Here is a 144,179-nt window from a genome sequence, read left to right on the forward strand (position 1 = left end):
CTTGTTAACACTGCATTTAAACAGTAGATGGCAGCAAAGGCTATTACAAGGATTACTTATTAAACCAAAGGAACTACAGCTTTAAAGGTATTAAAAGTTTTAAAAGCAAGAGCCTCTCAAGCCGACCATGAGACTAATTGGACCTAAATTTAGGGATGACTCGTCCAATGGGCAATTGCACCTCTACACAGTAATCCGCTGATCCCATATGTCTTCAGTGGGACTCGGATCTGCAAAAAAAATGGAGCGCAAACCCCTCCATGTGATGTCCACCAGTCTGCAGTAACAATTCCCTAATGATGGGACCTTGTTGGACTGGTGCAACGATGACATTAGGTCTCTGCTTTTCATGGAACACAATGACTGGACTAATGATGTTATACAAGTAGAATGGGCTGGTCACTGGACAAGTCACAAAGTGTCAAGCAGATCAGTGTTATTTAGACACCTTTCCACATTGTAACACTACCACCAAAGACTTTTTGCATAGTGGTCTTCTTGATGTCTCCATCAGTGGCCATTCTGCAAGAATTGACTTTAAAGGATATCTACCACCAGGATGAAAGTTTGTAAACCAAGCACACGGACACACTGGTGTGTGCCCCCTCTGGTAGGATCCACTCTTATTTTAGCTTCTTATGCCCTTGTTTTTTTAATTATGCAAATAAGCCTGAGTGGCTCAAAGCCCCATAGGTGTTAATGGATCCTGAAGCCCCTCAGGCTCCTTTGCATAATTTTAGAGATGGCAACACATAACTCATGTAAGAATATATTCACAATGGCCTTGATATTTAGAAAATTGTGTGTTGTCCAATAATTTTGATCTACAATGTATATTATCAATTTGCATAGGGGTGGCGCTGTGTGGGACCCATAGCAGTTCCTTATTATGGAATTAAAACTTATTTTGGAATGTGACATCATTTTCTATGTGGACTAAATGTAAGAGCACAACATGAAAGTAATAATCCCTGAGCTGAAGTCAGAGCACATCTAGACCCCTGAAAATGCTGCTCACGGCGTCTCATCTGGCTGCTATGCTGTCTGGGATCACTTTCTGTAATTTGTGAAATATTTTGAGGAAGGAAAATATCCAAGAAGGATTTAACCGAAAAAATCACATCAGATCCTGGCATTGTGTCTTGTAGGTGTCATCACTGTGAGCTGGTTATGATGTATTGCTAGAAGCTTTAGGTATTCCTTGTAGTGTGAGGCCATGACCATAGGGGGCGCCAGAGTACAAGATGAGATACATGATGTGTCAGCAGTATTTTCAAAACAAGGAAAAACTTACACTACAGGAATTCTCTCCCTCACATACAGGACGGATGATACATTGTAGCAGTGGATGTAGCAGTGATGTTTGGATGATAACATAATTATTACTAGTTTTTACCTTATATATAACAATTTTTGTCTTCGCTTGCATCCTCTGTTCTAAACATAAATGGACATGGAATTTATGAGTCAGTAGCGGCTTCTTTTATTCCCATGTGGAGGGATATTGTATTGGATATAAGTCACAGATAAGTGTGAACTCTGACCTAATCTTGTGTACTCATTACATGTATCTGGAGGGGTCGGGCCAGGCTGTGGGCGCTGCTCCAGAGCTTATAACCCACAGAGCACACCCTGATACAGTCAGGATCTGCAGAATGGCAGGCGGCAGGGAGACTTGTATCATCGTCCTCCTCTGTATATTACACCTTCACTGTCTACAAGGAGCCAAGATCCTGACCATATGTCTTGTCGGTGAGTTCACAGACCTGATCTCCTCTCTGAATTGTAAGCTCCTGTGCACACGTATGGTCTTGTAGGAATGTGCGGTTATTCTGCAAATTTATTGTTATTCTCTGTAACAATTCCAGAGCATCTTTCTAGACTGGCTTCTTTAAAAGCCCCTGTGATATGACCTAAGGGATGTCTTAGAGGCGATTGGTCCATAGGAGACCACGGGATCTGCATAGTTATCAGAGCATCCTTAGGGGCTGTTCAGGTGAATAACATTCCTTCCTGGAGGGGGCATTAGAGGGGAACCTTTTTTGCCTGAGATGAGTCACTTTTAGGTTCAGGTTGGGATAGTCTCTATCTCTATAGCAGCAATTTTACAATTACACCAGAAATATGGCTCGAGACCCCAAAATAGCGGCATCAGCAGTAAAGCTTCTGGGCTCTCAATGTGACTCAACTTTGACAAAAAATGACTTTACTCAGCTCATTTGTATATGAAAATGTGAGTAAGACATGGTAAGTTTAGTAAGACATGATCAGGTTCAGGTTCCATGGGGGCCTAGCTGACCTTTGAAAATTGGCTGTAGAGTAGTAATGGGCACCCCAAACAGATATGGATGAGATTGGCCTTAGAACTAAAGTAATTCAGGAAAACCTTTGCTATTTTTTTAGCTGGGGTCAAATTCCATATAATGGGAAGTCAATTTTAGACTTTTGAGACCCTTTTTTTAGGAGATTGGCGAGACCATAGCTGAATCCACTGGTCTCCCTCAGAGATCTGGCCACTTCTTTTAGGTACCCAAGGGCACAAGACTATTAACACTCTTGAGTACATCCTATGATACATTACATGAGAACTAATCGATGGCTGTCCTCATGGGACCTGAGCTTCAGTCTCTGTAAAGCTGGCAGTCCTTGCCTGTTGGTATGTTATTTCCCTGGCGCTCAGCCAGCTTCCCGCCTCCTCCTAATCTACTATTCTCCTGCTGCCTCAGCATCCCCCTGGCACACACACAACTTTTTACAAATTTTAAAGGGGCACTGGTTTCATTGTAAAAAGATCCCTGGACAATTCCTTTCAGTCCTGGGTACTGCATAATAAGACACTTTCCCCCATAGGAAGGTGCCTGAGCACTATGGGGCTCATTTACTAAGGGTCACGCTGTGCACTTTTGTCGGACCGTGCAAGTTCTTCATGGCGCAGGTGTCTCCGCTGGGATTGTGCCGCACGCGATCAGATTGTGGTGCAGCTGCGCTGCTTCCATGCGTCACAAATTAGGGAGTGTGCCATAGGACGGTCCGACCGATTCGGAATAAGCGCCGTATTTAACTTTCATGTTGTGTTGCCTGCCTATGTTAAAGATGCACCACAAAAAAGATGGTGAACTCTGTCGGACCTGAGCAGGGAAGCGACAGATTCATGATATCTGGCGCACGATCTTAGTGAATCGGTTGCACCGAGCATTATACACAGACAATGCACTTTTAGTGATCTGTCAGAATTTGTACATAAATGTGCCCCTACGGGGCTCATTTACTTCCCCGGTCCTGTCACGATCCAGTGGCGCGTTCTCCGACGAGGATTCGGGTCTTCCGGCGATTCAGCAACCTCGTGCGTCCAACTTCCTGCAGGTGTCACCGCTGCGCCGCGGTCCACCGGAGTTCACCATCTTTCCCCGGTGCATGTAACTGCTTGATTTTGGGACACACTTTGTTTTTTAAATTCCACGTTTTTTCCGAATCCGTCCAGTTTTCCGACAGCCACGGCCCCCGACTTTTGTCGCGTAAAAACCGGTGCGATTGCGCCGCAATCCGAAAGTCCCGGCAGAATTCAAGTGCGGCCGCGGAACCCTTAGCAAATGAGCCCCTGTATGTTTGTAGCTTGCTTAGGTGTAATTCTGCTGCTCTGATTCTAGTGATCCAGGCTCCGAATGTTTTATTGGTGATGACCCTGGTTTTATCAGATATTTAATTGTATCTATTGACCAAGATCATTTGCTTGTATCTGGACCGTGACTGACTTCCGCCTGCGGAGTATTAAATGTCATGAAAGAAAAGCACAAAACAAATTGTAAAACAATATAAAGTATTAAACTACAGTATAAACAGTACAAAGGCATTGGAGAATAATATCAATAAACTTGTTTAACATGTAATCTCCATTGATCCTCTTATACTTATTGTTTGCTTGATACTAAGGTGGAAGCCATTATCTCTTAATGGATGAAATTTCACGTCTCCTTCAAGACAACGGACATGATGTCAGGATGTTTCGTCAGGATTACCGGAATATTCCAGGTCTGAATAACAGGAGGTAGTAAATCCTCCACAAGGCTCCATATATAACCAACCATTACAGCAGCGCCCCTATTTACTTATACTACTACTACCTATAAACTGTTATCATTCATGAAGCAGCCAAAATCCATATAGTATCAGGATCAGATAGAGAGGACCTTGTCCCCATGGGTCCAAAAATCTGACTCAGCTTATACACTTTATCTAACCGCAAGGCAGTAAATAAAATTAATTTTGCTTTACTGTATAGACTGGGTTACATCCAAGGTCATATTATTATAAGAGAGTTTTCCAGGTTAATTGCCAAGTATCAATGACTTAATTACTTAAGCCACCAATCACCAGATAAGACTCTGTATGCAGCTCCCCTTCCTGAAGACTGTAATATTCATGACATTATATTAAAGGTGTTGTCTCACCGTTGTTTTTTATCCTACATTCACAAGATAGGGGATACATTAATGATCCTGAGGGTCCAACCACTAGGATCTTAAACAATTGGGAGCAAAAAAGGGACTGGAAGTCCCTAGAGTTTCGTTGTGCATGTCTGACCTAAACTCCACTTACTTTCTTGGTGCTGCATGAGACTAGATCCCAGCTGCCCATAGAAGTGTATGGAGAGATGTTACCTCCAATATGGCCGTCCTAAGTAACCAAGTCCCTGATCTGTAATTATTGCAGGGTATGAGATAACGTCTGGCCCATATGCAGTGTCCAACTATAACATGGAGGAGGAACATCTCAAAGAGTATGAAGAGTATTTCGAGGAGTTTCAGAGAGAATTCTTCATGGGCAAGTAAGCAGGGGCGGGGCTAGCTATCATGATGCAAAAGGTGATGGTTCCTGTTGGATTATATTATACACTCACCGGCCACTTTATTAGATACACCATGCTAGTAACGGGTTGGACCCCATTTTGCCTTCAGAACTGCCTCCATTCTTCTTGGCATAGATTCAACAAGGTGCTGGAAGCATTCCTCAGAGATTTTGGTCCATATTGACATGATGGCATCACACAGTTGCCGCAGATTTGTCGGCTGCACATCCATGATGCGAATCTCCCGTTCCACCACATCCCAAAGATGCTCTATTGGATTGAGATCTGGTGACTGTGGAGGCCATTTGTGTCCAGTGACCTCATTGTCATGTTCAAGAAACCAGTCTGAGATTATTCCAGCTTTATGACATGGCGCATTATCCTGCTGAAAGTAGCCATCAGATGTTACAGGGTACATTGTGCTCATAAAGGGATGGACATGGTCAGCAACAATACTCAGGTAGGCTGTGGCGTTGTACCAAGGGGCCCAAAGAGTGCCAAGAAAATATTCCCCACACCATGACACCACCACCAGCCTGACCCGCTGATACAAGGCAGGATGGATCCATGCTTTCATGTTGTTGACGCCAAATTCTGACCCTACCATCCGAATGTCGCAGCAGAAATCAAGACTCATCAGACCAGGCAACGTTTTTCCAATCTTCTACTGTCCAATTTCAATGAGCTTGTGCAAATTGTAGCCTCAGTTTCCTGTTCTTAGCTGAAAGGAGTGGCACCCGGTGTGGTCTTCTGCTGCTGTAGCCCATCTGCCTCAAAGTTCGACGTACTGTGCGTTCAGAGATGCTCTTCTGCCTACCTTGGTTGTAATGGGTGGCAATTTGAGTCACTGTTGCCTTTCTATCAGCTCAAACCAGTCTGCCCATTCTCCTCTGACCTCTGGCATCAACAAGGCATTTCAGCCCAGAGAACTGCCGCTCACTGGATGTTTTTTCTTTTTCGGACCATTCTCGGTAAACCCTAGAGATGGTTGTGTGTGAAAATCCCAGTAGATCAGCAGTTTCTGAAATACTCAGACCAGCCCTTCTGGCACCAACAACCATGCCACGTTCAAAGGCCTCTAATCACCTTTCTTCCCCATACTGATGCTCGGTTTGAACTGCAGGAGATTATCTTGACCATGTCTACATGCCTAAATGCACTGAGTTGCCGCCATGTGATTGGCTGATTAGAAATGAAGTGTTCACAAGCAGTTGGACAGGTGCACCTAATAAAGTGGCCGGTGAGTGTACACTGTTTTGACTTCAACCATTAAATTCTAATGTCTTTATCTACCTCTAGGCAGATCTTTGTGTCTCCATGGTCCAGTCAACTTGCATCTATCTATCTTCTTATTCTTACTAAGATGCATCTAATGCTATATCAAAGTGATTATAGGAGCACAGATTTATTTGTGATATGTAACCATGGAGACAGATAGGTCTGCATAGGACCTTCAAACACAACAAAAAAGAATATCATGAAGCAGAGGCGGGACGAGCTCTTGTTGCTGGTTTTCCCTGTTGTGCTTTTCAGCATTCATCTCTCTAGTTTATCTGCTTCTAAAATTGATAATTCTTATCATAACATACAACTAATGCCATGTAACTATGACCATATGTCTGCATAGGAGATGTAGAAACAAAACAAAAGGAATTTTCTGGACATCCTGCAATGTGTCCACCAAGGCTCCTCAGGTATTGGAAAGTTATAGCCCAGAATCAGAGTGGTCTGAGGCTTAGAAAGAGGGACAAAAGCCAGAAACCACACCCATTGTCCCAAGCCTTGTCCCACCCCCAAATAGTATAATTTCGACTTGTCTCCTTGTGCCCCACATAGTATAATGTCCCCTTCCTGTGGCCACCCATATAAAAACCCCTAATGCAACATATAATAACCCTCTTTAATGTTTATATAGAGGTCACCTGTCCTCCATCATCTCCCCATATAGTGATCTCATGTCCAACATCTCCCTTCATATAGTGGCCTCCTGTCCTCCTCCATCTCCCCTCATATAGTGTCCTCCTTTCCTCCTCCATCTCCCCTCATATAGTGTCCTCCTTTCCTCCTCCATCTCCCCTCATATAGTGACCTCCTGTCTTCCTCCATCTCCCCTCATATAGTGACCTCCTGTCCTCCTCCATCTCCCCTCATATAGTGTCCTCCTTTCCTCCTCCATCTCCCCTCATATAGTGACCTCCTGTCTTCCTCCATCTCCCCTCATATAGAGACCTCCTGTCCTCCTCCATCTCCCCTCATATAGTGACCTCCTGTCCTCCTCCATCTCCCCTCATATAGTGACCTCCTGTCCTCCTCCATCTCCCCTCATATAGTGGCCTCCTGTCCTCCTCCATCTCCCCTCATATCGTGGCCTCCTGTCCTCCTCCATCTCCCCTCATATAGTGGCCTCCTGTCCTCCTCCATCTCCCCTCATATAGTGTCCTCCTGTCCTCCTCCATCTCCCCTCATATAGTGGCCTCCTGTCCTCCTCCATCTCCTCTCATATAGTGGCCTCCTGTCCTCCTCCATCCTCCTCATATAGTGGCCCCCTGTCCTGCTCCATCTCCCCTCATGTAGTGGCCTCCTGTCCTCCTCCGTCCTTCTCATATTGTGGCCTCCTGTCCTCCTCCCTCTCCCCTCATATCGTGGCCTCTTGTCCTCCTCCATCTCATCCCATATAGTGGCCTCCTGTCCTCCTCCATCTCCCCTCATGTAGTGGCCTCCTGTCCTCCTCCGTCCTTCTCATATTGTGGCCTCCTGTCCTCCTCCCTCTCCCCTCATATCGTGGCCTCTTGTCCTCCTCCATCTCATCCCATATAGTGGCCTCCTGTCCTCCTCCATTTCCCCTCATATCGTGGCCTCTTGTCCTCCTCCATCTCATCCCATACACTGGCCCCCTGTCCTGCTCCATCTCCCCTTATATAGTGGCCCGTTGTCCTCCTCCATCGACTTATATAGTGGCCTCCTGTCCTCCTCAATCTCCCCTCATATAGTGGCCTCCTGTCCTCCTCCATCTCCCCTTATATAGTGGCCTCCTGTCCTCCTCCATCTCCCCTCATATAGTGGCCGCCTGTCCTCCTCCATCTCCCCTCATATAGTGTCCTCCTGTCCTCCTCCATCTCCCCTCATATAGTGTCCTCCTGTCCTCCTCCATCTCCCCTCATATAGTGGCCTCCTGTCCTCCTCCATCTCCCCTTATATAGTGGCCTCCTGTCCTCCTCCATCCTCCTCATATAGTGGCCGCCTGTCCTCCTCCATCCCCCTCATATAGTGGCCTCCTGTCCTCCATCCTCCTCATATAGTGGCCTCCTGTCCTCCTCCAGCTCCGCTCATATAGTGTCCTCCTGTCCCCCTCCATCTCCCCTCATATAGTGGCCGTCTGTCCTCCTCCATCCTCCTCATATAGTGGCCCCCTGTCCTCCTCCATCTCCCCTCATATAAAGGACTCCTGTCCTCCTCCATCTCTCCTCATATGGTGGCCTCCTGTCCTCCTCCATCTCCCCTCATATAGCGGCCTCCTGTCCTCCTCCATCTCCCCTCATATAGTGGCCTCCTGTCCTCCTCCATCTCCCCTCATATAAAGGACTCCTGTCCTCCTCCATCTCTCCTCATATGGTGGCCTCCTGTCCTCCTCCATCTTCCCTCATATAGTGGCCTCCTGTCCTCCTCCATCTCCCCTCATATAGTGGCCTCCTGTCCTCCATCTCTTCATATAGTGGCCTCCTGTCCTCGTCCATCTCCCCTCATATAAAGGAATCCTGTCCTCCTCCATCTCCCCTCATATCGTGGCCTCTTGTCCTCCTCCATCTCATCCCATATAGTGGCCTCCTGTCCTCCTCCATTTCCCCTCATATCGTGGCCTTTTGTCCTCCTCCATCTCATCCCATATAGTGGCCTCCTGTCCTCCTCCATCTCCCCTTATATAGTGACCTCCTGTCCTCCTCCATCGACTTATATAGTGGCCTCCTGTCCTCCTCCATCTCCCCTCATATAGTGTCCTCCTGTCCTCCTCCATCTCCCTTCATATAGTGGCCTCCTGTCCTCCATCTCTCCTCATATAGTGGCCTCCTGTCCTCCTCCATCTCCCTTCATATAGTGGCCTCCTGTCTTCCTCAATCTCTCCTCATATCGTGGCCTCTTGTCCTCCTCCATCTCCCCTCATATTGTGGCCTCCTATCCTCCTCCATCTCCCCTCATATCGTGGCCTCTTGTCCTCCTCCATCTCATCCCATATAGTGGCCTCCTGTCCTCCTCCATCTTTCCTCATATAGTGTCCTCCTGTCCTCCTCCATCTTCCCTCATAAAGTGGCCTCCTGTCCTCCTCCATCTCCCCTCATATAGTGGCTTCCTGACCTCCATTTCTTCATATAGTGGCCTCCTGTCCTCCTCCATCTCCCCTCATATAAAGGACTCCTGTCCTCCTCCATCTTCCCTCATATTGTGGCCTCCTGTCCTCCTCCATCTCCCCTCATATAGTGGCCTCCTGTCCTCCTCCATCTCCTCTCATATAGTGGCCTCCTGTCCTCCTCCATCCTCCTCATATAGTGGCCTCCTGTCCTCCATTTCTTCATATAGTGGCCTCCTGTCCTCCTCCATCTCCCCTCATATAAAGGACTCCTGTCCTCCTCCATCTCCTCTCATATAGTGGCCTCCTGTCCTCCTCCATCTCCCCTCATATAGTGGCCTCCTGTCCTCCTCCATCTCCCCTCATATAGTGGCCTCCTGTCCTCCTCCATCTCCCCTCATATAGTGGCCTCCTGTCCTCCTCCATCTTCCCTCATATAGTGGCCTCCTGTCCTCCTCCATCTCCCCTCATATAGTGGCCTCCTGTCCTCCATTTCTTCATATAGTGGCCTCCTGTCCTCATCCATCTCCCCTCATATAAAGGAATCCTGTCCTCCTCCATCTCCCCTCATATCGTGGCCTCTTGTCCTCCTCCATCTCATCCCATATAGTGGCCTCCTGTCCTCCTCCATTTCCCCTCATATCGTGGCCTCTTGTCCTCCTCCATCTCATCCCATATAGTGGCCTCCTGTCCTCCTCCATCTCCCCTTATATAGTGGCCTCCTGTCCTCCATTTCTTCATATAGTGGCCTCCTGTCCTCCTCCATCTCCCCTCATATAAAGGACTCCTGTCCTCCTCCATCTCCCCTCATATAGTGGCCTCCTGTCCTCCTCCATCTTCCCTCATATAGTGGCCTCCTGTCCTCCTCCATCTCCCCTCATATAGTGGCCTCCTGTCCTCCATTTCTTCATATAGTGGCCTCCTGTCCTCATCCATCTCCCCTCATATAAAGGAATCCTGTCCTCCTCCATCTCCCCTCATATCGTGGCCTCTTGTCCTCCTCCATCTCATCCCATATAGTGGCCTCCTGTCCTCCTCCATTTCCCCTCATATCGTGGCCTCTTGTCCTCCTCCATCTCATCCCATATAGTGGCCTCCTGTCCTCCTCCATCTCCCCTTATATAGTGGCCTCCTGTCCTCCATTTCTTCATATAGTGGCCTCCTGTCCTCATCCATCTCCCCTCATATAAAGGAATCCTGTCCTCCTCCATCTCCCCTCATATCGTGGCCTCTTGTCCTCCTCCATCTCATCCCATGTAGTGGCCTCCTGTCCTCCTCCATTTCCCCTCATATCGTGGCCTCTTGTCCTCCTCCATCTCATCCCATATAGTGGTCTCCTGTCCTCCTCCATCTCCCCTCATATAGTGTCCTCCTGTCCTCCTCCATCTCCCTTCATATAGTGGCCTCCTGTCCTCCATCTCTCCTCATATAGTGGCCTCCTGTCCTCCTCCATCTCCCCTCATATAGTGGCCTCCTGTCCTCCTCCATCTCCTCTCATATAGTGGCCTCCTGTCCTTCATCTCCCTCATATCGTGGCCTCCTGTCTTCCTCCATCTCTCCTCATATAGTGGCCTCCTGTCCTCCTCCATCTCCCCTCATAAAGTGGCCTCCTGTCCTCCTCCATCTCCCCTCATATAGTGGACTCCTGTCCTCCTCCATCTCCCCTCATATAAAGGACTCCTGTCCTCCTCCATCTCCCCTCATATAGTGGCCTCCTGTCCTCCATCTCTCCCCATATAGATGCCTCCTGTCCTCCTCCATCTACCTTCATATAGTGGCCTCCTGTCCTCCTCCAATTCCCCTTATATAGTGGCCTCCTGTCCTCCTCCATCTCCCCTCATATCGTGGAACCCTGTCCTCCTCCATCCTCCTCATATAGTGGCCTCCTGTCCTCTTCCATCTCCCCTCATATTGTGGCCTCCTGTCCTCTTCCATCTCCCCTCATATCGTGGCCTCCTGTCCTCCTCCATCTCATCCCATATAGTGGCCTCCTGTCCTCCTCCATTTCCCGTTATAGAGTGACCTCCTGTCCTCCTCCATCGACTTATATAGTGGCCTCCTGTCCTCCTCTAATTCCCCTTATATAGTGGCCTCCTGTCCTCCTCCATCTCCTATCATATCGTGGCCCTTGTCCTCCTCCATCCTCCTCTTATAGTGGCCTCCTGTCCTCCTTCATCTCCCCTCATATTGTGGCCCTCTGTCCTCCTCCATCTCCCCTCATATTGTGGCCTCCTATCCTCCTCCATCTCCCCTCATATCGTGGCCTCTTGTCCTCCTCCATCTCATCCCATATAGTGGCCTCCTGTCCTCCTCCATCTTTCCTCATATAGTGTCCTCCTGTCCTCCCCCATCTTCCCTCATAAAGTGGCCTCCTGTCCTCCTCCATCTCCCCTCATATAGCGGCCTCCTGTCTTCCTCCATCTCCCCTCATATCGTGGCCTCCTGTCCTCCTCCATCTCCCCTCATATAGTGGCCTCCTGTCCTCCTCCATCTCCCCTCATATAGTGGCCTCCTGTCCTCCTCCATCTCCCCTCATATAGTGGCCTCCTGTCCTCCATCTCCCCTCATATAGTGGCCTCCTGTCCTCCTCCATCTCCCCTCATATAGTGTCCTCCTCCATCTCCCCTCATAAAGTGGCCTCCTGTCCTCCTCCATCTCCCCTCATATAGTGTCCTCCTGTCCTCCTCCATCTCCCCTCATATAGTTGCCTCCTGTCCTCCATCTCCCCTCATATAGTGGCCTCCTGTCCTCCTCCATCTCCCCTCATATAGTGGCCTCCTGTCCTCCTCCATCTCCCCTCATATAGTGGCCTCCTGTCCTCCATCTCCCCTCATATAGTGGCCTCCTGTCCTCCTCCACCTCCCCTCATATAGTGTCCTCCTCCATCTCCCCTCATAAAGTGGCCTCCTGTCCTCCTCCATCTCCCCTCATATAGTGTCCTCCTGTCTTCCTCCATCTCCCCTCATATAGTGTCCTCCTGTCCTCCTCCATCTCCCCTCATATAGTGGCCTCCTGTCTTCCTCCATCTCCCCTCATATAGTGGCCTCCTGTCCTCCTCCATCTCCCCTCATATAGTGGCCCCCTGTCCTCCTCCATCTCCCCTCATATAGTGACCTCCTGTCCTCCTCCATCTCCCCTCATATAGTGTCCTCCTGTCTTCCTCCATCTCCCCTCATATAGTGTCCTCCTGTCCTCCTCCATCTCCCCTCATATAGTGGCCTCCTGTCTTCCTCCATCTCCCCTCATATAGTGGCCTCCTGTCCTCCTCCATCTCCCCTCATATAGTGGCCCCCTGTCCTCCTCCATCTCCCCTCATATAGTGGCCCCCTGTCCTCCTCCATCTCCCCTCATATAGTGGCCTCCTGTCCTCCTCCATCTCCCCTCATATAGTGGCCCCCTGTCCTCCTCCATCTCCCCTCATATAGTGGCCTCCTGTCCTCCTCCATCTCCCTTCATATAGAAACCTCCTGTCCTCCTCCATCTCCCCTCATATTGTGTCCTCCTGTCCTCCTCCATCTCCCCTCATATAGTGTCCTCCTCCATCTCCCCTCATATAGTGGGCTCCTGTCCTCCTCCATCTCCCCTCATATAATGGCCTCCTGTCCTCCTCCATCTCCCCTCATATAGTGGCCTCCTGTCCTCCTCCATCTCCCCTCATATAATGGCCTCCTGTCCTCCTCCATCTCCCCTCATACAGTGGCCTCCTGTCCTCCTCCATCTCCCCTCATATAGTGGCCTCCTGTCCTCCTCCATCTCCCCTCATACAGTGGCCTCCTGTCCTCCTCCATCTCCCCTCATATAGAGGCCTTCTGTCCTCCTCCATCTCCCCTCATATAGTGGCCTCCTGTCCTCCTCCATCTCCCCGCATATAGAGGCCTTCTGTCCTCCTCCATCTCCCCTCATATAGTGACCTCCTGTCCTCCTCCATCTCCCCTCATATAGTGGCCTCCTGTCCTCCTCCATCTCCCCTCATATAGTGTCCTCCTCCATCTCCCCTCATATAGTGGCCTCCTGTCCTCCTCCATCTCCCCTCATATAGTGACCTCCTGTCTTCCTCTATCTTCCCTCATATAATGGCCTCCTGTCCTCCTCCATCTCCCCTCATATAGTGGCCTCCTGTCCTCCTCCATCTCCCCTCATATAATGGCCTCCTGTCCTCCTCCATCTCCCCTCATACAGTGGCCTCCTGTCCTCCTCCATCTCCCCTAATATAGTGGCCTCCTGTCCTCCTCCATCTCCCCTCATACAGTGGCCTCCTGTCCTTTCCTGTTCCTGGTTATTAAAAAAAAAAAACATTTTTACTTGCCTTTCCCTTACTCTCCCGCAGTCCTGCATCCTCTTCTCCAGTCCCGGAATCTGATGGAGGAGAGGGGGGGGACCAGATGTTTCTAACTTCCAACACAGGTTTTTATTCCAGGAGAAGAATTCAACAGCAGCAAGACAGAAGTTCAGGATGTGTCTAATTGCCGGCAGGGCTGAAGTACGGTTGGCTGTGTGCAGGCCGTAGCCCAGAAAACTCTCTTGAACTTGGGTGCCCTGAGTAAGCTCTCAAGTGAAGATATACATGGTATCACCTCTCTGTCTCTTAGAGCAGTCTTCCCCAACCACCGGTCCACGGCCCAAGACCGGTCCGTGGAACAGCTGGTTCCGGGCCATGGAACACCTCTGTAAAAAAAAAAAAATCACATTGTGTCTACTGGCAATAGAATTTTACAGTGTTCGGCTGGGATAGGCAATATTGGAATCAGGGGGTGGGGGCATGATAAAGGAAAGGAGAGATAGGAGGTGGCACGCTGCAGAAAGGTTCACTTTGGAGAGGGGCATGCTACAGCAAAGGGGATAATATAAGTGGGATGTGCTTCTTCAGGAAATGGGTACACAGGGATTTATGGTGGGGCATGCAAACATACGACCGCATTCCCTGGAGAAAATGTATGTTTACAGCCGGTCCCTGGGCAAAAAAAGGTTGGGGACCACTGCCTTAGACCGTACCAGTCTATAACTCCTCTCTCAGAAATATTCTGGTTTGCTACGTCTCTCCACACACAAGCTCCATTTCTCCATTACCACATTACTCCAACACTCCACAATTCTACCACTCCACCCCATACACAGGGAAATATTTTTATAATGTTGAAGGTTCTAGGTCAACAGTCAATGACTGTGGTCGTGATGTCATTGCCAACCTCTGTGTGCAGAGACCGGCAGTGAAAGGCAGCTCTGTGACTGAACGGGAGTGCGCAGAGAGGTGAGTACAAGCAGTTTATTTTTATATCCGCCCCAGATGTATATTAAAAAAAATTTTAAATCCTGGACAACACCTTTACTGCATGAAGAAATTGTTCTTTAGTTTGTTGTGATTTGTTGAAGATCGTTGATCAGGCCCTCTCCTCCATCACCACAGGGGGTTACCCAAAATAATGACTGGTAGTAGAGACTCTACCCTAGGTTACAACAAGTAATTGGAGCAATCCCTCTTAGTAACTTTTTTATTCTTTCTTGCAGAGCGGGGCCCCAGTCTTTGTTCACCTTGATGTCTTTATATGCAAAGCATTGCCGCCTCTATATGAACCAAACTGATATTTTGGACTTTCTGAAGCAAGAAAACTATGACATTGCCATCGTAGATCCATTTAACCCTTGCCACTTCTTGGTTGTTGAAAAGCTTGGTATTCCATATATCGCCTTCTCTCCTGGCTCTTTCTCCAATTTCTTGGCGGTTGGAGTACCAAGCCCTCCATCTTATGTGCCGATGTTCCTCTCAGGATTTACTGATCGCATGAGTTTCCTGGAACGTGTAAAAAACACTTTTATGTATCTGGTCTTCTATGTAGTGGAGAAAAGAATGGAAGAGATATTCAGTGGAGTCATTGGAGAACATTTTCCTCCTGACTCTAGACCTTCATTGAGTGAACTCTACCAAAAAGCGGAGCTCTGGATATACAACGTGGATTTTAGCATTGAGTTTGCCCGTCCTCTGCTTCCTCACATTCAATATATTGTTGGATTGAGGGCAAAGCCGGCTAAACCCGTGTCACAGGTGAGTACAAGAATCATGTAATAATGTAATGTTTTGCGGACAATCTTCCAGGGATTTGAAGAAAAAGCTTTTTGGATATGCAACATAGGATCTACAGTTAATGGAAATCAACCAGCCAAAAAAAAACCCCAAAATGCCGGCCTTTGCTCCTCTTCATCTTGCTCCTGATGCTGTCCGTCGCTAGTCTTGACAAGCCAGGATCACCTAGAAAAGAAAGTTATAATTAGCAACACGGAGCATGGGGACGAGATGTCCTGTGCTTCAGGCTGCTAATTATGCACGCCCCACTCCTCCCACTCCCAGGGAGCATGGGAAATTGTGATGACGTCATGCAAGAGGCATGGGAGAGGAAGGTGCAGGGGCGTGCATAAATAGCAGCCTGGAGTGCCAGACATCTTGTCCCCATGCTCCGTGCTGCTAATTAAGTTTCTTTTATATGTGATCCCGGAATGTCAAGACTAGTGACGGACAGCAACGGGATCAAGATGAAGAGAAGTGGGGGTGAGTATTTGTGGGGTTTTTGCTGTTTTTAGGCTGGTTGATCTTGCTAAATTATCAGCCCTTTAAGTGTAAAAAATGTGGTGGTGGATTTGACACTATTTTTCGTTGGTGTGCTGCTTTTTTCTTTACATTGTTGTCAATGGACGACTTGATGTCGGGTCTCAAACAGCGTGCACCCATAAGTTGTACTGCTTGAACTTTCTAAAAAAATGAAGCAGCCCACCAGATCCAAAAAGATTAAAAGTGAAGTAGAGTTTATTCCAAAACTGGCAACTTTTCGGTATGTTACCACCTTTCTCAAGCCTTACTTGGGTTGAGAAAGGTGGTAACACACCGAAACTTTATTAATCACAGGAAAGATGTCTATCATGCTTTACACCCAAAGCCCAATGATAGAAGGGGGTTCAAAAAATCCTATGTGAAATAAGAAGGTATTATAGATAACAAATGATTTTGTATTGGGGGCCTGCAGATTCCAGATACATTTCCATGGTAACAGACTACATTCTGTAGTCATGTCCTATATTGCTATCCTGTGTAGCGTTCCTGTGAAATAAACATAACTAATTGTACTGTACATTTAGAAACTTGATATTAGACAAAGATTTTTTCCAAGAAGCACAATACCCAATACATCTAGAGACGCTCAGTCCAAGACTTTATGCATAATTCCATAATTCCACCATGGATTGCATTGTGTGCATTGTGAGCTCCTATATAGAAAATACCACTATATAAAAACTATTAAAAATATATAAAAACAAAAAGAAAAAATACCAGGAGGTAACAAGTAATGAGACTACAGTGACTACACAATCTGATATCCCCTTCAATCCCTTTTTCTAGGATCTAGAAGACTTCATAGCTGAGTCAGGAGACTCCGGGTTCATCCTGGTGACACTTGGCTCAATGGTTTCCACCATCCCGAGGACGGATCTTATTAGAGAGATGAATTCTGCATTTGCTAGTGTCCCACAGAAGATCATCTGGAGATATAAGTCATCACAATGGCCGAAGGACCTGAAACTGGCCCCCAATGTTAGGCTCCTGGACTGGGTGAACCAGAATGATTTATTAGGTACATACCACTGTATATTAGCATGGTCAAAAAAATTGGACCTCAGATATTTTTAGACCAAGGCTTCTTAACTTATATGTACAGAGGCCTCAACTGTGGGCACATAGTGACATCTGAGCTTCGCTATTGATCAAAGTCTAAGGGAAGACTGAACTGCCTCAATATTGTAACGTCTGAGGTCTGGTTTCTACCACTGTGTTACCTTGTTTTTACACAGTCTTTCCAGCTCCTTGGCTTGGGCATGATGTCATGTTTCATAGCATCTCCTAGCTAAGTGGTGGCGAAACTATGGCTCTCAGGAGGTTGGCCAGAATTGAGTTTGCCAGATAGGTCTTAATTAGAGATGAGCGAACATACTCGTCCGAGCTTGATGCTCGATCGAGCATTAGCGTACTCGTAACTGCTCGTTGCTCGGACGAGTATTTCGCCCGCTCGAGAAAATGGCAGCTCCCGCCGTTTTGCTTTTTGGCGGCCAGAAACAGAGCCAATCACAAGCCAGGAGACTCTGCACTCCACCCAGCATGACGTGGTACCCTTACACGTAGATAGCAGTGGTTGGCTGGCCAGATCAGGTGACCCTGGGATAGACTAGCCGCTGCCCGCGCTGCTCGGATCATTCTCTGTCTGGATGCCGCTAGGGAGAGAGCTGCTGCTGGTCAGGGAAAGCGTTAGGGTGTTCTATTAGAATAGTGTTAGGCAGGAGTGATTCTACAAGAACCCAACAGCCCTTCTTAGGCCTACAATAACGTTATACTTTTTTTTTTTTTTTTTTTATTTGCAGCTAGTACCATATTGTGAGGAATTAGCAGGGGGACTTGCTACCGTTGTGTTTAGCTCTTAGTGACACACATATCCACCTCAAACACCAAAGTGGGAAAATTTATTAGGGGTTTGAGTAGAATTAGGCACAGTCTGCCAGTTTCTTTTAATTTTACGTTTATTTTTTTCATAACTCAGCGTCATCTCATCTGGCATAGTAGTGTGCTGTAATACTTGGCTAGAAAATAGCCATAGGAGAATACAAACGTCTTAATTACGCATACAGTAGCGTTATATATATTTGATTTCTGGTTGATCTGCTGGTGGCTGTAGTTGCTGCAGTGCATCTACTATCAAATTGGGAGCAATTTGGAGTCAGACTTGCGACCACTGTGTTTTAGTGACGCACATATCCATCGCAAAGACCGAAGTGGGAAAATTTATTAGGGCCCGGGGTTGTATTTCAACTAGGCACAGTCTGCCATTTCCTTTTTTATTTTACGTTTATTTTTTTCATAACTCAGCGTCATCTCATCTGGCATAGTAGTGTGCTGTAATACTTGCCTAGAAAATAGCCATAGCAATAGGATAGCATCGTTTGGTTTTAAAAACTAAAAAACACAAAAAAACAAAAAAAAAAAAAAAAAAAAGTTAAAAAAAAAATACAAGTTATAACTCTCATTTTCAAAATGTTTAACCCGAGGGCTAGGGGTAGAGGACGAGGGCGGGGACGTGGGCGTCCAACTACTGCAGGGGTCAGAGGCCGTGGTCCTGGGCGGGGTGAGACACCACCTGCTTATGAGGGAGCAGGGGAACGCCGCAGAGCTACACTCCCTAGGTTCATGTCTGAAGTTACTGGGACTCGTGGTAGAGCACTGTTGAGGCCAGAACAGTGCGAACAGGTGATGTCGTGGATTGCCGACAATGCTTCGAGCAATTTGTCCACCAGTCAGTCTTCCACGCAGTCCACCCATGTCACCGAAATCGGCACTCCTCCAGCTCCTGCACCTCAGCCTCCTCCCCCCCAGTCTGCCCCCTCCCAGCAAAATTTGCCATTTGAACCGGCATACTCTGAGGAACTGTTTTCTGGACCCTTCCCACAGTCACAAACCACTTGTCCGGTTGCTGATGAGCAATTTTCCGATGCCCAGGTTTTCCACCAGTCGCAGTCTGTGGGTGATGATGACCTTGTTGACGTAGTGGAAGAAGTGTGTAAAGAGGTGTCCGACGATGAGGAGACACGGTTGTCAGACAGTGGGGAAGTTGTTGTCAGGGCAGGAAGTCCGAGGGGGGAGCAGACTGAGGGATCGGAGGATGATGAGGTGACAGACCCAAGCTGGGTTGAGAGGCCGGGTGAACACAGTGCTTCTGAGACGGAGGAGAGTCCTCGACCAGAACAGGTTGGAAGAGGCAGTGGTGGGGCCAGACGGAGAGGCAGGGCCAGAGCTGGTGCATCAGCGCCAAATGTGTCAACTAGTGAAGCTCCCGTGGCGAGGGCTCCTGCGGCGAGGGCTAGATTTTCAGAAGTCTGAAGGTTCTTTAAGGAAACACCGGATGACCGACGGACTGTGGTGTGCCACATTTGCCAAACCAGGATCAGCAGGGGTTCCACCACTACTAGCTTAACTACCACCAGTATGCGCAGGCATATGAATGCTAAACACCCCACTCAGTGGCAACAAGCGCGTTCACCTCCGGCCGTGCACACCACTGCTCCTTCCCCTGTGTCAGCTGATAGTCAGCCCCCTGCCCAGGACCCTGCCACAAAAACCCCATCGTCACCTCCACGATCCTCCACAGCATCCACCAGCGTTCAGCTCTCCATACCCCAGACGCTGGAGCGGAAACGCAAATATAGTGCAACCCACCCGCACGCCCAAGCCCTTAATGTGCACATTTCCAGATTGCTAAGCCTGGAGATGCTGCCCTATAGGCTAGTAGAGACCGAGGCCTTTCGCAGCCTCATGGCGGCGGCCGCCCCTCGGTATTCGGTCCCCAGCCGCCACTACTTTTCCCGATGTGCCGTCCCAGCCCTGCACCAGCACGTGTCAGACAACATAATCCGTGCCCTGACCAACGCCGTTTCTGACAAGGTCCACCTGACCACGGACACGTGGACGAGTGCTGCCGGGCAGGGCCACTATATATCTCTGACGGCACATTGGGTTAACTTGGTGGAGGCTGGGACCGAGTGTGACCCTGCGGCTGGTCATATACTGCCGACGCCGAGGATTGCGGGGCCTACCTCGGTCCAGGTGTTTGAGGCCTACTATGCCTCCTCCTCCTCCCACCCCTCCTCCACCTCCTCCTCCGAACGACCATCCGTGGGCATGGCGCCATCAGTCGGTAGCTCTAGGCACAGCAGCAGTGCCGTCGCTAAGCGACAGCAGGCTGTGCTCAAACTGCTGAGCCTAGGCGATAAAAGGCACACCGCCCAAGAACTATTACAGGGCATCACGGCGCAGACTGATCTGTGGCTGGCACCGCTGAACCTGAAGCCAGGCATGGTTGTGTGTGACAACGGCCGTAACCTGGTGGCGGCTCTGCAACTCGGCAGACTGACACATGTGCCATGCCTGGCCCATGTGTTAAATCTGATAGTTCAGCGTTTCCTCAAGACATACCCCAATCTGTCTGATTTGCTCACGAAGGTGCGCCGCATCTGTGCGCATTTCAGGAAGTCCAGCACAGATGCTGCCACTCTCAGGGCAGCGCAGCGCCGCCTCCAACTGCCCGCTCACCGACTGTTGTGCGACGTGCCCACGAGGTGGAATTCAACACTGACCATGTTATCCAGAGTTTACCAGCAGCGCCGAGCGATTGTAGACTGCCAGATGTCAACTTCCACCAGAACTGGTAGTCAGGTCAGTCAGCTTCCTCAAGTCTACAATGAGGAGTGGACGTGGATGTCTGATATCTGTCAGGTGCTGAGTAACTTTGAGGAGTCAACACAGATGGTCAGTGGCGATGCCGCCATCATCAGCCTCACCATCCCGCTGCTTGGCCTGTTGAAAAACTCTCTGGTCAGCATGAAGTCGGAAGCTTTGCGCTCCTCACAAGAGACAGGGGAAGAAGATTCCCTTGTTGATAGCCAAAGCACCCTTAGGTCTGTTTCTCAGCGCATATCGGAGGAGGTGGAGGTGGAGGAGGATGAGGAGGAAGAGGAGGAGAATGTTGGCGAGACACAAGAGGGGACCATTGTTGAGTCCTACACTGTTGAGCGTGTATGGGCAGAAGAAGAGGAATTGGAGGAGTTGGAGGAGGAGGAAATGGACAGTCAGGCCAGTGAGGGGAGTGAATTCTTACGCGTTGGTACTCTGGCGCATATGGCAGATTTCATGCTAGGCTGCCTATCCCGTGACCCTCGCGTTCAAAGAATTTATTCCAGCACCGATTACTGGGTGTTCACTCTCCTGGACCCACGGTACAAGCAAAATCTTTCCACTCTCATCCCTGGAGAGGAAAGGAGTGTGAGAATGCATGAATACCAGCAGGCCCTGGTGCACAAGCTGAAACAGTATTTCCCTTCTGACAGCGCTAGCGGCAGAGTGCGTAGTTCTGCGGGACAAGTAGCGAGGGAGAGTAGGCGAGCAGGCAGCTTGTCCAGCACTGGCAAGGGTACGCTTTACAAGGCTTTTGCCAGCTTTATGTCACCCCAGCAAGACACTGTCACCTGTCCCCAGTCTCGGCAGAGTAGGGCTGATCTTTACAGAAAGATGGTGAGGGAGTACGTAGCTGACCATATCATCGTCCTAAATGATCACACAGCTCCCTACAACTACTGGGTTTCAAAGCTGGACATGTGGCACGAACTGGCGCTCTACGCCTTGGAGGTTCTTGCCTGCCCTGCCGCTAGCGTCTTGTCAGAGCGGGTTTTCAGTGCAGCTGGTGGCATCATCACCGATAAGCGTACACGCCTGTCGACTGACAGCGCTGACAGGCTGACGCTTATCAAGATGAATAAAGCATGGATTTCTCCTAATTTCAAATCTCCAGCAGGTGAAGGAAGCTCAACCTGAATAATTTATCCACTCCTCCTCCTCCTCATTTTCCTCCTTCTCCTCCTCTTTCTACAGTAAAGCAGAGGAAACTGGCTGTTTTTTGACAGGGCCCACTGGCTCTAGGTATAGTACTTTATGCATTTAATTTTTCTGGAGGGCCACCGACACGGTCCTCTGTTTTAAACAATTTTTGGGAGTGCCACATACAGGCACTCAATCTATTCAATTTTTCTGGAGGGCCACCTTTCCGGTCCTCTGTTTTAAACAATTTTTTGGGACTGCCACATACAGGCACTCAATCTATTCCATTTTTCTGGAGGGCCACCTACCTGCTCCTCTGGTTTGAAAAATTTTTTGGACTGCCACATACAGGCACTCAATCTATTCCATTTTTCTGGAGGGCCACCTACCTGCTCCTCTGGTTTAAAAACTTTTTTGGACTGCCACATACAGGCACTCAATCTATTCCATTTTTCTGGAGGGCCACCTACCTGCTCCTCTGGTTTGAAAAATTTTTTGGACTGCCACATACAGGCACTATCCAAATTGAATTGTCTCCATAGCAGCCTCCACACGTTGTCTCCATTGCTACCTCCAAAAGTCGTCCATATAGCTGCCTCCATACATCGTCCCTTTATCAAACGAGGTTTGTCAGGCCGAAATTTGGGTTGTTTTCATGGATTCCACATCAAAGTTGTTAACTTTGTCGCCACCCTGCTGTGTTATCCACAAAATACACTGGCAAACTTTTACCATTTACGGATATTATTTCAGCGCTTCTTGCGCATCTGTTTACATTCCCCTCACCCGCCATATCCTAAACTTATAAGAACGCTACTACACTTGATCTTATACAAAAGGTTCTTAGAAGTGCTGTTTGGGGAGTAGCCTAGAGACAGGGGCTTGGATTGGCGAAAGCTCGCCTAGCAGCGGAGCGCCAGCTCCATGCGCATCATGCGCTTCTTGCGCATCTGTTTACATTCCCCTCACCCGCCATATCCTAAACTTATAAGAACGCTACTACACTTGATCTTATACAAAAGGTTCTTAGAAGTGCTGTTTGGGGAGTAGCCTAGAGACAGGGGCTTGGATTGACGAAAGCTCGCCTAGCAGCGGAGCGCCAGCTCCATGCGCATCATGCGCTTCTTGCGCATCTGTTTACATTCCCCTCACCCGCCATATCCCAAACTTATAAGAACGCTACTACACTTAACTTGGTGCAGGCTGGGACCGAGTCTGACCCTGGGGCTGGTCATATACTGCCGACGCAGAGGATTGCGGGGCCTACCTTGGTCCAGGTCTCAAAGGCCTACTATACCTCCAAATCCTCCCACCCCTCCTCCACCTCCTCCGAATTACCATCCGTGGGCATGGCGCCATCAGTCGGTAGCTCTAGGCACAGCAGCAGTGCCGTTGCTAAGCGACAGCAGGCGGTGCTCAAACTGCTGAGCCTAGGTGATAAAAGGCACACCGCCCAAGAGCTATTGCAGGGCATTCCACATCAAACTTGTTAACTTTGTCGCCACCCTGCTGTGTAAGCCACAAAATATACTGGAAAACTTTTTTCATTTACGGATATTATTTCAGCGCTTCTTGCGCAGATGTTTACATTCCCCTCACCCGCCATATCCCAAACTTATAAGAACGCTACTACACTTGATCTTATCCGAAAGGTTTTTAGAAGTGCTGTTTGGGGAGTAGCCTAGAGACAGGGGCTTGGATTGGCGAAAGCTCGCCTGGCAGCGGAGCGCCAGCTCCATGCCAAGAACCAACTAACATAGTTTTAACTGCAGCACCTTTAATCTACTACTAGTTCACTGCCTCCATACATCGTCCCCTTATCAAACGAGCTGTGTCAGGCAGAATTTTGGATTGTTTTCATGGCTTCCATGTTAACTTTGTCGCCACCCTGCTGTGTAATCCACAAAATATACTGGCAAACTTTTATCATGTACCGATATTATTTGAGCGCTTCTTGCTCACCTCCTTTGGTTCCTCTCTGCTACCCATTGGTTTGAAGCCTGAGTCCATTTAGGGTATGTCGCCATGCCACTCTCTAGCCTTCCGCTGCTGCCGCTGCCTCTGCATGCCGTCCCCTATAGTGTCAGGGTCAATTATTGGATGTTTTAGATGCTATCTAGCTTCATTCTGTCACTCTGTCATGGCCATGCTGTTGCCCATAATTTTGGCATAATGGTGCATTTAAGCAGCCTCAGAGGCATCCATGCATGCTGCCCCTGCTGTTTCCTGTCCATTTCCGTGGTGTTTCCATCCTTTTCTGAGGTTCCCAGGTGTTTGGCCAAGCTTCCCTGTGCAGAGCCTTGGTCCCCTTGAAAAATGCTCGAGTCTCCCATTGACTTCAATGGGGCTCGTTACTCGAAACGAGCACTCGAGCATCGGGAAAAGTTCGTCTCGAATAACGAGTACCCGAGCATTTTAGTGCTCGCTCATCTCTAGTCTTAATGCTCATCGTTATTTTAAAGTGAAGTAACCTGGTCTACGTGAGACTCCAGAGTAAAGGAGTAGACAGGGTCAGTTGATCATTGATGCCATTAGACCTCCTGCTCTGGGCCCCATAATTCTTCCTGTTTGGGGGGATCTCAAGGGAATCTCAAATGGCAACCAAAGCTTCTTCTCCTTCTGTCAATGACAGTTGACACTCATTACCATCATTGCCCTATGTTCTTTTTTAGTACATACAGCCCTGCATGCCCCAGGTAAACATGTCTGTAGCAACACTCAGGCCACCCTTTGTTAAAACAGGAGTAGAGATGAGCGAGCATACTTGGAATAGAGATGAGCTTGATGCTCGTTCGAGCATTAGCGTACTCGCAACTGCTCGGTGCTCGGACAAGTATTTCGCCCGCTCGAGAAAATGGCATCTCGCGGCGTTTAGATTTTTGGCGGCCAGAAACAGAGCCAATCACAAGCCAGGAGACTCTGCACTACACCTAGCATCACATGGTACACTTACATGTCGATAGCAGTGGTTGGCTGGCCTGATCAGGTGACCCTGGAATAGACTAGCCCCTTCCTGCGCTGCTCGGATCATTCTCTGTCGGGATGTCGTAGGGAGAGAGCTGCTGCTGGTCAGGGAAAGCGTTAGGGTGCTCTAGTAGATAACTGTTAGGCAGGAGTGATTCTACAAGAACAATGCTTCAAGTAATTTGTCCACCAGTCAGTCTTCCACGCAGTGCACCCATGTTACCCAAGTGAGCACTCCTTTTATCAAACTTTTATCTTTGACCGATATTATTTCAGCGCTACTTGCACATCTCTTTACGTTCGCCTCCCCCACCATAACCAGGCCAAATACTCAACGCCAGGCCAGGCCAGGCCAACGCATCAGGCCCCCAGGTCCATTTTGGGTGGGGAGGAACCGAGAAGCAGGGGCTTGGACAGGCGAAAGCTTGCCTGGCAGCGGACCGCCAGCTCCATCCCAAGATCCAACTACATTGTTTTAACTGCAGCAACCTACAACCTATAACCTTTTACCTCTAAAATCTATCTTTTCACTCCTCTTTTCTCAGCTCCTTACGTTCACCTCTGGTGCCATAACCGTCCCCATTGCCTCCCCACGTCTTCTGCATAGCAGCCTCCACACGCCTCCAAAGCTGCCTCCAAAAGTCGTCTCCATAACTGCCTCCACATGTCGTCCCCTTAGCAAACGAGTTGTGTCAGGCTCATTTTTCGGGTGTTTCACCAGATACGTTATGGAACCATATGGGTTCATAGTCGTGTTTAGACCCCAGGACTATACCTTGAGTATAGATGTTTGCCCTTTTACCTTTCGCCAGCTGTAGCGCTTCCCTGATTGCCGTCACTTCACCTCCTGCGCTGACCTGTGTGGAGGGAGTGGTTCTGCTTGTACTACCTCATGTGCGCCACTGACCACTGTATATCCAGCATAGGACCATCTGTCTTCTCCTGCAGACCTGGAGCCATCTATGAGAAAAAACTCAACATCTGGGTTAATCACCCTTCTCCCCCCCCCCCTCTCTGAATCCTGGAAGACTGGTGACAGAACGGCAGGATTCAGAGCTGTGCACCTTATCAGTGTGACGCTCTGGGAGTGCACACTGGAGTCTGAGCTGTGAGGCCTTTGCTCAGATGTTTGGGCTGTACTTGGGTGAGGACACTGTGCAAGGTATGTGGGGTTTGCACTGTAACTGAGTAAGCTAGGATCTAGGCTCAACTCACTGGCCTTGCTGAGCAGATTGCTGGCTGCAGCTACTGACACATGAGGGGCTCCCCTCATGACTGAGTCTAGCCGGGCCTAATATTGGGCCACTGGGGAGGCCTCCAGGTTCCTGGGCTAAGACACCTGTGGCCTAGATACTCGGTGAAAAATAAAATAAAAGGTCTTATCCAATAGGATGTGCCTAGGGCCGGGGCAGACAGGATTTGCCAGCTTAAGGCTATGGAATGCATCAATTGCCTCCTGACTAAGGGCAAATGGGGAAGAGGCAAAGCAGTCAGAAAGGGGCAGCAAAAGGCTGGAGGCAGCAGACCTTATCCCAGGCTGCAGGAGCTGGCCAGTGCTAGAAACATGTGAAGAGGCTTAGGGCCTCAGGACAGGGGCACATTCTGGACTGCCAGCTTTCTTTCCTCTGTCAGGTATCTGCCTGTGGCTGAGAAGCAGTGGCCTAGGAAGACCACCTTCTCCTGGCAGCACTGGAGTTTGTCTCTGGAAACTTTGCAACCCTTCTGGAACAGAAAACACATAAGGTCAATAAATGCATCCTGGCAAACAACAACAGTAGGTCCTCCGCATACTGAAAAGGAGAACATCCAGTAAGGGGCTAGTCTGCCAGTCTACTCCCTGTAGGGCCTTGGGTATTTGCTGGGTGAGTTTTACCCCCCCTGTGGGAATCTACATCAGGTTTACTGGAATACTGAACTAGTAAAGGCAAATAGGTGCTGGCAATCTTCATGAAGGGGCACAGAAAGGAGAACATTTGCCAAATCAATAACAGTGAATAATATGTCACCCTGGGGACTGCTGCCAGTTTGGGCTAGGGACCACTGGGCTTCTGTACACTCATTGGCAGCTTAGAGGTCATGGACCATCCTACATGTATCCGGCTGTTCTTTCTGGGTGTTTTTCTTGACCGGGAATGGGTTAAAATCATCATCGGGCTAGCAGGGGAGAGTCACACATCAGTTCTACAATGAACTGTAGAATCAGTTCTACAATGAACTTGTAGGCACTAACTCTGTTTGGGGGGCATTCAGAGGGGGAACTGTTCTCGCTGACATCCTTGTCCGTAATCACCCCCCCTTGTCCCGCCCTGTTGGGGCCGTCTCCGCCACTCACTACAGTAATGTCTCCTCCCCGCAACGCCCATTTGGGTTGGTCGGTTGAGACTTCCGGAAATGTTGTCAGTCTCACTTTGGCGTGGTCTATGAAACTACTCTATTCCCTCTGTACATCAATGTGTCAGAGTCCCTCCACCACATCTCCAGCCCAGTGTTCAGTGCTTTCTATAAAGTTCTGGCCAGACTCCAACTTCTCAACAAAAGTCAGGTACACTTGTGTTGGTTTTTAATCAAAAAGGAACAAAAATCAGTCATAGGCTCTGTAATGAAGTTGGGGGGCTCGTTCTTGCTTAGTCTGTTTGTGGGTTACACAGGAGGACATCACATCGTACTGTATTCTTGTGTCACAAGCAAATAAATTCCTTCAAGTCTTTTTTTTTTTTAGATTGAAAGGGAGAACTCTAAACGCAGCGGTCTGCCCCTCCCAATTATAAATATTAGCACTATCCTGTGAACCACGAGATAACAGAACACAGATTCCAAGCAACTCAATATGGAGAAATTCAGTTTTCCGTGAACGTCAAGGTCACTTTCGTCTCTCTCGTAGATAAGACAGACAAAGCATTCAGGCAAAGCCCTAGACTTTTTGGAGAACTTCAGACGTCAAGGCCACTGTCAGTTCTTCACAAAACAAAATGCAGCTCCAACAGCCCCCACCCTTTTGTTAACCCCTTAAACCCCAGAAAGCAGGTACCAGACGCATTGCAACACTTTTTATAGTAATTTTTCTCTAATTGTTGGGATCAAATAAATTTTAATAATACTCAAGCAAACAACATCCCACACTCCAAGACCCTTAGCATATGCCTGAAACGGTGAAATATCACCAGCCGGCATTTGTTTTCAAACATCTGCCAGGACGCTTCAAGCATGGTCAGCTGCTATCCTACAAAGCCCGACAACAAGCCTTTATGGCTGCCAACAGAGTAGAGTCATAGGGAATCAATTTTCAGGGACTTGAATGGAACATAACTTAAGATGGCCGCCACTGAAAAGTAAACTGTCTTAAGATGGCCGCCACTGAAGGATGGTAGGGCGTGTTATCTTCTCTAACCACCAGATACAGGGGTGGAGTCTGGATTCCAGTGGCCATCTTTCACTCCAAGGAAAATATAATAAAATCTCTTTTTCTCAAATTCTTTCCACATCAAAAACTTTGAAATGTCCCTTATCGCCTGTCTCTTTCTTCAATGGGCACTCTGAAGGATTCCTGTCACTCTGTCCTGGTCCGTCCGTCAAAGTCAGAGGCTCTAAGTGTCTGTTTGCAAATCTGATAAAGTTTTCTCACTTGTACAATCATCAGATCATATGACACATCCCAAAACTTTCAAACCTTCACTATTACTTTTCACTTCAACACAAAACTACCAGCCCTTTTGTCCGATTATGTCAACTTGCACTTTTCCATCAGTCCTACTTAACTCAACAACCTGTCTCTGTGCATCTTTCCCCTTCATGTGAAAAACAATCTTCCTTATCTCTTTGTCTGCAATGCAATGCACTTGGCTCAATTCCAATTCACAACTTATCATAAATGCGTACTACTGCAACACTGCCAAACTTGTCCCCACAGATACAGCGAATGACAACACCTCAATTTACTGACCCCAGAGAAACTAGATACCAGACTTCCACAGAGGACTCTACACCAAGTCAACTCTGACCTGTCACTACTCTTTCACCGAATCTACACCAACTCAACTCTCTTACTGACTCTTGACCAAGTCACTACTAGTTGGTCACGAGGCCGTTCAGACTCCCCAAAAAGAGAGCTAAATGCACACCTGATCAGGGCAGGTCTCCGCTGCATGTGCACAAATTGAGCTCTATACCTCTATGGCACCAGTCAAACAGTACTATAGACACTATGATAATCACAACAGAATATCTCCCACTCTCCCATTCTAGCATTGCAGACATCTAAGGGTTCGTTATACGAGACGAGCACTCGAGCATCCGGAAAAGTTCGACTCGAGTAAGGAGCACTCAAGCATTTTAGTGCTCGCTCATCTATAAACAGGAAGTTTCCTGTCAAGGAAGGTGCCTGAGCATTAGGGTCCTGTTTAGTTAATGTCCTCTAGAGGTGTCTCATCTATTGCCGTTTGACTTTCATGATGCTGCCCCGCTTGTTTAAGTCTCTTTGTTCCCGTTCCCGGTCTTCTAAATGATGGTGAAAACCCCATGTAAGGCTAAATTCACACTGCCGTGAGCCCACCGCCCGTAGCACGGCGGGCACATGGCAGCGCGGGGAGAGGAGGAGGAGGTGAGCGCAGCTCACCCCCGCCCCTCTCCATAGGAATTAATGGTGCACGGCGCCGTAATACGGGGAAAGATAGGACATGTCCTATCTTTCCCCGGGCTACGGAGCGGTACGGTGCCGTGAGCCCATAGAAGTGTATGGGGGGCGTATATCGGCCGTATATACGTCGGCCGTATATACGTCCCCCATACTGTAGTGTGAATGTAGCCTTAACTTGAGGGCGGCACGGTGGCTGTTGAGTAGCACATCTGCCATGCAGCACTGGGTTCCTGGGTTCGAATCCCACCCAGGTCAACATCTGCAAAGAGTTTGTATGTTCTCTCCGTGTTTGCGTGGGTTTCCTCCGGGTACTCCGGTTTCCTCCCACACTTCAAAACATACTGTTAGGTTGTTTAGATTGTGAGCCCCATGGGGACAGGAACCAATTTGACATGCTTTGTGCAGCGCTGCATAATCTGTGTGCGCTATATAAATAAAGGAATTATTATTATTATTATTATTATTGATCCCAACCCATGCTTCCCTCCAATTTCATTGTAGGTTTATACAGTAGATTTATCTGTGGGTAATGGCTTGTGACAACTTCTATAACACAGGATAGAATTCCAGCAGGTGTCAGAATGCCCAGAATCAAAATCTGGTAACATTGTTTTCAGAATTTTATCCATCCCTTCAACTGACTCACAATTATATTCTGTTACAGGACATCCGAAGATCCGCCTCCTGGTGACACACGGTGGACTAAACAGCGTGACAGAGGCCGTGTATCATGGGGTCCCCATTTTGGGAATCCCACTTTTTGCGGATCAGCCTGACAACTTAGTTCGAATTAAAACAAAACTTATGGGAGAATTTATTCCTTTCCATGAAATCAAGTCTGACCGATTTGCTGATATGATGCAGAAAATAATAGAAGACAGAAGGTGAGTGTCCGTCTGGATGACCCTTGGTTGGATCAAGGGTGATTACTTAACAATCATTAAAGAAACCTCTAATCATATTCTGAAAAATATTGGGGTCCATCTGTTGGGAGCACCACAATGATGTTTTACACTGTCTGGGTAAAGATTGTCATACAGTTTGTAGAAGAGTGCCATGCTGCGAGATCCATGCTGTTAGAGGGGAGAAAGAGCAGCACATAGAAGTCATGTGACAAGTCCAAGGGGACTCTAATGCATAAACATTATACTATTTTCTGTGTGAACTGAGCTATTTGTTATAATCATTGCTGTAATATGGAGGCACAACATGGCGAGACTGGGGATCCATGAGAAACAACCTCCATGTTACATCACACCCCTTGTAGAAGCAGGTCTTATCAAACAAAACCCCCAAAGAGTCCATTAGGGGCATTTATTATGGCCTTTCAAACAGAAACGAACATGTTTTGTTTTTCCTCTCTGCGTCTCTCGCACCTAAAGTTGTGAAGTGTCGGGGCCATAATATAGATGTTTTCCAACATTCCAAATCAACTTGTTCTATGTTTTGGCGCAATATCTTGGTGCCACTTGTGAATCCACCCGTTTTCTGTCGCTTCTATTTTTCCACCACGTTTTTGGGTGCAATTTGTGGTGCACAAAGAGAGCAGCTATTAGCAGGCCTAGGAAGTTCTAAGCCTTTTAGTCTGTGCGCCAATTCATTGATCCCTTGCGCCAAAAACTTATATCCCGCATGCACATGTATTTTTTAAAGTGTTTGTGCCAGTTTTGTGTCCATGTAAGACAAGACAGATACAATGTGAACCTAAAGGGGTTGTTAGACGGACACTGCGCCAACCTCACTGACGTGCATCATTGTTATTAAGCATGAACATAGTGCACCAAAAAGAAAAATGGTGCACACTTCCCGAGTAGTGCAGGGGGCGCCAGATTCATGAACAACGTGCCCCACAATTCATGAATCCGATGCCCCCTGCACACTACACAAGACACTGCACATACATTAATTTTGATAAATGTGGGCCAATATGTTTTGTCTTCCCACAGCTACAAGACGGCAGCCATGAAGCAGAGCGTCATCATGCGCTCACGTCCGTTCCCCCCCGACCAGCAGTTATTGGGATGGGTGGAGCACATCATCCGCTCCGGTGGAGGCGGCCATCTTAGACCCTATTCTTACCAGCAGCCCTGGTATCAGCAGCTTCTCCTGGACGTCATCCTCTTCATCTTCTCTTGTGTCGCTCTGATCATCTACATCATCGTGAAAGTTATCAGATTTCTTATCCACCTCCTGTGTTCCAAAAAGAAACAGAAACAAAAATGAGATTTTAGTAATTTTTGTAATGGTTCTACGTGAACTTATTTTAAATTTGTAAGGTTTTTTCATTAGTTTCAGCTCTAATAAATGGACTTCTTGTGTATAACTCTTGGTGGAGAAATCCACGTCCATCACTCCCCCTCTCTCAGGAATTCTCTTCAGGTAGTAGACTGTGGAAGTTTACAGACATTGGAAGAAACAATATAGAAATATCTGCACTGAGATGTTATAGCAGTTTTCAAAGATGCGTATAGTTAGTGTTGGTTAGTTTACCTGACAGGTTCCCTTAACTCTAAAGGAAAGTGGTCTCTCTGTCATTGTATACGCCTTTTACAAACAGTTTGAGATATTTCAGGGTAAATTCATGGGAGTTCAAACTTCAATGCACGGATTGTGCTACAAGTCGGTTATTTGTGATATGTATAGAAGAACAGCACAGAACAGATATATAATGGGGGTCATTTACTAAGGGCCCGATTCGCGTTTTCCCGACGTGTTACCCGAATATTTCCGATTTGCGCCGATTTCCCCTGAATTGCCCCGGGATTTTGGCGCACGCGATCGGATATCGGGGGCGTGGCCGAACAAAAACCTGACGGATTCGTAAAAACCGCCGCATTTTAAAAAACAATCTGTCGCGGAGCTTGCACTTACCTTCACTCAGCCCGGCTCGGTGAAATCCAGTGCGTTCCGATGCTTTTCAGCGCAGCAGCGCCACCTGGTGGATGGCGGAGGAACTACCTTAATAAATCCCGGCCGGACCCGAATCCAGCGCAGAGAACGCGCCGCTGGATCGCGAATGGACCGGGTAAGTAAATCTGCCCCAATGTGTTCCTTGATAACTGGTGCCCTATTTGAAAAAATAAAATAAAGTCAAATAAATAATTTATAAATCTGTAAAAGCTGCAGGTTTATCCAACACAGCAACCAGTCTGGTCAATTTCTATAGGTAGTTAAAGAGGGGGCGAATAAAGGTTGTGTACCGCTTGATGCAAGATCACTTTAAAGGAAATCCACAATTTGCTTTTATGCATTATGAACCAAACATACCTTGATTTTGTTGAAAAATCAATTATAAATGTATGATAATGAGGCTTTGCCTGGCCCTCCTCTCACCCTAATTATACACTGCTCCAGCCTTGTCCTGTCTAGTACAAGACGAGAATATAATATCACTGTGTTGTCCCTGACAGGCAGAAGTAATCAATCTCTGCACCATCCCCCTGCTGCTCTGTATGAGACATCCATAGCAAAACCAATCAGGGATTAAACATGATATGTTCCTGCATCAGTGTAGCTACAGCTATGTTTAGTCCGTAATGCATAAAAACAAATGTTAGATTTCCTATAATTGCCCCAAAATATCTATTATTAACTTTATTATTTGCATTTTTTTTGCATTTTGTTACTATTCTGGAAAAATGTTAGTGCCCTTTGTGCCTCTGACCTCCCAGAGAATCACTAGAATGATTCTTAAATAACAAATTAGTATTTTATGGGATGAAATTAGTATTCGAAACAGTAAAAAAACAGGATGTAATATTTGTTATTTGCATTCCACCGGTTGAACTTTCCCTTTAATTCTTATAGTTTGTACTGTAGCAGGGATTGTGTCATGTTTCCAACCCCTTGCTTCACAGTTGGGAAAGTGGTCTTGGAGTTGTACTCATCCTTTTTTTCCCACTAAACCCAGAAAGAGGGGTTGATACTCAAAAGTTCTATTTTGGTCTCATCTGACCTCATGACCTTCCCCCATGCCTCCTCTAGGTCTGCCAGCAAACTTCAAACTGGCGTGGACATGTTCTGGCATGTGCAGGAAGACTCTACATGCCCTGCATAATTTTAATCCATGATGGCGTAGTGTGTGGCCCGGGGCACTTCAGGTCATTAGCCAGGTCCTCCCATGTTCTTGGCCCACAATGCACAGGGCCACATTAAAGTTGGTGGAGGCCACCAGACAAAAAATCTGGTGAGTCACAAAAGTTTTGTGCCAAACCTCATCACATGCAAACACCCACACCCTCACGCACATTTGTTTCCCCAATTAAATTTATGTTTAGAAATATCAGACTAGTGGGCTCCAAAACAGTCTAGATATAAAAACTGGATCAGAACCCTAATTAAAACACAACTATGTTACCAGAATCATGCATGCTACACTGAAACCAACACAAATACATATTTGCAGGTCAAGAACCAAGTTTACCACATACATACAGGACAAGAACAAAGATTGCTACATAGATACAGGACAAGAACCGATATTACTACATAGATATGTTACCAGAACTACAATTACTACATATATACTGTACCACAGCCAAGCTTAATACGCAGGTACAGGACCAGAACTAAGATTACTACATACCTACAGGACCAGAGCCTAGATTGCTAAAGCCTTGTACTAAGCAGTGCATTTACCCGAATCTTGCTTGAAGATCTGCATGTGCGCAGGTGGGGTTTCCTCTTCTCCCAGAGGATTATTTTGGAAACCCCTGCCTATGCCAAATGGTGCTCAGCCCAATGTTGCAAAAGTAACAGTTCAATTAGCAAAAGAATTGGATATGTGGCACTCACCATCGAGAAGTCTTTTGCAACTATTTATGTGATTTATAAAGAAGTCTTCTGGATGATCAATGCTGCCTATTCAATTCTTTTGCTACTTGAACTTGCGTGATTCCCCCTTTAAAAAGAAACAGAACAATGCCAATATTGTGTTACTTCCGATTTTCTTTCCACAGTTCTAGCATTTTCTTTTCTGAAAGCGTTTGACAAAGATATTTCTCACCAAATGTAAAGTGGGCAGAGACTAACCTCTTCCTGTATCTCCCCTGAAGATGACTCCAATGCACTCTGCCCACATTTTCCATGATGCCTTGTGTTCTTTCATTTAGTAATTTAGCAGTAAATTCAGTGAGATTTCTACAAGTAAATCCAATGAACACTGAATATTATACTTATAAGATGGATATGGTGACAAGCCTGGGAGCTTTAATCACATGGAGGAGCAGGGAATATGTAATAAGTGGTTGAAATCAGAGGTAAAATAGTTATATGAAATCTATAGTCTGTACTGTGTGAGCACAAAGGGTTAATAGCTTCTTTGCAGGGTTCAGAAAGTGTGAGCACAAGGTGGGGGAAGGGCTGCAACATGAGGTGAAGAGAGAGACCAAGAAAGTTCTGTAAAATCATAGACTGGGATGGGGGAACTGATAGGGAACAATCACTATTCTGTTTAGGGGACTTCTGTATCCACAGCACTGAACACATTTAACTAGAGTGAGAGAGAGATCTGTCACATGACCTCCCCCTCCTTCCTCCTCTGTGAACAGGGAGCAGCAGCCACTCCCCACCTGTGAGTCTATACAGTTGTTTACAACAGAACAGATTCACACAGCACAGGCAGAGGAAGGAGCTACTTCAGGACTGGGCTAAACTGAGGAGGATAGCAAGAAACTGTTGGTAACAACGAAAATAGGCAAAGTTGTTCTACATCCAAAGAGCTATGGATTTGTAAAGAAAATTACAGTTGTGCTTTAAGGATTTGTCTGTAATTCAGGTGTTCTTAAGTAAAGGACTGCCTGTAGTGACTTCTCTAAGCTTCAATGCTAAAAAATAGCTCAAAATTGAATAGTGGCACCTTTTATTCACAATAAACCATGTGGATATTGTGCTGGATAGAACTGACAAATAAGTGTGAACTCTGGCCTGATTCTGTGTACTCATTTCATATATCTGGAGGGGCCGGGCCAGGCTGCGGGCGTTGCTCCAATGCTTATAACTCACAGCCTGGCACAGTAAGGATCTGCAGAATGGCAGGCAGCAGGGCGCCTCGTGTCCTCATCCTCCTCTGTATATTACACCTTCACTGTCTACAAGGAGCCAAGATCCTGACCATAAGTTTTGTCGGTGAGTTCACAGACCTGATCTCCTCCCTGTATTGTAAGCTCCTGTGCACATGTATGTTTCCACATTGCGGCTTTGTAGGCATTTGTAATTCTCTGTAACAATGTCCACAGGTAAGAAGTGCAAAGCATCTCCTAGACGGGATTCTTTAAAGGAATCTTCCTATTAGGAAATTCCCTATACCAACGATATGGACGTGTCCCTGAAATTTGGAGGCACAACACCTTTCACCCCATGGTATAAGACTAGAACATGATACAATGACACCAGAACCATTGTTTTAGGCACTATTGACCCCCAAGATAGTGACATCAGAACTGAATTCTCAGGTCATTTGGCTTTAGAGAATATTTTCTTGTAGGAAAATGAGGGAGATTTCAACGATAGAAAGGATATTCCTCAACATACCCGATGGGGCTTCTAGTCTAGTGGGTTAAGAGCTGGTGTAGGTTGATTAATATGTTTAACAAATGAAAATCCCAAAATAACACCTTTTCTCATTAAAAAAAGACTCAAGTATACTCGGCTTATACTTGAGTCTATAAAAAATAAGCTCTGTACGCGCCTTTCCGGCACCCCTCGCAGGTCCTTTTGTGTCTTCAGCTCCGTCTCCGGGTCCCCGCACGCTGCCGACTCAAATACCATGATCTCAGCCACCTGCTGACATAATTTCTGATCACAGGATATCACTAGTCACTGTAGTAGGTCATAGAATTTTCCAAAAATGGGAAGGCTTGAGTAACCAAGCCCACATGGGCATTTGAGTCGAGTAAGAGTTCAGACAGTCCTGAGTACAGAAAGCACGGGAGCAGAGCAGTAGGAGAATGTGGCTCAAACTATGACGAAGCAGTAACAGCCCCTTTAGGTGCACATTTTTTTCGCCCCGTTGGACACAGAGCAGCCGTGACACAAAATTGGCGCAGATACTTTATAAACACATGTACAAGCAGTTTGCATGTTCTTTCTAGTGCAACATCAGACAGAAAACTGGCACAAACACTTTAATTAATGTGGGCCAATGTGTATAGATGTTGCACATGTATAATCTAAGCTCTTGTTTGATATTTTAGGTGGAAGCCATTATCTCTTAATGGATGAAATTTCACGCATTCTACAAGACAATGGACATGATGTCAGGATGTTTCGTCACAGTTACCGGAATATTCCAGGTCTGAATAACTGCGGATTTGTATGGGGTATTTTAGTGACACTTCTAGAACAGTGGTCATCCACCGCCTGGTTGTGGCCCAAGACAAAACTGTCCCGAGCCAGAATCTTATGCCTGGAAAGAAAATAAAAATCAGTACTTACCTCTGGCGCTCCTGTTCACCCATGGCTTCGACTTCGCCCAAGGTTCCAGGCAGAGGTACATTTCTGCCGACGTACTATGATGGCTCTGACAAAGCGGGTTCACGCAAGCACAGAGCTTAGACGTGCCTCTGCCCGCACTGCCCAGAACCTGAGGGTAGAAGAAGCTGGAGCCAGGGGGTGAACAGGAGCACCTAGGATAAGTGTTGGGGGAGCACTGCTGGGGGCATTTATTAGGGATGGGAAAGTACTGCTGGGGGTATTAATTAGGGGTGGGGGAGTACTGCTGGGGGTATTTTTTAGGGGGAGCACTGCTGGAGGCATTTATTAGGTGTGGGTAAGAACTGCTGGGGGGATTTATTAGTAGTGGGGTGTAATGCTTGGGACATTTCATGGGGTGGGGAGCACTTTTGTGGCATTTCATTGGTGGGGAAGTACTGCTGGGGACATTGCATTAGGGGAACACTGCTGTACACATTGAATTGGGTGGAGGGAGCACTGCTGGGGAGATTGCATTGGGGGAACTCTGCTGTACACATTGAATTGGGTGGAGGGAGCACTGCTGGGGAGATTGCATTGGGGGAACTCTGCTGTACACATTGAATTGGGTGGAGGGAGCACTGCTGGGGAGATTGCATTGGGGGAACTCTGCTGTACACATTGAATTGGGTGGAGGGAGCACTGCTGGGGACATTGCATTGGGGGAACTCTGCTGTACACATTGAATTGGGTGGAGGAAGCACTGCTGGGGACATTGCATTGGGTGCAGGGAACACTGCTGTACACATTGAATTGGGTGGAGGAAGCACTGCTGGGGACATTGCATTGGGGGAACACTGCTGTACACACTGAATTGGGTGGTGGGAGCACTGCTGGGGAGATTGCATTGGGGGAACACTGCTGTACACACTGAATTGGGTGGAGGAAGCACTGCTGGGGACATTGCATTGGGTGCAGGGAGCACTGCTGGGGACATTGCATGGGGTCTCTGCTGTGGACATTTCAAGGGGACTTTATAGGTGTGTGGGGGTTGCTATAGGGGGTATTATAATGTCCTCTTCTGTAGCTGTCTTCTTATCAAGACATTAAAAAAGATCTACAGAAAAAAAGGCACTATAGTGGGGGGGGGGCTACAGGAAAGGGGGCATTTTAGATCAAGGGCTGCAGGAAATGGGACATTATATTGGTTGGTGTTAAATATGGAGTATTTGTGGGGCACACAATTTTTTTTCCAATAACCATGGTAAGAGGGTTACCCTTGTTCCCATAAATCCACTAATCCAACTCTGTGCATAAGGAAAAGCAACATTGATTAACTACAAGATATCACTGTGTGCTTTGCTGTATAGACTGGGGCAGGTCAGGTGGAGGCTTCACATTATAATTAGAGAGCAAGTAATTAAAAGGCCTTTGGAGTTGAAAATGTTAAGGGCACCCGCTGAGGACAGTACTGTATACAACCAAATAAGACTCAGTATGCAACTCCTCTTCATAAAGACTATAATAATGGGGTTGTCCCCCTATTGTAACTATCCCCATCAACAGGATAACAGATAAATAACTGAATTGGGCACAATAGGTGCTGCAAGTCCCTCTGTGACTGGAGCCCTGGTGCACATGTGTGACCTGCCCTGGACATACTTGTATGGTGCTGTGTAAAATAAGGTCCAAGCAGCCCCTAAGATGTGACTGGAGTGATGGTCCCTCCTATGCTCCAGCCACTTTTCATCTAAAGGAATGAGGGTATTGGTGGTTCTGGGATAGGGGATAAGTTACTGTGTTATGACTACCCCTTTAACTGCTATATATAAATGTAAGAAATCCCCTTTAACAAGTACATAATCTGTAATTATTGCAGGCTATAAGATGACGTCTGTCCCGTATGCAGTGTCCACATATAACATGGAGGAGGAACATCTCAAAGAGTATGATGAGCTTTTCAATGAGTATCAGAGAGAAGCCTTCATGGGCAGGTAAGTCACCGCACAGACAATTCACAAGTCTAGGGGGATAACTTGGGGGTGGGGCAGCTCTCATCATGCAAAAGGTGATGGTTCCTGTTGCATTCTGTTGTACATTTTTCCGCCTAGCACAAAACTCTAATGTCAACTTCCGGACTGGGACAATGTTTCTCTTATAGGCTCTTCCTGGTCAGAACTCTGTGTCTGCTATAGATCCAGTTTGAAGCAAGTTCCTGGTATTCTGTTTTCTATACTCTGTATTCTGGCCTTCTTGCTTTATTCAGACTATTATTCTGCCTTATGATGTTGTACTGTGTTTGCCCTCTTTGTTGTGACCTAGCTCTGGAGACTATTCCTCTTTGTTGTGACCTAGCTCTGGAGACTATTCCTCTTTGTTTTTATTGTGTTGGCCTCCCTGTGTTTCGTACTTTGGTGTAGGAAGTAAAACATCAACTTGTTGTCCCCTACCACCTAGGGTAGGTCAGGCAATCAGGTAGGGACAACTGAGAAGGAAAATTAGTCTCGGGAATCACTGTTTCTATCTGTGTCATCCATGTGATCCCCAGAGCCTGCACTACAGTTAGTCTCAGGGCTTGCTGTCTCTTTAGTTCATTCTCAAGAGCCTGAATTACATTCCAAATCACAGTTCTTTATTCCAGTACCAGAATCAAACAGTAGTAAAACAGTAGGTAGTACAGGATCCGTCTAGTAGCAGACGTCAGGCTGTAGCTTCCAAAATATTTTCTGAAGAAGGGCTGGGTAGAACTGTTGAAGTCTGTCTGTGTTCTGTCTCTCAGACTGCATCAGTCTACAACTCCTCTGTGCTCTGCTATCTCTCACCACACGTAGGCCCACAATTACTAACGTGCTTGCGCCAGTTTTCTGTCGGACTTTGCGCGTTCTTTTCAGTGCAAACTGCTTGCGCAGGTATTTAAAAAGTGTCAGCACATTTGTGTCACATGTGATCCTTTTGTGGTGCAGCTGCATTAGGCTTCAGGCAACACAAATTAGGGGGCGCCGGATTTATCATGCAAAGTCCGATAAAATTGTCTCGCCCAACTCATGTTAAAGGTGCACCAAAAAAAAGTGGAGTAGTCGAGCAGTGCAGGGGGCACCAGATTCATGAAGAACGGGCGCCAAAAATCCTGAATCTGGCGCCCCCTGCACACGACAGGCAACTGAACATAGTACACACTGCACTGTTCTTAGTAAATGTTCCCCATGGCTCACACCACATAACCCCAGAACCAGGTAGGAACCCTTTTTATAAACTTTTTGTTCTCCTTTCTAGATGGTGCTGGTTCAGGTGTCAATACGGAGGGCCTACCCCAACAAGTGACATGAATACATGATAAAACAATAAACATTATAATGTTTTGTAGGACCAATAATGGTCATTAGGTTGAGGACTTAATGCATGAAGATGTTGGGCTGTAGCTTGTTGTGAATGGTGGAAGATGTTTGATCAAGCCAACACCACAGGGGTTACCCAAAATAATCAGTAGGGACCATACTCTTTTGAACAATCCCTCTAAGGGGTGTTTTTATTCTTTCTTTCAGAAATGACGTCCAGTCTTTCTTAAACTTGGTGACTTTATATGCAAAGCATTGCCGCCTCTATATGAACCAAACTGATATTTTGGACTTTCTGAAGCAAGAAAACTATGACGTTGCCATTTTAGATACATTTAACCCTTGCCACTTCTTGGTTGCTGAAAAGCTTGGTATTCCATATATCGCCTTCACTCCTGGACCGTTTTACAATTCCTTGGCCGTTGGGTTGCCGAACCCTCCATCCTACGTGCCGATGTTCCGCTCAGAGCTCACTGATCGCATGAGTTTCCTGGAACGTGTGAAAAACACTTTTATGTATCTGGGCTCCTATGTAGTTGAGATTCGGAAGGAAGCCATATTCCGCGGAGTCATTGAAGAACATTTTCCTCCTGACTCTAGACCTACGTTAGATGACCTTCATCGTAAAGCAGAGCTTTGGATATACCATGTGGATTTTAGCCTTGAGTTTCCCCGTCCTCTGCTTCCTCACGTTCAATGTATCAGTGGATTGACAGCAAAGCCGGCTAAACCCGTGTCACAGGTAAGTACAAGAATCAGGTTTACCACTTTCACACGGAATAATGTAATGTAAGGGTTAACCACTTGGATATGCAACACAGGATCTACACTCAAGTGAAATCTAATACCAAAGGAAATCTACCATTTAAAAAAAAAAAAATCAAATACTCACCTCCACTCCTCTTGATGTTGATCCCTGCGCTGTCCTCCTCTAGTCTTGACACGCCAGGATCAACTAGAAAAGAAACTTATAATTATCAGCTAATAACCTGTAAGCTTTCTTCATACACTCGATGCCACACCATGATGTTGGAGAACGTCATGTTGCAGCAATGGGGTTAAACAATAGCTGATGTTTTTAGGCTTGTTAGAGATTTTTATCTAGGGCTTAACCGCCCTTCAAGTTGTACAGGTGACTTTCAAATTAACCCTTTCATGGTTGTCCCGGTCCCAGAACTTGAACATAAAACTAAGACACACGTCAGTCTCTCAGTGTATGTAAAGTTCTTCTCCCCCATTTAATCTCTCAAATGCATAATATCACAGAAAGAAGAGTCATCAAAGAGGCGTGAATAGAATACTGCAATGCTATTGGCCACAATGAATTCATCAGCACATTCTGTGAAAAAAATTAACAGGCCTTGTTCACAGACATGTTTATACTACAGAATGTACAGAGAATGGGGGTCATTTACTAAGGGCCCGATTCGCGTTTTCCCGACGTGTTACCCGAATATTTCCGATTTGCGCCGATTCTCCCTGAATTGCCCCGGGATTTTGGCGCACGCGATCGGATTGTGGCGCATCGGCGCTGGCATGCACGTGACGGAAATCGGGGGTGTGGCCGAACGAAAACCAGACGGATTCGGAAAAACCGCCGCATTTAAAAAACCTGTTGTGGAGCTTGCACTTACCTTCACTCAGCCCGAGCCGGTGAACTCCAGCGCGTTCCGATGCTTTTCAGCGCAGCAGCTCCACCTGGTGGACGGCGGAGGAACTACCTTAATAAATCCCGTCCGGACCCGAATCCAGCGAAGAGAACGCGCCGCTGGATCGCGAATGGACCGGGTAAGTAAATCTGCCCCAATGTCTCTAGAACCCAAACATTTATGATAAGAAGAAGAACATACCGAAGGTCAATAGTCTCTCACATGTGCCAAGGAAAAACTTTTACAAGCAGGTTACACAAAAATGGCAAAATCATGACATTTAACTGGACAGAGGTCAGCTAAAATGTTTGCTTGACCTAACATGGCTGACAGTACGCAAGATGTCGTCCGAAACCAGTGCGATCTCCTTAACAAGGCTAATAGCAGCTAAACTTTGGAATCCTTTCATTTTATTTTTCTACCTTTTTTTCTTATGGTAATTAAGCTATAAATAATTTGACCTAACTTAGGATAGACCTGGTACCCATTACAGTGCCTGATTTTTGCTGATTTCCCACTCATAACTAGCAGTACGGAGCATTGGGACAAGATGTCCGGTGTTCCGGGCTGCTAGTTATGCACATCCCTGCACCTCCCTCTCCCTTGCAATATTGTAGCTAAAACATGGTAAGTCACAGATTTTGTATTGGGCCCCTAAAATGGATTTCAAATAGATGGTTACAATAACTAAGACTAGAGTGGCTGCTGACAACACGACCTGTATATTTTCTGACTACTGATTCTTATCCACTTCTATACCTTTGTCTAGGATCTAGAAGATTTCATAGCTGAGTCAGGAGACTCCGGGTTTATCCTGTTGACACTTGGCTCAATGGTATCCAATATCTCTAGAATGGATCTTATTAAAGAAATGAATTCTGCATTCACTAATGTCCCACAAAAAGTTATCTGGAGATACAAGTCATCACAATGGCCGAAGGATCTGAAACCGGCCCCCAATGTTAGGCTTCTGGACTGGGTGAACCAGAATGATTTACTAGGTAAGTGCTACTAGAAAACTGTGGACCACATATATCTGAAACCCTGGGCTTCACAACACATTTGCATTGGGGCCTAACCTGCTAGGACATGGTGACATCTGAGCCTCACTATTGATCAAAGTCCAGACTGAATATGTATCTTAATGTTGCAACACCGAATGTCTGTGTCCACCGGTGTGTACTGTTTCAGGAGAGACAACAGAAATAAGTGCTGAGGTTAAGCCTAAACCTTTCCTGAAAGATTCAGCAGACACAAAAACTTTTTATATAGCCTGATAATAACTCTGTAGTCAGCAATACTACTTCAGTTCCACTGCAGGGGTGTTAGTTAGTGATGGGTCATTTGTGTACAAGCCGGCACAAAAAGCCGACTCTTTCGCGTTAAAATGGGAGTTGGCTCCCTTCAATAAGCTGATAGCTCCCTTAACCCAGCTTCTAAACAGCTCACCGTGCCCTCTTTAACCCAATAAAATTGTGTTAAAAGTAGGAGTGGGTTGACTTTCTGACCTGAAGCTGGCCCCATAGTCTTCCAATTGAACTCTGCCAAAGTTAAAACGTTGAGAGTTTCAAAGTGGGGCAGGGTTCCTCTTCTGCAGCATTATCTTCTCCTTCTCCCATCTCTGAGAGAGGCACTCTTGTCCACAGGAAGGTGGGTCAGTCATTGGAGGGGGTCATGATTCTTCATCTCCCTGAATTGCCCCCGTTTTTGGTGAACGTAATCAGATTGTGGCGCATCGGTGCCGGCATGCACGTGACGGAAATCGGGGGCATGGCCGTACGAAAACCTGACGGATTTGGAAAAAACACAGCATTTTTTTTAAAAAAGTGTCGCTTGACACGCGCTTACCTGCACCCGGCCTGACTGACCCTTGTTATTATTCCATTCTGTTACAGGACATCCGAGAATCCGCCTCCTGGTGACACACGGTGGATTGAGCAGCGTGACAGAGGCCGTGTATCATGGCGTCCCCGTTTTGGGAATCCCACTTTTTGGAGATCAGACTGACAACTTAGTTCGAATTAAAGTAAAACTTATGGGAGAATATATTCCATTCAATGAAATCAAATCTGACAAATTTGCTGATGTGATCCAGAAAATAGTAAAAGACAAAAGGTGAGTGTCCGTTCTGTATGATCTAGGATCAGGGTAGAGTGTAATTGTGTAGAACTTTCTAAAGAAGCCACCAATTATTTATTTGATAAACAGATGGGGACCCTCTGTTGGGAGCAGCACCCAGATCAATGTTGTTATATACTGGATCAAGATTACCATACAATGACCATAGGGGTGTCATGCTGTGAGATCCATGCTGTGAGAGGGGAAAAGGTGCAGAATTGAGAAGTCATGTGATAAGCCCAAACACAAAAAAAACCTCTCCTGCAGGAGAATCACACTCATATCTGTGTGAGGTGAGCAATTTATTAAAATTAGTTCTCATGCAGACAAACGTGTCCTAACACCATGGAGAATTCCCTGTGCCGTGATTCACTAAGGCCCCTTCCACACTCGCGTTGCATTTCACGTCAGAGTTTGATCAGGGTGCGATCAGTTTTTGGTCAGTGAAAAACGCGCATTTTGCATCAGAGTGCAATCAGTTTTCAGTCAGAGTTTGTTCAGTGTCTTTCATGCACGTTTTCAATGCAATTTCAATGCGTTTTTCATGCGCAGAAAATGCACGTAAAATGGACTCAGGGCTGAGCTCTATCTTTTCTATGGCAATTGATGCGTGAAAAACGCATTGCACTTGCATTGCACTTGCGTGTGTCTCAGAGGATGCGTTTTTGATGCATCTCCATAGACTTGTATGGTGCGTTTTTCACGCGCGTGACTTGCAAAAGTAGAGCATGTCGAGATTTAAACGCGCGTTAAAAAAAACGTGGGTGTGTGCGTGAAAAAAAATGCAAGTCTGAAAAGACCCATTGATTACAATGGGTCAGAGTGCAATGCAAGTTCTGCGCGTCAAAAGCACGCGCAGAAAACGCGCGTGAAAAACGCAACTGTGAAAGGGGCCTAAGTCAGTATTTGGCAGTGTTGTACAACCTAAGGCCCCTTCCACACTCGCGTTGCATTTCACGTCAGAGTTTAATCAGGGTGCGATCAGGGTTTGGTCAGTGAAAAACGCACATTTTGCATCAGAATGCAATCAGTTTTCAGTCAGAGTTTGTTCAGTGTCTCAGTTTTTCACGCGCGTTTTCAATGCAATTTCAATGCAATTTCGATGCATTTTTCACGCGCAGAAAACGCGCGTGAAATGGACTCAGGACTGAGCTCTATCTTTTCTATGGCAATTGATGCGTGAAAAACGCATTGCACTTGCAAGTGTCTCAGAGTGCAATGCGTTTTTGATGCATCTCCATAGACTTGTATGGTGCGTTTTTCACGCGCGTGACTTGCAAAAGTAGAGCATGTCGAGATTTAAACGCGCGTTAAAAAAAACGCAAATGTGTGCGTGAAAAAAAATGCAAGTCTGAAAAGACCCATTGGTTACAATGGGTCAGAGTGCAATGCAAGTTCTGCACGTCAAAAGCACGCGCAGAAAACGCGCATGAAAAACGTAAGTGTGAAAGGGGCCTAAGAGAGATTTGCCTAATTAAACAGCTGTTAACACTTGCATTTGCAAAACCCAACCAATAACACCGAGCTAACGAATGTGTTTGTTAACACAACCATTAACATTTGCGTTTTGTAAACGCAAGTGTTAACAGCTGTTTAATTAGACAAATCTCTCTTAAGCTGTTGCAATGCGTTTTTAAACGCATGCGTTAAACGCGATCTGACAAGTGTAACTGTAAACAAAGGACTCGGGACTAAAAGCAGAAGTGGGTTGATCAGGCCTATTCCCCCCACTATCACAGGGATTACCTTGATAGAAATCTGTCAAATTTTTTTTTTTAATTCCGCGGTTTTTCCGAAGCCGTCAGGTTTTCTGATGGCCACGCCCCCCTATTTCTGTCGCGTGATAGCCGGTGCCGATACACCACAATCCGATCGCGTGCGCCAAAATCCTGGGGCAATTTGGTGCAAATTGGAAAAATTGGGGAAACCCGGTGGAAAAACGCGATTTGGACCCATAGTAAATGTGCAGATTTACTTACCCGGTCCATGCGCGATCCAGCGGCGCGTTCTCTGCGCTGGATTCGGGTCCGGACGGGATTTATTAAGGCAGTTCCTCCGCCGTCCACCAGGTGGCGATGCTGCGCTGAAGGGCATCGGAACGCACTGGAGTTCAACGAGCCGGGCTGAGTGAAGGTAAGTGCAAGCTCCGCAACAGATTTTTTGTTTTAAATGCTGCGTTTTTCCGAATCCGTCGGGTTTTCGTTCGGCCACGCCCCCGATATCCGTCGCATGCATGCCAGCGCCGATGCGCCACAATCCGATCGCGTGCGCCAAAATCCCGGGGCAATTCAGGGGAAAACGTATTTAAGTAGCGTCTGCACTGGGATTTTGGCGATTTTTGACGCTTAAACTGTCAAATTGTGACGCAAGGCAACGCACCACTAAAAAGATGGTGAACTCTGGTGGACCTGAGCGGAGAATGAGCCCCATTGGGGCGAATTTACTTACCCGGTCCTGTCACGATCCGGATGGTCCGACGAAGATGAAGTCCGGTGCGATTCAAGTAGCTCGTGCGCCCAAGTTCCTGCATCTGTCGCTTCCCCACCGAGGTCCTCCAGAGTTCACCATCTTCTTCCCGGTGCATTTAAGTGCGTGTCTTGCGACACAATTTGAAATGTTAGATCCCACGCGTAGTCTGAATCCGTCGGGTTGTCTGATGGCCTGCCCCAAACCCCTCCCCCCCCTCCGGATTTGTGTCGCTTGCAGGCCGGCGCGATGCGCCAAAATCTGATCGCGTGCGACACAATCCCCGGCATGATGCGTCGGGGATCGGAAATCGGCGGAATATCCAACCGAAGTGTGGCCGCAGGACCCTTAGTAAATAAACCCCATTGTGTCTGCTAATGCCCTGGGTTCTTCCTTTATTGCCTCCTTACGACAGTGAAGAACTTTCTAGAACATTCTGGATACACTTTATGGGAATGCAACATCCCCCACCGGGCCTAGCCTTTGGATGGAGGCCTGGAGACAGCCGGGGCCCGCGGTACCGGAGTGGCTGGCGGTTGCGGCCTAAGCACGCTATTGTCACGGTGCTTGGTACGGGGGAACCGGAGGGCTGTCCTACAGCCTGGCAGGTCTCCAGCAGGGTGGTGTTGGCAAGAAAAGATGAGGGAGAGGCTGCTATAGCGGATCTCCCTGGGGCAACCCCTTAATGTCCCGAGTGTGAGTCTCTGTGTGATGGACAGGGTGCCGGTGATGAAGGCAGCCGTATTAGCAGGGACCAGACGGAGACAGAAGTTGAAGAAAACAACTTACAGTTCTTTATTTGAACCGGCAGGAACCGCAGCAACGTGCCTTTAACAGGTAGGTAGGGTGCCGAGATGTGAGTTGGAGGGAGCCTCAGGAGATAGTTCACCAGCCTGGATGTAGAGGGCAGGCTGGGAGGCAGCTGTGTCCTGGTTGGAAGCTTCAGCTTGTCCTGTAGGGCTTCAGGTATCACCTTTAAAGGTAAGATGATACCCCTTTCCTCACTACACTAACTCTAGTCTAATGCTCCACTCTTCAGAGGCAGGGGCTAGGCTCTTCCTGCTCTGGTATGGGCTAGACAGAGATTACTCACTCACTCACTGATTCTCCTACAACAGAATCTCTCTGAATCCTTACTAGAATAATCTAGTCTCCAGAACATTCCTGGCCAGAGGTTCCATTACCTCCCCTTGGTCAGGTGGTGGCTGCTCCTCCAATCACATCTCAGCTTACAGAGCACAGGATGTAACACATATCATTGGATAACAGCATCTGGCATTATACAAAATACTTAACTCCTGCCTTGCCAGGCAGGATTCACCACTGCAATATCCCTATGTCCTGTCAGGACCATGTAGTGTCATGTGGGTATATGCAGGTGGGACGTATTCGCAAGCACTACCTCGCCATTGCATCGGCGAGGGTGTTGCATACCCCGGGGGCAATTGAAAGAGCCGCCCTCGGCTCGCCTATAGATGTTTTGGGGCACAGAGGGGGCTAAGGGCACTTCTAGGAAGTGCAGGCTATGTGAGGTGTAGGGACAAACCGCCCATGGTCCTGGAGACAGGCACCTGGGTTGGTGTCGGACTAAGACAAAAATATAGCTGTATGACAGTTGGTCGCTGACGCCATTAAACCGAACTGTACAGTAGGAAAGGTGTGGTGTCATGTCCTGTAATCCACTCCTTGCACCAAGGCCTGTATATTTGTTTGATCAACGCTTCTTCCCTGGCGGCAATTATATGGTGTCTATCTGCATTGCGTTAGCATATGCGACACGAGTACCTCCTGACTGACAACCTTACCCATGTATGGGTGGCATCCAGGTGCTATCTGTGTAACACCCCCGGTCCCCTAAAGACCCGCAGTTTACGGACTACCCCCATGTGCAAACCTCAGTTTGAGGGATCAGGTAGCGGTCAGTGTTTTACACAAAAAGACGGTCCGACACAACCACACTACAACCTGAAAAGCCTATGAAAGGGTTAATGCAGACTACTGGCAGATATGACAGTGTGCAACAGGTTAGCAAAATCACATTGGCTTAGGAGCCTAATGGGTACACATCTTATAACGTGACAACGTTACATAGGTAAATAGGCTACTCAGGGTAGCAGCATAAAATGTCTCTTTTCCTGAAAAGGAAAGGCATAAAAAAGTGCAAACAGAATGTCCGTACCTAAAAGGAAGGCATTAAGTGCAAAATGATAATAAATTACATTGCAACTTTTCCTGGAGGTTGGCAAAAGTCTCTCAGAAGGTCTCTAGTAACAAAGTCCATCTTCTGGGTACAGCCCTTGATGTGGGGAAAAGTGCACTGAGAAGCAAAGGGTCTCCTCCATGTGTAGAGGGACAGAGTCCTTTGAAGAAATCTCTGCTGTGGCAGAGGAAGGGTGCTATCATAGCACATAATCTCTTGACTGAGATAAATAAGGGTAAGAGTCTCAGGAAAGTTTCTGGCTCTTTGGGGTAAATGGAGATAAATACACACAATATTTACATAGTACAATACCTGAAGTGGGCTACAGCCCTTCAGGGGTTACTCTGCATCGCTGGGTTCAGCAAAAACAGGATCCGTCTCCAGCGGGGAGTCCTGTATATCCTCAGCGGGAGTAGATGCCGGCTGGGGACACCCGGCGGCAGTAGTGGGTACTGCAGGTGCAGCAACATCCTCCGGACCTTCAGGGGGAGGAGCGCTGTCGCCCGGGGTGTCGGCTGTTCCAGCCGGGGGCTCAACTGAGCCAGGGACCACAGAGGGGTCCATGAAGAAATAAATGGGAACCTGCGGCAGCGCCGCGGCTCCTTCCAGCTCCGGTTCTTCTGGGGCCGGGTCATCACCCCACTGGTAGGTGACAATTGGAGAAGAGGGCCTAGTGGAAGCCTCCGGACAAGGCTCACCAGCCGGGATGTCCTCACCCACGGAAGAGCCGCGGGACCTGGCAATGCTCCCAGCAGGGGAACCGTTGGGGGTGGCGCCCTGTATCATGCCCGGCCCATGGATGGCAATGGGACCCGTACTCACGATTACCGTGGATGGGGCATTCACATGGGTCACCGCCCGGGGACTTGCAGCCGAGGAGGAAGAGGTGTTCGGAGACTCCGGCCACTCGTCGTCCTCATACCATTCGTCCTGCGGGTAATAGCGGTCCTCATCGGAGTCGGGGATCCGGATCACTCCAGCCGCCCAGGGTCCTCGCGGTCCTTCCTGCAGGGAGAACTCTATACACTCGCCTGGCTTGAGGTTGTGCTGGCTCTCCGGCAGATCAGGCCTCTTGACGGACCGGCGGGGTATAAATACTTCCCGTCCGGTATAGTCCTGGGTAGCGAAGCCATAGCCCTTCCGCTTGTCGAAGAACCTGACCATGCCGGTGGTGCGGTTCTTCTCGACCCAGGCTCCCGCTGTGGATCTGCCGGCCATATACCGCTGGGCCTCCTTCTCTCGACGTCGCTGTTCCGAGACAGCGTCTCGGAGTCGCCGGCGGGTGGCCTCACCTCGGCCTTGAGGCTGCGGAGGTTTCAGTGCTGGGGCTCGTGGCTCCGGTTCGGGTTCGGATCTCCTTGGGCGACAGGCAGGTGCCGGAACAGGAGCAGGAACCACCGGAGGGTCAGGAGCTACCATAGCGGGGCTAGCAGGCCGCGTAGCCGGAGGGGTAGGCCTCGGAGCAGGTGGAGCGGCCATACCAGGCCCAGGCGTTGGCTCCGCAGGAGTCGGGGCCTCTCCACGTGGCGCCTCCACGTGGGCCCGCGCTACCGGGATGGCAGCCGGGATAGGGACGAGGATCCGCCCGGGTGGAATCTGGTACTGCGTCACCGTGTGGTAGCAGGTCCGGGTGACGAAAGCCCGAGTAATTCCTCGGTGCAGCCGATGTCCCGCGGAAGGTCTTCGGACAGGCTGCGCGGAGACTACCACCATCGTCTCTAGGACTTCATAAAACTCAGGACGCTCCACAGGAGGGAAGGGCGGAGGACCCCACATGATGTAGTCCTCACAGCTCAACATCCACTTGAGGTCTGGCCCTTCTCTGAGGCAGGGCAGGAAGTCCGCCTCGGGCCAGGGGGGTGGAGTCTGAGTCCTTCCCGCCAAGAGCTGTGGCGGGCTCTAATTTTTCCTGCGCCACAGGAGGCGGGGTTCGCGCGCTTCGCGCGTGGGTGGAGCTTGATGCGTCATCTGGGTTTCCCGCCAGTGAAGGTTTTGGCGGGCTGGTATTATTTGCTGCGCCACAGTTTCTGAGGTAAAAATCTTCAGGCGCGGCAGCGCCGGATGTAGCAGAGCTGGTACAGTTCTTGCCAGGATTAACCTCTGGAGTGCTGGAGCGACGCTCGGCAGCACGTGGCAGCAGTATAACGCAGTTCAGAAACACACAAGTCCTTAGGCCTAAACCCGGATGGCAGCAGGGTTAGGCAGCACAGTCTTTTTAATAAAGGAAAGTCTTTAATGCCGTAATAAGGCACAGAAGTATCAATCCTGTTCGTGACGCCACTTGCAACATCCCCCACCGGGCCTAGCCTTTGGATGGAGGCCTGGAGACAGCCGGGGCCCGCGGTACCGGAGTGGCTGGCGGTTGCGGCCTAAGCACGCTATTGTCACGGTGCTTGGTACGGGGGAACCGGAGGGCTGTCCTACAGCCTGGCAGGTCTCCAGCAGGGTGGTGTTGGCAAGAAAAGATGAGGGAGAGGCTGCTATAGCGGATCTCCCTGGGGCAACCCCTTAATGTCCCGAGTGTGAGTCTCTGGGTGATGGACAGGGTGCCGGTGATGAAGGCCGGGACCAGACGGAGACAGAAGTTGAAGAAAACAACTTACAGTTCTTTATTTGAACCGGCAGGAACCGCAGCAACGTGCCTTTAACAGGTAGGTAGGGTGCCGAGATGTGAGTTGGAGGGAGCCTCAGGAGATAGTTCACCAGCCTGGATGTAGAGGGCAGGCTGGGAGGAAGCTGTGTCCTGGTTGGAAGCTTCAGCTTGTCCTGTAGGGCTTCAGGTATCACCTTTAAAGGTAAGATGATACCCCTTTCCTCACTACACTAACTCTAGTCTAATGCTCCACTCTTCAGAGGCAGGGGCTAGGCTCTTCCTGCTCTGGTATGGGCTAGACAGAGATTACTCACTCACTCACTGATTCTCCTACAACAGAATCTCTCTGAATCCTTACTAGAATAATCTAGTCTCCAGAACATTCCTGGCCAGAGGTTCCATTACCTCCCCTTGGTCAGGTGGTTGCTGCTCCTCCAATCACATCTCAGCTTACAGAGCACAGGATGTAACACATATCATTGGATAACAGCATCTGGCATTATACAAAATACTTAACTCCTGCCTTGCCAGGCAGGATTCACCACTGCAATATCCCTATGTCCTGTCAGGACCATGTAGTGTCATGTGGGTATATGCAGGTGGGACGTATTCGCAAGCACTACCTCGCCATTGCATCGGCGAGGGTGTTGCAGGAAGCTTTCATTATTTGGCAGCTACTATTTTGAAACTGTCTTTGTTGCTCTGCTGACTGTCAGATTTATCATTTTGACTTCCTCAGAAATATTGTAAAAAAAAAGTTGCTGAAAAATCACAGTTGTATCAACCTCACATACACCTTTGGGGACTTTGTAACTTTTATGCCTTGCGCTAGCCAACAGAATTATAAATATTTTTCTTATGTTTGCTTGGCTTGAATTGCTCTTTAGAGTCATGGCCAAAAGTTTTGAGAATGATACAAAGGCCTGCCTTAAAAGGAGCAGCTAACATGGTGTCAGTGATTGCTCCAGTTACACAGGTGTGGGTGCTAATGAAGACAGGGCGGGAGATCAATCTGTCATGATTAAGTAAGAATCACACCACTGGACTCTTTGGAAGGAGGCTGGTGCTTGGCATCATTGTTTCTCTTCTGTTAACCATGGTTATCTCTAAAGAAACACGTGCAGTCATCATTGCACTGGACAAAACGGGCCTAACAGGGAAGAGTATCGCAGCTAGAAAGATTGCACCTCAGTCACCAATTTATTGCATTATCAAGGAATTCAAGGAGAGAGGTTCCATTGTTACCAAAAAGGCTCCAGGGCGCCCAAGAAGGACCAGCAAGCGCCAGGACTGTCTCTTAAAAGTGTTTCAGCTTGGGGATGGGGCTCCCAGCAGTGCGGAGCTTGCTCAGGAATGGCAGCAGCAGGTGTGAGGCATCTGCACGCACTGTGACACTGCGGAGACTCTTGGGGCAAGGCCTGGTGTCACGGAGGGCAGCCAAGAAGCCACTTCTCTCCAGAAATCATCAGGGACAGACTGATATTCAGGAAAAGGTACAGGGAGTGGACTGCTGAGGACTGGGGGAAAGTCATTTTCTCTGATGAATCCCCTTTCCGATTGTTTGGAACATCTGGAAAACAGCTTGTTGGGAGAAGACAAGGTGAGCGATACCACCAGTCTTGTCTCATGCCACCTGTAAAACCTCCTGCAACCATTCATGTGTGGGGCGGCTTCTCAGCCAAGGGAATCGGCTCTCTCACAGTCTTACCTAAAAACACATCCATGAATAAAGAATGGGACCAGAATGTCCTCCAAGAGCAACTTCTCCCAACCCTCCAAGAGCAGTTTGGTGATAACAATGCCTTTTCCACCTTGCCATAAAGCAAAGGGGAGAACTAAATGGCTCAGGGAACAAAACATAGAGATTTTGGGTCCATGGCCTGGAAACTCCGCAGATCTTAATCCCATTGAGAACTTGTGGTCAATCATCAAGAGACGGATGGACAAACAAAAACCAACAAATTGTGACACAATGCAGCAGTGATTGTGCAGGAATGGACGGCTATCAGTCAGGATTTGGTCCAGAAGGTGATTGAGAGCTGCCAGGGAGAATTGCAGAGGTCCTGAAGAAGAAGGGTCAACACTGCAAATACTGACTCGCTGCAGTAACTCCTTCTCACAGCCAATAAAAGCTTTTGTTACTCATAATATGATTGCACTTGTATTTCTCTATGTGATAAAAACATCTGACAAACCAGAGGGGAACACATCATGTGACAATATAATATTTGTGTCATTCTCTAAACTTTTGGCCATGGCTGTACACCTTTTGGGTGACAAAAAGTCGCAAAAACCTCAATGTGACTTTTTGAAGCAAAAAACTTATTGATAAATCTTTCACAATGTGTTTTGCCTTCCTGCAGCTACAAGACGGCGGCCATGAAGCAGAGCGTCATCATGCGCTCACGTCCGTTCCCCCCTGACCAGCAGTTATTGGGATGGGTGGAGCACATCATCCGCTCCGGTGGAGGCGGCCATCTTAGACCCTATTCTTACCAGCAGCCCTGGTATCAGCAGCTTCTCCTGGACATCATCCTCTTCATCTTCTCCTGTGTCGCTCTGATCATCTACATCATCGTGAAACTTATCAGATTTCTGATCCACCTCCTGTGTTCCAGAAAGAAACAGAAACAAAACTGATATTTTTGCAGTCTCTCAGTTGTATGTGAACTTGTTATATTTTTTTGCTAAGTTTATTTTTAAATTCAAAATAAAAACATTTTCATCATATAACAAGTGGAGATAGCAGATTTTATTCATTGATGATAAAATGGTAAAGTCCTTTCCTTCTACATAGTTGGTGCATATGTTTCCTTACACTCTACAGGGGAGAGGTCCCTGCCCATAAGAGCTTACAATCTACAGGAGAGAGAACCCTGCTCATAGGAGCTTACACGCTACAGGAGAGAGGACCCTGCCCATAAGAGCTTACACTCTACAGGAAAGAGATCCCTGCCCATAAGAGCTTACACTCTACAGGAGAGAGGACCCTGCCCATAAGAGCTTACACTCTACAGGAGAGAGGACCCTGCCCATAAGAGCTTACACTCTACAGGAAAGAAATCCCTGCCCATAAGAGCTTACACTCTACAGGAGAGAGGACCCTGCCTATAAGAGCTTACACTGTACAGGAGAGAGGACACTGCCCATAAGAGCTTACACTCTACAGGAGAGAGGACCCTGCTCATGAGAGCTTACACTCTACAGGGCAGAGGACCGTGTCCATAAGAGCTTACACTCTACAGGAGAGAGGACCCTGCCCATTAGAGCTTACACTCTACAGGAGAGAGGTCCCTTCCCATAAGAGATTACACTCTACAGGAGAGAGGACCCTACCCATAAGAGCTTACACTCTACAGGGGAGAGGTCCCTTCCCATGAGAGCTTGCACTCTACAGTAGAGAGGACCCTGCCCATAAGAGCTTACACTGTACAGGAGAGAGGACACTGCCCGTAAGAGCTTATACTCTACAGGAGAAAGGACCCTGCCCATAAGAGCTTACACTCTACAGGAGAGAGAAGACTGCCCTTAAGAGCTTACACTCTACAGGAGAGAGAAGACCCTGTCCATAAGAGCTTACACTCTACAGGAGAGAGGACCCTGCCCATAAGAGCTTACACTCTACAGGAGAGAGGACCCTGCCTATAAGAGCTTACACTGTACAGGAGAGAGGACACTGCCCATAAGAGCTTACACTCTACAGGAGAGAGGACCCTGCCCATGAGAGCTTACACTCTACAGGGCAGAGGACCCTGTCCATAAGAGCTTACACTCTACAGGAGAGAGGACCCTGCCCATTAGAGCTTACACTCTACAGGAGAGAGGTCCCTTCCCATAAGAGATTACACTCTACAGGAGAGAGGACCCTACCCATAAGAGCTTACACTCTACAGGGGAGAGGTCCCTTCCCATAAGAGCTTACACTCTACAGTAGAGAGGACCCTACCCATAAGAGCTTACACTCTACAGGAGAGAGGACCCTACCCATAAGAGCTTACACTCTACAGGAGAGAGGACACTGCCCATAAGAGCTTACACTCTGCAGGAGAGAGGACCCTGCCCATAAGAGCTTACACTCTACAGGAGAGAGGACACTGCCCGTAAGAGCTTATACTCTACAGGAGAAAGGACCCTGCCCATAAGAGCTTACACTCTACAGAAGAGATGACCCTGCCCATAAGAGCTTACACTCTACAGGAGAAAGGATCCTGCCCATAAGAGCTTACACTCTACAGGAGAAATGATCCTGCCCATAAAAGCTTACACTCTACAGGAGAGAGAAGACTGCCCATAAGAGCTTACACTCTACAGGAGAGAGAAGACCCTGTCCATAAGAGCTTACACTCTACAGGAGAGAGGATTCTACCCATAAGAGCTTACACTCTACAGGAGAGAGGATTCTACCCATAAGAGCTTACACTCTACAGGAGAGAGGACCCTGCCCATAAGAGCTTACACTCTACAGGAGAGAGGTCCCTGCCCATAAGAGCTTACACTCTACAGGAGAGAGAAGACCCTGTCCATAAGAGCTTACACTCTACAGGAGAGAGGACCCTGCCCATAAGAGCTTACACTCTACAGGAGAGAGGACCCTGCCTATAAGAGCTTACACTGTACAGGAGAGAGGACACTGCCCATAAGAGCTTACACTGTACAGGTGAGAGGACCCTGCCCATGAGAGCTTACACTCTACAGGGCAGAGGACCCTGTCCATAAGAGCTTACACTCTACAAGAGAGAGGACCCTGCCCATAAGAGCTTACACTCTACAGGAGAGAGGACCCTGCCCATAAGAGCTTACACTCTACAGGAGAGAGGTCCCTTCCCATAAGAGATTACACTCTACAGGAGAAAGGATCCTGCCCATCAGAGCTTACACTCTACAGGAGAGAGGACCCTGTCCATAAGAGCTTACACTCTACAGGAGAAAGGATCCTGCCCATCAGAGCTTACACTCTACAGGAGAGAGGACCCTGTCCATAAGAGCTTACACTCTACAAGAGAGAGGACCCTGCCCATAAGAGCTTACACTCTACAGGAGAGAGGACCCTGCCCATAAGAGCTTACACTCTACAGGAGAGAGGTCCCTTCCCATAAGAGATTACACTCTACAGGAGAGAGGACCCTACCCATAAGAGCTTACACTCTACAGGGGAGAGGTCCCTTCCCATAAGAGCTTACACTCTACAGTAGAGAGGACCCTACCCATAAGAGCTTACACTCTACAGGAGAGAGGACCCTACCCATAAGAGCTTAAACTCTATAGGAGAGAGGACACTGCCCATAAGAGCTTACACTCTGCAGGGGAGAGGTCCCTTCCCATAAGAGCTTACACTCTACAGTAGAGAGGACCCTACCCATAAGAGCTTACACTCTACAGGAGAGAGGACCCTACCCATAAGAGCTTAAACTCTATAGGAGAGAGGACACTGCCCATAAGAGCTTACACTCTGCAGGAGAAAGGACCCTGCCCATAAGAGCTTACACTCTACAGGAGAGAGGACCCTGCCCATAAGAGCTTACACTCTAAAGGAGAAAGGATCCTGCCCATCAGAGCTTACACTCTACAGGAGAGAGAAGACTGCCCATAAGAGCTTACACTCTACAGGAGAGAGAAGACCCTGTCCATAAGAGCTTACACTCTACAGGAGAGAGGATTCTGCCCATAAGAGCTTACACTCTACAGGAGAGAGGACCCTGCCCATAAGAGCTTACACTCTACAGGAGAGAGGTCCCTGCCCATAAGAATTTACACTCTACAGGAGAGAGGACCCTGCCCATAAGAGCTTACACTCTACAGGAGAGAGGACCCTGCCCATAAGAGCTTACGCTCTACAAGAGAGAGGACCCTGCCCATAACAGCTTACACTCTACAGGAGAGAGGACCCTGCCCATAAGAGCTTACACTCTACAGGAGAGAGGTCCCTGCCCATAAGAGCTTACACTCTACAGGAGAGAGGGCCCTGCCCCTAAGAGCTTACACTCTACAGGAGAGAGGACACTGCCCATAAGAGCCTACACTCTAAAGGAGAGAGGACCCTGCCCATAAGAGCTTACACTCTACAGGAGAGAGGACCCTGCCCATAAGAGCTTACACTCTACAGGAAAGAAATCCCTGCCCATAAGAGCTTACACTCTACAGGAGAGAGGACCCTGCCTATAAGAGCTTACACTGTACAGGAGAGAGGACACTGCCCATAAGAGCTTACACTCTACAGGAGAGAGGACCCTGCCCATGAGAGCTTACACTCTACAGGGGAGAGGACCCTGTCCATAAGAGATTACACTCTACAGGAGAGAGGACCCTGCCCATAAGAGCTTACACTCTACAGGAGAGAGGTCCCTTCCCATAAGAGATTACACTCTACAGTAGAGAGGACCCTACCCATAAGAGCTTACACTCTACAGGAGAGAGGACCCTACCCATAAGAGCTTACACTCTACAGGAGGGAGGACACTGCCCATAAGAGCTTACACTCTACAGGAGAGAGGACCCTGCCCATAAGAGCTTATACTCTACAGGAGAAAGGACCCTGCCCATAAGAGCTTACACTCTACAGGAGAGAGGACCCTGCCCATAAGAGCTTACACTCTACAGGAGAGAGGACCCTGCCCATAAGAGCTTATACTCTACAGGAGAAAGGACCCTGCCCATAAGAGCTTACACTCTACAGGAGAGAGGACCCTACCCATAAGAGCTTACACTCTACAGGAGAGAGGACCCTACCCATAAGAGCTTACACTCTACAGGAGGGAGGACACTGCCCATAAGAGCTTACACTCTACAGGAGAGAGGACCCTGCCCATAAGAGCTTATACTCTACAGGAGAAAGGACCCTGCCCATAAGAGCTTACACTCTACAGGAGAGAGGACCCTGCCCATAAGAGCTTACACTCTACAGGAGAGAGAAGACTGCCCATAAGAGCTTACACTCTACAGGAGAAAGGATCCTGCCCATAAGAGCTTACACTCTACAGGAGAGAGAAGACTGCCCATAAGAGCTTACACTCTACAGGAGAGAGAAGACCCTGTCCATAAGAGCTTACACTCTACAGGAGAGAGGATTCTGCCCATAAGAGCTTACACTCTACAGGAGAGAGGACCCTGCCCATAAGAGCTTACACTCTACAGGAGAGAGGTCCCTGCCCATAAGAGCTTACACTCTACAGGAGAGAGGACCCTGCCCATAGGAGCTTACACTCTACAGGAGACAGGACCCTGCCCATAAGAGCTTACACTCTATAGGAGAGAGGATCCTGTACACAAGAGCTTACACTCTACAGGAAAGGGGGCCCTGCCCATAAGAGCTTGCACTCTACAGGAAAGAGGACCCTGCCCATAAGAGCTTACACTGTACCGGAGAGAGGACCCTGCCCATAAGAGCTTACACTCTAAAGGAGAGAGAACCCTGCCCATAAGAGCTTACTCTCTACAGGAGAGAGGACACTGTCCATAAGAGCTTACACCCTACAGGAGAGAGGACCCTGCCCATAAGAGCTTACACTGTACAGGAAAGGGGGCCCTGCCCATAAGAGCTTACACTGTACAGAAGAGAGGACCCTGCCCATAAGAGCTTACACTCTACAGGAGAGAGAACCCTGCCCATAAGAGCTTACACTCTACAGGAGAGAGAACCCTGCCCATAAGAGCTTACACTCTACAGGAGAGAGGACCCTGCCCATAAGAGCTTACACTCTACAGGGGAGAGGTCCCTGCCCATAAGAGCTTACACTCTACAGGAGAGAGGACCCTGCCCATAAGAGCTTACACTCTACAGGAGAGAGGACCCTGACCATAAGAGCTTACAATCTACAGGAGAGAGGTCCCTGCCCATAAGAGCTTACACTCTACAGGAGAGAGGACCCTGCCCATAAGAGCTTACACTCTACAGGAGAGAGGACCCTGCCCATAAGAGCTTACACTCTACAGGAGAGAAGTCCCTGCCCATAAGAGCTTACACTGTACAGGAGAGAGGACCCTGCCCATAAGAGCTTACACTCTACAGGAGAGAGGACCCTGCCCATAAGAGCTTACACTGTAAAGGAGAGAGGACCCTGCTCATAAGAGCTTACACTCTAAAGGAGAGAGAACCCTGCCCATAAGAGCTTACACTCTACAGGAGAGAGGATTCTGCCCATAAGAGCTTACACTCTACAGGAGAGAGGTCCCTGCCCATAAGAGCTTACGCTCTACAGGAGAGAGGACCCTGCCCATAAGAGCTTACACTCTAAAGGAGAGAGAACCCTGCCCATAAGAGCTTACAGTCTACAGGAGAGAGGACCCTGCCCATAAGAGCTTACACTCTACAGGAGAGAGGTCCCTGCCCATAAGAGCTTACGCTCTACAGGAGAGAGGACCCTGCCCATAAGAGCTTACACTCGACAGGAGAGAGGTCCCTGCCCATAAGAGCATTCCACTCTACAGGAGAGAGGACCCTGCCCATAAGAGCTTACACTCTCTACAGGAGGGAGGTCCCTGCCCATAAGAGCTTACACTCTACAGGAGAGAGGACCCTGCCCATAGGAGCTTACACTCTACAGGAGAAAGGACCCTGCCCATAAGAGCTTACACTCTATAGGAGAGAGGATCCTGTACACAAGAGCTTACACTCTACAGGAAAGGGGGCCCTGCCCATAAGAGCTTGCACTCTACAGGAAAGAGGACCCTGCCCATAAGAGCTTACACTGTACTGGAGAGAGGACCCTGCCCATAAGAGCTTACACTCTAAAGGAGAGAGAACCCTGCCCATAAGAGCTTACTCTCTACAGGAGAGAGGACACTGTCCATAAGAGCTTACACCCTACAGGAGAGAGGACCCTGCCCATAAGAGCTTACACTGTACAGGAGAGAGGTCCCTGCCCATAAGAGCTAACACTGTACAGGAAAGGGGGCCCTGCCCATAAGAGCTTACACTGTACAGAAGAGAGGACCCTGCCCATAAGAGCTTACACTCTACAGGAGAGAGAACCCTGCCCATAAGAGCTTACACTCTACAGGAGAGAGAACCCTGCCCATAAGAGCTTACACTCTACAGGAGAGAGGACCCTTCCCATAAGAGCTTACACTCTACAGGGGAGAGGTCCCTGCCCATAAGAGCTTACACTCTACAGGAGAGAGGACCCTGCCCATAAGAGCTTACACTCTACAGGAGAGAGGACCCTGACCATAAGAGCTTACAATCTACAGGAGAGAGGTCCCTGCCCATAAGAGCTTACACTCTACAGGAGAGAGGACCCTGCCCATAAGAGCTTACACTCTACAGGAGAGAGGACCCTGCCCATAAGAGCTTACACTCTACAGGAGAGAAGTCCCTGCCCATAAGAGCTTACACTGTACAGGAGAGAGGACCCTGCCCATAAGAGCTTACACTCTACAGGAGAGAGGACCCTGCCCATAAGAGCTTACACTGTACAGGAGAGAGGACCCTGCTCATTAGAGCTTACACTCTAAAGGAGAGAGAACCCTGCCCATAAGAGCTTACACTCTACAGGAGAGAGGATTCTGCCCATAAGAGCTTACACTCTACAGGAGAGAGGTCCCTGCCCATAAGAGCTTACGCTCTACAGGAGAGAGGACCCTGCCCATAAGAGCTTACACTCTAAAGGAGAGAGAACCCTGCCCATAAGAGCTTACAGTCTACAGGAGAGAGGACCCTGCCCATAAGAGCTTACACTCTACAGGAGAGAGGTCCCTGCCCATAAGAGCTTACGCTCTACAGGAGAGAGGACCCTGCCCATAAGAGCTTACACTCGACAGGAGAGAGGTCCCTGCCCATAAGAGCATTCCACTCTACAGGAGAGAGGATCGTGCCCATAAGAACTTACACTCTCTACAGGAGGGAGGTCCCTGCCCATAAGAGCTTACACTCTACAGGAGAGAGGGCCCTGCCCCTAAGAGCTTACACTCTACAGGAGAGAGGACCCTGCCCATAAGAGCTTACACTCTAAAGGAGAGAGGACCCTGCCCATAAGAGCTTACACTCTACAGGAGAGAGGACCCTGCCCATAAGAGCTTACACTCTACAGGAGAGAAGTCCCTGCCCATAAGAGCTTACACTGTACAGGAGAGAGGACCCTGCCCATAAGAGCTTACACTCTACAGGAGAGAGGACCCTGCCCATAAGAGCTTACACTCTACAGGAGAGAGGACCCTGCCCATAAGAGCTTACACTCTAAAGGAGAGAGAACCCTGCCCATAAGAGCTTACACTCTACAGGAGAGAGGACCCTGCCCATAAGAGCTTACACTCTACAGGGGAGGGGTCCCTGCCCATAAGAGCTTACACTCTACAGGAGAGAGGACCCTGCCCATAAGAGCTTACACTCTACAGGAGAGAGGACCCTGCCCATATGAGCTTACACTGTACAGGAGAGAGGACCCTGCCCATAAGAGCTTACACTCTACAGGAGAGAGGACCCTGCCCATAAGAGCTTACACTCTACAGGAGACAGGACCCTGCCCATAAGAGCTTACACTCTATAGGAGAGAGGATCCTGTACACAAGAGCTTACACTCTACAGGAAAGGGGGCCCTGCCCATAAGAGCTTGCACTCTACAGGAGAGAGGACCCTGCCCATAAGAGCTTACACTGTACCGGAGAGAGGACCCTGCCCATAAGAGCTTACACTCTAAAGGAGAGAGAACCCTGCCCATAAGAGCTTACTCTCTACAGGAGAGAGGACACTGTCCATAAGAGCTTACACTCTACAGGAGACAGGACCCTGCCCATAAGAGCTTACACCCTACAGGAGAGAGGACCCTGCCCATAAGAACTTACACTGTACAGGAGAGAGGTCCCTGCCCATAAGAGCTTACACTGTACAGGAGAGAGAACCCTGCCCATAAGAGCTTACACTCTACAGGAGAGAGGACCCTGCCCATAAGAGCTTACACTCTACAGGGGAGAGGTCCCTGCCCATAAGAGCTTACACTCTACAGGAGAGAGGACCCTGCCCATAAGAGCTTACACTCTACAGGAGAGAGGACCCTGCCCATAAGAGCTTACACTCTACAGGAGAGAGGACCCTGCCCATAAGAGCTTACACTCTACAGGAGAGAGAACCCTGCCCCTAAGAGCTTACACTCTACAGGAGAGAGGACCCTGCCCATAAGAGCTTATACTCTACAGGAGAAAGGACCCTGCCCATAAGAGCTTACACTCTACAGGAGAGAGGACCCTGCCCATAAGAGCTTACACTCTACAGGAGAAAGGATCCTGCCCATAAGAGCTTACACTCTACAGGAGAAAGGATCCTGCCCATAAGAGCTTACACTCTACAGGAGAGAGAAGACTGCCCATAAGAGCTTACACTCTACAGGAGAGAGAAGACCCTGTCCATAAGAGCTTACACTCTACAGGAGAGAGGATTCTGCCCATAAGAGCTTACACTCTACAGGAGAGAGGACCCTGCCCATAAGAGCTTACACTCTACAGGAGAGAGGTCCCTGCCCATAAGAGCTTACACTCTACAGGAGAGAGGACCCTGCCCATAGGAGCTTACACTCTACAGGAGACAGGACCCTGCCCATAAGAGCTTACACTCTATAGGAGAGAGGATCCTGTACACAAGAGCTTACACTCTACAGGAAAGGGGGCCCTGCCCATAAGAGCTTGCACTCTACAGGAAAGAGGACCCTGCCCATAAGAGCTTACACTGTACCGGAGAGAGGACCCTGCCCATAAGAGCTTACACTCTAAAGGAGAGAGAACCCTGCCCATAAGAGCTTACTCTCTACAGGAGAGAGGACACTGTCCATAAGAGCTTACACCCTACAGGAGAGAGGACCCTGCCCATAAGAGCTTACACTGTACAGGAGAGAGGTCCCTGCCCATAAGAGCTAACACTGTACAGGAAAGGGGGCCCTGCCCATAAGAGCTTACACTGTACAGAAGAGAGGACACTGCCCATAAGAGCTTACACTCTACAGGAGAGAGAACCCTGCCCATAAGAGCTTACACTCTACAGGAGAGAGAACCCTGCCCATAAGAGCTTACACTCTACAGGAGAGAGGACCCTGCCCATAAGAGCTTACACTCTACAGGGGAGCAGTCCCTGCCCATAAGAGCTTACACTCTACAGGAGAGAGGACCCTGCCCATAAGAGCTTACACTCTACAGGAGAGAGGACCCTGACCATAAGAGCTTACAATCTACAGGAGAGAGGTCCCTGCCCATAAGAGCTTACACTCTACAGGAGAGAGGACCCTGCCCATAAGAGCTTACACTCTACAGGAGAGAGGATTCTGCCCATAAGAGCTTACACTCTACAGGAGAGAGGTCCCTGCCCATAAGAGCTTACGCTCTACAGGAGAGAGGACCCTGCCCATAAGAGCTTACACTCTAAAGGAGAGAGAACCCTGCCCATAAGAGCTTACAGTCTACAGGAGAGAGGACCCTGCCCATAAGAGCTTACACTCTACAGGAGAGAGGTCCCTGCCCATAAGAGCTTACGCTCTACAGGAGAGAGAACCCTGCCCATAAGAGCTTACACTCTACAGGAGAGAGGTCCCTGCCCATAAGAGCTTCCACTCTACCGGAGAGAGGATCCTGCCCATAAGAACTTACACTCTCTACAGGAGGGAGGTCCCTGCCCATAAGAGCTTACACTCTACAGGAGAGAGGGCCCTGCCCCTAAGAGCTTACACTCTACAGGAGAGAGGACCCTGACCATAAGAGCTTACACTCTAAAGGAGAGAGGACCCTGCCCATAAGAGCTTACACTCTACAGGAGAGAGGACCCTGCCCATAAGAGCTTACACTCTACAGGAGAGAAGTCCCTGCCCATAAGAGCTTACACTCTACAGGAGAGAGGATCCTGTACACAAGAGCTTACACTCTACAGGAAAGGGGGCCCTGCCCATAAGAGCTTGCACTCTACAGGAAAGAGGACCCTGCCCATAAGAGCTTACACTGTACCGGAGAGAGGACCCTGCCCATAAGAGCTTACACTCTAAAGGAGAGAGAACCCTGCCCATAAGAGCTTACTCTCTACAGGAGAGAGGACACTGTCCATAAGAGCTTACACCCTACAGGAGAGAGGACCCTGCCCATAAGAGCTTACACTGTACAGGAGAGAGGTCCCTGCCCATAAGAGCTAACACTGTACAGGAAAGGGGGCCCTGCCCATAAGAGCTTACACTGTACAGAAGAGAGGACACTGCCCATAAGAGCTTACACTCTACAGGAGAGAGAACCCTGCCCATAAGAGCTTACACTCTACAGGAGAGAGAACCCTGCCCATAAGAGCTTACACTCTACAGGAGAGAGGACCCTGACCATAAGAGCTTACAATCTACAGGAGAGAGGTCCCTGCCCATAAGAGCTTACACTCTACAGGAGAGAGGACCCTGCCCATAAGAGCTTACACTCTACAGGAGAGAGGACCCTGCCCATAAGAGCTTACACTCTACAGGAGAGAAGTCCCTGCCCATAAGAGCTTACACTGTACAGGAGAGAGGTCCCTGCCCATAAGAGCTTACACTCTACAGGAGAGAGGACCCTGCTCATAAGAGCTTACACTCTAAAGGAGAGAGAACCCTGCCCATAAGAGCTTACACTCTACAGGAGAGAGGATTCTGCCCATAAGAGCTTACACTCTACAGGAGAGAGGTCCCTGCCCATAAGAGCTTACGCTCTACAGGAGAGAGGACCCTGCCCATAAGAGCTTACACTCTAAAGGAGAGAGAACCCTGCCCATAAGAGCTTACAGTCTACAGGAGAGAGGACCCTGCCCATAAGAGCTTACACTCTACAGGAGAGAGGTCCCTGCCCATAAGAGCTTACGCTCTACAGGAGAGAGGTCCCTGCCCATAAGAGCTTCCACTCTACCGGAGAGACGATCCTGCCCATAAGAACTTACACTCTCTACAGGAGGGAGGTCCCTGCCCATAAGAGCTTACACTCTACAGGAGAGAGGGCCCTGTCCCTAAGAGCTTACACTCTACAGGAGAGAGGACCCTGACCATAAGAGCTTACACTCTAAAAGAGAGAGGACCCTGCCCATAAGAGCTTACACTCTACACGAGAGAGGACCCTGCCCATAAGAGCTTACACTCTACAGGAGAGAAGTCCCTGCCCATAAGAGCTTACACTGTACAGGAGAGAGGACCCTGCCCATAAGAGCTTACACTCTACAGGAGAGAGGACCCTGCCCATAAGAGCTTACACTGTACAGGAGAGAGGACCCTGCCCATAAGAGCTTACACTCTAAAGGAGAGAGAACCCTGCCCATAAGAGCTTACACTCTACAGGAGAGAGGACCCTGCCCATAAGAGCTTACACTCTACAGGAGAGAGGACCCTGCCCATAAGAGCTTACACTGTACAGGAGAGAGGACCCTGCCCATAAGAGCTTACACTCTAAAGGAGAGAGAACCCTGCCCATAAGAGCTTACACTCTACAGGAGAGAGGACCCTGCCCATAAGAGCTTACACTCTACAGGGGAGGGGTCCCTGCCCATAAGAGCTTACACTCTACAGGAGAGAGGACCCTGCCCATAAGAGCTTACACTCTACAGGAGAGAGGACCCTGCCCATAAGAGCTTACACTGTACAGGAGAGAGGACCCTGCCCATAAGAGCTTACACTCTACAGGAGAGAGGACCCTGCCCATAAGAGCTTACACTCTACAGGAGACAGGACCCTGCCCATAAGAGCTTACACTCTATAGGAGAGAGGATCCTGTACACAAGAGCTTACACTCTACAGGAAAGGGGGCCCTGCCCATAAGAGCTTGCACTCTACAGGAGAGAGGACCCTGCCCATAAGAGCTTACACTGTACCGGAGAGAGGACCCTGCCCATAAGAGCTTACACTCTAAAGGAGAGAGAACCCTGCCCATAAGAGCTTACTCTCTACAGGAGAGAGGACACTGTCCATAAGAGCTTACACTCTACAGGAGACAGGACCCTGCCCATAAGAGCTTACACCCTACAGGAGAGAGGACCCTGCCCATAAGAACTTACACTGTACAGGAGAGAGGTCCCTGCCCATAAGAGCTTACACTGTACAGGAAAGGGGGCCCTGCCCATAAGAGCTTACACTGTACAGAAGAGAGGACCCTGCCCATAAGAGCTTACACTATACAGGAGAGAGAACCCTGCCCATAAGAGCTTACACTCTACAGGAGAGAGAACCCTGCCCATAAGAGCTTACACTCTACAGGAGAGAGGACCCTGCCCATAAGAGCTTACACTGTACAGAAGAGAGGACCCTGACCATAAGAGCTTACAATCTACAGGAGAGAGGTCCCTGCCCATAAGAGCTTACACTCTACAGGAGAGAGGACCCTGCCCATAAGAGCTTACACTCTACAGGAGAGAGGACCCTGCCCATAAGAGCTTACACTCTACAGGAGAGAAGTCCCTGCCCATAAGAGCTTATACTGTACAGGAGAGAGGACCCTGCCCATAAGAGCTTACACTGTACAGGAGAGAGGACCCTGCTCATAAGAGCTTACACTCTACAGGAGAGAGGATTCTGCCCATAAGAGCTTACACTCTACAGGAGAGAGGTCCCTGCCCATAAGAGCTTACGCTCTACCGGAGAGAGGACCCTGCCCATAAGAGCTTACACTCTAAAGGAGAGAGAACCCTGCCCATAAGAGCTTACAGTCTACAGGAGAGAGGACCCTGCCCATAAGAGCTTACACTCTACAGGAGAGAGGTCCCTGCCCATAAGAGCTTACGCTCTACAGGAGAGAGGACCCTGCCCATAAGAGCTTACACTCTACAGGAGAGAGGTCCCTGCCCATAAGAGCTTCCACTCTACAGGAGAGAGGATCCTGCCCATAAGAACTTACACTCTCTACAGGAGGGAGGTCCCTGCCCATAAGAGCTTACACTCTACAGGAGAGAGGGCCCTGCCCCTAAGAGCTTACACTCTACAGGAGAGAGGACCCTGCCCATAAGAGCGTACACTCTAAAGGAGAGAGGACCCTGCCCATAAGAGCTTACACTCTACAGGAGAGAGGACCCTGCCCATAAGAGCTTACACTCTACAGGAGAGAAGTCCCTGCCCATAAGAGCTTACACTGTACAGGAGAGAGGACCCTGCCCATGAGAGCTTACACTCTACAGGAGAGAGGACCCTGCCCATAAGAGCTTACACTGTACAGGAGAGAGGACCCTGCCCATAAGAGCTTACACTCTAAAGGAGAGAGAACCCTGCCCATAAGAGCTTACACTCTACAGGAGAGAGGACCCTGCCCATAAGAGCTTACACTCTACAGGGGAGGGGTCCCTGCCCATAAGAGCTTACACTCTACAGGAGAGAGGACCCTGCCCATAAGAGCTTACACTCTACAGGAGAGAGGACCATGCCCATAAGAGCTTACACTGTACAGGAGAGAGGACCCTGCCCATAAGAGCTTACACTCTACAGGAGAGAGGACCCTGCCCATAAGAGCTTACACTCTACAGGAGACAGGACCCTGCCCATAAGAGCTTACACTCTATAAGAGAGAGGATCCTGTACACAAGAGCTTACACTCTACAGGAAAGGGGGCCCTGCCCATAAGAGCTTGCACTCTACAGGAGAGAGGACCCTGCCCATAAGAGCTTACACTGTACCGGAGAGAGGACCCTGCCCATAAGAGCTTACACTCTAAAGGAGAGAGAACCCTGCCCATAAGAGCTTACTCTCTACAGGAGAGAGGACACTGTCCATAAGAGCTTACACTCTACAGGAGACAGGACCCTGCCCATAAGAGCTTACACCCTACAGGAGAGAGGACCCTGCCCATAAGAACTTAGACTGTACAGGAGAGAGGTCCCTGCCCATAAGAGCTTACACTGTACAGCAAAGGGGGCCCTGCCCATAAGAGCTTACACTGTACAGAAGAGAGGACCCTGGCCATAAGAGCTTACACTATATAGGAGAGAGAACCCTGCCCATAAGAGCTTCCACTCTACAGGAGAGAGAACCCTGCCCATAAGAGCTTACACTCTACAGGAGAGAGGACCCTGCCCATAAGAGCTTACACTCTACAGGGGAGAGGTCCCTGCCCATAAGAGCTTACACTCTACAGGAGAGAGGACCCTGCCCATAAGAGCTTACACTCTACAGCAGAGAGGACCCTGCCCATAAGAGCTTACACTCTACAGGAGAGAGGACCCTGCCCATAAGAGCTTACACTCTACAGGAGAGAGAACCCTGCCCCTAAGAGCTTACACTCTACAGGAGAGAGGACCCTGCCCATAAGAGCTTACACTGTACAGGAGAGAGGACCCTGCCCATAAGAGCTTACACTCTACAGGAGAGAGGACCCTGCCTATAAGAGCTTACACTCTACAGGAGAGAGGACCCTGCACATTAGAGCTTACACTCTACAGGAGAGAGGATTCTGCCCATAAGAGCTTACACTCTACAGGAGAGAGGTCCCTGCCCATAAGAGTTTACGCTCTACAGGAGAGAGGACCCTGCCCATAAGAGCTTACACTCTACAGGAGAGAGGACCCTGCCCCTAAGAGCTTACACTCTACAGGAGAGAGGACCCTGCCCATAAGAGCTTACACTCTAAAGGAGAGAGGACCCTGCCCATAAGAGCTTACACTCTACAGGAGAGAGGACCCTGCCCATAAGAGCTTACACTCTACAGGAGAGAAGTCCCTGCCCATAAGAGCTTACACTGTACAGGAGAGAGGACCCTGCCCATAGGAGCTTACACTCTACAGGAGAGAGGACCCTGCCCATAAGAGCTTACACTGTACAGGAGAGAGGACCCTGCCCATAAGAGCTTACACTCTAAAGGAGAGAGAACCCTGCCCATAAGAGCTTACACTGTACAGGAGAGAGGACCCTGCCCATAAGAGCTTACACTCTACAGGGGAGAGGTCCCTGCCCATAAGAGCTTACACTCTACAGGAGAGAGGACCCTGCCCATAAGAGCTTACACTCTACAGGAGAGAGGACCCTGCCCATAAGAGCTTACACTGTACAGGAGAGAGGACCCTGCCCATAAGAGCTTACACTCTACAGGAGAGAGGACCCTGCCCATAAGAGCTTACACTCTACAGGAGACAGGACCCTGCCCATAAGAGCTTACACTCTATAGGAGAGAGGATCCTGTACACAAGAGCTTACACTCTACAGGAAAGGGGGCCCTGCCCATAAGAGCTTGCACTCTACAGGAGAGAGGACCCTGCCCATAAGAGCTTACACTGTACCGGAGAGAGGACCCTGCCCATAAGAGCTTACACTCTGCAGGAGAGAGAACCCTGCTTATAAGAGCTTACTCTCTACAGGAGAGAGGACACTGTCCATAAGAGCTTACACTCTGCAGGAGAGAGAACCCTGCTTATAAGAGCTTACTCTCTACAGGAGAGAGGACCCTGCCCATAAGAGCTTACACTGTACAGGAAAGGGGGCCCTGCCCATAAGAGCTTACACTGTACAGAAGAGAGGACCCTGCCCATAAGAGCTTACACTATACAGGAGAGAGAACCCTGCCCATAAGAGCTTACACTCTACAGGAGAGAGAACCCTGCCCATAAGAGCTTACACTCTACAGGAGAGAGGACCCTGCCCATAAGAGCTTACACTCTACAGGGGAGAGGACCCTGCCCATAAGAGCTTACACTCTACAGGAGAGAGGACCCTGCCCATAAGAGCTTACACTCTACAGGAGAGAGGACCCTGCCCATAAGAGCTTACACTCTACAGGAGAGAGGACCCTGCCCATAAGAGCTTACACTCTACAGGAGAGAGAACCCTGCCCCTAAGAGCTTACACTCTACAGGAGAGAGGACCCTGCCCATAAGAGCTTACACTGTACAGGAGAGAGGACCCTGCCCATAAGAGCTTACACTCTACAGGAGAGAGAACCCTGCCCATAAGAGCTTACACTGTACAGGAGAGAGGACCCTGACCATAAGAGCTTACACTCTACAGGAGAGAGGTCCCTGCCCATAAGAGCTTACACTCTACAGGAGAGAGCTCCCTGCCCATAAGAGCTTACACTGTACAGGAGAGAGGACCCTGACCATAAGAGCTTACACTCTACAGGAGAGAGGTCCCTGCCCATAAGAGCTTACACTCTACAGGAGAGAGGACCCTGCCCATAAGAGCTTACACTCTACAGGAGACAGGACCCTGCCCATAAGAGCTTACACTCTATAGGAGAGAGGATCCTGTACACAAGAGCTTACACTCTACAGGAAAGGGGGCCCTGCCCATAAGAGCTTACACTCTACAGGAGAGAGGACCCTGCCCATAAGAGCTTACACTGTACCGGAGAGGGGACCCTGCCCATAAGAGCTTACACTCTAAAGGAGAGAGAACCCTGCCCATAAGAGCTTACACTCTAAAGGAGAGAGAACCCTGCCCATAAGAGCTTATACTCTACAGGAGAGAGGACACTGTCCATAAGAGCTTACACCCTACAGGAGAGAGGACCCTGCCCATAAGAGCTTACACTCTACAGGAGAGAGAACCCTGCCCATAAGAGCTTACACTCTACAGGAAAGGGGGCCCTGCCCATAAGAGCTTACACTCTACAGGAGAGGGGACCCTGCCCATAAGAGCTTACACTCTAAAGGAGAGAGAACCCTGCTCATAAGAGCTTACACTCTAAAGGAGAGAGAACCCTGCCCATAAGAGCTTACACTGTACAGGAGAGAGGACCCTGCCCATAAGAGCTTACACTCTCACGCTATCACTATAGGTCCTCTCGTGTTACGTCATCACTTGGGTAACACCCCGTTCATCGGTAGCAGGTAATTGCTGGCTGCTGCTGATGTACACCCCTCCCCTCGGAATCAGGGAGGAGGGGGATCCTCAGGCTACGTATCCCACCGTGTAGGCATAGAGTGGGATACGTCTGTGCCACACGTGTTGGGGACTCGTTTGAATCCTCTGGACGTGTCCTTACGTGCCATATAATGTGGTGTGAGCCCAGCCTTACAGAGGGAGGGGTGTCTCCTGTATCTGCTTTGTATGCAGATGATTTACTACAGTTCCAGGGTTGAAGGTTCCATAAGTTATTGGACTGTATAGAATGAACCCTTTGACCCTATACCGTGCTGTCACGACATGAATACAAAGGGTAAGGTCCCTCCCCTGTAGTGGAGACCTTGATCAGCCATTATCACCCACAGAATAGAAACTGGGACAAGTTAGTCCAGAATGGCAGGCGGCAGGGCGCCCCGTGTCCTCATCCTCCTCTGTATATTACACCTTCACTGTCTACAAGGAGCCAAGATCCTGACCGTGTGTTTAGCAGGTGAGTTGTATTTCTTTGTAATCGTCAATATGAACTCAAGCTTGGGGGAGATTTATCAGAAGTGTCTGAGAACAGAACCAATCAGAGCCCAGCTTTCATTTTATTAACAGTTGTGAGAAATTGTAATCTCTGCTCTGATTGGATGCCATGGGCAACTAGAACAATTCTGCTCTCAGACACTTTTGATAAATCTCCCCCAATGTTTTTTGATTTTTCGAGTGCAAGTTGTATTTTTCTTTCTCTCTTTTCCTCTAATCTCTCAGTTTTGAGTCTGCGGGGGGCCAGAATCATATAATACAATATTAGACTACATTCACACGGCCGAATTGGGGGACATATATACGGCCGATGTATATATACGCCGTATATACGTCCCCCATAGACGCCAATGGGCGCCCGGCGTCGTACGGGAGCAGTCCCACAAGTCCCACAAGAAAGATGGGACTTGTCCTATTTTTCACAGAATACGGCGCCGTGTGCCATATATATATCGCTGTGGAGAGGGGTGGGGGTGTGCGGCACTCATCCCCACCTCCTCTAACCGCACCAATGTATACCCGCCGTACTACGGTACCGCGGGAACATTGGGGCTCATTTCCTTACCCGATCCTGTCGCGATCCCGCTGTGCGTTGTCCGACGAGGATTCGGGTCCGGCACGATTCACTAAGCTTGTGCGCCCGATTTCCTGCATGTGTTGTTACCGCGCTGAGGTCCGCCGGAGTTCACCTTCTTCTTCCTGGTGTATGTGAGTGCATGATCTTGCGACACATTTCGTTTTTTAAATTCTGCGGTTTCTCCGAATTCGTCAGGTTGTCCGAGGGCCGGGCCCCACAATCACAAGCCGGTGCCACAATCTGATCATGTGCGCCAAAAATCTGGGGCAATTCGGCGCAAAACGGAAGTATTCGGGAAACCCGACTGAATCGCGGCCCGTGGACCTATAGTAAATGTGCCCCATTGTCATGTGAATGTAGCCTAAACCGTATTTGCCCCTCCCCTGCCTCTTCTGCAGTTTCCGGCTGTGTCTCCAGATCTATGTGTCCTCCTATTAGAAGGCTACAAGCCTGGTGTCTGATCCTACAGTCACACTCCCTTTAACCTCTACGTCTATGTGACATACATTTAGTAGGTTAGTAACAAGTAGCAGACAGGTAGAAGGGAGGACTGGAGGATCAGACGACACAGAGTCTATTTGTAGTCTGTTACCAAGGAGACATTGAGGCCCACATAGGAGCTGTAAACAGTGATTTTATTTTAGGATGTTTGTCCAGCTTGCTGAATAATCTTAATGGTTACTAAATCTGTAATCTCTTTTAGGTGGAAGCCATTATCTCTTCATGGATGACGCTTCACGTATTTTTATAGACAACGGCCATGATGTAAGGATGTTTCGGCAAATTGGGAACGGAACTACTCCAGGTAGGGAAAATGCATATTATATTATGTAAAAAATAAATCAACGCAATCACTGCAGCTGCAATGTGATAGAACACTTTGCTTTATAGACTCGGACAGAATCAGCAGGGTCATCTCATAATCAGTAAAAGATGTAGATGTCATATATGATAGCACACACACATATATATATATATATTATAGACATGGATAGCACTCTGCAGCAGCATGCACACATACACCCTGCAGCACTAACAATAGAGCAAATATACTTATACTATTTTAAAGGCCACTTTACTTCATGTTTTTTGTAGTGTGAGTGTGGGGGGTAGGTATTACTGTTAAAAAATGTTGTGCTAAAAAATCCCCACTCGGCTTATACTCGGGTATATAAAAAATATAAACTAAGGGAGTACTCACCTTTCTGATGCCCCGAGTGGGTCCTCTTCATATTTTAAGCTCCATGTCAGCGACAGGTTAGTGTGCACGGCCGGCACACAGACTATACTACAGGGGGCTGGCTGTATACTACACAGGACTGGTGTGCTATATACTACAGGGGTTAGCTATATATACTAAAGGGGGCTGGCTGTAGACTACAGGGGGCTGGCTATATACTACTGGGGGCTGGCTGGCTATACATTACAAGGGGCTGTCTGGCTATATACTACTGGGGGCTGGCAGGCTATTTACTACAAGGGGCTGTCTGGCTTTATACTACAGGGGGCTGTCTGGCTATATACTACACGGGGCTAGCTAGCTATACACTAGTGGGGGCTGGCTGTATACTACAGGGGGGCTAGCAAAATACTACAGGGGCCTGGCTGTCTATACAATACAAGGAGCTGGCTGGCTATATACTACAGTGGGCTGTCTGGCTATATACTACAGGGTTATGTCTGGCTATATACTACAGGCTGCTGTCTGGCTATATACTACAGGGGGCTGTCTGGCTATACACTACAGGGGGAAGGCTGGCTATATACTACAGTGGGCTGTCTGGCTATATACTACTGGGGGCTGGCTGGATATATACTACAGGGGGCTGGCTGTATACTACACAGGGCTGGTTGGCTATATACTACAAGGGGCTGGCTATATTCTCCAGGGGGCTGGCTATATACTACAGGGGACTGGCTGGCTATATACTACAGGGGGCTGCTGGTTATACACTACAGGGAGTTGCCTGGCTATATTCTTCAGGGGGCTGCCAGGCTATATAATACAGGGGGTTAGCTATATACTACAGGGAGCTGGCTATATACTACAGGGGGCTGTCTGGCTATATACTATAGGGTACTGTCTGGCTATATACTCCAGGGGGCTGGCTGGCTAGCTATATACAAGGGGCTGTCTAACTATATACTACTGTGTGCTGCTGGCTATACACTATTGGGGGCTACTGGTTATATACTACAGGGAGGTTGGCAGGCTATATACTACAGGGGGCTGGCTATATACTACAGGAGGCTGGATGGCTATACACTAAAGGGGACTGTCTGGCTATTTACTACTGGGGGCTGCTGGCTATATACTACAGGGGGCTGTCTGGCTATATACTATGAGGGGCTGCTAGCTATATACTATTGGGGGCTGGTTGGCTCTACACTACAGGGGGCTGGTGGCTATATACTACAGGGGGCCTGCTGGCTATATACTACAGGAGACTGGCAGACTATATGCTACAGGGGCTGGCTGGCTCTATGCTACATGGGGCTGTCTGGCTATATACTACTAGTGTCTGTCTAGCTATATTCTACTGAGGGCTGCTGGTTATATACTACTGGTGGCGGTCTGGCTATATACTACAGGGGACTGTCTGGCTATATACTACAGGGGACTGTCTGGCTATATACTACAGGGGACTCGCTGGCTATATACTACAGGGGGCTGGCTATATACTACAGGAGGCTCGATGGCTATACACTACAGGGGGCTGTCTGGCTATATACTGCTGGAGGCTGCTGGCTATATACTACAGGGGGATGTCTGGCTATATACTACTAGGGGCTGCTGGCTATTTACTACAGGGGGCTGGTTGGCTCTAAACTACAGGGGGCTGGTGGCTATATACTACATGGGGCTGGTGGCTATACACTACAGGGGGCTGGCTATACACTGCAGGAGGTTGACAGACTATATGCAACATGGGCCTTGCTGGCTATATGCTACAGGGGGTTGTCTGGCTATATACTACTGGTGTCTGTCTAGCTATATACTACTGGGGGCTGCTGGTTATATACTACTGGTGGCTGTCTGGCTATATACTTTTGGTGGCTGCCGGTTATATACTACTGGTGGCTGTCTGGCTATATACTACAGGGGGCTGGCTGGCTATACACTACTAGTGGCTGCTGGCTAATACTACTGGGGGCTGGTTGGCTCTACACTACAGGGGGTGGTTGCTATATTCTACAGGGGGCTGGTGGCTATATACTACAGGGGGCTGGCTGGCTATATACTACAGGAGGTTGGCAGACTGTATGCTACAGGGGCCTGGCTGGCTCTATGCTACATGGGGCTGTCTGGCTATATACTACTTGGGGCTGCTAGTTATATACTACTGGTGACTGTCTGGCTATATACTACTTGGGGCTGCTGGTTATAAACTACTGGTGGCTGTCTGGCTATATACTATAGGGCGCTGGCTGGCTATATACTACAACGGGCTGTCTGGCTATATACTACAGGGGGCTCACAGGTTATATACTACTGGGGGCTAGCTATATACTACAGAGGGTTGGCTGGCTATATGCTACAGGGGGCTGTCTGGCTATATTCTACAGCAGGTTCGATGGCTATACACTAAAGGGGGCTGTCTGGCTACATACTACGGGGGATGCTGGTTATATACTACTGGGGGCTGCTGGCTATACACTACTGGGGGGTTGCTGGATAAATACTGGGGAGGCTGTGACCAATGCCTCTCCCACCCTAGGCTTATACTTGAGTTCAGGCTTACACCTTGAACCGGAAGTTGACTTCCTGAGGCCTTTATAGCAAGATAAACCCCTCACTCCTAATCTTCACTGGTCTTTCTCACAGGTAGCTGATGTATTATCCTTTTATTACTACCAAAATTGTTTCTAGAATATTATACACACACAGGTCGCTGAGCTAGGGCTCCTGGGAGGAGTGGGGGTGATTCCACCATAGGGGAGGTCGCCAGCTGCCACTTATCCCTATGATACACGTTTATTTACCATATCTAAGCTTTTTACTTGTTTTTAATAATTTTTTGTGGCTTTTGTTTCCTTCCCCATTTTTTTCCTAAATTGCAATGTCTTTAAGGATGTGATTTATGATGGGTCTGCATATAATATTTAGTAATAAAGTGTTTTCATCTTTGTATCTGTTTCTTTTTGTGAAATCCTTTTTTTGACTTTCACACATCCTTTTTTCATGACTTATATATATTTTTGGTGTGCAAAAAAAAGCATCACACCCTTTTCTTCTTTTTGTGACTCTTCCTTTTGTATGCGTCCATGAGCAATCACCCTGCCAGGACCTTCAACCTACATTCATGAATAATAAGATCCTGACAGGGTGATTGCTCATGTACAGATGTTATGGACAGGAATGTCTGATGATAAGATAAAAAACAGGAGGCTTCACTTTACATATCAAGAAAGCGGAGCAGAACTATAAATAGATGTAAGGCTACATTCACATGACCGTGCACCCGCCGTACCGTAGCACGGAGAGCACACCTCAGTTCCGGGAGAGGAGGAGGGGATGAGCGCTGCTCACCCCCACCCCTTTCCATTGAGAAACACGGCGTACGGTGCCGTATTCTGGGGAAAGATAGGACATATCCTATCTTTCTCCCGGCTACGGAACTGTACGCTGTACGGAAGTGTGCGGCACCGTACCTCTCCGTACAGTGCCGTGCGCCCATTGCTGGGCCGCTGGGGGATGTATATACTTATATACGTCCCCCAGCGGCCATGTGAATGCAGCCTAAATTGGTAAATTACCTAATATCCTGCCCCCTAAGCACACCTACACACACGCTACAAAAAGTATGAGGTAAAGTGGCCAACGCCTAGGTAAGTGCAAAGATAGATTACACAGGGGGTCATTTACTAAGGTTCCGATTTGCGCATTTTTCGTCGGGTTTCCCGTATTTTTCCGATTCGCTGCGTTTTTCCCTGAATTTCCCCAGGTTTTTGGCGCACGCAATCGATTTGTGTCGCATCGGTGCTGGCTTTCACGCGCCGGAAAACAGCGTGGCCGTTGGAAAACCCGACGGATTTGGCAAATCCGCGGAATTCTTTTTTTCCTGCACCAGGAATAGGATTGTGAACTTCAGTGAACTCCGACGGACTTCAGCGCAGCAGCGACACCTGGTGGACATCGGGCACACTACCTTAGTGAATATCGGCAGAACCTGAATCCTCCGCTGAGAACGCGCCGCTGGATCGCGATTGGACCGGGTAAGTAAATCTGCCCCACAGTCTCATACCGCTCTACATTTAGCATAGTGTCTGATGCTGGATGCTGCATTATTAGACAAATTGACAAAACATGAATCATCCCATTTAACATGTCTGATCTGTACTTATTTTAGGTTACGAGATGACCTCTACCCCCTACCCGGTGACCACATATACCCTGGATGACAAATATCTCAAGGAATTTGATAAGATGTTTGAGCAGTCTCAGAAAGAATACTTCACAGGAAAGTATGTTACCCGACTGGTCAGATTTAGATTAGTTTTAGGGTTGATATATGATGGTACACAATTACCTATAGGATTATAGGGGATTTCTAGTCTGGGCAGGAAGGAGAGAAAGCAGCTACTTACCCTGCTCCATATCCCAGTGTCACATTCACCAAATACAGGCAGTCCCTGGGTTACGTAGGTTTGTTGTTGAGTTGAATTTGTATGTAAGTCAGAACAGGTATATTTTATAATTGTAACTCCAGAGAATTTTATCTGTTCCTGTGACAATTTTTAAAATTTTTTGCTATCATGGGATTTAGGATTATTAATAAAATTTCATTACAGACACCTTACAGCTGAGCATTGCAGCCTGGGACTAATGTAACATCCAGAGAGCTTCACCAGAGGTCACAGTGGGCAGAGAGGTCTGTCTGTAACTAGAGGTCGTCTGTAAGTCGGGTGTCTATCTGTAGTGTGTTGTCTTTCCCGGCTGGGCTAGTAACAGGACATTGACATCACTGCTAAAAAAAGGATCCAACACCAACCATGTTGCAATTTCAATAAAAACTTTCGAAATCCATCCTTAAAAAGATTCCATCTTCCCTCGCACATATGTTGCATCAGCTCGTCAATGCGCTTCGAACACAGACCGCATTGTTCGTTATAGGCCACAGTCTGGAAAATATAGCCTATCCAGGACACCTAATGATTACTCCTGGCCGCTGGCTAGGATGCAAAATCTGGAGCAGTATTACATATAGCATCAACTTAAAATCCCTTGATATAAAAAACAATTCACACCACAGTGTTTGCAAACTGGCAATCAAGTCACATGTATTATAAAATTGTCATAATTTGCCACAATATTCACTACAAATCACTGTTCATATTCAAGGAAAGATACAGATAACCTCTCAACATATTGGGGGTCATTTACTAAGGGCCCGATTCCCGTTTTCCCGACGTGTTACCCGAATAATTTGCACCGATTTTCCCTGTATTGCCCAGGATTTTAGCGCACACGATCGGATTGTGGCGCATCGGCGCTGGCATAACCCAACGGATTCGGAAAAACCGCCGCATTTAAAAATCAAAAAGTGTTGCGGGACTCGCGCTTACCTTCACTAGGAATAGGCCGGTGTACTTCAGTGCATTCCGGCGGGCCTCGGGGGAACTTCAGCGCAGCAGCACCACCTGGTGGACGTCGGAGGAACTACCTTAGTGAATCCCGGCCAGACCCGAATCCACAACAGAGAACGCGCCGCTGGACCGGGTAAGTAAATGTGCCCCATTGGGCATGCCGGTGCATGTAAGTGCTGATCTTGTGACACAAATTATTTTTTAAATTCAGCGTTTTTTTTCCGAATCCGTCAGGTTGTCCAGCGGCCATGCCCACCGATTTCTGTCGCGTGAAAGCCGGCGCCGATGCGCCAAAATCCGATCACATGCACCAAAATCCTGAGACAATTCAGGGCAAAATGGAAATCGTCTGGAAACCCTACGAAAGTGCGCGATTTGGACCCTTAGTAAATGAGCCCCATTATATTATATACTCTCATCCTGGTTTTTTTGTTTTATTATCCATAATGGATAATCTATGGCAGAATATACTCTGCCCATGTGAAGTAAAAAATGTGGCCACCACGCTACTCCACGCAAATTACCTTCAGAGGCCATTTGGGGCATGGAGTACCCTCTGTGAACTCCGGGGGCTAAGGCTACTCCACGCCCCGAGTAGCCTCTGCAATTCTGATGCCTGTGCGACAATGGCGACTGTGAACACGGCGGCACGGACCAGCCAAGGTTGTGAGCCAGAGGAGCTTCTGTGCATGCCCCCGGTCCCCTACGCTTGCACGGTCCTTACCACTGCATTCACAATCAACATGGACGTCTTAAACCAGTCTCCTCAAGAAGACACATCTTTACTCCGCAGTTTGTTGTTTTTTTTAATCCCTTTTTATGTAAATTAGTGAATAACATTTGCATAAAGTCTTAAGAATTTACCCTACGCCTAGGGGGCACTAGGGGATACTCAATTATTTTTAATTTCTTCTTTCAGTAGTGGCTTCACGTCTTACTTCACCTTGATGGATTTCCTCGCAGAGCAGTGCCAGGCCACCATGAACCGGACGGATATTTTTGACTTCCTGAATCAAGAAAAATTTTACATTGTCATATTAGAGGCGTTTAATCCGTGCGCATTTTTTGTAGCTGAGAAGCTGGGTCTTCCATATGTCGCCCTCTTTACTGGAGGATTCATCAACTTCATGTCCGTTGGGTTGCCGAGCCCTCCATCCTACGTGCCGATGTTCCCCTCTGGTCTCACTAATCGCATGAATTTCCTGGAACGTGTAAAAAACACTTTTATGTATCTTGGCACCTACGTCATGGACAAAATAGTAGAATCCATATTCAGTAGAGTCTCTGAAGCCCATTTTCCAGTGGATTCTAGACCTTCATTACTTGAACTGCACCGAAAAGCAGAGCTCTGGTTTTACAATGTGGATTTTAGCATGGAGTTTGCCCGTCCGCTTCTTCCTCACGTTCATTGTATCGGCGGATTGCGGGCAAAGCCGGCTAAACCCGTGTCACAGGTAAGTACACAACACTCATATTCTGCAAGTGAAGAGGAATGTAGATGGATGTGCACCATGGATGAAAAGTCCACAGTTACACTGAAAGTTATTGTGTATGACATTTATTGTACAAGATCCTATGATGATCGAGCTTCCAGGTCTTGGTGCCACATTATCGTGTGAAATGTAGATAACAGAAACATCTCAACTTGATAAAATGACTAGTGTTGAGTGGGTCCATACCGAATTTCATCCGCCACTGCTGCGTTGTCTGTTTTTGGGGTCGTGGGTGCCGAATCCCCCAATTTCAGTACGGGCCTGGTCATCACTAGTCATTTTATAAAGTTAAGCTGTTGAGCAGCCAATCAACCAGCTTGCAGCTCCTCAGCAACCACAGACATCTCCTCTGTGGGCATGGCTGGGATTGGCCCGGCAAGACATGTGACTGTACAAGAGCAGGGTCACATGTCAAGACGCCATTACAGGAGACAGAGCTAGGGAGAGGTTGCTGCTCTTATTAGGGTCAGTCAGACAGACAGGGACTTCTTAAATATCAAAGACTACTTGCGTGGGGAGAGAAGGATTTGTTATTAGGGACAGGAGGAAATCTGAAATAATTGCCCTTTTTAGGTCACTGTATAGAACTGCATTAAGCTACTGATTGCCGATTTGCATCATTATTACCTTACAAGACCAATTTTAGAAGTATTTCTGTCAGTGTTAACTTACGCTTCAGCAGCTCCTGAACTTAAACTTGAAATTGTCAAATTTTGCATTAATAGAATTAAACTTGAAATTGTTATGTCTTTGATTATTACATTTTTTTAATGTAATATTATTTTTAGTGCTTTCCCTAGCCCATTGTGGAGAGGGGAACTGTCCTGTTATTTCCACCATTCATCCTTCTAGGCCCTTACTACCCCTATTTCACATTCATTTTTTGGGTGTTAAAATTCAGTTCCCCATTGACTTCAATGGGGTTTGAGTTCGGGTTCAAGTTCATGTCAAACCAAAATTTTTACTGTTATTAATACAAACTTGTGGAAAATTGTTGAATTTTGCCCAACCCACTCATCACTAAAAATTACTATTGGGTCTGTAGAGGAAACCTGTGTTCTCTTCAAGTCAACTCTTTCTCGGAGTAAGAAGTGGAAGAGAGACATTCCCTTTGTGATAAAAACTAGCAGCCTTGTCCGTATTGTCTTACGTTTGACCTAGGGTCGTGCTCCCACCTTTGAACCTTTACCCACAAGAGTAAAAAACCTGATCATTACTTCCAGTGAAGTTCAGATATCCACATGGGAGTTATAGAGTTAATCCTGAATATAGGAACTGACAACCATATGACAGACAATTGACAAGTTTTCCAAGGTGTTAAAAGGAAAACAATACCTCCTTTTGCTACCTTGAAAGGCAGCCCCCTTAACACCAAGCATGACCTACAAGAAGTCTAAAGATATGGTGTGGGATAAAGCCAAACCAGTATATCTGTTCTATAAGGAACAGACTCCCAACTGTAGACAGCACTGTTTCAACCTGGTTGGGTCTCCTCAGTACAGTGTAGGGAACTGGATTTGGCTATGTGAGAAGCTATTGACTAGGGTCCTCTCACCTAGCCAAATCAGTTCCCTACACTGTACTGTGGAGACCCAACCAGGTCGAAACATCGCTGTCTACAGTTGGGAGTCTGTTCCTTCTGGAATAGATATACTGGTTTGGCTTAATCCCACATCATGTTTTTAGACTTCTTGTAGGTCATACTTGATGTTAAGGGGGCTGCCTTTCAAGGTAGCAAAAGGAGGTATTGTTTTCCATTTAACACCTTGGAAAACTTATTTGCATTCTTCCCAGAATTCCCTAGTGGAGCATCTACGGCTTTAAGTCTCCACACGCCTTTAAGGTGGCCTTAATTAGCAATCTCTCCTTAAGGAGAACACCTACTGTCTGACTCTAGTCAATTGACAATGCGGTCTGTATATTTTACCCCACTGATTATTGATTAATGTCCACCTCATACCATTCTCTAGGATCTCGAAGACTTCATAGCCGAATCAGGAGACTCCGGGTTCGTAGTGGTGACACTCGGATCTATGATATCCTCAATCCCTATCACAGATATTTTACGGGAGATGAATTCTGCATTTGCTAGTGTCCCACAGAAGGTGATCTGGAGATATAAGGCTTCACAATGGCCGGAGGACCTGAAACTGGCCCCCAATGTCAAACTCATGGACTGGGTGAACCAGAACGACTTGTTAGGTGATGAAAAACAATATAAACCTATATAACTGGATAAGTATATAATATGCACTTGGTGACAAAAGAAAGTCTTGGGGGAAAACTGTAAAATAGAGAGGTGGCTTTAGGACCCTGTTGGGGCCTCTAGGCTGGATATATGATGAGATACACCTTGAGCCAGGTTACACATGTAGTTCTGCTGATTTGAAGTAGAAACTCCTGTCTTCCCCTATAAATCACTGATAATTATATTCTATTACAGGACATCCGAAGATGCGCCTCCTGGTGACACACGGTGGACTGAACAGCTTGATGGAGGCCATATATCATGGGGTCCCCGTTTTAGGAATCCCACTCTTTGGAGATCAGCCGGACAACTTAGTTAAAATTAAAGCAAAGTTAATGGGAGAATATATTCTACCCTATGAGATCACGTCCGACAAATTTGCTGGGGCAATTCATAGGGTAATAGAGAACAAAAGGTGAGTTTTAGTCTGATGATGTAGCCAAGGGGTCAAGGACAAGGGTCATGAGTATCCACCCATCACCCAATTGTTACCTGAATATATTTCTTGCTTGTCATTTTACTTTATCTGTTCTCTCCTGGCATGACCATGTTTGTCTACCAGTAATTTCCTTATCCTTGACCTTCTCAGCATATTGTCCTCTCCTTTTAGTCCTAGTTTCATGGTCCTGGTCAGGGGTGTATTAAAGGAAACCTACCACTACGGATCTACCTATTAAGGTAGATCCAGTGGTAGGTGCATCTAACGTGCCCAGACATCTTCAGCTCACAGCTACAAGGAGCTGGAAGTACTCGTCCGCGAAGCCGGAGTTCTGCGCATGCGCATAACACAGGCAAGCGGCTGCGCGATCTCGGCTCCCAAGCCGGAGCTACTGTGCATGCACAGAACACTGGCTTCGTGGACGAGGGCGCGCAGCTCCTTGTAGCTGCGAGCTGAATATATCCGGTAGGAGGATCAAAGAGGCTACTGGGGCTTGGAGTAGTTGCGATGTGTAGCCTCAGTTCCGGCTACTCCACACTCCAGTAGCCTCTTTAGAAAATTTGCAAATTGCCATGATTAAAGATTAGCAAAGATAGAGGGGAGTAAAGGATTAGCCTTAAAAAGGGCTATCCTTACATACGTTAGATGCACCTACCACCGGATCTACCTTAATAGATTAGTAGTGGTAGGTTTCCTTTAAGTCTATATGACTATTATAGCCCCTACAAGTCTGGAATCACTTCCTACATCTGGTCCTAGAATCAACTTCTTGGGGAATGGAGGATGTGTCCTTTCTGGTTGCATTCAATTTGGAGTTTCAGGTTGTTTGCAGGACCTTCAAAGGTCCTGAAATTTCTCTTGTGTACATGTGTATTGAGAGCAGGGACAGATGTACAAGTATTTATTACCGCCCAAACCGCCTACATTATAATCCATTACAGGTTCTGGTCATTGCTTTTCAGTAACTTCTACACTATGGCACCTTGAATCATAGTGTCATCCTGGGCCCATTGCAATTAAGTCCAACTCTTCTCCTAAGAGATAATGTTAACAAAAAGACTTACACCACACAGATCCTTCTTGGATTTTAGGTAGTATGGGTCGGTGGAACCCGTGACCCATGACAAACCAGTGTAGGTACAGCATTACCAAATATGATGGTGAAGAAAGAAAAACCCCATGGTTCTTCTCTTAATTCTTATATCACCTTATGTCTACAAGAATATTCTAGAACATTCCGGATACACTTAATGTTTTTTTTTTTCTTTACAGCTACAAGACGGCAGCCATGAAGCAGAGCGTCATCATGCGCTCCCGTCCGTTCCCCCCTGACCAGCAGTTATTGGGATGGGTGGAGCACATCATCCGCTCCGGTGGAGGCGGCCATCTTAGACCCTATTCTTACCAGCAGCCCTGGTATCAGCAGCTTCTCCTGGACGTCATCCTCTTCATCTTCTCTTGTGTCGCTCTGATCATCTACATCATCGTGAAAGTTATCAGATTTCTTATCCACCTCCTGTGTAACAGAAAGAAACAGAAACAAAACTGAGATTTTTGAAGTCATCGTTTCCTTCACTTGTGGACTTTTTGTACAATTTTATACGGTTTTGTTTTATAAATGAACTTTTTTTTCTTTATTTACTATAGTACATATATTGTTCTGGGGAAACAAGCAATGAAATTATTTTGGCTGTTTACCTCTCGGGAACATTCAGTTTCATGAAGAATTACACTTGGACTAAAAATCCAAAAAGTTTTGGATCCCAGCAAATCTAAAAACTTATGGCATTTCCATCCGTTTATTAAGGCGACAGCATGTAAGAGCTCGGTGAGGGAGGATCATTTTGCTTTGGGCAGTGAACTTTTTGTATATTTAAATGTTATAGCCTCCAACTTACATGTATTTTTATGATATCTGATGTGAGCAACAAGAAAGTATGAAGTATGTGTGAAATGCAAAATAAGTTATATCTGCATTCACTAAATTGTGCTAATTAAAAACCTGTGGCACGTGTTTTGTAGGACCACCTTTAGCTGCAGTGACAGGTCTTTTGGGGGATGTTAGTCTCAGCTTTGCACATCTAGGGGCTGGAGGTTCCCCCATTCTCCTTTGTAGCAATCCTCCGATCATTAGCTCTGAGCACTTTCCCAGTTCCTGCTGTAACTTGCCCCCCACCTTCTCCGGCATCATGCGGACCCCCAGGCTTAATAGTAGGATCGTGTGGGCAGGGGGATCTGCAATGTTTCCTCCACACATTGGGGCACATTTACCAAGGGCCTTGTGACAGTTTTCTGTTGGACTTTGCACTTTGTTTTTAGTGGAAACTTCTTGTACAGGTATCTAAGAAGTGTCCGCACCACATTTGTAAAAATGTTTTGTGGCGTGGCTGCACTATTCTGGACTGGACTATTCCGGTTCATGCAAAGTCCAACAGTAGTGTGTCACACGCCCCATGTTAAAGGTGCACCAAAAAAAAGTTGTGCAGGGGGTGCCAGATTCATGAAGAACTTATGCCAGAAATCCTGAATCTGGCGCCCCCTGCACACTACACGGGACACTGCACATAGTACACACTGTAAATGTGCCCCCATTGTGTTTGGCTGTATTGAGCAGTAAATGCTCAATACATTTATTGCCCCTCATACATAGGACTGGGGTATTTTATTGGATTTAAAGGAAATCTACCATTTGTTTTAATGTATTGTGAACCAAGCATACCTTTATAATTCTGAAGCTAAACTGATGCAGAAACATATCTTGTTTAATCCTTGCATTGAGTGGTTTTGCTAGAAAAACAAGGACAAGGCTGAAGCAGTGCCATTAGGGTAAGAGGAGAAGCGGCGGGGCAGCCACAGGAGCAACAAAGACACATTATCATAATTTTATAATAGTTTTTTCAGCAAAACCACCCAGATCAGGGATTAAACATGATATGTTTCTGCATCAGTGTAGCTACAGCATTCTCAAGATATGTTTGCTTCAGAATGCATGAAAACAAATGGTAGATTTCCTTTAATGTAGGGGTGTAAGAATACATGCGCATGCCACAATATTCAGTTTTGGAATTCACAAAAGTTTTTTACGCGTTATAAATACTTGATACAGCGCTTTGTGTTCCTCTATCACATACAATCTCAATAAAATACAATAAAATTTTTGGCTGTAAAAGTTCGAAGGTATGAAGACCTTTGCATCCCACTCTACGTGCAATAAAGATAAGAAGATTTGAATAGTTGTTACGTAATGACCTGGGAAATATGGTTTCCAGTGTCAGCAAAAATCAGGCACTGCCATGGGTACCAGGTCTACCCCTTATAAAGCCAAATTATTTATATCTAAATTACCATAAGAAAAATAGGTGCAGATTCACACTAGTGGTTGGGATGGCACTGCCGGCCTGTAGACAAACAGGGGAAGGAAGTGAACGGGAGCGGGCAAAGAGATGAGTGTAAGCTCTTTATTGTTTTATAGCCCTTCAATGCAAAGATAAAAAGTGATAGCTTTCTAGACGTAGAAAATATATTTAACCTTTTTGTAAAATGTAAAATATTATAATTATTGAAAATAAAATATTAAAAAAGTATTTATAGGCTATTGATATATATACCATATATACTCAAATATAAGCCTAGTTTTTCAGCACAAAAAAATGTGCTGAAAACCCAAAAACGGCTTATACTCAAGTTTAAAAAATAAAGGTTTTACCAGGTGTTTGTGGTAAAATTAGGAGTCTCGGCTTATACTTGGGTCGGCTTATACTCGAGTATGTAAGGTATATGGAATTAGTGTAAATATAACAAACCCAGAATAAAAAAATGTATATTTCATTTATGCTTTTCAATTAATTTTAATAATTGTGGAAATGTTTTTTTCTATCTGCACCCACCAAAAATAAATGAATAAAAGGTCATCACTAGCACTCCTTACAAGTACAGCTCATCAGCTCATAGAAATGGATTTGCTATTGCTGTGTGACAATAAAGGAATATGGTTTTTAATCTCTTCTTATTTCATTGTGAAGGAAAACACGCATCAACCCTGAACCGGTTAAAAAAAAAATAAGAATCAATTTTTTGTATACAGACAGTCCCCGGGTTACATACAAGATAGGTTCCTTGGGTTTGTACTTAAAGGGGTATTCTTGTCTGGGCACTCACATTCCGTTTCATTAATCTGCCATATATAAACATTTCTTCAATTAGATGTCATTAAAAAAAATTATTATAATTATTTATAAATGTAGTGATATGGTCCCTTAGAAACAAGACTATGTCCTTGGATACGGCCACCTCGGTTGGAGGGATTGCACAAAGAAACAAAAGGTTTTTGTATATGAAATGTCCAGGAGTTACTGCATATCTTACAGCCGTCCTGTGGTAATGATGGCTGAAGCCAGGGATCAGGCAGGGCTCAATAGCGCATGTCTGGCCACCGCTGCCAGACTGCGGGGTGGTCGTATCCAAGGAAGCTATCTCGTTTCAAAGGGACAACATGGCAACATTTATGAGAAATAATTTTCACATAGGAACATTTTTTTTCTTATAACATCCAATTGAAGAAACGTTTACATATGGCAAATGAATTCAATTAACTGTGAATGCTCAGATGGGAAAACCCCTTTAAGTTCAATTTGTATGAAAGCCCGAGCCGTATATTTTATAATTGTAGTTCCAGACAAAAGTTTTTTTTGTCCAAGTGACAATTGAATTTTACATTTTTTTTTTCTTTAAACACCCTGTACAAGCCACACTGCAAGCTACAGCAAATCTTATCTTGCATCGCAAACTAAACTTTGTCAAGTTGTGTTTACTTTGTGCCTTTCCCATTACCACACTATCAATAATTTCCCTTATTACCACACCAAAAAAAAAAAAAAAACATTTTGAAGGTAAAGTTTTCCCATATTATACTGCAGCACCATAATGAAATAATAAAGTAGGCTTTGCAGTGTATGTCCATCTCTGGAGGGGGGCGCTCTTTCTAGCTGCTCTGCATGGAGATAGATGTTAGTAACTTCTCATGCGTCTATTTGTCTGTAGTGACTTGTTTCGAGTGCATAGGGTTACACAAGTTTTTGCACTGAAGACAATGACCCTATGACCCCACACTGTACGCCAAGGGGTAAGGCTAATCTGTGGGCACTCCCATGTATCAGGGACCCTGCCCTTATAGCACACAGGACACGTTAGTCTTGAACAAGTCCGTCCAGGATGGCAGGAGGCAGGGCGCCTCGTGTCCTCGTCCTCCTCTGTATATTACACCTTCACTGTCTACAAGGATTCAAGATCCTGACCGTATGTTTAGCCGGTGAGTCACAGACTTTGTATTTCTTTTGTTACTTTTCATCAGAGCCTGAGAATTTAATGTTGAATTTTTTTTATTGGTTCTGCTTTTTGCTCACTTAGTAAAAAGATGTGTCACTGTATCAGATACCAGGATCTAAGTACAGGCAGTCCCCTACTTAACCCCTTAAGGACGGAGGGTTTTTCGGCTCATTTCTCGCTCTCCAACTTCAAAAATCCATAACTTTTTCATTTTTACGTGTACAGACCTGTGTGAGGGCTTATTTTGTGCGTAACAAATTTTACTTTCCTGTAATGTTATTTATTTTAACATGCCGTGTACTGCGAAGCTGAAAAAAAATTCCAAATGTGGAAACATTTTTTAAAAAAACGTCACGTTCTTGTGGGCTCAGTTTTTTCGACTTTGACTGTGCACCTCAGCTTTATTTTTTGGTTCGGTGCGATCACCGATATTATATAGGTTTTATTGTGTTTTAATACATTTTCAAAAATTAAACGAATGTGTACAAAAAAGAAAAAAAAAATGTTGCCATCTTCTTCTGACGCTAATAACTTTTTCATACTTTGGCGCACGGAGATATGTGAGGGGTCATTTTTTGCGAAATGAGGCGACGTTTTCATTGCTACCATTTTGAGGTCTGTGCGACATTTTGATCATTTTTTATTTAATTTTTTAAGTGATGCAAAAAGGTCACATTTGGGACATTTGGGCGCCATTTCCCGCCTCGGAGGTCACCGCCGCCCGTAACCGTTTTTATATTTTTATATATCGGGCATTTTGGAACGTGGCAATACCTAATATGTTTGTGATTTTTACTGTTTATTATGTTTTATATCAGTTCTAGGGAAAGGGGGGGGGGCTCCTACCATATACTGCAATACTTCTGTATTGCAATATATGGCAGTTTTGCAGGTCATTCATTACAATGAGCCACTGGCTCATTGTAACGAATCTCCAGAAGCCATGTAGCCTCGTGTCAAAAGAAGACCCGAGGCTACCATGGCAACCGATCGCCGCCCCCCGATGACGTTCGGGGGCGCGGCGATTGTAAAAAAAGATGGCGGCAACTTTGCCGGCGGCAATGACAGGGTTAATAGCCGCGATCGGTGCAAGCACCGACCGCGGTTATTAGCGGTGGGGGTTTTCTGCAAAATGCAAAAACCCCCACCTCTGTATGAAGAGGACTCAGCCCGTGAGCCCTCTTCATACACTCCTTATACCTCTGCGCCTTAGAGCTACAGCGCAGAGCGTTAAGGGGTTAAAGACACCCGACTTATAGACGACCCCTAGTTACAGATGGACCCCCTCTGTCCCCTGTGACCTCTGGTGAAGTCTCTGGATGTTACTATAGTCCCAGACTGCAATGATCAGCTGTAAGGTGTTTGTAATGAAGCTTTATTGATAATCCTTGGTCCAATTACAGAAAAAAAATTTGAAACTCCAATTATCACTGGGGCAAAAAAAAAAAATTTTTCTGGAAATACAATGATAAAATATACAGTTTCGACTTACATACAAATTCAACTTAAGAACAAACCTATGGAACCTATCATGTACGTAACCCGGGGGCTGCCTGTATACACATTCTCCTCTATGTATATCCCCTAAAGGCAAATGCTACAAACCCAAAATCATAAAGTTATTAAACTTTATCATTATAGTTTTTTTTATAGGATATTCTGGTCACTCAAACTTTTATTAATGCCTCCATAGAGATCAAATAGGTAAAAAAAAGACAATTACCATTCCCCCATATCTCTGGTTCATATGTTCTGTTATGTCACCGTACCTGGTAACAAACCGGAGCTCTAGAGATGTCTCTATCTGTATTCCACAATCAAAAGTTTACATAAAATGCTGGGAAATGACCCCACAATGGGGAATAAAACCGAGGTATTTTGGACAGGTTGCTATATCCTTTGTATTCGTTTTTTAATTTCATATAACTTTTTGTGTTAACATCTAGCACCAGGATGACAGACTGTAAACCAAGTACACTGACATACTGGTGTGCGTCCCCTCTGTCCGGATCCGCTTTTCTTGAAGCTTCCCTTCCTGCCCTTGTTTTTAAGAAAAAAAAAGGCTCTCCAAACTATGCAAATGAGTCTGAGGGGCTTCAGGCTCTGTTAACACCTATGGAGCCCCTGAGGTTCATTTACATAATTTGTAAAGCCTTTTTTTTGTAAAAACTATGGCATAAAAAGCTAAAAGATGAGATTGCACAGTATGGGAGTCCTTGCACCATACATTAATATGATCCTGGAACACCCTGTCAGTCGCCCCAAACTTTAGCACCAGTACTATTAGAACTGTTATAGTGTCAGCACTGAAGTTTGGCCAGTAGACAGGGACTCCTTACATCATATTTCTGTAGGATGCAACGACTCCCATCCTATGCAATGTATTCAGTCTGTGGGATCAAACCAACATACAGGCCCATTTGTATGCTGCTGGACGAAAAATGTATTTACCGCCCATCGTTCTCCCACTTCCTCCGTGAACCATTTTTGGTCCCTCAAACTATACAAACGTACAGACGTACAGGAGCCACACGGACCATGGAACGGAGATTTTATTTCAGGACTTTTGTCAAGCTCCCTTTGCAATGTTTACCCTCTCTTTCAGGTGGAAGCCATTATCTCTTGATGGATGATGTTTCGCGTATTTTTGTGGAAAACGGACATGATGTGCGGATGTTTCAACAAATCGGAAAGGGTTCTATTCCAGGTGCGGGAAATGTTAAATTCTAATTTTAAAAAAACATTAAGCAGGACTCATATGATGTTAGACATCTCTTGTAGCTTTGTTGTATAGATTGGGACAGAATCAGCATTCTTAGAATGTCTCGTTTCACCGTACGCCTCCTATTAGATGGCTCAGGCGAAGTTTGGCACATGCTTACTTCCTATGACAGTGGTGGCGAACCTATGGCACGAGTGCCAGAGGCGGCACTCCAAGCCCTTTCTGTGGGCACCCGGGCCATTGCCTCAGCACATCAGACAAGACTCGAACAATCTTCCTGCAGTTCCAAACAACTTAAAAGATGCAGCTTTCAGTCATATTTTGATACTGACTTCGCTACTTGGGACTGTAGGAAGAGGGAGAATGAATAGACAGGGCCGAATTATCTATGGAGGACTTCCTGCTGGCCCCTACAGTTCTACAGAGGAACACTAGAAAGAAGCTAAAATTATGCAAATTTTCCATCTTTCTACTGTGTTGCCGTCCTTAGGAGGCCAATATGATTGTTGAAGAACAGGGAGCAGTAAGTTACTGCTTTAATTTTTGGTTGGCACCTCGCGATAAATTAGGGGGGTTTTGAGTGTCTCTTTGGGCACTCGACCGCTAAAAGGTTCGCCATCACTGTCCTATGACATCACACTCTTACCTCTAAGACACACTCCTTTTCATAAAAATGGCTGCAATGTGGTATAAGGCAGAATTTTGGGGGTGTAAATCTCCCCTAATGTTCTAACAGACAATAACTATATGTACCGACACTTTATTGCAGGCTACAAGCTGACCTCTACCCCCTACCCGGTGACCACATATACCCTGGATGAGAAACTCCTCAAGGAATACGATGACATGTTCGAGCAGTCTCAGAAAGAATTCTTCATGGGAAAGTATGTGCCTGGACTGTACAAAGAGAACTAAAAAATTACACGGATGGTTGTGACATCATTTTCTCAAAAGTTGTTTCATATCTCCTAGAAAGCCCCTCGGGGCTGATGGGGCAGAATCAAAAAAGCTGTTTACCCTGTCCCTGCTCCTCGTTCCTCAGGGCGTCCTCCAGTTGGTTAGTTGAGACTCCCGACTTGGGCTTAGATCACAACGAAATAAGATAATGGGGCTTATTTACTAAGGGTCCCGTGGCCGCATTTCCATCAGGTTTTCCGACGTTTTCGGGAATCGTGCCGTTGGGACAGGTATTTAGCAGGCAACTGAGTCGCAGTTTCTTTCATGCGACACAAATCGAGGGGATGGATTTGGACAAACTGCGGTATTTATCAAAAAAAATGTGTGGTAAGTCATGCACTTAAATACAATGGGAAGAAGGTGAACTTCGTCGGACCTGATCGGGGAAGCTACACATTCAGGAAATCGAACGCATGATCTTAGTGAATCGCGGCACAGTGTCGTCAGACAATGCACATTCGGGAACTCCTCCGGAACGAGTAAGTAAATGTGCCCCAATGTGATCTCAATGTCACCTGTCCTGCTTCCATGACCCCTGCAGTCAATGAGGTGACCATTGACCATTAAGGCACATCCAGACAATGCTATGAGAGGACATGCTTAGAGACCAGGGAGTCATTTTTCCAGGAAAGCTGGGACAAACCCTTAGAGAACTTAAAAGAAACACTCCATTGAAAGCTTATTCATTGGTTATCAGAGATCATATAAGGCTTAGACAAAAGTGCAAACACAGCCAGTTGGCTTTTAACATTGGTGTGCCAAACTGTCCGTGTCTGCCATTCCAGCACTGTGGCGGCCGTAGGCGCCGCGCGTGGAATGGCGGCTATTTCAAGATTAGGCCCCTGCGGTGCTGCATGAAGCGCCGCCTAAGCCTAATAAGAACTCTGATAACCTCTGATGACACATGGATTAAGAAACAAGTCCATGTAGAAAGGCGCAGGCAGGGAGGATAGGCGTGTATGTGACTATTGCGGTATGAATACTATTCAGTCAACGACAATTAACTTTAAGCATTGGGGGGGGGGTTTAATGTGCTATAGGAGTCAATACTCAGTCAATAGTGACAAATGTCATTTCAGCACAATCTCCTAACCTTATTTAGTGTTGTGCACCCTTGAGCTACATTGGATTGATAAAAAGCAACTTTCATTCAATCCGGCTAGTGTGCACAACAAGTCTGTTTTTTGCTCAATTATTTTTGGGTGCATTAGGCCCAGTTTTAAATTTAATCAATAAAGTGTGTTTTTAAACGTTCTTTTCTTCAGGCAGACTAATATATTTTGGAGAACGTAAACTTTGTATTGAGAATATTTTTTTTTTTCCGGATTTAAGTATTTAATTTACTTAGATGCCATATTTTGTGAGCAAAATCATAGCAACGCAAAAGGATCAGGGGTCCAGCGTGTTCTGATTATTTTCTGTTTCCTCTTTTAGTGCTGCAATCTCATCTTACTTCACCTTGATGGATTTACTCGCAGAGCAGTGCCAGGCCACTATGAACCAGACCGAGATTTTTGATTTCCTTAAAAAAGAAAAATTTGACATTGTCATATTAGAGGCGTTCAACCCGTGCACCTTTTTTGTTGCCGAGAAGCTGGGTGTTCCATATATCGCCCTCTTTTCTGGGAGCTTCTTCAACTTCATGTCCGTCGGGCTGCCGAGTCCTCCATCCTACGTGCCGATGTTCCCCACTGGTCACACAGATCGCATGAATTTTCTGGAACGTGTAAAAAACACTTTTATGTACCTGGGCTCCTACGTCATGGACAAAATAATAGAATCTATTTTCAGTAGAGTCTCTGAAGCCCATTTTCCAGCTGATTCTAAAACTTCATTGGGTGAACTCTACCAGAAAGCGGAGCTCTGGTTGTACAATGTGGATTTTAGCATTGAGTTTGCCCGTCCTCTTCTTCCTCACGTTCAATGTATCGGTGGATTGCGAGCGAAGCCGGCTAAACCGGTGTCAAAGGTAAGTACACAATACTCATATTCTGCAAGTGAAGAGGAATGTAGATGGTTGTACACCACAGACGAAAAGTCCACGGTGCTACTGAACCAAACCTAGTGTAGATGCCTACAAGATCCTATGATAATCCAGTTTCTGTTCAGTAGAACCTCCAGTTCTAGATGGCGACATTATAGGTGAAATCCACCAAAGACAACAGAAACTGCAGATGACTTTTTAGAGACATACCTTGCTTATTGGATTTAATCAAAATTTATGGGACCTATTAAGAAGTCATACGCTTAGGATAGGCAACTCAGTATCTAAATTGAACTTTGAAACCTTTACCTCCTCCCTGCATTAATCAACTTTATATTCTGGTAACTACAGATATATTAGATTATAGATATTGCTAGGGAAGAAGTGGAACATCAAACCTAAACAGGAAATGACTTTGTGTCTGTACAGGAAACTTACTTCCTCCTTAAGTCCTGTGATCACGGCAGCCTCTGCATTGATTCCATTAAATTTCTCTTTCCATGTAGAGTGAAGAGGTTGAAGGGAAAGTTTTCTTCTGTAATGAAAGCTAGCAGACTTGTCTGTATCTCCTGTGTTTGACCTATGGTCGTGCAACCTGTTCCGACCTTGGTCATTCTTGGCAGTGAAGTCCAGCTACTCCCATTGGAGCTATAGTGTCAATCTAGAATACAGGAACTGACAATAAGGCTGTAATGACTATTCTTACTATTGACAACACAATCTGTATATTTTACTCCCACTGCTGATTTATAATATTATTAATTCTTCATACCATTCTCTAGGATCTCGAAGACTTCATAGCCGAATCAGGAGACTCCGGGTTTATATTGGTTGCACTTGGATCTATGATATCCTCAATCCCTATCACAGATGTTTTACGGGAGATGAATTCTGCATTTGCTAGTGTCCCACAGAAGGTGATCTGGAGATATAAGGCTTCACAATGGCCGGAGGACCTGAAACTGGCCTCCAACGTCAAACTCATGGACTGGGTGAACCAGAATGACCTATTAGGTGATAAATATTAGCTAAAGCCCTTGGAAAGTAGAAAAGTACTGTATATTATAGGTAAAAGTTGAGAGTCCTCAGTTGATACCTTTTATTGGCTAAAAAGGATGAAGACAATTGCAAACTTTCCAAGACTAATTAGGTCTCTTCATCAGGCACCGTATATTAGGCCTGATGAAGAGACCGGAGTAGTCTGGAAAGATTGCCATCATTGTCCTCATCCTTTTTAGCTCGCCACAAAAGGTATCAACAACTGAGGACTCTCAACTTTTATCTATTTAACCACTATTTTAAAATGTTAGATAGAAGACCTTTCCAGACTTGACCTAACTCAGACGGACCCTTGTTATATGAATCAGTGACCGTAATTTTCAGTTAAGAAATGCAATGAAAATAAGATAGGAATGTTGTTTCGACTGATCAATCAATCCCTTGTCTAATTTACTCCTCATTATATTCACAGGACATCCCAAGATGCGCCTTATGGTGTCACATGGAGGACTGAACGGCTTGATGGAAGCCATTTACCATGGGGTCCCGGTGTTAGGAATACCTCTTTTTGGAGATCATTCTGACAATTTAGCTAGAATTAAAGCAAGATTTATGGGAGATTATATTCCACCTTATGAGATCAAGTCTGACAATTTTGGCGGGGCAATTCGTAGGATAACACAGAATAAAAGGTGAGTTTTAGTCTGAGTCATCTACCCAAGGGTCAAGGAGGAGGACAGGGTCTGCGGGACCGCGATTCTGTTAGGTTTCCCAGATTTGTGTGACGGATTGGCCCGTTTTTTTGGCGCACGCGATCGGATTGTGGCGTATTGGCGCTGGTTGCACGTGACAGAAATCGGGGGCATGGACGTTTTACAACCCGACGGATTCGGACAAACCGCGGAATTTAAAAAACGGAAACGTGTTGCAAGACACGCACTCACATACCCCAGGAAGAAGAAGCAAACTCCGGTGGACCTCGGCGCAGAAGTGACGGATGCAGGAACTTGGGCGCATGATCTTAGTGAATCGCGGAAGACTCAAGTCCACGTTGGAAGAAGTCTTGGCTGGAGGATCAAAGAGGCTACTGGGGCGTGGAGTAGCCGCGCCGTGTAGCCTCAGCTCCAGCTACTCCACGCCCCAGTAGCCTCTTTAGAAAATTTGCATATTACTCTGATTAAAGTTTAGCAAAGATAGAGGGGAGTAAACGATTAGCCTTAAAAAGGGCTATCCTTACATACGTTAGATGTACCTACCACCGGATCCGTAGTGGTAGGTTTCCTTTAAGGTGACAACATACGTTAAGTGATTGTCAGGGTAATTACCTTACAGCAACACTTACACATGAGCCGTAATGTCAGCCATGGACTTGGATTGTTGTGGGATTTGGAAGGGGTTGTCCACTTTCAGAACATAATTGATATGGTTTGTGTAATGAAAAGTTATAGAATGATCCAATATACATGATCAGGGACAGATTTCTATCCACTGGAAGTAAACATAGAAGCTTTCTATATAAGCACATAAAGCCATGGGGTGTCACAGAGGATGGGACCACCCAGACCAATACCAGTCATACAGTGCCCCAGTTGTGCCATATGGAGCAGATATCAGTGTTATGCTGTGAATTACTACTGTGAGAGGGGAAAATAAGCAACACACAACATATATTCTATCCAAACAAATTTCGGTAAACAATGAGCCATCCAGGGACATGGATTCTACAAAATGTATTAAATAAGTGCAACATTGAATCCGTAAGGGACAGCCCATATGTACTGCCGCATAAAATCTTGTCTCTTACATCATCTTATGTCTGCAAGAAGGTTCTAGAACATTCCCAGAAACATTTAAGTCTTTCTTTCATCCCACAGCTACAAGACGGCAGCCATGAAGCAGAGCGTCATCATGCGCTCACGTCCGTTCCCCCCCGACCAGCAGTTATTGGGATGGGTGGAGCACATCATCCGCTCCGGTGGAGGCGGCCATCTTAGACCCTATTCTTACCAGCAGCCCTGGTATCAGCAGCTTCTCCTGGACGTCATCCTCTTCATCTTCTCCTGTGTCGCTCTGATCATCTACATCATCGTGAAAGTTATCAGATTTCTTATCCACCTCCTTTGTTCCAGAAAGAAACAGAAACAAAATTGATATTTTTGTTATCATTGCCTCAATCTTTGTACAATTTTGTAGTTTTGTTTAATTAAATTTGTGTACCTAATTTACTCAGTATAAGATATTATTCGTCCCAGTAAAAACAGGCAGTCCTCGACTTACAGACGACTCCTAGTTACCAACAGTCTCTGCTCCATGTGAAGCTCTACGGTCAACTTTAACAGTTATCACTGGTGTCTGCATTGAAGCTTTATTGATAATCCTTGTTCCCACGACAATCCAAGATTTTCAAAATCCAATTGTCACAGGGACCCAAAAAAATTTACTTTAGAGTTACACTTACAAAATATACCTGCTCCGACCTGCATACAAATTCATCTTAAGAACCGATCCCGTACGTAACCCAGGGACTGGCTGCTCACACCTACCACTAGAGAAAGTTAGAAAGTTTAGGAACAGAGACAAGCGACTCAAGATGACATGAGCCATATATGGACTAAAATTCCAAAAAGTTTTAAATTCCTATTTGAGTTTATAGAATGCCCTGGATGGTGAAGATGAAGATATCTTTCACATAAATAAGAATAGGTTAGTATTGTGTGTATCTATAAGTAGATTCTGTGCATTGTAAGTACATATGTAAACTGAAGTGGAATATATGGGCAGCGGTGGTTAGCATTACAGCCTTGTAGCGCTGGGGTCCTAGGTTCAAGACTCGGGGTCAACATTTGCAAAGACTTTGAATGTTCTCTCCATGTTTGCGTGGGTTTCCTCCGGGTCCCCTGGTTTCCTCCCACACTCCAAAAACATACTGGTAGTTTGTGAGCCCCATTGGGGACAGGGACTGATTTGGCAAGCTCTGTGCAGCGCTGCGTAATCTGTGCGTGCTATATAAATAATGGAATTATTATTATTTTATAATGTGTAACAGTGAGTGTGTATATGTACGTGTATGTGTGTATGTATGAAACGGTTTGTATGTGGCTATGTATGTATATGTGTGTCTTGTTACTATAAAACTATCAATTCAATTAGTTGCAGAAATTCCATTTGTTTTTACTTACATGGGACCAAACCAGACCATTTCTAGTTTCTATGAATGGTCAGGAACTTTTCCAAAAACTTTGCAGTGGAGGTGTAGTCTGATATGCAGGTGACAATCTGTAGGGAAATTTGAAGAATTTATTGAGTGATTCACTTTCTGGGGCTAGTGAAAAACATGGATTCCCATTTGTAGTTACACGGGTACAATGAGAGCAGGTCGCCAAATAGATGACATATAAATTGGTGGCCTAGGATTTTTAGGATTCCTGGAAAACCCTTTGATATGGTCAGTAACTTTTAAAAAGTTTTGCACAAATACAAGCAGTCCCCGGGTGACGTACAAGATAGGTTCTGCAGGTTTGTTCTGAAGTTGAATTTGTATGTAAGTCGGAACTGTATATTTTATCATTGTAGCCCCAGGCAAAAAATTTTTTGGACTCTATGACTATTGGGTTTTAAAAATGTTCGATTGTCGTAAGAACCAGAACTAACAATAAAGCTTCACTACAGACACCTGTGATAACTGTTATAGCTGATTATTGTAGCCCAAGGCTAAGGTACAGTAAATTACCAAGATCCAGAGGTCCGTTTGTGACTAAGAGTCGTCTGTAAGTGGGGTGTTCTTAAGTAGTGGACCACCAGTGGAACAAATGACTACAAGAAAAGCTGTGGTATATCTTATCAGAGCAGGGGCGATTTCTTATTACATAAGAAAGTATCACCACAGGGGTGTAACTACAGCGGTAGCAGCCGCTATGGGGCCCACAGTGTCAGGGGGCCCCATCATCCGACCTGAAGAATGTGCTCCATTATATACATATTATGCTGCACATTGTGGTATATATATTGTTTATGTGTGTGTATCTGTGATGTGTATATGCCGTATGTGTATATGGTTTATGGTGTGTATAAATACAGTACGTTATGTGTGTATGTAAGCTGTATGTCTGTATATGGCACTGTATGTGTGTATATATGATGTGTATATGGTGTATTGTGTGTATGTACTGTATGTGTGTATATATGCTGTACATCTGTAAATGGCACTGTATGTGTGTATATGTGAGGTGTATATGCTCTATATGTGTGTAACAGTGTATAAATGTGTATGTATGAGTGATGAACTGTATGGTTATGTATATAGGAATATAATGTACATTTTTAAGCCGGCAGGGGGTCCCCTTCAGAAGTCTGCTATGGGGCCCTGCCTCTCCTAGTTACGCCACTGTATCAGGTAGTGATGATGGAGACAACAGCCAGTGTTAGATGTTGTCCCTGGAGACATACACTCACCGGCCACTTTATTAGGTACACCTGTCCAACTGCTCGTTAACACTTAATTTCTAATCAGCCAATTAAATGGCGGCAACTCAGTGCATTTAGGCATGTAGACATGGTCAAGACAATCTCCTGCAGTTCAAACCGAGCATCAGTATGGGGAAGAAAGGTGATTTGTGGCCTTTGAACGTGGCATGGTTGTTGGTGCCAGAAGGGCTGGTCTGAGTATTTCAGAAACTGCTAATCTACTGGGATTTTCACGCACAACCATCTCTAGGGTTTACAGAGAATGGTCCGAAGAAGAAAAAACATCCAGTGAGCGGCAGTTCTGTGGGCGGAAATGCCTTGTTGATGCCAGAGGTCAGAGAAGAATGGGCAGACTGGTTTGAGCTGATAGAAAGGCAACAGTGACTCAAATCGCCACCTGTTACAACCAAGGTAGGCAGAAGAGCATCTCTGAACGCACAGTACGTCGAACTTTGAGGCAGATGGGCTACAGCAGCAGAAGACCACACCGGGTGCCACTCCTTTCAGCTAAGAACAGGAAACTGAGGCTACAATTTGCACAAGCTCATCGAAATTGGACAGTAGAAGATTGGAAAAACGTTGCCTGGTCTGATGAGTCTCGATTTCTGCTGCGACATTCGGATGGTAGGGTCAGAATTTGGCGTCAACAACATGAAAGCATGGATCCATCCTGCCTTGTATCAACGGGTCAGGCTGGTGGTGGTGGTGTCATGGTGTCTTTGGGCCCCTTGGTACAACGCCACAGCCTACCTGAGTATTGTTGCTGACCATGTCCATCCCTTTATGAGCACAATGTACCCTGTAACATCTGATGGCTACTTTCAGCAGGATAATGCGCCATGTCATAAAGCTGGAATCATCTCAGACTGGTTTCTTGAACATGACAATGAGGTCACTGGACACAAATGGCCTCCACAGTCACCAGATCTCAATCCAATAGAGCATCTTTGGGATGTGGTGGAACGGGAGATTCGCATCATGGATGTGCAGCCGACAAATCTGCGGCAACTGTGTGATGCCATCATGTCAATATGGACCAAAATCTCTGAGGAGCTTCCAGCACCTTGTTGTATCTATGCCACGAAGAATTGAGGCAGTTCTGAAGGCAAAAGGGGGTCCAACCCGTTACTAGCATGGTGTACCTAATAAAGTGGCCGGTGAGTGTATGTCATCGTGTGCTCACACTGCTGTGCTCTCAGCCCTGTGCTCAGAGTAAAAGCTGTTGCAGGCTTCTGTTGACACTATTGTTTCCATGTTCTCTAGTTTCGCACAAAATCTGTTTCTTTTTTTGTGGATTCCATTCCTCTCCGACCGGTTGTAATTAGGGATAATGTTAGAGATAAGTAAAGAAACTTGGCCGTACACATTTTTCTCTGTTTGTGCTTTGAACCTCTCCTCCTCTGGCTCCCGACCTTTGGATTGTTACCTGGATTAACCTCTAGATTTTTGTTTGCCTTAATCAGCAATCTCCTGGCTTGACCCCAGCTTGTATTATTCCCTGGTTTTCAGTGTGAGTAACTTTCATGCCCTACTTGTCTTTCTTGGTTGAGTCTTTCCAGCCCTTGTTGTACTCTCCTGGCCATTGGCCTAAGTGACAACCTCTGCAGCCAAGACCAACCATTCTTGTAAGGAGGGTATCCCCACCTATAATAGGCGTCTTGTCCACCTCATAAAACCACAGCAGCCCCTCTTATTAATAGAGAGATCATACTGATGCACGGCAATCATGACATGACAAAAAAGACAATAATTCTCAAGACAACTGCACACAGGAAATGAGATAGTCACAATGTCATTAGACAGATATCACACACAGATTCAAATATGATCCAATGTTTGTGGTTCACCTGTTCACAGATTGGTAGTTCAGAAAAAGCCAATCATGCTGGAAGATCAGTAAACAAAAAAATGGAACGATCTTACCATTGCCGACGGTGTGCCAATGGTCCAGAAGGTGTAGGTCCACTTCTGTATAGATGAATGGAGACCCTAATCATGCCCTGTTATGACCTGGCACCCCAAAGTATTTGCTCCTGCCCTCACAAGGGCAGTCCCAATCTGACCCTATAAAGGGAACAACTGGTATTGTTTATAGTAAGATAGTTTTTATAAGAAACAGTTGAAATTTGGCTGTTTGTTCAGGCCGTCCGGAGACGTTGCATTTAGTCTGAATATCCATTTACATTCATTTTGAAGGATTTTTTGATCCCAATTTCCTCCTCTATAAGGGGGTTTGATCAGATCAATGCCCATAAAACTCAAGCATTTGGTTTTGCCATTGTGCTGTGAGTTGACATGTTTTGCCACCGGTGTGGCATTGTCATTTATGGCTTCCCTCACGTGCTCACCCACTCTCCTCCTCAATTCCCTAAAGGTTGTCGATTTCTATCAAGGCGATTCTGTTATAAAAACAAACCTTTACCTAACGGGACACACTGCTGTTGGTCTCCAGTTGTACTGAGAGCAGTTTTGCACCGGGAGCGGGTCATGTGTTCATCGGGTCACGAAGCCCCTGATGATTACCCGTGTAGGGACGAAACGCGTAGGGCGAGGTTAGAACTTCAATAGGGTCAGATTGGGATTGCCCTTGTGAGGGCAGGAGCAAATACTTTGGGGTGCCAGGTCATAACAGGGCATGATTAGGGTCTCCATTCATCTATACAGAAGTGGACCTACACCTTCTGGACCATTGGCATACCGTCGGTAATGGTAAGATCGTTCCATTTTTTTGTTTACTGATCTTCCAGCATGATTGGCTTTTTCTGACCTACCTTCCTGTGAACATTGGATCATATTTGAATCTGTGTGTGATATCTGTCTAATGTCATTGTGACTATCTCATTTCCTGTGTGCAGTTGTCTTGAGAATTATTGTCTTTTTTGTCAGGTCATGATTGCCGTGCATCAGTATCAGTTGAACCAATTACTAGTGATGCATTGTTTACTGGACCATGATGTGGGTCCTCTACAATTCTTATAATCATTGACATGAACAGTGTGACAAGTGAGCTGTCACCAGTTGATATGAAATTTTTTGTTTGTTCGTAATGTACTGGAGCACTTTGATTTGATGAAAATATTAGTTTATTACACAATAACAGTTAAGTTTTATATTGTTTTCACCAATGCTGTAAAGCTATATTCATTGCTGGTATATAGTTATGTGCGATATATTCCAGGCTGGTATAAATTTATCTTGTGGTATATTCATTGCTGGTATACTGTTGTTGGAGTATTGCACAGGTACGGGAAGTATTGTATAGGGTGGGGAACCTATGGCATGGGGAGGTAGCAATCAGAGCCTTTCCTGTGGGCACCCAGACCGTCACCCGAGATCACTTGAGTGACTTAATGGCTCCTCTTGCAGTGTGTGAAAATGTGCGGTTGCATCTTATTTTTGACTTTGTGTTGTTCTACTTTTCTGTATTATAAACAGTTTCCTCCTCTCCGTCAGGTCTTGTCCACAGTGAACGTATAACTTCTGGTCACCTCATTGTTGTATAACCAGAGTTTTGCTCAGTTATACCTCATCCACATCTTCCACTGTCCATAGAATGGATTCCCGTAGTGTGGTATATTTGTGACTTTGAGTTCTATGACATACATACATACATATACATATTCTATCTTACCCCATGTGCTTTCTTCCCACCAGTAAAGTGAGTCCGTTCTTCTATATTTGACCCTGCTGATGCCTCCTCGTGAGGGGTCAGAGACACAGGTACAGACAGAGGCTGCTGGAGATAAATGTAAGCTTCTATCTCACCCCAAGTGATTTATTCCCATAATGAAAGGTCAGTCTTTCTATACAGTGTCCTATATGTTCCTGTTGATGCTTCGGAGTGAGAGGGTTATGGAGCAGATTCTCCTCTGCTTGTGCAGTGTATGGGAGACATCATAGTAACTGGTCTCCAGCCTCCATCTCCGAGACACCTGAGAATTACAGATAGAGGCTGCAGAGGGGAAAACTGCTAAACACTTCAGAATAGTCATAAAATGACCAGATACAGTGTAATTCTTCATGTTCATGCACTAAGTGGTTTGCCCTAGGGGAGGAGGCTCCTTTGGACAGTTCTATGTCTTTTTTTAAAGTATCTTTTTTCCTTGATCAATCTGTTTGCAGTGTCTTATGCTATGGGTGGGGGTTGTTTGCAACAGTTGCATAAAAAGTTGCAGCAAATAGACCGGAGTGGGGCTCGAGTCATTAGGGGAAACTTATCAGTTTTTTTTTTAGATATTTGGCAGCTCATTTTAGCGCCTTATGTATGATCATGTCTTTTCACTTGTAAAAGACAAAACGCATTGTAAACGTGGTGTTAACACATGTGTTACCATCACATTTATATAGGGTTTTGTAAACACATATGTTAACAGTAATGTAATTAGGCAAATCACCTCTCCTCAGCTGTTGTAATGTGTTTCAAAATGCATTAAAAATGAAACGTGTGCCCGCACCCTCAGAGGTAACCAATACATTTTACAAAAAATGCAAATGCAAATGCAAAGATTTCAAAATTTTCAAAAAAACAGGTTACTATGCAAAATTTTAAACATTCAAAGCATGTGGAATAATTCCAATTTACATGTAAAAATCGGGTCCATGAAAAACGACAGCAAAAGTCGCAAAAAACGCCAAAAGTCGCAAAAATGAGACAATTTGACTGGCAGAAATAAAGATACATGTCCCTCAATGAGTGCCAAAACTTATGCCCAAACAGAAAACCACAAATCATGAATTTAGTCCTATGCTATACAAATAGTGAATCTGGTGCAGACAGGGTCTATGTCAGGCCTCATTCACACTGCCGCATGGGGGACGTATATACGGGCGACGTATGTACGGGCGATATACGTCCCCCATAGACGCCAATGGAAGCACGGCACCCTACGGGAGCGGGACGGTGCGGTACATCTCCTCTCCCCGCGCGCTGCCGTAGCACGGCGGGCAACGGTAGTGTGAATCCAGCCTCAAAGTGACTTTGCACTGTTCGATATTCATATGGCGCAATGGAAAGTCGCAAAACAACTCCAAACATAGACAACAAAAATCCATTATACAACCCCCCCCCCTCCCCCACTGGGTCTCTTATGGGTTTATCCTGTTTGGTTTGTTGCATATCAACATGAATATTTAATATTCATATCTTTTTCTGGAATTCTGCTGACTATTTCCCTTTTAACCCCTTAATATGTGAATTATTTTTTAACAAATTTAGTATTTAACAAATAGCATTTAAACGTTTTTTTTAAAATATTGAGCTTTTATATCCGGATAATTTTTACCGTGAATAAGTTCATGGATGTTTTTTGAGTAAAGATGAATTAAATAATAAAAATATATTGTTGTTTTTTTTGGCCAGCCTCATTGTGAGGTCTCACTATCATCACATAACTGATGACATAATAGGATTACACAAAAACCTGTAACACTTGAAGGATTGGTGAGAATGCATTTCTTAAGTGACTAAACCAGTGAAACCAGTCAGGAATCTCTAAATTCCAATTTCTTCTCTGAATTTTTCCTTTGATCTAATATTGGGAAAAATTAGGATCTGAGAACTTATCAGGTACTTACGTGATACTTGCTGATACATCATATGTAACACTCGCTGTTGACTTACCACACTCAATTTAAATATTTAGGGATCGGCAAAAACAGAGGACTATATAAAGTTAAATTTGACCCCATTAATCAGCTTGATAAGACACAGGGGCCCATTTACTTACCTGTCCTGATGCGTTCCCTGAAATGCATTGTGCCGCGATTCACTAAGATCGTGCGCCCGATATCCTGCATGTGTCGCTTCTCCGCTCAGGTCCGACGGAATTCGCCTTCTTCTTCCTGGTGCATGTAAGTGCATTGGATTGCGTCACAATTTGAAAGTCACATCCCGCGCTCAGTCCGAATCAGTCGGATCGTCCGACGGCCCGCCGCCCCGATTTCTGTTGCATGAAAATCGGCACCGCTGCGCCACAATCCGATCGCGTGCGACAGAATCCCCAGTTAAATACCTTTCACAGCAGCACCATTCCGCAAAACTTCGTAAAATCCGACAAAAGTGCGACCGCGGACCCTTAGTAAATAAGCCCCATAAAGTGGGATGCTGGCGCAAGTAGCCGCTGACTCGATCAGTTACAGTTGGATTGGTGAAAATGGTGCTGCTCCCACAGCTGTTGTGTGTTGTGTCCGATGTGGATCTCAGACTCCTTTTTTTAAACTAATAGAGGCGATAATGAACGATCTCATTTGGGGCTGTAAAAAAGTAAGAATGAAAATCTCACATATGTATAAGAACATTAGAGAAGGAGGGCTGGGATCACCCTTCTTTTTGGGATATTTTATCAGCTCACAAGATAGGGTTTTGAATGCGTTTTTGGCCCGTTTTTAAGCTGTTTAAGCGGTCAGGTATGTGTCACAAGTTATGGAGGGTGGTCACACACATAAAAACTTTTGCTTTTATGGAAATCAAGTATGGATTAAAGGTTGGAGATTTCCTTAGATATTTGCAGCTTTCGCACACAATAAAGATAAGTAAAAAGAGAAATAATTTCTCTATGGAAACACATGAGTGTATTGAGTTTCAGAATGTGTGATGACGCCACCTGAATCCTGCATTGGAAGCCTCGGGAGAGGAAGCCACACAAGCATTGGAGATAGGGACGCAAATAATAGATTTGATCATTTTCTTTTAATTGCCCCATATTGCTGGAGATATATGTAAGCTTCTATCTCACCCCAAGTGATTTATTCCTATAATTAAAGGTCAGGCTTTCTCCATCATATTTGTTACTCTATGTCCTATATGTTCCTGTTGATGCTTCAGAGTGATAAGAGTTATGGAGCAGATTCTCCTCTGCTTGTGCAGTGTATGGGACACATCATAGTAACTGGTCTCCAGCCTCCAGCTCAGAGACAATTGAGAATTACCGCAAAATAGATACAGTGGATACAGTGTAATTTCTCATGTTTATACACTAAGGGCCACATGTATCACTCGTTTTTTCTGTTGTTTTTGCGCCTTTTCACTCAGGCGCACCGTTTTTGCGCCATTTTTGTGATTAAACGCCAAACTAGCTGCGCAGCAAAAATAAGCAGCTTTCCCTCATCTATCTTACCAATCCAGATGTTTTGCTGCGCCTAATGATATTCATCACTTGCAACGTTTTCATTTAGGCGCAAAAACGGGCGCAAAAACACTCCAGCCCGAAGCTGGCGTTATCTGAGAAGAAAGCACTGAGCCCCTTTGCAGAAGAGCTCATTTCTAGCAGCAAAGCTCAGCCAGACACTGGAACATATAATGGATACATTACATACACTGCAGACAGGAGCTGCAGACTCTATTTACACTTCATCACCTTCTATTTACAAAATATTCTGCAAAACCTGAGCTCAAAGCAAGAGCAAGAGAAGTTTGCAGAATGTTGCAGATACGACATACAAGTGTCCCCCATGTAATTCTGCACAGTATCACCAGTGTGTCTGAGGGGGATACTGTGCAGAATTACAGGGGTGTGGCAGGAGACCAGCACTGGGGGATCCCCTCCAGGAGAAGCCCCTGCTGAGGAGGTCACTGGGTGCTGGGTGTCACACACCTGGGTGCTGCTGTGAGTGTTATCTTCATTCTGGGATGTGGGAGAAGCAGAGAGGAGCTTGTAAGTGCCCGAATCTAACATTGCGCCTAAACTGCGCCAAAATTGCGCCTAAACTGTTTTAAAGTAAAGTGATTAATAAGAGGCAGAAAATATACTTATCACAGATGGTTGTAGCTTGTGATAATTCTGGCAAAAGAGTGCGCCCCCGAATTTAGGCGCAACTACTACACTTAGGCGCACAAAAGTGATAAATGTGGCCCTAAGTGCTTTGTCATTGGGGGTAATTTATCATTAGGCGGCTTTTTGGGACAGTTCTATGTCTTTCTTTAAAGTGGCTTTTGTCCTTTATCAATCTGTTTGCAGTGTCTTATGCTATGGGTGGGGGTTGTTTGCAACAGTCGCATAAAAAGTTGCAAAATATTATCAAAAGTTGCAGCACATAAACCAGAGTGGGTCTGTTATGGGTTTATCCTGTTGCTTTTTAAAATGTATTTTTAATATTTATGTGTAACATTGTCAGATATTCATTTCTTTTTCTGGAATTCTGTTGACTATTTCCCTTTTAACCCCTTAATATGTGAATTATTTATTTTTTTTTATAGTTTTTAACAAATAGCATTTAAACGTTTTTTAAAATATTGAGCTTTTATATCTAGATAATGCATAATATCTAGATAATGACATAATAGGATTACACAAAAACCTGTAACACTTGAAGTACTGGTGAGAATGCACTTTTTAAGTCATTAAACCAGTGAAACCAGAATCTCAAATTTCTTCACAGAATTTTTCCTTTGATCTAATGTTGGGAAAAATCGGGATCTGGGAACTTATCAGGTACTTATGTAACACTTGTCAAGTTGTCAAATGAAACGCAATTGTGGTATTTAATTAAGACCAGTCACCAGAATTTTACCCCTCACACCAGTAATACCTACTGGTAGTACCCCCCCCCCCCACCCCATATCACCTACAATGATTCCACTGAGCCAATGAGCCATTTTCATGATATCCAAATGAGTAGACATGAGTCAACTACTGAAGAGAAGAGTCAAGTTTTCCCCCAGGTTGTCCGTGAAAAACCCTGCCTCCATCTTTTGATAGACAACTCAGCGTCTCTTCAAATCTCTACATGCAAAGACAGGATAAATGGAGCAGAGCTGCAATACTGGCACAAACCATGGTCATATGAAGTGCTGTTTTTGGAAGAAATGTTTTTCAACCTCCAGCCAACCCCTTTAAAGGAAATTTACCATGGAAATCCATCCTGATAAACCAGGGACATTACTCATAGGTCCAGGCACCAGGACTGTGGTCATCTTCTTATATTTGTTATCCCTGGCCTCCTTCCTTTTAGAATCAACTTTTAAAATTATTCTAATGACTCTGAATTTTACATTGTATACATGCATATGAAGCAGATCAATGAAGACGTTGGGGTCGTAACCTTGCATCCCACCTCCGATGAATAAGGAGAACTCCTGAGTTACTGAATCCTCTTGCAGAGCTGCTGATATGTTCCATTATTGTATCAAACACCTATAGTCACCTACTTACCCGACTGAGACATAACTACACAGCAGGTTTGTAGGAATCAGGTGTGTTTATTGTATATTATGTAAATGAGTGGAGCCTCTAGTGCAGTGGTGGTGAACCTACGGCACGGGTGCCAGAGGTGGCACTCAGACTGCTCTCTGTGGGCACTCAAGCTACCACCCCAGCACAGAGTTTACCAGACAGGGTTATAAAAAATCTAACTGCAGTTCCTTGCAAGTCAAGATTTACTAATCTCAGTGCTATTGTAAACCTTGAATTGCCAAGGAAATATCTCAGATGTCCCCACAGGGTGGCACCTCAGTGGCCAAGCCTGTATGAGATACATCCTAGATTATAGGAGCCATAACTTTGGATCCCTGGCACCTAGAATCACTTGGCTGCTTGGGACTGAAGGAAAAGCGTGAAGGTATGGTGAGGACCAGATTATCTTTGAAGGTCCTCCTGTTGGCCCCAGCGGGACCCTGGAGAGAAGCAACAGTGATGGTCCGAATATTGGCACTTTGTGATAAATAAGTGGCTTTTGGTTGTAGTCTGGGCACTCGCTCTGTAAAAGGTTCGCCATCACTGCTCTACTGTGTTATAGGAGCGTAGAACCTTGTGTTCCAAAGATAATAGAGCAGAGAACGGGCAGTAGATAAGAATCGTGTCCCGGCAGAATAAGTCCCTCACACAATCATTTACTAATCACAGTAGACGACCTTTCACCAACAAGACTAACGGCACTGATTGATCGGGAACGATGGGTGAAGAAACACTTCCAGCCGTGCCAGGATCAGTGGAGAGAAGGGAAGCAAAGAGCTGGAGGAAGGAGAACCTTTAAAGGGGTTTTCCCACAAAACAAGTTAGACCCAATCCACAGGATAAGGCCTAACTTGCTAATCGGTGGGGGTCTTCGTGATGATATCCGCACAGATCACGAGAAAGGAAGCAGACAGCTCCACTCTCTGTATAGTGGTCAGATCTGGTTACTGCCAATTATCTCTCAATTGTTTAAATAGAAGCCAAGATGCAATAATTTGGTTGAGCCACCAGGCGGAGAATGGCAGGAAAAGCTGTGTGCTTCTTGTTCTATGCTGAGAACATCTGGACTTCCACTAAACTCATATGGAAGCGCTATAAGAGTATTATAGCAATACTAAAAAACAAAAATCTACCATCAGACTCCATCCTGATGAACCAGGGACATTACCCGTAGATCCAGGCACCGGGACTGTGGTATCTTCTTATAAAATCAACTTTTATGACCCTAATTACACCTGGTGCCTCTCATACTCTTCTTGCCCCTTTATACCTGTTGCATCACTGTCTCTTCTCTCCCCTTTACACCTGGTGCATCATTGTCTCTTCTCTCCCCTTTACACCTGTTGCATCACTGTCTCTTCTCTCCCCTTTACACCTGGTGCATCATTGTCTCTTCTCTCCCCTTTACACCTGGTGCATCATTGTCTCTTCTCTCCCCTTTACACCTGGTGCATCATTGTCTCTTCTCTCCCCTTTACACCTGGTGCATCATTGTCTCTTCTCTCCCCTTTACACCTGGTGCATCATTGTCTCTTCTCTCCCCTTTACACCTGGTGCATCATTGTCTCTTCTCTCCCCTTTACACCTAGTGCCTCGCTGTCTCTTCTCTCCCCTTTACACCTAGTGCCTCACTGTCTTCTTGTCCCTTTACACCTAGTGCCTCACTGTCTCTTCTCTCCCCTTTACACCTAGTGCCTCGCTGTCTCTTCTCTCCCCTTTACACCTAGTGCCTCGCTGTCTCTTCTCTCCCCTTTACACCTAGTGCCTCGCTGTCTCTTCTCTCCCCTTTACACCTAGTGCCTCGCTGTCTCTTCTCTCCCCTTTACACCTAGTGCCTCGCTGTCTCTTCTTGTCCCTTTACACCTAGTGCCTTACTGTCTCTTTTTGCCCCTTTACACCTAGTGCCTTACTGTCTTTTTGCCCCTTTACACCTAGTGCCTTACTGTCTTTTTGCCCCTTTACACCTAGTGCCTCACTGTCTCTTCTCTCCCCTTTACACCTAGTGCCTCGCTGTCTCTTCTCTCCCCTTTACACCTAGTGCCTCGCTGTCTCTTCTCTCCCCTTTACACCTAGTGCCTCACTGTCTCTTCTCTCCCCTTTACACCTAGTGCCTCACTGTCTCTTCTCTCCCCTTTACACCTAGTGCCTCACTGTCTCTTCTCTCCCCTTTATACCTAGTGCCTCACTGTCTCTTCTCTCCCCTTTACACCTAGTGCCTCACTGTCTCTTCTTGTCCCTTTAAGCCTAGTGCCTCACTGTCTCTTTTTGCCCCTTTACACCTTGTGCCTCACTGTCTCTTTTTGCCCCTTTACACCTAGTGCCTCACTGTCTCTTTTTGCCCCTTTACACCTAGTGCCTCACCGTCTCTTTTCTCCCCTTTACACCCAGTGCCTCACCGTCTCTTTTTGCCCCTTTACACCTAGTGCCTCACTGTCTCTTCTCTCCCCTTTACACCCAGTGCCTCACTGTCTCTTTTTGCCCCTTTACACCCAGTGCCTCACTGTCTCTTCTTGTCCCTTTACACCTAGTGCCTCACTGTCTCTTTTTGCCCCTTTACACCTAGTGCCTCACCGTGTCTTTTCTCCCCTTTACACCCAGTGCCTCACCGTCTCTTTTTGCCCCTTTACACCCAGTGCCTCACTGTCTCTTCTTGTCCCTTTACACCTAGTGCCTCACTGTCTCTTCTCTCCCCTTTACACCCAGTGCCTCACTGTCTCTTTTTGCCCCTTTACACCCAGTGCCTCACTGTCTCTTCTTGTCCCTTTACACCTAGTGCCTCATTGGGGGTCATTTACTTAGGGCCGGATTCGCGTTTTCACGACGTGTTACCCGAATATTTCCGATTTGCGCCAATTTCCCCTGAATTGCCCCGAGATTTTGGCGCACGAAATCGGATTGTGGCGCATCGGCGCTGGCATGCACGCAACGGAAATCGGGGGGCGTGGCCGAGCGGAAACCCAACGGATTCGGAAAAACATTTTTAAAAAAAATAAATCTGTCGCGGAGCTTGCACTTGCCTTCACTCAGCCCGGCTCGGTGTATTCCAGTGCGTTCTGATGCTCTTCAGCGCAGCAGCGCCACCTGGTGGACGGCGGAGGAACTGCCTTAATAAATCCCGGCCGGACCCGAATCCAGCGCAGGGAACGCGCCGCTGGATCGCGAATGGACCGGGTAAGTAAATCTGCCCCAATGTCTCTTCTCGCCCCTTTACACCTAGTGCCTCACTGTCTCTACTACCACAATCCCTGCGCTCCTGGAGGATCCTTCCTGTCCCCCCCCCCCACAAACTCCTCTCCCACCAGGTTAAATCTTAGGAAACCAAGTAAAGAAACAGACACAAAAGGCGAGGAGTGTAAAAGTTTTCTCTGTACAGGATTTTATTCCATGCAGACACATAACATGACAGATCGATGCATCGATGAGAAAACTGGAAAAATAAATCTAAAAATCGAACACAAGAGACGATAATAAAATACTCCACCAAATAACTTAACAGCGTTAGACATCTCAATAAATAGAATCCGAAAAATCCTTCACACCGGCAGAAATATTAAGGCAAAGAGAAGAGTCCTGGTCACCATCTTTATATACAAGACCATTCAGAAGACAAATCTTGTGTCCCCCCTCCCCCCATTCGTAATGGTAGCAACCACTAATTACAGCAATAGACTATGGAAATCCATACTGATCATTACATCTCAAATATATACATCAGGAGGACTAAAACAAAGTTATAAAATAGGGGGAACTCATTCATCAAAACTGCAGCCAATCACAGCTCAGCTTCTATCTCTTAAACTACTTTTAAACTAAATTAAAGGTGACCTGTGATTGGGTAACAGCCCCGATGTATCATCTTGATAAACGAGACCCTTAAAATATAATACAATATAATGGCTGATAATCTTGTGTCAGTATTATCAGATCTTGACTTGTCGTGACCATATGCAGAGCTAGTTATCACCGTAGCAACAGACTACAAACACATCTTGTGTTGTCTGATGCTGCAATTACACTCCTGTCCATGGATCAGACCACACACCATTTGTTTGTAGTCTGTTACCATGGAGATCCATGCTGCAAGCATAAAAGTAGATCAAGACCCATTCCCAAAGTCACTGTGATTCTTATTTCAGATACAGAAACACAACAAAACACCTCGATTCTGAAAGTGCACAAAAAAAGCTTCACAATATAAGTCTATTATATCATATTGGTGGGATCCAAGACTGATACACAGTGAATGGGAAAGGAAGCAGACAGCTCCACTCTCTGTGTAGTGGCCACATCTGGTTACTGCTGATTGTCTCCCATTCATTTAAATGGAAGCCAAGATGCAATGCTTTGCTTCAGCCACCACACAGAAGACGGCGCTGTCTGCTTCTTGTTCCATTCCCTGTGTATCAGCTTCTGAGAACCTCTGGACTCTCACTAAACTCAAATTGAGGCGCTATAAGATATTTTTTTTAGCCAATATTTGTAAAGGAAATCTACCATCAAAATCCATCCTGATAAACCAAGAACATTGACTCATAGATCCAGGCACCGGGACTGTGGTAATCTTCTTATATTTCTTATCCATGGTCTCCTTCCTTCTAAAATCAACTTTTAATATTATGCTAATGAGCCACAAGGTCTCTTGCCAATGTTACCAGAGGCCCTCCGTGCTGTAACTTTACAGGCGGTTACACTGTGCAGGAGCACTTCCCCCTCCCATTGTGTTAGATTACAACAGGCTGGGGGAGAAGCCCATGATGCTACAGCACGGAGGGGCTCTGGTAACACACCCAGAGCCCTTTTTGGCTTATTAGCATTAATTTAAAAGTTAATTTTAGAAGGGAGGAGGCCATGGATAACAAATATAAGGAGATTATCACAGTCACAGTGTCTGGAACTATGAGTAATGTCCCTGGTTTATCAGGATGGATTTTGATTTCCTTTAAGCCAAAAAGCCTTTTAAGAATAGGTTTCCACAGTTTTAGTATCAAAGAAAAGCAAATTCTTCCCTGGGGGAAAAAACAACAATAATTACGTGGGTTTTTCGAAAGGGACACATTACAGTCAGTGTAGTAATTTTGCCAAAACTTAAAGGCAACAATGTGGATAGTTCCTCGTCTTTTGTGGCATGTCATTATAGGCAACACATAGGCACAGGAGGACAAAATATAGAGGATTGCCCAGTAGTCATGGTCACTCTAGGACAGCTGCTGGACCTTTGGCAAAACTCAGACTTCATAAAAGTTTATATGTCGTTTTATCTGTTTTGGTATTTTAACACTTGGGGGCTTGTCCGGGACGGAATCAAAAGTAGCCTATGATATGCAATCGTGTCCTGTGCTTTACACAAAACAAGTGAACTAGGATAACTTCCTATTGGATGGTGCAGGAAAAGGTCTTGTTCTCTCTTTCAGTAAGGGCACCACCCCTGGTCCTACTGAAGTGAATGCAGGTAAGGTGCAATACCACACACAACCTGTTGGCGTACACTTTTCAATCCTTGAGAGTAGTAGCGGTAACTTTAGTATCATCCTGCAGGTGAGACAAGTGGCCCCATTACACAATTTCCAGTTCTAAAATCACAAAAACATGAACGGTCTGGACAGCAGCCGAAATAAAAATCGTTTTCTTAAAATTTCCCGGAAAGCCCCGCCTTTCGGTGCGCGTGCGGCATCATGTGACCTTTCACAGTTAAATGCCAGCAGTGATAATAGCAGAACGTGCATATTTATTCTATGTATATATCTCTCCTCCATACTTTACCCTGCAGCACCAAATCAATAACTGAAACAGAGTAAGCCGAACTTCATCACAGGAAAGAAGGATTTATAAGCTGCAGCCAACGAATCATCAAAAAGTGGAAATTATGCAAAAACCTCCAAAATAAAAAGAACTTCCTTTCTGCACAGATATTTCTGATCCCCATCACAATAGATCGTGATACACTGTACGAGGCACACAGGTCACTATATGATACTACAGTATATGTAAATGCACCTATGTAGATCTATACACTGACCCTAGGTGAAATAACGGCTCCCCCTAGTGGTGGCTCTGGAATAAATAATCATGGCCACAGCCAAACTTTTTGGATGTTGTTCAGACTACAATTCGCAGCATCCAGCATCAGAAAAGCAATCACATCCATCCATCACATGGCTGGGAAGGTGAATTAGCTGCAATACTAAGCACAACCACCACACAATTTATGGTGCTGTGCTTGGTAGGAAAGTAGACTAGTGAAGCGTTCTCACGTCTTTTTATTGTACAGATCCTGGACTAACCCTTTAAAAGATCACCTATGCTCCCATGTGCCACAGTGTCAAATACAGTGTTGTCTACCCATAGAAAAAACCTTCTACTGTATGGCAGAACACTACTAGTAAAACAAAAATATACAGTATATGCCATTAATATTTGATTTGATCATCAGGTCATTTAAAGCCCTCAATTCTGCTGATATAATATATTAATAGATTGTTCTGGTAGTCAGAGTTCTGTTTTTCCCAATACCCAGGTCCAAATACTCACAATAGGCATGAAAAATGCCTGCAAGCACCACTAGGGGGAGCTCAGTGTTATCAGATGCATACATGTCTGCAGTGAGCTCCAGCGCTCCCCCTAGTGGAGCTTATAGGCAAACAGAAAGTTATTATTTAGCTCTATGCCAATACCAGGAATCTGGAGCGGGGTATAAGAAGTTTTTCTTTCTAATATTTTAATTAAAAATATACATATAAAAATGTGAAAAAAAAACAAAACACACACATCAAAACTGTGTGTAAATAACTTGTATACTGACACATAAGGTCCTTGTGACTCCCTCCTCTGTGCGCCAGCCATATTGTACCTCTGTGATACGCTGAAACACTTAAATACTCTGTGCTGCTGTCAAACAGACAAATTTTCATCAACAAAAGGTCCCTTGTTTAGATAATGGGCATCCGAACTATTAAAGGGACGGTGCATCCAATGACCCCCCCAAAAATGTATTTCTACTATGTTTTTAGTGTAGATCTGGTCTGATCTGGTAACACTGAATTAAGATCCATCGACACTATACAATGGGTGGCGCACTGTGATAAATACCTAGGTCTCTAGTGTATACAGAGTAGTCGTCCATAGTTGTTTGCAATGTTTTTAGTCCCAGAAATTTTTTTTGCAGAGAAAACAGCAATAAATAAAGCAGCAGCAGCGTTTGCACAGATGATATATGCACGGCCGCACTATATAGCGGTACATTAATAAGATCCGGATTGCTGTACAGTGTAGTTCTCGTCACGTCCTGCAGGGGGCGACTATATGCATGCAGGTTATAGAACCTTCACAGTCCATTGTGAGAAGCGCGCTCCTGCTGCACACCGTGACCGCCCCCTGCTGGTGGCCCGATCCCAGTGTGTGGAGACGCCCTTGTAAACGTTAACCATACCGGCCAAGAGTTTTCCTATAATACAGCGATACCATTGGGGGAGGAGAGAGGCAGCAGAACTTTAGTGTTGCAGACGTTCCTTCTCCAGATCCAGGTATTATACATCATCAAATATCCTGCTGTTGGATTTAGACATGGATAAATAGCGTCCGGCTGGCTGATATCTAACAAGAAGGGAGAGAAGACTCGTAACCAGAGAGAAAGGATTACACAGCTGACCCAACACTGCGGTGGAGGCGCCACAGACCTGATACTATTCCCCAATACTTGTCAGTATTCTAGAACAGGTTCCTTATGGGGTCCCCAAGATGGATTCACCAGGGGCAACAGAATAAAAACAATAGGCATGTACTTTAGAACTCTAGGCTCCATGTTAGAGGCCACAATGTGCACCTGATGAGGCTGGATTCAGGTTCTATTTAAGCTGCACACCAGAGCTGTTACCATTACAGAGATACAATGCAATGAAACCCATAATTAAAGGGGATGTCCAGAAGTTGATATTACTATCGTATATACTCTAATACAAGCGGAGGTACCCAATTTTACCACAAAATACTGAGAAAACTTATTGACTCGAGTATAAGCTTAGGGTGGGAAATGCAATGCAGCAGCTTCGCCTAGCAATGAAAAGCTCTGCAGCAGCTTCGCCTAGCAATGAAAAGCTCTGCAGCAGCTTCGCCTAGCAATGAAAAGCTCTGCAGCAGCTTCGCCTAGCAATGAAAAGCTCTGCAGCAGCTTCGCCTAGCAATGAAAAGCTCTGCAGCAGCTTCGCCTAGCAATGAAAAGCTCTGCAGCAGCTTCGCCTAGCAATGAAAAGCTCTGCAGCAGCTTCGCCTAGCAATGAAAAGCTCTGCAGCAGCTTCGCCTAGCAATGAAAAGCTCTGCAGCAGCTTCGCCTAGCAATGAAAAGCTCTGCAGCAGCTTCGCCTAGCAATGAAAAGCTCTGCAGCAGCTTCGCCTAGCAATGAAAAGCTCTGCAGCAGCTTCGCCTAGCAATGAAAAGCTCTGCAGCAGCTTCGCCTAGCAATGAAAAGCTCTGCAGCAGCTTCGCCTAGCAATGAAAAGCTCTGCAGCAGCTTCGCCTAGCAATGAAAAGCTCTGCAGCAGCTTCGCCTAGCAATGAAAAGCTCTGCAGCAGCTTCGCCTAGCAATGAAAAGCTCTGCAGCAGCTTCGCCTAGCAATGAAAAGCTCTGCAGCAGCTTCGCCTAGCAATGAAAAGCTCTGCAGCAGCTTCGCCTAGCAATGAAAAGCTCTGCAGCAGCTTCGCCTAGCAATGAAAAGCTCTGCAGCAGCTTCGCCTAGCAATGAAAAGCTCTGCAGCAGCTTCGCCTAGCAATGAAAAGCTCTGCAGCAGCTTCGCCTAGCAATGAAAAGCTCTGCAGCAGCTTCGCCTAGCAATGAAAAGCTCTGCAGCAGCTTCGCCTAGCAATGAAAAGCTCTGCAGCAGCTTCGCCTAGCAATGAAAAGCTCTGCAGCAGCTTCGCCTAGCAATGAAAAGCTCTGCAGCAGCTTCGCCTAGCAATGAAAAGCTCTGCAGCAGCTTCGCCTAGCAATGAAAAGCTCTGCAGCAGCTTCGCCTAGCAATGAAAAGCTCTGCAGCAGCTTCGCCTAGCAATGAAAAGCTCTGCAGCAGCTTCGCCTCGCAATGAAAAGCTCTGCAGCAGCTTCGCCTAGCAATGAAAAGCTCTGCAGCAGCTTCGCCTAGCAATGAAAAGCTCTGCAGCAGCTTCGCCTAGCAATGAAAAGCTCTGCAGCAGCTTCGCCTAGCAATGAAAAGCTCTGCAGCAGCTTCGCCTAGCAATGAAAAGCTCTGCAGCAGCTTCGCCTAGCAATGAAAAGCTCTGCAGCAGCTTCGCCTAGCAATGAAAAGCTCTGCAGCAGCTTCGCCTCGCAATGAAAAGCTCTGCAGCAGCTTCGCCTCGCAATGAAAAGCTCTGCAGCAGCTTCGCCTAGCAATGAAAAGCTCTGCAGCAGCTTCGCCTAGCAATGAAAAGCTCTGCAGCAGCTTCGCCTAGCAATGAAAAGCTCTGCAGCAGCTTCGCCTAGCAATGAAAAGCTCTGCAGCAGCTTCGCCTAGCAATGAAAAGCTCTGCAGCAGCTTCGCCTAGCAATGAAAAGCTCTGCAGCAGCTTCGCCTAGCAATGAAAAGCTCTGCAGCAGCTTCGCCTCGCAATGAAAAGCTCTGCAGCAGCTTCACCTAGCAATGAAAAGCTCTGCAGCAGCTTCGCCTAGCAATGAAAAGCTCTGCAGCAGCTTCGCCTAGCAATGAAAAGCTCTGCAGCAGCTTCGCCTAGCAATGAAAAGCTCTGCAGCAGCTTCGCCTAGCAATGAAAAGCTCTGCAGCAGCTTCGCCTAGCAATGAAAAGCTCTGCAGCAGCTTCGCCTAGCAATGAAAAGCTCTGCAGCAGCTTTCCCCAGTAATTAAATGCCCATGCCGAGCACAGACATTTCATCCTGTGTAAACTGCCTATTCTTCCAGGTCATGTGAGACACATGACCGGATGATGACAGTTCTGTTTCTTAAAGGGGTTTTCCCACCAAACAAGTCAGGCCCGATCCACACAATAGGGCCCAACTTTCTGATCAGTAGGAGTCTCAGTGATGCGACCAATACAGATGACAAGAATGAGGGGTCAGATGGGGTCCTAGTTACCTCTGTCAGACCCCTCGTTGCTCCCCGAGATGAGTGGAGCAGACGGCAGCGCATGTCCGTCCTGCTGCATTCATCTGGGCAATCTCCATCAGCTCCAAAGAGATGAATGGAGCAGAACAGATAAGCGCAGCAGTCTGCTCCATTCATCTCTGGGGTCGACGAGGGGTTCGACAGAGGTACCTGGGACCCCATCTGACCCCTCATCACTAACACCCTTACCAATCAGCAAGTTAAACACTATCCTGTGAATAGGGTCTCACTTGTTTGGTGGGAAAATGTTGTGATGGCAGGAATAGGAGATGGGTGCACAGGTACTTCTCTCATGGAGAATGAGTGAAATGCTCTATCAGCGCTTCCCCCGATCTCCATTACAGCAGTCAGGAAAGTTTGGAAGTGCTGGATCCTCCTATGAAATGCAGGCACTTTTATGAAGATTTATTTCTTGCTAAAAAGTGTGTCCCTCGTCACTCATGTATAAGTCGGCTTCAGTTTTTTGTGCACATTTTTTGCGCTGTAAAACTCTGCTTACACCAAGTATATACGGTACCTATTTAATCCCCTACTGATTGGATCAGCAGCAGATTAAACCACATATTTTACCAATTGCTGGAGTATTTCTTACTGGCCTTAAAGAACTGTGTCCTTCCCCCGAAAACTTACCTTCCAGACTCTGCATCCAGTGGATCATCTGTGAAAGTTTCTGCATTAAAATCCAGGGGCTCAGCATCCTGCAGGAGCTCTATCCGATCCCGCTCCGTCCGGTTGTTTGCCCGCGTGTACTTTGATGCTGAAAGACAATACAGTACAGTTGTTTCCATACCAGAATTTAGGCTGTGAATGTTTGGCAGGTGTGAAAATAGAAGATAATGGAATATATGAATAGGTCACTAGTAAAGTCCCTGCTTCCCTTGCTCAAAGGTGGAGGTTTGAATCTCAAAGGTCAAGTCATATAATACTAAAATAATAGATCTTTTGTCACTGGTAACCCTGACACATGATGGAGATTTAGCCCTGTATGGTAAGGTGATCAGGGCCTTCACTGATGACCTATGTTTGAGGTTGCTGAAGCTACATTTTTGGTCCATGTTGCCCATGAAAAATCCAAGTGCAGTCTGCTGCAAAGTATTCAAAGTTTTCTAGAGTTTAGATGTGCAAGTCTAGAAATGCACAAAAATAACCCTCTACATATCAAAGACAAGGTCCACTATGAGACACTCACATCGGCTGGTGGTCATTTCTGTGTACGTCGGCTCTTTGGGTTCGGAGTTGACGTTCCGGTTGCGGCTGGTGTCTTCTCGGTTACTGGCGTATCGCTCCTTCCACTCCTGCGGCAGAAGACCATAGACACAGAGATTAATGGATGATGTGCACAATCACATCACATTCTAACCGCATCAGACACATTAATAATGGTGCATATCAGGAATCACCAAAGCTAACCCTTTCACGACTAGCCAATGTAAATATATGTTGGTCGGTCGTGAAGGGTGTTGTATAGACTCATAAAGCAGACTTTGCAGAGGGTCAATCAGAGGAACATGACTTAGCTGAGCGGTCTAACTCTAAGTCTATGAAAAGGAGGTTAACAAATGTCTTGAACCTCCAGGAATTTCTATAAATGACCTAACTCTTACCCTTCTCCGTGTTTCTCCATCCTCGTGTCGCTGTCGTTTTCTTTTCTCTATGATATGAAATAACAAATTGAATGTATATATGAGTTAATAGTTGGCACATTAAGGGGAACACGGATAATTACATCCCGCTGACACTTATACTGTCCATTCTCATTGCTGGCAGTGGATCACCTCGGTTTTTTACATAGTTGATTGTGAGAACCTACCTCTCCTGATTAACTCCTTCCCCTCATCTGTCAGGTCAGAGGTCATGTCGTTGTCCCCCATAAACTGCTGGAATCCAAGCAAATTCAAGCAACGCGTCCCCAAACTGTGAGAGAAACACAGAAAAATTCTGTGATGTAGCTGGAATATAAGCAGCCACCGGACGTCTCTGGTATGGCTTATATTTAATGACTATGCATTAGGATACGGCAGGGGGTATCAGGGTTAATTTTGAATGCCATATCATTCAGGGATTCAGGCAGCTGAGATATGGGGATTTTCAGTGAGATTATGGTTAGTGGTCTGTCTTACTAATAGATCGGTGGCTCTTCAGGGTCTCCTCTATACTATTTCTCTGTTTGAAGTGTCCAGGATTACACTAATTATTGGAAAAGATCATTTCAGATTGTGGGGGTCCGGATCTCAGCTGCGATATCCAGCACCACCACTGCCAAGCGGTCAGCATGCAAACCAAGAGCCTATGTGGACAATGAAGAAGTGCTCAGAGTACTACGGTGAATCGCTAAAACTACAGTGCCACAGGTCTGACCCAAGTTATTGAAATGAAAGTGATTATGTTAGTAACGGTGAATAGGATTGGAGCTTTATCGTCCACCAGTGCTAATACAATACCCATTCACCTATCATATTGTGAGAAATAGAAGAAGTAAATGGATTATTGGTCCAGCCAAGGGCTATCCCCGACTACCACATTGCTGATCTTACCTAAAGTAGGTGGCAATACACAGGATGACCACCAGCATGGGGTAATAGATGTAGAACCCATCAGCAATCAGGGGCAGGACCTTTAGAGACCCCATAATCTGTATGGAAGAAAATGAAAAAAAAATTTGAGATAAAAGGCTGCCATCTTGATATATTTCTGGTGAGTAGAAGCCCCGACACTTACTGAGGTGTAGGCGGTCTGCTCCGTATTCTGGTGGGATATGGACCCGTCCATGTGAGTCAGACCCAAGAAATTCAAACACAAAGGAGGCGTGAGACGACAAAACAACCTGAAGGAGAAATAGTGGGAGATTATTATGTCATTCCAATCAGCAGCCCTCCCTAAATGCTTTCCTCACAATAGCCTTGCTATATTTTAGAGATGGGCGTGGGTCCCAAAAGTGGTACTGACACTTGCGGCATGACCTTTCAGTGTGCCAGAAATATCTTTCAAAACACAGTGGAAAAAATGCAGCTAAAACTGGCAAAAAATATATGCAGATATTCTTTGCCCTAAACGAGGCGTCTTTCATATTACCTTGTGTTACACATATTACACCAACTTTTTCTGCAACACTGTCCAAAGACTTATCATCCACATCACCCTCTGTCCTCAGTATATCAATAAGCCAATACCAAGGACAGAGGCCGCTCTATGTAGGTAGATCTACAATTAGCGATGTACTCACATGCCACTGAACAGGAGACTGTACGCGTCTGTCTGATGATGTGAAGCAAAGTAGTAATAGTTAAAGACCCGGATCCTGAAGACTGTAGAATATACACAGATGCTCAGGAAGAATATAGTGAGGAAGCAGGCCACCTGCAAGAAGTAAGGAAACATGATATAGTACAGAAATATAGACTATAATCAAAATCAAGTATCAGGAATTCCCCATTACGGTGGAATAAACTTCTATCCTTATACATTACAATGTAGAAGTTGAAAAACAAATGGAGAGCGTTAAGTAAAGCAGGAAGCAGATTACATTAAAGGAAATCTACCACCAGTGTAACAACCTGTGAAGCTACAGCACGGATGAGCTCATTAGCATATTTATAAAAGTTGATTTTAGAATCATGGCCTCCATGGATAACACAGATGAGAAGATACCACAGTCACTGTGTCTGCATCTATGAGTAACGTCCCTGGTTTTTGAAAGGGATTTCTTAAACATTTGCTTATCAATGGTTTATCCTTATAGGTCATCAATAACTAGTTGAGTGGAGGGCTGACAGTTGCTCCCAGCACCAATCAGATATTTGGGCAAGAGCCGAGCATGCTGTCACAGAGCCTGACCCAGCAGGGAGCCCAGCATATACACCGAATGGAGAGAGGATGCACAACACAACTAAATTATCAAAAATTAGGTTTTTTTTCATAGTTTTTGATCTCAGTTATTGTGAGCAAAAAGCAAGTGTGGAAATTACACAGAGATTAGAAAATTAGAAAGATGTGTACCTGTTCTGTGTTCTGGTTTTGATGCACAACAAATCCTAATACAGGCAGTACCCAGGTTTTGTTCATAAGTTGAATTTGTATGTAAGTTGGAACTGTATATTTTGTATCTTTTGTATATTTGTCCCAAAATTTTTTGCTACAATCGTATCAATAAAACTTAATTACAGACAGCATACAGCTCATCATTGAAGCCTGGGACAAATGTAAAGTATCCAGCAAGCGTTACCAGAAATGTCAAAGGACAGAGAGGTCCGTTTGTAACAAGGGGTGGTCTTTAAGTTGGGTGTCCTTAAGTAGGGGACCGCCTGTATATAGTAATCTTGTTGTGTACCCTCTTCTCTTTCCATCCTCTGATTATAAAGCACCATCTACTTCTGGTTCTGAAAGACTGGGGCAGTGATGAAAAACCTTTTAGAGACTGAGTGCCCAAACTAAAAACCAAAAGCCCCTTTTCTAACGCAAAGTTCTAACATTGCAATTTAAGCACTAACTTATTGCTCCCTGTTCTTCCAAAACTCCCCCCCCCCCACCCGAGGCGAAAGAGTTGAAAGAAGGAGGACAAATTCAGACTATCATTCTATCTTTTCTCCAGGGTCTCTTTGTACAGGAAGGATATTGAGGCCAAGCTCAATCTCTTTAGTTGCCTTGGTCTACAGGAAAATCTTTTGAGTCCTGTCTGGTGAACTCTGTGCTGGGGCAATGGCCTGGGTGCCCACAGAGAGGGCCCCGAGTGCCACCTTTGGCACCCGTTCCATCTCTGGTTCCTCGGCCATAGGTTTGCCAGCAATGGACTAGGCTATCAACGCCGTATCATGAACCATTTTTGTCACCCTCTTACCTCAATGTAAATATAGTTGTAGGTGGTTTCAGCTTGTTGTATGAACACAGCAAAGAGAGACAGGACGGGATTTGTGCTGAAGAAGGTGCACTCCGACCACACCACTACAGCAGAGAAAATCGCCAGGATGATTGCCAGGATCCGCAGACACCAGGGGCGCAACAGACACTCCCAGTACCACTCTGTGCACGGAAAACACACGCATTAGTTTGGGTTTTAAAAACTACAAGACTGAAGGGCAGCATGAGCCCTGAATGTCCCCTAATGAGCAAGAGCATTGGGAGATGGTGGGTGGGTGTAAACGAGGACCAACAGCGTAAGGACAACTGATAACAAGGATTTCAGATTCAGAGCAGTTACCCACCAACAGAGGGGGTGTAGAAGTGCCTGCTGATCCAGCTTTCTGGCTCCTGAGGGGGGAAGGTGTGTACAAATTGCCTGGTGGCGCTCGTCTCATTCTTGGCGACATCTTCCAGGTGAAAGGCTTGTTCCAGGAGCATCCGCCACTGGACCTGGGTGCGGTTGTGTCTCTGGACTGCGTAGTTCACCTGTTGATAGAGAGATAAGATAATAAAGTGGGTGAGAATGTGGAGTAAGAAGCTGAACTCTAAGGGCACATTCACATGGCCGTCTGCGGGGACGTACATGCGGCCGAATGTACGTCCCCATAGACGGCAATAGCGGCACGGCGGGGATACATACCGGGCCGCATACCGCAAAAAGATCACCTCCTCCTCCTCTCCAGCACACGGCGGGCATACCGTGTGTGAATGGACCCTAACTTGCATCAAGTGTATAGCTGCCTATATGCAAGGCATTTAGAGGCTGGGCATTGTCCCATGAATAATTTCTTTGTTCTCTAGAAACAATTTCCCAAGTTGCTTGCACACACTTTTAGTCTTTTACTCCTCACTCCTCAACATAACTTATAATCGGTCTCCTTATCCTTCTGGCAGCTGCAAATAGATACCCAAGTAAGTTTCCCAGTCAGTCTTCTTCCCCTAAAGTTTCTGCTGCAAGTGTAGATCCCTGGTGTCTCCTTTCCCAGAGGACCCAATTAGGTTCTCCAGTTATTCTCTACCCTCAGTATAGAATCCCCATAAGTCTCCTTCCCCCGTATGGACCAGGACTAATTTCTCCAGTCAGTCTACTTCCCATTCTGGCAGCTGTAAATATAGACCGCAGTATTATCTCCCCCCAAAAAAAGGCTGGTGTGCAGCCGAAACACGTGCTGTGGCTGTCTTTCCCCTACAGATGCGAGGTCATACTCTGTATTCTTGTTATGGGTAAGCAATATTTGTCTTTATGTTAACACTTATTCTGGCCTTCTGCTGCATTACATAGGAGTCCTTGTACTATAGTGATGTTTGTAGCACTTGCAGGCCTGTATTGCCACCTTGTGGCTGTTGTCAGGTATTGCTTTTAACCCCATATATTCTGATGATTATCCTTGCTATATGTATGACGGGTTGGAATCTTTTTCTACTCTGTCCTGTATATCCGCAACTTTTTAACCTATTTATCTGTTATCTGTATATGTGTTGGTATATTAAAATAAAAAAAAAGTAGAAAGTTTGTATAAAAGTTTTATTAGCTCCAAAATAAAGATTATATTTTCTTAATAAATTATTATTATTATTATTATTATAAATTGGTTCTTTTACTACCCCTCCTGCTTTAGGTTTGGAGAAATATTGTGTTACATTGTCTCTTTTCCAAGTACAAAACCCCAGTTATTCTTCATAACCCTGGCTAGCCACAAGTATAGATCACTAATAAACTCCCTGTAAATCTCCTTCCCCAATATGGACCACGAATAAATGGGAAGTTCGTCTTCTTCCCATTCGGGAAGCTGTAAATATAGACTGCAATATAATCTCCAGTTATTCTTTCATGGTATATGTAAATATAGACCAACAGTCAGTCTTCTTCCTCTTGTACAAAACACCCCTAGTAAATTCCCCAGTCAGTCTCCTTCCCCTTCTGGCAGCTAAAACATCACATCCAGGCAGGTGACACTTCCTATGATGTATCCGGTACCTGTTTATGGAGTTTTACTAGCGTCTTCTCACTGGGATAGTTGATGTTTTTCTCTTCAAAGTCTTCATAGTCGTCCATGTTTCTCCCCATCTTCTCTTGGTATTCTGTAGGACACTGGGGATATACATATAGCATGTCACTAAGGGAGCCTGCACACGTCCGGAGACAGCTGCCGTGAGCTAGCCGCAAAGATGGCAGGTTGGCAATGGCTGCCATAGATGTGCATTATGCACGGACACCATGCGAGAGCACATTGTGGAATGTAATGGGTAAGGAGCACTCACACCTCCCCTCCTGACCCAGGTTGCGGCTCAAGGCACACGTCTGCTGCTGCTGCGGATGTGTGTGTGTGGCCTTGCACAAATAATTAGTCACTCAATTAAAAACATTTGTTTTTGACTTCCCAAGCCCTTGGTGATCAGCAGATATGGGGTCCACTACAAAGGACGTGAGGTATTACATGGCAGCCAATAGATTGTAATACAAAGGCCATACCATTACAAACCTGTACATCAACAATAATATGTTGGGATAACCACAATTTCTGTCCCTTGTCCACCTCATAACCACACATATGATAAAAGGTCACGTCTAACCCTCAGTCGTTGCTCCATTACCTTCCTTAAGATGGTGTCCACACATTTCCGCAAGGGGTGGTTGTACTTAATACATTCGTTCACTTTACGGACTTCCTGCAGGAAAAAAAATTACAAAAAAAAGTTACAAAACAGAGACTGGATGACACCTGGATGTTAGCGATAAGGAGGTCACCCTCACCTCCATGACGTCCTCCAGGTTCTCCTCAGCATCTGCCTTCTCGGTCATGAGTTTGGCCGCTTTGAAGTAGGTCTTCATCAGCAGATAGCCTTTCTTTGCCCCGTACCAGTGCGAACGTGGGATCTCTACCAGACCGTACCCCATCAGCAACACCAAGAGGAAGAGACCCCAAGTGTTGGCTGCAGCTATTCCTATTGTCTGTAGCTGGTACCTGAAATAGAGGACATGTTAGATCAGTAGCTACTCCTAAATAATTGCTTTTTTTTAGCAATGTTCCATTTAAAGGGGGTGTTCTACTTTATATATACTGACAATCTTAGTTTGGGTGAAAGCTGTACTCTTGGCATCGCATACTCATCAACTCTGCCCATGGTGGCTGAAGCTCAGTCCCATTCAAGTGTATAGCAACCTGCAGTAACCTACCACAGCCACTATAGAGAGAATGGAGCTGTGCAGCTCAGGTTCTGGTACCTGCAGTGAAGGTTTTATATTTGTTGCAGGTACCAGACAATGGACAGCCTACGATTTGATAAAATAATCCCCCAAAATGTTAAAAAAAATCAGCATAACCCATAATAATAATAATAACAACAACTCTTTATTTATATAGTGCACACAGATGGGGCTCACAATCTAAACAACCTACCAGTATGTTTTGGAGTATGGGATGAAACCCACGCAAACACAAGAAAACATACAAACTCTTTGCAGATGTTGACCTGGGTGGGATTCGCATCCAGGACCCCAGCGCTGCAAGGCAGAAGTGCTACTCACTCAGCCACCATGCCGCCCGGAGCGGTCCAAGAGTTACCATAACTGGCAAAACCTTGGAATAGGTAAATTGTTCAAAAATCAGTAGAGGTCAGCTATGATGTTACAAAGTGTATAGAGCCAGATACAGATGGACCTTACACCGTGTAGTTACTCAGTTGTTCTATTGCAGCCAAGCTACCAGTTTAATGGGACGGTAAACTGCAATAGTGTTATATGGCCATCAAAGAGATTATGGAGCCATCCGCTTCAAGTCCTGTATACCCAGTAACATCATCCAATCACAGGGGTTCCGTGGGTCAGAACCCCAACGATCTTAAATTAATTAACTAACCTAAGGATAGTCCATTAATTGTAAATCTCAGACAAACCCTTTACAGAGTTATATAACGCCAGGGCATTAAATCCGGATATTTTAGGATTATGTGTTTCTTACCATTCAAGGTGGAACTTTGGGTTGACAGCCACATATATTAAGAGGGCGCCAAAGATCAGCAGGTATGTGCCGTAATATATGGCGTTCTCAATCAGAGCCGTTTTAATTTTCCCCGTGATAGAAAAGCCACCGGATCGGGCGTAGGACTGCATGAAGGGCAGCAGGATCCTGCGAGAGAGAAGAATGAGGTTACATGACATGGAAGGGAGCTACATACATGCAGCAGCGCAGATCTCCGGCTATATGGGCTTATTTACATGGATGTATTTGGTTCCTGCAGTGTGTCGGCCATATTTCCTAGAACAAGCGTTGTCCCGGAAGAAGTCATTCACTGATCCCCATGAAATGGATACAGCAATTTTTTTTTTAATTATTTGCTCAGCAATACATTTCTCTTTTGTTGCTTACACTGTATGTTTTTTCCTTTAATAAATTATCTGCGTGATGCTGTAAAATGAGTGTTGTACATGGCCTACTCCTAGATGATAACAGTTTTTTAAGTGTTCTGTTAATAAGGGGTTGTCAAAGGTGATAAGAATGTCCATATACATTTTGGATAATGGGCTGCATGATTGCCTTCCTCTTTCTTTGGGATTAGATTGGTGAAACTCTCCATCTGGATACAGTAGTTATATAGGGGTTTTGCCATCTATATTCCCCCATAGCTTTCATTTTTCTGCTGGACTAACATTTGAGTTCCTGTTTACACACTCTTTAGTGTGGTATAAACGCCTGGTTATCATGTCCTTCAATTTGTTCCCTTGAAGGGGACCTGTCACCACATTTTCACAAATACAGCTAGTGACAAAAATAGTTTCCCCTCACATCCCATATAAAATCAACTTTGTCACCTTACCTGGGATACAGTGAGTTGTAGCAGGAGTTGGAGGGGGCGTGTCCTTCTCAGCAAAGCCTAGTGGCTCCTCCCCATACCCTCTTCTCACCATGACCCTTTCATGTCATGTGATCAGAGATGTTATCGAAAGTCCTATTGTCACACTTGCAAAATCTGCCACATATCTGTATCTGATCAAATTAAACCACAGCATGCCTCCAGGGACTTCCACTCCTCCCCATCCCCAATGGAGGCTGCTACAATTTCATGTGATCAAATACAGACATGGGGCGGATTTTGCAAATGTTGATAACAAACTAGTTGCAGGACATGCATCATTACATTGTGAAAAGGACGCATGAGGAGGAACCGCTAGAAGTGGCTGAGCAGGACACACTCCCTCCAACTCCTGATAGATCTGGCAGTATGCCAGGTAAGATAACAAAGTTGATTTTATGGGGAAGGCAACAATTTTTAGCTCAGTTAATAGGGCTCTAGGGGAACCTGTCACTAGTAGTATTTGTGAAAAATGTGGTGACAGGATCCCTTTATACAAAATGGCACTGCCCTAGCCTTCTTTATTCATGTGCCCTAACATTAAATGGTGCATGCACGGCTTATTCTCATTCCATTCCATCCATCCATTAACCAAAGTGGCGTCAGAGGCTTCCAGTGCTGTACTGCACAGACAGAGGTTACATGGAAGGCTGTTACATATCCATACTGACATGCCCAGTAGTCACTAGTAGATGCCACATTTTCTTTGTGCATACCAGATAATCACAAGGCTTGTCACACTGGACCCACCCAGGGAATTAGAGGGGTTATCCAAAATTACAAAACAACCTGGAGCCGCAACGTATCTGCTCTCATTCAGCTTCAGCACCGGCCATTACCACCGGCCTCTATTTGCATACAGAGGCCGGTGGGTGATGCTACTTCAACAATGCACCAGCCCGCTTCAGCAGCAGTTACAGGCTGTAGCAGCTGTCAACACCGCATAACAGCACTGACGGCTTTTGTGTACAAGAGAGACCGGTTGTAACAGGCGGCGCCGCAGTTGAACAGCATGAAGAAAGTCAACATCACCTCGAGCCATATACCAGGAACTATTGTAACACTGGAGAGCCCCTTGAATGTATATTTCTTTCACTCTTTATGTATGTAATATTTATTACATTTCTGTATTGGGTTGATGACTCAATATATTACATCTATTTCTGGTTTTAAATGTTTTACCATTATCATATGTAATTAAAATATTATGACATCATTTATTCTCCGTGGCCTTTATAAACCCACGTGTGGCACTATTGTACTGCTTGAAAAAAAGCTGAATGAGATGAAATAAATGCTTTTTAGAGTGCTTTCGGGTTGGAAGCATTGGGGATAGCAAACAGTGCTGCTTTTAGGACTGTGTTGCTGATTTTTGCATTTTCCTTTCTCTAGATACTCACCAAGTAAGAAACTGGGATGTCCAGTAGACCACACGCCAGAAGATGGGCATGATGCCCTTGGGGATGTAGCTCCATGGCTTGTAGCACTCCTGATGGGCATCGCTCATCACACTGACATGGAACAAAGCAGATATTAGGATACGTGATACATGAAAGAGGAAGTGAAAATCACAAGTATAGCCATTTAAAAGAAAGATTTCCCTTATGTTATAATAGTCTTCTATTCTACCCTCGAATATCATGTGTCTCCTCTGCCCCCTCCCCCAGGCACCATTAGCAGAACACAGGCCTTGTGTATGAGGTCCATGATGAAAGGTGAGTGCCGGCAGTGATGGCAGACATTAGGACGGCTCCCCTGCTCTCTCCATTGATTAGGAATACAAAGTGCAGAGATATAAGAAGTCAGCGGGGAGAGGAGATGCACAGGATTTGCTCTCACCACCGCTGCTTCCATATGCATTGCAGATTCCCTGGAAATTCCTAGTCCATTAACCAAGGACGTGTGCACGCCAGTTTTCTGGGGCTTATTCTTCAATTTGAATACAAAGGGATAAGACCCCTGCAGTGTCGACCATCACGCTGACTCTGCAGATCTGGTCTCACCACAAACAATGCAGTTTCACTTAGACTCATCCTTCCTTCTTTTGGACAAAAGAAGAACCAAAAGACAATGCAGAGGCCCCCAAACGTCATCAGTAAAAAACCTGGAGTCATCACAAAAACTGGTCTGGTGAGGAGCGCAGCTCTGGAGCACACATGACCAAATCAACCACTGACATTGTATGTATATGAAGCAGGGGATACACAAGCACATTGATCCTGTCACCATGTGGATAAGACTTCGTTCACACTGTGCAGTGTCCATTTCCTGTAGAATGGTGTCACACAGTGTAAATAACAATGCAAAAGAGTGAAGTTTACCCCTTTACCCAGGGTCAGATATCAAGCCTACTTTCCTCTGTACAAGGCTGTAGAGCTTGGTTTCTGTTATTCTCTTTCCATAACAGAAGGGTAGAAAAGAAACTCATAATAGTGGTGTGAATTGGACTGTACTTTTCACCAAATGTTTAAAGAGGATCTGTCACCCTCAAAAACGGCAGCTCCTAGTGCCAAAACAAATGCAGCGGTGTTACACTGCTAGCGTTATTTGAAACCTCTGATAACGCTATCTAACACTGCTGTGCTGTACACTAGAAACGCCGGACTGCTCACAAAGTGGTCCAGCGTATTCATGAGGCGACTGGATTAGGGGCAGTCACCTCTGGCCTATGGAGAGGGCGGGGCGGTCCTCGGCCTGCACCCTCAGGAATACGCCGGACCGCTTTAAGAGTGGTCCAGCGCTTGTACTGTACAGCGCAGCAGTGTTTGTTAGCGTTATTGGAGGTTTTCGATAATGCTAGCAGTGTAACACTGCTGCGTTTGTTTTCGCACCTTTTTGCTGCTTACTCCTAGTGCCGTTTTTGAGGGTGACAGGTCCTCTTTAATGCTAAAATCTACCAGAGACAAACCTGCCCCGAGTAAGTCATGTGTAAACCAGATCACGAATTCCATCATGGAGCACATAGTACAAATACCTTGAAGGTTTAGCAGCTGCTTCTGATGCGGAGGCATTAGTAATCCCGGGTCTTGTACTTGTAGTAAACTGGCTGACGTTAATGGTGGCGGGGGTGACCGCATTCCTGGCAATGCATCGATTATATATTGTCTGGAGGGAAATAAAGAAAGAATTGACTTAACTGTTGTACACAAGATTAGCCTGAACTTGCTGTGTGGTGGGAATCTGAAAGGTGGGACCCCACTGATCCAGAGAATGAGCATTACAGCTCCATTTAACCCCTATGGGACTGAAATGAACCAGTGATGTACTCCGCTATTCCTCAACACTTTAGAGACCTGTTCTTGCTGTCAGTGAATGAGAACTCTAAAGTTTTCATTCAGAGGCAGTGACCCTGTACATAGCTAGTCCTGCTCTCATCTGAGGAATGGAGACAATTATATCCAGTCTAGACAATGCTCTGTGAGCTAAAAAGCCTGGACTCCAGACTGATACATCTGTGCAGCTGCTGCTCATGTGTTTAGCTCACAGAGCATTGTTTAGACTGGATACAATTGTCTCCACTTCTCAGCTGAGAGCAGGACTAGCTATGTACAGGGTCACTGCCTCTGAATGGCAAGAAGTGTGTTGGGTCCAGGATCCCATCTGCTCCTGGCAGAGCTTCCTACTCACCGTACTGACATCCAGCGGTATAATGAATACAATCAGGAAGCACAGGCACCAGGCCAGCAGTGTGGCCACCAGCACCAGCTTGTGTTGTTTCTTGAAGTCTCCATATCGTTGCAGAAGGAATAGGGCAAGGAAGAAGACGAATACGACCTCTATACCAAGGGCTGCGCCGCTCATGGTGACCAAGGCCTGGGGGGTAATGGAATGAAGTCCGGAATCCTGCAGGAGAGGAACAAGTGGATATATATGTACAGCGCAGAGAAACATGTGGGCAATGGACAGATGGGAACAGAAATGTTTTTTTTTTTTACAACATATATTTGTATGTTATTATATTTATGGGGCTGATACCCAGGCACATAAAATAGGGGGAGCCCTGGAAAACCCTTAAATAACTCAGAAGGAAAGGGGGCGGGTCTTAAATCTTTATATATCCTCATAACACTTCTATGCCAGTCATGGAACCTTGAGAGCATAGTGACTCCCCTCTCTAGAATGCACAGCACATACCGTGTGGGTGGTCACAAGCCCCCACATTCCTCATATTTAGGGTCCATGACTTGCACCCTGTCCTATCCAACTATTTAGTGATTGTGAAATATTAACCTCATCAGATGGAACTGATCATTACATGGAGGAGCACCCAGCCCGAAATCACACCCTGCCATTACCACAGGGGAACGAGGACTAGAAGAGCAACAGGTATATAACACAACAGCAAAGATGTCCTAAAAAAATATACCCTGCACCCGGACCTGCCGACAGGAGAGATCTGCTGCATCACTCAGCTCCTCGCTATGTACTGTATAAGCCCTGTGCCGCCTCTATGCTAGGAGTATAAGCTGTAGTATCCAACCAGGTGTCTGATAACAGATTTTACTCAGAGGAGAAGAGAGGAGCAGCTCAGTGCAGAAAACACAGAGCACAGCAGTGTGAGGAGAGGCCCCCATTGCTCTAGAGAAGATACAATCCTGCAATATAAATCCATGTATCACAGTTCTGCTGCTACTAACAACTTACAAAAGGGTCTTATTATACATCACTCTGGGAACAATACATAACACCGGCCGCAGGGAGCACAGCAATCCTACAAAGATAAGATTTTGAGGGACGGCACACACACAAGACATTTTTCTTTACGTTCCGGCCCAATACATTGACAGCTGATGTTTTGTTACAATGTATCCAGTGGGGACAATCCTCTGTGACAGAGACCCATCTGCTGCACAGTTCTCTCTTCTGTATTGGCTATTCGTTACAATGTATCAGAGATGATCCAATGTCTTCATAGAGATCTGGACTGGACACAAATGTAACAAATCCTCAGCTGTGAATGTCAAGCATCTGGGTAATGCTTCCATTCCACAACAGCAAGAAAAGAACTTGGAATTAAAGGGCAATCTAAAATATAAGCTGCAGAACCTCCCCTTTAACTACAGGACTGGGGGGTTGTTTCTATTTGAGTTTAACCCTTACAACGCCAGACATTGAGTAAAATGTACCAAAACCCGCCCTGGACGGTCTATAAATACAAAGTAATGAAGCATTAACCCCTTGCTGGCAGTAAGCCATAACATCACATGGTAATTATTCCTGGATATAGATGTATGATGTGCACCGCAGTGACAAGTCTATGCCGCACAGTGTGAATGAAGCCTCCTCACCTGCGCTACACGGCGATCCTCATCCCTCGGTCTCCTCCGGGACTCACGGCCGGGAACCCTCAGCTGACAACAGGAGGAAAAAAATGTCCCTTACGTCATTTCCGGACAACTTCCGCCTTGCATTGACAACCAAACGATTACCACAGGAGAACTTCCGCCCTGGCGTGACGCGCCGACGCTAGAGGTGACATAGAGTAAACTTAAACCGTACAGCAACTTGTCTCCGCTACGGCGGCCATTTTGTTGGTGCCCAGTCGCTTCTATATTTTGTGTTCTGTAAGGAGTGAGAGGCGAGAGGAATAAGAAGAGGATCGTTTTATAATTTGTTTATTCTTTCTCGTGTTTTGGAGTCTTTTTTTGTGCCAGTTTACCAAAATTGTAGGAATTGTATTTCAGTCAGAAACATGTTGAATCATAACGGTGGAGCAAGGAGTCGTCAGCTACTTACCCTACCATGGGGCCACACAAGAGGGACATAATAAGAGGGAGGAGGGCACAAAAATGAGATATTATACATGGTGTACAGGACATGAGGCATCATGTAATATGTGGGCCACTACAATGATTATTAATCTGTGTGGATATGGAACTGGAAGACATAGGGAAGATCCCTTTAACAAGATTCTTGAATAACTGGTACTATACCGGATTGTTGAGTTGCCCTTGGATCCAACCATAAACTCAGCCCTGAGTAAGGTCAGACAGGTTTTCCTGTATGGCCAGATTCCGCTCACATATACACACATCTCCTGTACTGCGGGAGCAGGGACGTGAGGAAGACATCAGAAGAGCCAGAGGAACATCCTGTCCAGCAGTGTGAAGAGGAAAAAAGCTCTACACACAAGATAAGCGTTTTGATCTGAGACGCAGCGCCATGATAGTAAAGAAGCCCTTTCCCCTTTGATGATTAAACCTTGTTTTCTCCAGGCACAGACAGTGCCCCCTTGTCTTTTGATTGATTTAACCTGGAACAACTTTCCACCATATTTTTTTGCATGGACCATTTATATAAATAGATTATGTCCCCTCAACATGTACATGTTACCTTTTTGCTACAATTGAATTCAGTGCCAGGCAGATGTGCATACAGCATTGTCCATTTTAGGGTACATTCACATGGCAGTATGCCCTCCGGGTACTGGAGAGGAGGAAGAGGTGACCCCTCCCCCTGCCATAGAAAACAGCGTCGCACATCAGCACACAGGGAAAGATCAAGCATGCTATATCTTTTTCAAAATAAAATAAAAAAAATTGGTTCTCCTTGTGTATAGATTGTGTATAGTGTAATATGACATGGAGGTATATTCCATTTACAGACACAACCCATGGACAGTTGTGGTGTAGTTTCTGGAATATAGAAGCTGGGCTTTTCTAATGCTGGACATCTTAAACCTCTTGTGCCCCCCTCCCTTTCATAGATTGTAAGGTATTCTATCTTCTGCGCGCGCCCCCCCCCCCCCTTCTTAAAGATTGTAAGCTCTTATACCTCCTGTGTCTCCTCCTCTCCCTCCTCATAGATTGTTAGCTCTTATAACTCCTGTGAATAGATTGTAAGCTCTTATACCTCCTGTGTCCCTCCTCCCTCCTCATAGTAAGCTCTTATTCCCCCTGTGTATCCCTCCGGTGCCCGCCATCCTTATAGATAGTAAGCTCTTATACCTCCTGTGCCCCCCATCCTTATAGATAGTAAGCTCTTATACCTCCTGTGCCCCCCCCTCCCTCCTCATAGATTGTTAGCTCTTATACCTCCTGTAAATAGGTTGTAAGCTCTTATACCTCCTGTGTCCCCCCTCCCTCCTTATAGTTAGTAAGCTCTTATGCCTCCTGTGTCCCCCTCCCTCCTCATTGATAGTAAGCTCTCATCCCTCCGGTGCCCGCCATCCTTATAGATAGTAAGCTCTTATACCTCCTGTGCCCCCTCCTTCCTCCTCATAGATTGAAAGCTCTTATATCTCCTGTGTCCCCCCTCATAGATTGTAAGCTCTTATACCTCCTGTGTCCCCCTCCCTCTTCATAGATAGTAAGCTCTTATTCCTCCTGTGTCCCCCTCCTTCCTCATAGATTGTGAGCTCTTATACCTCCTGTGTCCCCCTCCCTCCTTATAGTTAGTAAGCTCTTATACCTCCTGTGTCCCCCTCCCTCCTCATTGATAGTAAGCTCTTATTCCCCCTGTGTCCCCCCTCCCTCCTCATAGATAGTAAGCTCTTATACCTCATGTGCCCCCCATCCTTATAGATAGTAAGCTCTTATACCTCATGTGCCCCCCATCCTTATAGATAGTAAGCTCTTATACCTCATGTGCCCCCCATCCTTATAGATAGTAAGCTCTTATATCTCCTGTGCCCCCCTCCTCATAGATTGTAAGCTCTTATTCCCCCTGTGTCCCCCTCCCTCTTCATAGATAGTAAACTCATATACTTCCTGTGTCCCCCTCCCTCCTTATATTTAGTAAGCTCTTATTCCTCCTGTGTCCCCCTCCTTCCTCATAGATTGTAAACTCATATACTTCCTGTGTCCCCCTCCCTCCTTATATTTAGTAAGCTCTTATTCCTCCTGTGTCTCCCCTCATAGATTGTAAGCTCATATACTTCCTGTGTCCCCCTCCCTCCTTATATTTAGTAAGCTCTTATACCTCCTGTGTCCCTCCTCCCTCCTCATAGATAATAAGCTCTTATTCCCCCTGTGTCCCCCTCCCTCCTCATTGATTGTAAGCTCTTATACGTCCTGTGTCCCCCTCCCTCTTAATAGATAGTAAGCTTTTATATTTCCTGTGTCCCCCTCCTTCCTCATAGATAGTAAGCTCTTATACCTCCTGTGTTCTCCCTCCCTCCTCATAGATTATAAGCTCTTATACCTCCTGTGTCCCCCCTCCCTCCTCATAGATAGTAAGCTCTTATACCTGTGTCCCCCCTCCCTCCTCATAGATAGTAAGCTCTTATACCTCCTGTGCCCCCCCTCCCTCCTCATAGATTGTAAGCTCTTATACCTCCTGTGTTCCCCCTCATAGATAGTAAGCTCTTATACCTGTGTCCCCCTCCCTCCTCATAGATAGTAAGCTATTATACCTCCTGTGTCCCCCCTCCCTCCTCATAGATAGTAAGCTCTTATACCTGTGTCCCCCCTCCCTCCTCATAGATAGTAAGCTCTTATTCCTCCTGTGTCCCCCTCCTTCCTCATAGATTGTGAGCTCTTATACCTCCTGTGTCCCCCTCCCTCCTTATAGTTAGTAAGCTCTTATACCTCCTGTGTCCCCCTCCCTCCTCATTGATAGTAAGTTCTTATTCCCCCTGTGTCCCCCCTCCCTCCTCATAGATAGTAAGCTCTTATACCTCATGTGCCCCCCATCCTTATAGATAGTAAGCTCTTATACCTCATGTGCCCCCCATCCTTATAGATAGTAAGCTCTTATACCTCATGTGCCCCCCATCCTTATAGATAGTAAGCTCTTATATCTCCTGTGCCCCCCTCCTCATAGATTGTAAGCTCTTATTCCCCCTGTGTCCCCCTCCCTCTTCATAGATAGTAAGCTCTTATTCCTCCTGTGTCCCCCTCCTTCCTCATAGATTGTAAACTCATATACTTCCTGTGTCCCCCTCCCTCCTTATATTTAGTAAGCTCTTATTCCTCCTGTGTCTCCCCTCATAGATTGTAAGCTCATATACTTCCTGTGTCCCCCTCCCTCCTTATATTTAGTAAGCTCTTATACCTCCTGTGCCCCCCCTCCCTCCTCATAGATAGTAAGCTCTTATACCTCCTGTGTCCCTCCTCCCTCCTCATAGTAAGCTCTTATTCCCCCTGTGTCCCCCTCCCTCCTCATAGATAATAAGCTCTTATTCCCCCTGTGTCCCCCTCCCTCCTCATTGATTGTAAGCTCTTATACGTCCTGTGTCCCCCTCCCTCTTAATAGATAGTAAGCTTTTATATTTCCTGTGTCCCCCTCCTTCCTCATAGATAGTAAGCTCTTATACCTCCTGTGTTCTCCCTCCCTCCTCATAGATTATAAGCTCTTATACCTGCTGTGTCCCCCCTCCCTCCTCATAGATAGTAAGCTCTTATACCTGTGTCCCCCCTCCCTCCTCATAGATAGTAAGCTCTTATACCTCCTGTGCCCCCCCTCCCTCCTCATAGATTGTAAGCTCTTATACCTCCTGTGTTCCCCCTCATAGATAGTAAGCTCTTATACCTGTGTCCCCCTCCCTCCTCATAGATAGTAAGCTATTATACCTCCTGTGTCCCCCCTCCCTCCTCATAGATAGTAAGCTCTTATACCTGTGTCCCCCCTCCCTCCTCATAGATAGTAAGCTCTTATACCTCCTGTGCCCCCCCTCCCTCCTCATAGATTGTAAGCTCTTATACCTCCTGTGTTCCCCCTCATAGATAGTAAGCTCTTATACCTGTGTCCCCCTCCCTCCTCATAGATAGTAAGCTATTATACCTCCTGTGTCCCCCCTATGAGGAGGGAGGGGGGCCCTCCTCATAGTAAGCTCTTATTCCCCCTGTGTCCCCCTCCCTCCTCATAGATAGTAAGCTCTTTAACCTCTTGTGCTGTTAGGGTAGGATTCAAGACATCCTCTTTTAGTGTGCGTTGGCTGCGTGTTTCTAATCAATAAGCATGTGTGCACAGCATAAGAAATTAATTCAGACACATTTGCTGATTTAAATCTCACTCATGCGATCATGGCCATGGCAAATCTGCACTGCTAGAACTTTATTTGGTTTCACAAAACTATATAGAAATTATGGAAGAAGCAGAAGGGGCGGAGAATTCCCAGCTCGTGCAGTCTCTTGATTGGAGAACTTCCTTGCTGTTGCTTATTGACGTCAGGATTGAGGTCTTGTTGACATTCTTTAGCCTTAATTGTTTTCATTATGATCACGAGGCCGGCGCCATCTTATAATGAAGTCTCTGTTACAATGATTTTAGGAAAATAGAACAAGTAGAAATGACAGGATTTGATCTATCAGCAGGTTTACCTTAACAGTGCCCCCCTCCCTCCTCATTGATTGTAAGCTCTTATACGTCCTGTGTCCCCCCTCCCTCTTAATAGATAGTAAGCTTTTATATTTCCTGTGTCCCCCTCCTTCCTCATAGATTGTAAGCTCTTATACCTCCTGTGTCCCCCTCCCTCCTCATAGATTGTAAGCTCTTATACCTGTGTCCCCCCTCCCTCCTCATAGATAGTAAGCTCTTATACCTCCTGTGTCCCCCCTCCCTCCTCATAGATTGTAAGCTCTTATACCTCCTGTGTCCCCCCTCATAGATTGTAAGCTCTTATACCTGTGTCCCCCTCCCTCCTCATAGATAGTAAGCTCTTATACCTCCTGTGTCCCCCCTCCCTCCTCATAGATTGTAAGCTCTTATACCTCCTGTGTCCCCCCTCCCTCCTCATAGATTGTAAGCTCTTATACCTCCTGTGTCCCCCCTCCCAACTCATAGATTGTAAGCTCTTATACCTGTGTCCCCCTCCCTCCTCATAGATAGTAAGCTCTTATACCTCCTGTGCCCCCTCCTTTCTCCTCATAGCTAGTAAGCTCTTATACCTGTGTCCCCCTCCCTCCTCATAGATAGTAAGCTCTTATACCTCCTGTGTCCCCCCTCCCTCCTCATAGATTGTAAGCTCTTATACCTGTGTCCCCCTCCCTTCTCATAGATAGTAAGCTCTTATACCTCCTGTGTCCCCCTCCCTCCTTATAGATTGTAAGCTCATATACTTCCTGTGTCCCCCCTCCTTCCTCATACATTTGCAACATCCCCCACCGGGGCCTAGCCCTTGAGGTGAGGCCTGGAGACAGCCGGGGCCCGCGGTACCGGAGTGGCTGGCGGTTGCGGCCTAAGCACGCTATTGTCACGGTGCTTGGTACGGGGGAACCGGAGGGCTGTCCTACAGCCTGGCAGGTCTCCAGCAGGGTGGTGTTGGCAAGAAATGATGAGGGAGAGGCTGCTATAGCGGATCTCCCTGGGGCAACCCCTTAGTGTCCCGAGTGTGAGTCTCTGGGTGATGGACAGGGTGCCGGTGATGAAGGCAGCCGTATTAGCAGGGACCAGACGGAGACAGAAGTTGAAGAAAACAACTTACAGTTCTTTATTTGAACCGCAGGAACCGCAGCAAACGTGCCTTTAACAGGTAGGTAGGGTGCCGAGATGTGAGTTGGAGGGAGCCTCAGGAGATAGTTCGCCAGCCTGGAAGTAGAGGGCAGGCTGGGAGGCAGCTGTGTCCTGGTAGGAAGCTTCAGCTTGTCCTGTAGGGCTTCAGGTATCACCTTCAAAGGTAAGATGATACCCCTTTTCCTCACTACACTAACTCTAGTCTAATGCTCCACTCTTCAGAGGCAGGGGCTAAGCTCTTCCTGCTCTGGTATGGGCTAGACAGAGATTACTCACTCACTCACTGATTCTCCTAGGATTCCACACTAGAATAATCATCCAGAACATTCCTGGCCAGAGGTTTTTTTACCTCCCTTTGGTCAGGTGGTGGCTGCTCCTCCAATCACATCTCAGCTTACAGAGCACAGGATGTAACACATATCATTGGATAACAGCCTCTTGCATTATACAAAATACTTAACCTCTGCCTTGCCAGGCAGGATTCACCACTGCAATATCCCTATGTCCTATCAGAACCATGTTGTGTAATGGGATTACATGCAGGTGGGACGTATTCGCAAACCCTACCTCGCCATTGCATCGGCGAGGGTGTTGCACATTGTAAGCCAAGCAGGCCCCTCACCCCTATTGTTATGGGTCTGTTATGTTTTTTTTGTATGTGCACTCCAGGACCTGTACATCGCTGCGGAATATGTTAGCACTAGATAAAGATTAATCATTGTCAGTAGTCCCATGTAGTGCGAACATAATAAAGTAACATAGCACATAATAATAATACATACCTCCCAACATTTGGGAAAAGGAAAGAGGGACAAAATGGCGGCACGCGTAGCGTGCCGCGGCGATCCCCCTAAGCCACACCCCCAATCACTCCCTGGCCACGCCCCAAATGTTAGCCATATTAAAATAATAAAAATCATCATTTAAAAAAAAAAAAAAATTATCCTCATTGGGATTTGAACCCAGAACCTGCAGTGTCCATGTACAATAATGTCACAGCGCCTCAACCCACTGAGCTATAACCTCTGTGATTAACAAGTAGAGAATTTTGGTAACTAAGAACTATATACTGCTTCGGTATATAGGGAGGGATCTTCTCAGATTATTGTAATTATTGAGACTATTATTATTATTATTATTATTATTATGGAGATTATTATTATTATTATTGAGATGATTATTATTATTTTTACCATTATTAATAATCATCTCCATAATAATAAAATTTATAATAATAATAATAATAGTGTCAATAATTACAATAATAATCTCTGAGAAGATCCCTCTCTATATATCAGGGCATTAGTCTGTGTCACAGTGTAAATGGCAGATAACATGTCTTACTTACCAGAAATCCTCAGCTCTGTGTCACTGGGCTTATAGCTCAGTTAGTTAGGCTCCTGTCTATGGTGCACAAGGTCCCAGGTTCGAATCTCAGCCTGGACAAAACTTTATGTAATTTAATTATATAAAGAGCTTGTGTCTGGGGAAGCCCTGGAGACCATATATGGAGAGATAGAGATCTGACCTGATGACGTGGTCCCTGCTCTCTCCACTAAGCCGACACTTCTCTGAAAAGGATTCCCTGCCCGATGTCTGCTCTGGGGAACCCTAGGAGATGTGACCATATATGGACAGATCTGAAGCTGATGACGTGGTCCCTGCTCTGCGCTAAGCCGACACTTCTCTGAAAAGGATTCCCTCCCGATGTCTGTAGAAGCCATTCTGTACTGTGAGTTCAGACTTTCAAAGTATTTACTATGCGGACACAGCGGCGGGACATAGCGGGACCTGGGGGGAAAATCCGTGACAATCTCATAGCTGCCCGTGACGCGGGGCAGGGGTACGAAAAACGGGAAAGTCCCGTCAAAATCGGGACGGTTGGGAGCTATGATAATAGCGCACACAGATTATGCAGCGCTGCACAGAACTTTCCAAATCGGTTCCTGTCCCCAATGGGCCTCACAATGTAATCATCCTACCAGTATGTTTTGAAGTGTGGGAGGAAACCAGAGGATCCAGAGGAAATCCACGTAAACACAGAGAGAACTCACAAACTCTTTGCAGATGTTGATCCTGGGACATGAACCCAGGTCCCCACATACACCCATCTTTCCAGCTATTATTACACTACTACTCTCATCATGCCCTGATACAACCAGACTGGGAGTACACATTGCTCTTAATGTGGTATTTCTGCTTTATTTATCCGTGTTGCCTATAGAAACCACTTTTTCAGCGCATTATTTTTGCCTCCACATCTGATTGCTGACGGTGATCATGTGACCTGCAGGGTGACGTCTCCTACGCCTGCGCACTGGGCGCCCGGTGACGTCATCGCGTGACTACGTGCCGAGAAAGGGACGCGGGAAGTTCGTATAAGGAGCCGGTCGGGCGCGCGGATCAGGATGAGGTAAATATCGGTAGAGAGAGCGGTGAATGGCGGCCGGCTGTGCTGCTCCGCTACAGAGACACCTCAGCCTGGGAAATGAGGGGGGTTGTAGTGGTCTTAATACGTTATATGCTATACCAATCGTTTGCTTGATTGGACCACAACTCCCAGCATGCACAGGGGTCAGGCAGTAGTCTCTTCATGCATAATCATTGTAAAGGTGATGATTTCTATTGGGCTGCTGATTGTTTCCAAGTAATATCTATAAAACTACACCTCCCAGCATGCCCTGACCTCTGCAGTCTGTCAGAGAATGCTGGGAGTTGTAGTCTTATAATAACTTGCTGGAAATCGCTGATCTATGATAGATAAAGAGAACCAACCTCCGCATATCCATCATGGAGCTGATCCTGAGCCCTCAGTGTGATCTGTGGAGCCGGCAGTAAGGACGTATTCACACATGAAGTCAAAAAACATCAAAGCTAAATTCAAAAACTTTGTCTGGAATCAGCGATGATTACAATCCCCTCCTAATGAGATCCAGCTGTCGTTGGTGATGGTGTGGAAACCAGCAGAAGGGGGCGCCCTCCACCGCCAACCTGTATCCCACCCCTTAGGCCGGCGCCACACGTAGTGCTTTGTCTGGGCTTGCAAACGCAGACAAAGTCGCGCCCACCGGGGCGGGCCTATGGAAGCGCCTGCGATCGGGAACGAGCCGCCGGTGTTTTGCGTTAATTTAACCCGAAACACCGGCGGCTCGTTCCCGATCGCAGGCGTTTCCATAGAAACGCTGATGCGATCGGGCCGAGGCCCACCCCGGTGGGCGCGTCTTTGTCTGCGTTTGCAAGCGCAGACAAAGCGCTACATGTGGCGCCGGCCTAAGGGTGATGGCACACGTGGCGTTTTGAACACGTTTTTGGCCGGTTTTTAAGCAGTCCGTCAAAAACCGCATGCATTTTTGACCAGTTTCAATTAAGATAATTGGTCAAACCTGTCAAAAACGGATGCGGTTTCAAAAACCGCATGTGCTTTTTGACGGACTGCTTAAAAATGGGGCCAAAAACGCGTTCAAAACGCCATGTGTGTCATTGCCCTAAGGGTGCAGTCACAGGTACCGATCGTGTGTGCGTTTCTTCGGAAACACAACCGATCCGTAACCAGAACCCAGGGTTTTGCATTGTTTTCATGCAAGACACGGGTTCTGGTTACTGATCGCATGCGTTTCTCTGGAGGTCAGCCGTATGGGGTTGTCCAGGGGAGTATGCACCTTCTCTCCCATTCAGCGTGGCGCCACCCATCACTGCTGGTCTCCTAGTATATAGTATGTGCATCACAACATCGGCTTCAGCAGCAGTTGTCAGCTGTAGCGGGTGCCTGTCAATCTGATGGCACTCCTGAGCTTCTGTATACTAAGAGGATGGTGCCATGCTGAGTGGGCAAGAGAGTATGGGGACCTATAGTTATAGGCCCCTGATCTCAGACAACCCCTTAAAGAATGATCGGTACCTTTATCAATCTACCGGTAATGGGGGGGCAGCTTGTAGTGAGGCTTCTGCAGGTTGTTTAACGGAAATCTACCATCAAAATCAGGGGTACATACTCATAGATCCAGGCATTGGGACTGTGATAATCTTATTATACTATCTTCTACTTTTAAAGCTATGCAAATGTTACCAGAGACCCTTTGTTGCAGCTTCACAGGCTGTTACACTGTCAAAACACTCCCCCGCTTCATCAGCACTTCCCTCCTTCCTCTGCCTGTAATCTCACACAATGGTAGGTGTGAAGTGTTCCTGAAAAGATTTATTTGTGAATTTACAGCATAAGGGGGGTATGGTAACACCCCCAGGATGCCTTCTGTTTCATTAGTATAATTTTAATAAGTTGATTATAGAAGAAAGGCCATGGATAATAAACATAAGAAGATTACCACAGTCACGGTGTCTGGATCTATGAGTAAGGCCCGTTACAAACTTGCGAGTGTGATGTGATGAACACATGCATCGCACTCGCAACGCATGCTCCCGGGAACGCACGGCTCGAACGCTGCACCGCGGTAGTGAACTCAGCATGTCAGTTAAGTCCCGGTTTGCAGCGTTCAGGCCGGGAGATCCGGGCAGCTTGCGTTGCGAGTGTGATGCGAGATTTCCTTTAACCGTTTAGATACCTTGGTCTCTGGGGGTTTGTAACCTAAGGTTTTACTTTTAAAGACTTCCAGGCATGTTGATGGTTAATCGCTGTACCTAGTGTCTGTATGGACTGCAATGCAGGTGTCTCATAGTCTATGACTAAGTAATCCTGTGATGTTCGAGCATATGTGGGGGCTAATAAAAAGTATAACGTACATATAACA

The 144,179-nt window shown here is 46.3% G+C and overlaps 6 protein-coding genes across 7 annotated transcripts in view; 5 read left to right on the forward strand and 1 right to left on the reverse strand.

Annotated features, from left to right (window-relative positions):
* The first annotated feature begins 14,695 nt into the window (after window positions 1–14,695).
* LOC140117830 (UDP-glucuronosyltransferase 3A1-like) lies at window positions 14,696–31,793 on the forward strand. The gene is made up of 4 exons (XM_072134944.1): window positions 14,696–15,228; window positions 16,576–16,807; window positions 29,850–30,069; window positions 31,132–31,793. The coding sequence occupies exons 1-4, from the start codon at window positions 14,722–14,724 to the stop codon at window positions 31,406–31,408; spliced, it is 1,236 nt and encodes a 411-aa protein (XP_071991045.1). The 5' UTR covers window positions 14,696–14,721; the 3' UTR covers window positions 31,409–31,793.
* A 3,371-nt stretch (window positions 31,794–35,164) lies between these two features.
* Window positions 35,165–53,651, forward strand: LOC140117841 (UDP-glucuronosyltransferase 3A1-like). Its single transcript, XM_072134972.1, has 7 exons — window positions 35,165–35,311; window positions 36,379–36,477; window positions 38,475–38,589; window positions 40,138–40,672; window positions 42,349–42,580; window positions 43,475–43,694; window positions 53,320–53,651. Exons 1-7 carry the CDS (start codon window positions 35,215–35,217, stop codon window positions 53,594–53,596), a joined length of 1,575 nt encoding a protein of 524 aa, XP_071991073.1. The 5' UTR covers window positions 35,165–35,214; the 3' UTR covers window positions 53,597–53,651.
* A 17,248-nt stretch (window positions 53,652–70,899) lies between these two features.
* Window positions 70,900–84,113, forward strand: LOC140117846 (UDP-glucuronosyltransferase 3A1-like). Its single transcript, XM_072134989.1, has 7 exons — window positions 70,900–71,173; window positions 72,492–72,593; window positions 77,140–77,254; window positions 79,296–79,830; window positions 81,840–82,071; window positions 82,313–82,532; window positions 83,829–84,113. Exons 1-7 carry the CDS (start codon window positions 71,077–71,079, stop codon window positions 84,103–84,105), a joined length of 1,578 nt encoding a protein of 525 aa, XP_071991090.1. The 5' UTR covers window positions 70,900–71,076; the 3' UTR covers window positions 84,106–84,113.
* Window positions 84,114–87,714: 3,601 nt separating this feature from the next.
* Window positions 87,715–96,768, forward strand: LOC140117835 (UDP-glucuronosyltransferase 3A1-like). Its single transcript, XM_072134958.1, has 7 exons — window positions 87,715–87,864; window positions 90,487–90,588; window positions 91,373–91,487; window positions 92,995–93,529; window positions 94,327–94,558; window positions 95,016–95,235; window positions 96,418–96,768. The coding sequence occupies exons 1-7, from the start codon at window positions 87,768–87,770 to the stop codon at window positions 96,692–96,694; spliced, it is 1,578 nt and encodes a 525-aa protein (XP_071991059.1). The 5' UTR covers window positions 87,715–87,767; the 3' UTR covers window positions 96,695–96,768.
* A 14,757-nt stretch (window positions 96,769–111,525) lies between these two features.
* On the reverse strand, window positions 111,526–133,474 carry LMBRD2 (LMBR1 domain containing 2). The gene is made up of 18 exons (XM_072135003.1): window positions 133,329–133,474; window positions 131,668–131,883; window positions 131,015–131,145; window positions 129,441–129,551; window positions 127,149–127,316; window positions 125,942–126,152; window positions 125,782–125,856; window positions 125,165–125,278; window positions 123,489–123,672; window positions 123,125–123,306; window positions 121,514–121,647; window positions 121,009–121,114; window positions 120,825–120,922; window positions 120,101–120,204; window positions 119,895–119,941; window positions 119,480–119,585; window positions 118,921–119,047; window positions 111,526–115,767 (listed from the first exon to the last, which is right to left on the reverse strand). The coding sequence occupies exons 2-18, from the start codon at window positions 131,839–131,841 to the stop codon at window positions 115,701–115,703; spliced, it is 2,139 nt and encodes a 712-aa protein (XP_071991104.1). The 5' UTR covers window positions 131,842–131,883; window positions 133,329–133,474; the 3' UTR covers window positions 111,526–115,700.
* An 8,226-nt stretch (window positions 133,475–141,700) lies between these two features.
* SKP2 (S-phase kinase associated protein 2) overlaps window positions 141,701–144,179 on the forward strand; it is an 11,072-nt gene continuing 8,593 nt past the window's right edge. Inside the window, exon 1 of one of the 2 annotated variants that reach the window (XM_072135016.1) lies at window positions 141,701–141,847. In XM_072135016.1, the coding sequence (XP_071991117.1) occupies window positions 141,843–141,847 (5 nt within the window). In that variant the 5' untranslated portion in view covers window positions 141,701–141,842. The other variant, XM_072135025.1, reaches the window with a different exon arrangement.

Source organism: Engystomops pustulosus, chromosome 1 (assembly GCF_040894005.1).
Source record: "Engystomops pustulosus chromosome 1, aEngPut4.maternal, whole genome shotgun sequence".
NCBI lineage: Eukaryota > Metazoa > Chordata > Amphibia > Anura > Leptodactylidae > Engystomops > Engystomops pustulosus.

Coding starts and splice junctions, on each gene's coding strand:
- LOC140117830 (XM_072134944.1), top strand. CDS start 14,722: ATGTCTTTATATGCAAAGCATTGCCGCCTCTATATGAACCAAACTGAT. Junction 15,229..16,575: donor CGGCTAAACCCGTGTCACAG/GTGAGTACAAGA, acceptor CCCTTTTTCTAG/GATCTAGAAGACTTCATAGC. Junction 16,808..29,849: donor GAACCAGAATGATTTATTAG/GTACATACCACT, acceptor ATTCTGTTACAG/GACATCCGAAGATCCGCCTC.
- LOC140117841 (XM_072134972.1), top strand. CDS start 35,215: ATGGCAGGCAGCAGGGCGCCTCGTGTCCTCATCCTCCTCTGTATATTA. Junction 35,312..36,378: donor CCTGACCATAAGTTTTGTCG/GTGAGTTCACAG, acceptor TTGATATTTTAG/GTGGAAGCCATTATCTCTTA. Junction 40,673..42,348: donor CGGCTAAACCCGTGTCACAG/GTAAGTACAAGA, acceptor ACCTTTGTCTAG/GATCTAGAAGATTTCATAGC.
- LOC140117846 (XM_072134989.1), top strand. CDS start 71,077: ATGGCAGGCGGCAGGGCGCCCCGTGTCCTCATCCTCCTCTGTATATTA. Junction 77,255..79,295: donor AAAGAATACTTCACAGGAAA/GTATGTTACCCG, acceptor TTCTTCTTTCAG/TAGTGGCTTCACGTCTTACT. Junction 79,831..81,839: donor CGGCTAAACCCGTGTCACAG/GTAAGTACACAA, acceptor ACCATTCTCTAG/GATCTCGAAGACTTCATAGC.
- LOC140117835 (XM_072134958.1), top strand. CDS start 87,768: ATGGCAGGAGGCAGGGCGCCTCGTGTCCTCGTCCTCCTCTGTATATTA. Junction 87,865..90,486: donor CCTGACCGTATGTTTAGCCG/GTGAGTCACAGA, acceptor CCTCTCTTTCAG/GTGGAAGCCATTATCTCTTG. Junction 95,236..96,417: donor AGGATAACACAGAATAAAAG/GTGAGTTTTAGT, acceptor TTCATCCCACAG/CTACAAGACGGCAGCCATGA.
- LMBRD2 (XM_072135003.1), bottom strand. CDS start 131,841: ATGAGCGGCGCAGCCCTTGGTATAGAGGTCGTATTCGTCTTCTTCCTT. Junction 125,279..125,781: donor TGGACACCATCTTAAGGAAG/GTAATGGAGCAA, acceptor GTATATCCCCAG/TGTCCTACAGAATACCAAGA. Junction 120,205..120,824: donor TGTATTGCCACCTACTTTAG/GTAAGATCAGCA, acceptor TTTCTCTCACAG/TTTGGGGACGCGTTGCTTGA.